The 118,220-nt window shown below is 40.2% G+C and overlaps 6 protein-coding genes and 1 pseudogene across 16 annotated transcripts; 1 reads left to right on the top strand and 6 right to left on the bottom strand.

The window, feature by feature from the left end:
* Positions 1-6,621: 6,621 nt before the first annotated feature.
* Positions 6,622-13,183, bottom strand: RSL24D1 (ribosomal L24 domain containing 1). The gene is made up of 6 exons (XM_071568665.1): positions 13,048-13,183; positions 11,381-11,494; positions 9,639-9,711; positions 8,871-8,934; positions 8,351-8,436; positions 6,622-7,023 (listed from the first exon to the last, which is right to left on the bottom strand). The coding sequence occupies exons 1-6, from the start codon at positions 13,126-13,128 to the stop codon at positions 6,950-6,952; spliced, it is 492 nt and encodes a 163-aa protein (XP_071424766.1). The 5' UTR covers positions 13,129-13,183; the 3' UTR covers positions 6,622-6,949.
* A 4,337-nt stretch (positions 13,184-17,520) lies between these two features.
* RAB27A (RAB27A, member RAS oncogene family) lies at positions 17,521-48,191 on the bottom strand. 7 transcript variants are annotated; one of them, XM_071568430.1, is made up of 8 exons: positions 46,443-46,521; positions 45,779-45,914; positions 44,200-44,284; positions 24,756-24,928; positions 23,497-23,582; positions 22,771-22,874; positions 21,918-22,041; positions 17,521-19,851 (listed from the first exon to the last, which is right to left on the bottom strand). In XM_071568430.1, exons 4-8 carry the CDS (start codon positions 24,906-24,908, stop codon positions 19,653-19,655), a joined length of 666 nt encoding a protein of 221 aa, XP_071424531.1. In that variant the 5' UTR covers positions 24,909-24,928; positions 44,200-44,284; positions 45,779-45,914; positions 46,443-46,521; the 3' UTR covers positions 17,521-19,652. The 7 variants fall into 7 exon arrangements, with proteins under 7 accessions (XP_071424531.1, XP_071424533.1, XP_071424532.1 ...); XM_071568432.1 differs by lacking the exon at positions 44,200-44,284 and having other exon boundaries at positions 46,443-46,522; XM_071568431.1 differs by lacking the exon at positions 45,779-45,914 and having other exon boundaries at positions 46,443-46,511.
* On the bottom strand, positions 29,620-29,735 carry LOC139678272 (5S ribosomal RNA; annotated as a pseudogene).
* Positions 48,192-48,639: 448 nt separating the features above from the next.
* PIGB (phosphatidylinositol glycan anchor biosynthesis class B) lies at positions 48,640-56,956 on the top strand. Of its 4 annotated transcripts, none has more exons than XM_071568427.1 (12): positions 48,640-48,921; positions 49,001-49,133; positions 49,411-49,528; positions 50,156-50,260; positions 50,411-50,541; positions 51,139-51,276; positions 51,676-51,727; positions 52,144-52,355; positions 53,043-53,107; positions 54,882-55,005; positions 55,745-55,925; positions 56,497-56,956. In XM_071568427.1, the coding sequence occupies exons 1-12, from the start codon at positions 48,807-48,809 to the stop codon at positions 56,626-56,628; spliced, it is 1,506 nt and encodes a 501-aa protein (XP_071424528.1). In that variant the 5' UTR covers positions 48,640-48,806; the 3' UTR covers positions 56,629-56,956. The 4 variants fall into 4 exon arrangements, with proteins under 4 accessions (XP_071424528.1, XP_071424527.1, XP_071424529.1 ...); XM_071568426.1 differs by having other exon boundaries at positions 54,870-55,005; XM_071568424.1 differs by having other exon boundaries at positions 48,642-48,921; positions 54,795-55,005.
* On the bottom strand, positions 54,794-78,076 carry CCPG1 (cell cycle progression 1). 2 transcript variants are annotated; one of them, XM_071568422.1, is made up of 9 exons: positions 77,988-78,076; positions 73,672-73,743; positions 70,959-71,073; positions 70,214-70,293; positions 69,843-70,050; positions 65,434-65,676; positions 62,040-62,161; positions 59,581-60,986; positions 54,794-57,686 (listed from the first exon to the last, which is right to left on the bottom strand). In XM_071568422.1, the coding sequence occupies exons 2-9, from the start codon at positions 73,729-73,731 to the stop codon at positions 57,506-57,508; spliced, it is 2,415 nt and encodes an 804-aa protein (XP_071424523.1). In that variant the 5' UTR covers positions 73,732-73,743; positions 77,988-78,076; the 3' UTR covers positions 54,794-57,505. The 2 variants fall into 2 exon arrangements, with proteins under 2 accessions (XP_071424523.1, XP_071424524.1); XM_071568423.1 differs by having other exon boundaries at positions 73,672-73,798; positions 77,988-78,075.
* Positions 78,077-80,566: 2,490 nt separating this feature from the next.
* DNAAF4 (dynein axonemal assembly factor 4) lies at positions 80,567-87,845 on the bottom strand. Its single transcript, XM_071568700.1, has 9 exons — positions 87,708-87,845; positions 87,018-87,165; positions 86,481-86,614; positions 85,519-85,759; positions 84,648-84,793; positions 83,929-84,038; positions 83,074-83,227; positions 82,002-82,107; positions 80,567-81,122 (listed from the first exon to the last, which is right to left on the bottom strand). Exons 1-9 carry the CDS (start codon positions 87,828-87,830, stop codon positions 81,013-81,015), a joined length of 1,272 nt encoding a protein of 423 aa, XP_071424801.1. The 5' UTR covers positions 87,831-87,845; the 3' UTR covers positions 80,567-81,012.
* A 5,761-nt stretch (positions 87,846-93,606) lies between these two features.
* Positions 93,607-104,018, bottom strand: PYGO1 (pygopus family PHD finger 1). Its single transcript, XM_071568348.1, has 3 exons — positions 103,897-104,018; positions 99,475-99,560; positions 93,607-97,705 (listed from the first exon to the last, which is right to left on the bottom strand). The coding sequence occupies exons 1-3, from the start codon at positions 103,943-103,945 to the stop codon at positions 96,584-96,586; spliced, it is 1,257 nt and encodes a 418-aa protein (XP_071424449.1). The 5' UTR covers positions 103,946-104,018; the 3' UTR covers positions 93,607-96,583.
* Positions 104,019-118,220: the final 14,202 nt, after the last annotated feature.

Here is a 118,220-nt window from a genome sequence, read left to right as displayed (position 1 = left end):
CAATAACCAATTAAACAGTATTCATCACCATGTTACATTAGGGAACTGAAAGTATAGAGAGATTCAAAATTAGGTTAGATACAGCCATAGAAGACTGGTCTAACAGCAATTTAAAAAGAAATTCCTCAAATACTGACTCTGAATTTAGGGAGATAAACCATGTAAAAGGGAAATCAGAAACATGTTTTGTTATACTTCTCTGAAAGGATTTGCTATACTGGCCATCATTGGAGTATTAAGTTAGATGGACTTTAGATATGAACCAGCACGAAAGTTTCTCCATTTTCAATCTGGAGGCTTTAAAGGCTTCCAGAATTGGACTCAACATGATTGTTACAAAAAGTGAAAAACTATCAAAAGATTTTGGACAAGCAGATGAAACTCATGCCATGAAAGACATTTAAATGACTGCCAAAAAATCTACACAGTCCAGAAGTTCAACAAAAGTGAAGATATTCTGCAAAAATAGAGTACCATTTAGATGTTTCTAACATGACCAGGTTCATGTAGATCACTACTCATGACACAATAAGAAAAGAAATTGAACTTCATGCAGACCATGATGATCACTAGACAAGCTTGCAATATTGTTACTTGAAGGCACTGTTTTTCTATCACAAGAGGAAGTGGATAAATTTTTTATTGGAGGCCTACAGGCCTTTACCCTGCTAAACCTAAGAATGCCTCCTGTTGTTCAGTGCTGGATGTTTTCAAGCAGAACCTGAATTTTGAATATCTGTTGTGGAAATCCTTCAAGACACAGTAAAAGCAATTTTTAGAGAGCCATTTCCTTCTTTTTCAAAACAAATGAATCTACAGCAGCTGTGAAAAGTGAAGAATGCTTCCTGTCACCTTTGTATCACAGCTTTCTGACAACACCAATGATAAAATCTGGCACACAATCTCCTCCCAGATCAACACCAGCCATGGAAGTAGACACTCATGGAGAAAAAGCACAAGTTCTTTAAAAGCAGCATCACAGTATTCCCCAGATATCCTGGGGATAATCGCTATGAGGCATCCCAAGCAGCAGCAAGGCCATGCCCTAAGGAAATCTGAATTAAAGCATGCTTTGTGCATAGAACATTCTAAATATATTCCTAGCTCAAGGATAAATACAGTTTCTTTCTAAATACCACACATGAATTAGGATCACATTATGATATCTGTATTTTCTATTTCAAAGGCAAGATTTTCCCCAGAGAGCCCCAGAAGCTGGGTACAGCTAATCAAATTAACCTTGAATGACTTTCCATCTGTACCCAGCACAATTAACCAAACAGACGAGGCAGGAGCAGCCCGGGGGACCAGCCTGTCTGGTTTTAATGTCTTCCAAACCCACCAACAGTTTGTTGGGCCTGGGCAGAAAAAGCGGCACAGACGAGTCTGAAGGCTGTTGGGTTCAAGTCTGCCACCTTTATGCACCAACCTAAACCTGCATGGCCTGTACTACTCTGTGCCTGGGGTTTGTGCCCAGGGAGTACAAGAACCCCGAATTCACAGGGATTTGAAATGCAATCCAATCTGAACTTGCCCAGTGCTGGGAATGGCAGGCAATGGTGATAGGAGAGAAACACTTTGGTCATTGCTCCCAGCCTAGGCAGTGCTGCAGACGCTTCTTCTGCAGCGAGGCTGAATGAAAATATTTCCCTTGGCAAGAGCTTGCATAAACAGAGATACTGTAACCAATGCTCACCTCAACACAGGGGAGAACTTCTGGCAGCTTTGTAATTGTAGGGTAGTAAGAATCAAATTCTCCACTCAGGAATCACTTCAAAGTTGATTACCAAAGCAATTCTCTTAATCAGAAGTTTAGTGCCGAGTGGAGTCTTACAGAACACAGCTCAAATACGTGTAAACAAGATTTTTTTTTCTTTCAGGTATGCAGAGACCTCTGCTTTGATTCCAGGAGATAATTTGTGGATGCACAATATTGTTGCCTTATGAGTAACACATATATTTCCATTCAAGAGTCTGTTCCCTGTCCTGAAACAATGTGACTAATAAATCCTGCTGCTTGTACAGCTAGAGCTGATACCCCTCTTTACTCAGTATAACCTTTATTGCCATGTATAGGTGTGTAAGACAAAATGTTCTTCAAGTACTTCTGCAAGGTGAAGCAACAGCTGTTTAAGAAACAAGAATGACTTCACTAATCTAAATATAATATGAAAAAGCTAAGCTGGGGGGGGCAGCCTGAAGAGGGAGGAAACACAAAAACAAACCCCAAACCAGCAAAGAATGTCTTCTAACTCGGCCACCTCACAAATCCTTATTTCTCTCTCTGTTCTTATGCAGTCTCAAGTAATTCTGCTTGTCCAAAACATTATGACTATAATCAAATCAAATCAGTGACAATTAGCAAACACCAGCAAAGACTAATCATCAGTGATACAAAATAAAACAAAATAAATCTCAGGTATTTCTCTGCATATGGTCTTTTTAAATTGAGATCTAAAAACAGACAGACAGACAACAAGCAGGCTGAAACAATTTTATCAGGGGTTGATTTATTTCAGCTCTCTGCTCTCCCTGGTCACAATTCAGTGCAGCCCATAAATAAGTTAGGCTGGTGAAGAAGATTGAATTTTTGAGGCCAGAACAGTAATTGAGGAATTGAACAGCCTGGAGGCTGAAATATCTTCTCCTGGGACAGAAGCCTTTGGACCTATTAGCAGCTGTCTGTTGCTTTTCCAGCCATGGACACCTATGGCCATGTCAAGATTTACAACCCTTTGTGTGGCACACACACAGATCCCACACGTGTGCTGGGCTCCACCAAGCTGTCACCCTGAAGAGAATGAATATTTCAGGAACAACTCTGACTAAAAAGTAGCATCTCTCAAAGCTATGTGAAGGCCCAGGTTCCTGTGAAGGAAATCTGCACCAGCTCAGCATGGTTTAATTATACAGAAAGCTGTTTTTCACTTTTTCCACACTGTATTAGTGCTCAGAAAGAAAAGACTGAGATGGAGAGAAGGGATTTGATTTTTTTTTCTTAAAAACAACACAAGCAAAAGCAAAACCCCACCATCACCCACCTCTTTTCTTTTTTCAGTCGCTCCCTCAGGATCAAACTTTGAAAACAAAACATGAGACTCCACAGACAACTGGAGTAAGAAACAATGGATTGCAAAACCAACTCCTGACCAAAGTCAGAAAGCATTCCCAGGCCTTGCTCTGTATGAAAACATGGAAAAGGACAAGCCTGCAGAGGGGTCCTGAGCTCTCCATAAGGCACAGGGGCTGCTCTGGGGCAGCTTTGAGGGTTTTCCCTCAGGAGCACCCCCTGCCTGCCAGGGCTAGCTGGGAGCTGCCCCGCTGCTGTTCCTCCACCTGGGTGGACAGACTCCTGTCTGAACCACACATGAAAGTGCAGAAATAGGCAGTGCTTTCCCTCCCTCCTCACTAAGCATCCCACAAAACCTACAGCAAATACTACTGCTATGACAGTGTCACTTCCAGTGGCCCACGGGCTTCCCAGGAGAGGCTCCCTGCACACCTCCCCCGAGCACCAGGTTTGGAACAGCTACAATCACACAGCAAAAAGAGACTGAAATTTGGTGGAAGATGTAAGTGACACTCCTGGGGACTTGGGGCAGAACTGGAACCTCCCTGTGGCACAGGAAGTGAGGCTGGAGTAAAGGGAGTAGCCACAACGTGTAACACGAGGTTAACCTCCTCCTCAAAGCAAAGCCTAACTAAGCAATGGATTAAAAAAGGAAAAGGGGAAATATGAGAAAAAGTAACTTCTTAAATCATTATTAAAATCCACATTTCCACTTTCTATGGTCTGTAAAAAAAAACCCTAACAAAAAAAAATACATCTGGTTTTGTTTTGTAAGATGACAGCAACTGAAACTAAAGAGCATTTCTTAAAAATTGGTTTTGAATATCACATTTGTGCTGATTGAGCCCATCATAGTTTGTTTTGAAGAAAGGCTCCTGATGGCATAAAGCACACACACAAAATGGCAAGTTTGTTAGATCAGGTAAATGCCAAGGAAAATGTACTGTATAATGAAATTTAGCACTACCAGTTATTAGTAAATAATTTTTCTGGTCAAACATTCACACATCATCACCATCATCATCATTCTTGTTAAGTCTGCACTCACAGGCACCTTGTGCTCTGCTCCTGCTAGATCTCAGCACAGACAAGATCAGTGATTTGGATGTACGACATGAAACCAGGATCTCTTATGAATAACAATGTGCTGCTCATAAAATACCATCTCTCCAACTTGCTACTGGGGAACAGATGGCAGGTCCTGCCTCCCCAAAGGACTGGCACAGCTCAGCCCCCCACACTGAGGGCTCTCTCACCAAACTCCTCCAGCAAGCTGTTCTAGGGGAAAGAGGAATGCATTCCCTTCCTGGTATTTGGCAGTACTTCTCCATGGCCACCAGAATACTGCCCAGTTGGACATTTTCTCTCGTAGTCTTTTAACTAAAATCCAAAATCTAAAGAAATCTTCTGTCAGCTTTGGCTTAGTTGAAAATTTCACCCTTAAGGGAGCAAAGAAAATAGATCTTAACTAAAATGTCTTTGAATAACAAGTGCAGCCAGTCTCCCAAAAGAAAGGAAAACCAGTCCTCACAGCTCACCCAGCAGCTCCTCATGGGTCTCTGCACACTGTGGGTTATGCAGAGATGTGCAGGATGGAGGATCACCAGCCCCATGTTGTTCCTCAGCTGCAGCTCTTCCACCCTCACTGTGCTGTCTCAGCAGCATCCTGCTCCACTTGGTGCAAACAAGAGAACAGGACACCTACCAATTAAATTTAAAAAATTAAAAAATCTCAAGGGCACCTTCTGAACAGGTGCTGTGTAAGCACGATAATCATGAGAGAATTTTGAACTCAACTACCTTCTACACTCACAGGTACACACAATAGGCTGCAAGTCTCTGCTTCTCAGAAATAGCACATCTGCACAGAGGGAGAACTCAGTACTAACTTCCAAAGCCCTTGCTTGCAGTTGTAGTTACCCCAGTAACGAGGCACATGGGTTAAGCAACTCCTACAACTGGCAGGATGCTTAGGATTTACAGCTGCAGTGTGGTCCCCAAATGGCTCCTCTCAGCAGCTGCACAATGACTGCTTCACTTACAAACCTTCACAGAGACACTTCTATAGACCACAACAAACCAGTTAATTATTGCAGGCCATTTAAGGATAGGTGGCCAGAAGAAACAGATATTATATAACACACATTATTTAAACTCATATGAAGTAAAAGATTGTACACATACTACCTGAGCCAGTGGGGTTCATCCTCTTTCTCTGCTTTGCAGAGATATTCGTTACTTTTCTTGGTGAAAATTAAAACTTGGCACTCACTGAACATCCTATCTTTAAAACTCAGTAAATAAAAACAAATGATATGTAGTAAGATTTTCAGATGAAGTATCTCACTTTAAGGATTAAGGACAGCAAACACTATAGTAAAACAGGCCACACAAAAAAAACTCATTTTCTGAGCTGAAAGGCTGAGTTAACTTGTGTAATCCCACACCAACATTACTAATTAACATTCTCTGAAGATCCCCTTCACTGTGCCCAAGCATCTTGGTGTACATATAGCACATATACACTGTATTTACATCTTGGTGATTTCACCCCACTGACACATGTTTTCTGGGCAACTTACCATGTGCTTCTAGATGTTATTTCTGTTACAGTTTACAGGGGAAGTACTAATATTGTACATCTAAAATACTTACCAGCCATCACCTTAACAGCAAATTTTAAATTATAGAAAAGTTTTAATTTCATGAAAATAAGGAATTACTTTTTTATTACTAGAATTCTCACTAAAATATGTCATTTTCTAAGTATCTAAACATAATTCAGAAATTAAAGAGATAAAAAACTGGGTACAATGCCTGTTTATTTCACCACTCCCCACAGTCCCCTTATGTATGTTCAAATATGACACTCCTCTGAACTACACAACACACATGTGGGTGGTAGATACGAGGAGGTTTTCCAGTGCTTGTTGTAGCACATGTTGTAGCACATACCCAAGTTTGCAGTAGAACTACCAATTACTATTTTTCAGGATAACTAGCACTGACAAGAAAGCAAATACCCTAAATGCCTTTGAAAGTTTTCTTTGATCACACTGTTGCAGATAAACGGTGACAGTTTGAAAAAGCGAGTATTCATCTCAGTGCTGCTGACACACCGAATAAATACCACCACAATATGCAAAATATTTATGATTTAACAGCATTTTTTCCATCAAAATGATCCTGGGTGTCAGGTAAAAACAGCCTTAAGTGTGATTTATTAAGCGTCTCAGTCAGCCTGATGACACATTAGATTTGAATCTTGGTAGGTCAGGATAAATGGCAGGTCCAACTCCAGAGTAGATGATACCACCATTTTCCAAACCTCAGCCTTTCATCAGTGTTTGCCAGGTGTCAACTGCAATGGAATTCTGGGGAGGTTGACTTAAAAAGGAGATAAAACAAACACAATATTCTTAACAAACTGAAAAATTTTCCCAAGGATGAAAGTAAGTCTGGACTGCACTGAACCAATGAAAAATACATCCTGCCCCACCCTGTAACCATTATCTGCTTTTACCACTATGAAAGAACAAAGTAAAAAAAGCCCAGGGCCAGCGTATTTTATTCCTTTATCAGGGAAAAGTTATCCAGAGAAAGTGTAACTTTTGGAGGAGCCCACAGTATCTCAAACAATAACTCCTCATTCTCCATCCTGCTGACAAGGTTTGCTCAAATTGCACAATTTTAAGTACTGCCCAAACCAGTATCCATGTTATTATTTTTTATAAACCAAAAAATAATTCAAATGGTAAATGACCACTATTCATTAAATTGCCTTTTTCTTCAACTGTAAGCATAGTCCTGAATGATGTCAGATGAGGCAGTAAGGAACTGTGAACTGGTGAAGAGTCATAAATAGAAAATGAAAGCACTTTAAGAGTCTTCTTCCATAGGCACCTCCTCTTGTAGCTTCTGCACCATTTTGTCCTCCAGCTGTTTTGGTGTGCCTTCAAAACAAAAAAAAAATTAAATTCAAGATGTTTCTCTAAACCCAAATAACTGTTTTCCTTTCACAATACATGTGTTTATTCTTGGTGAAACAGCCTAAATATATTGTTTAAAGAGTTGTTTGGGAGTAAACCCATCAAGCTTAGGGGTATTTACTGCTAACCTCCATCACCATCTAAAACTGCTCAATTGTTTTAGCAGAAAAACTGATGCTGTTTATACATGAAATCTAAAATGCAGTGTTTTCATCCAGCATGACAAACTGATACAGCTGGCAGTGCTGGCAGAACCTTGCAAAGCACTAAAAATGCATTACTTCTAACAGATCAATGGCCTCCTCACATTAGTTTTTACATAAACATTTAAGTCCTTCTGAATGCTGTGCTGGATGGCAAGTGTTAACTCTCATAGAACAACAAGGAAAAGAAAGAAACAGATAAATTTAAGATTTACATTTGATTCTGCTCCCTGCCCAGTCAGAATTGCAGAACACTGAAAAGGCAGCCAGTGTCTGACCAAGAGATGTATTACATACTATTGTGCATCATTCATTTAACAGAAGCAAAGACAAAGAAATAAACACTTGGTTTTATTCTTTTGAATTCAGATCTTTTTGCTTTCCTCAAAAAAAAAAGCAACAGCTTAAAACAAAGTTTAAATGTATCCTGAGAAGATCTTGTTTCATATATATACAACCTTAGACTACAGATACTGTAAACTGGAAGCAAAAAGTATAGAACAGATTTCTAGTTAATAATGGAGAAATGAAATCATTGGTAATTTTTAGAAAACAAGAACTAATGGAAATATTTTCACTTTTTTATATTACTCCATTAAATGTATTTTTAGAAGTAATTTTTTTTAAATGTTAATTTATGGAAGAAACAGTATTTTCATATAAGTTACAGTGAACTACACAGTGAACTACAAAAAAAACCCCTACTCCCACTATGAACTGATATATTCAAACAACGAGGTTGAACTACTGTATTTTGTATCAATCACTGGCAGAGTCTGTTGAATCCAAATAATCAGTTCAAAGAGAAGACTTAGATAAATGTACAGGTCAGCAAACATGCAGTTTGTGGAGCACCAGGTATTGGGTGCAGATTAAAATACTCAAAGGAAAGGCTGAGTGCAGTACTAGATAAATAAAAAGGTATGTTTGATCCAGAACAAAGGCATTGCTTACATTTGGTGGCAAGAGCAATTCTCCAGATTCAATAGGCAAATTAATTGTAGGGCAAATGCACAGGATTACTCCTCTGTAGAATTAGGCATTTATCCCAAAACTGTGTATGGAAACTGGGGGAAGCAAGTTTTTACCTGCATGGGGAGCACGAAGAAGGTGAATATTCTGTTTGACTTCTTTGATGTCTTCTGCCTTCTGCAACTCTTTGCTCTTCTTTAACCTGAGAAAGGGAAAAATTCAATTTAATTACCTTAAAAGAGATGTACACTTTCATTTTAATCCATAACATCTTTCACTATAGGGATGTATAAGCTGTAAATAACTACCATTATGAGGAAAGAAAGGTAAATAGTTTTTGAAAACCTATTCAAGCAAAGCCCAGGACTGTATCAATTCTGATCAGAAATTCGTTTAAATCTAAGACTGTATAACAAACCAGGAAATCTTAACTATTTTCATTGAGTGTCCAAGAGTTGCACTTGCTTTGACAGCCAATAACACGAAGCAGAGCCCACCCAACCTATTTTACCCCATCACCTGCATGACTGGGTATATAAAAAGCAAATAACCATCTAAAACTTCTGATCATCCTGTTTCTGGAAAGTTTGTCTAATACAGACATGTGACAGCCCCCAGCACACAAACACTTCTCACCTGTTCATAATAAACCTGGCTTGGCGTTTTTGCTTTATTTCCTCCACTCTCTTCATTGCATCAACTGAAATAAAGCAGAAAATGTGCTTACACACCTGCAGCTGAAAATACAGGCTATTTTTACAGAGCAATTCCACCAGCACACCATACACCAGAGGCAACTCTTAAACTATGTAGAGAAAGTTACTCCTTCTTCAAAGAATAGGATAAGGGAACATTCTGTCTACAACTTATTTATGCTTCCACTTTTCTGCTTACACGTAATTTCTACAGTTAACCAACACTACAAAAGACTCAGTTGCAACTGAGTTTTATCACTGCTTGAAATTAGATGCAAGTTACCACTTTCTCTTTTGTGGCATTCATTCATAATATAAGCAGTTCTTCCATTTTAAAGCACTTGATTCTATGAAACAAACTGAAGTGGAATGAAAAAAGAACAAATAAAAAACTGCATCAGTGTGAAAGGCTTACACTGGGAACCTCTTATAAAGGTTTTCAAGATAATAAGAGGTTTTGAAGATAATAATTCAAAATAAAGGAATGCTGATTCTTATTTTCGAACCATTTTCTGGAAAAAACAAACATCAAGGGCAACTCCACACCTGTTCACAACTCAAACCACCCCCACACATAATAATTTGGTCGTGATTCCAGTATTTTCAAACAAACCCACGAAGTGTCAATACTCTAAAAATTAGTCTTTTGAAAACACACTCATGTAGAGTAAAAAAATTAATCTTTAGGGTTTTTTCTAGAATGACTCACCAGTCTTGTTCCACAACTCCCTCTGGTATTTCACTGGTTCATTTCTACGCTTTTCAAACTCAAATGAATTATCCTGTATTCAAAAAAGTAAATATAGATCATATACAGAAGTGTATGTAGAACGATATATTCTTACTATAGAACTCACAAAACTTCATATTTTACATGATTTTTACCACCTTCCAGAACCTCAGTTCCTGGACTTTAACAACCATTAGAAATAACTACACTAGAAGGAAACCAAGTGGAGTGTTTGACCTCAAAGTGTCAGGAGCCACAGTGATTTGTCTGAGGAGAATTATTTACCAAAACATCTCCCTCAGCTATTTTCTATTTAGCAAGACAAGGAGACAGAGCAAACCAGTGTGGAGCAGGAAATACAGAATAGATTAGACAGCTGGAAGGCGAAATGGAAAACGTGTCAAGTTGAAAGCATTTAATGCAGGTCAAATAAGTTCTATTCAACAGCTTGCAATTTAGAAAAGGTTACAAAAAAACCCCAACTACTATTTCATCTTAAGAATATTGAAACAATGTATAAAAATGTGAAATTGTGAAATATTTCACTTGATGACCCTGTGGCATTTGGAGCAGCTGCCATCCCCCAGCACTGGAAAAACAGTTTCCTGACTTTTTTTTAGGCATACTTAGATTTATACCAGTTTTATCTGAGAACTCCTCCCTGCTCAAAGGTTGTTTTTTGTTGAGGTAAAGCTGTCACTTTTGTAGAAACTGTTATTTCCTGTTGTCATAAGCCTATTTGGACACTACCAAAAGCTGGCTTATGAAAGAACTGGTACCCACCAACCTGGAGCACAGCACTAAGTTCACATATTGGTTTTATTCTTAGAATACATCATGTATCTCAAAATTGGAGCATGTTGTCAGTTACTTAGACATTTATAAAGGAATTTTAAATTAAGTTCTTGTAAAAAGGTAATTCAACGTAGCCAGAAACAACCTGAAAACAAGAAACACAGTTACCAAAGGTGCTAATTAAGCTTAGCTTTTCAGAGTCACACTAAAAAAAAAATCACATTCTTCCCCTTGGAAGATCCATAGAAGGCAGTAAATCACTGAGTCAAAATTCTTCCTAAATTGCTAATATTCTGTCAAAAAACAGGTAATTAAATTACAGTCATTCTTAAGTTATTTAGGGACTCTCCCACCAAATGTGAATGTTTAATATTTTTATCACTGAAGAAACTTGGCTTTGAAACTGCTTTTAAGATCTCATGCTGTTTTTGAAACAGTTCTACCCAAGCAAAGACTTTTCCTATACATGGTCTGATTTTAAAGAGTCTTCAAAAGTTAACTATTTTAGGAACCTACACAGAGAAACTTCCTGGGGTACCTGTTAACCCCGACTATCTGACTGTGCAGAAATAAAACCACCAAATGGATACATACAGAGAGTAGAAGATTTATAGATGAAAACAAAGAATGCCTTGGGCTGGGAGTTACTAGGACCATGTGTTCCCAACACAGACATGTCATACTGGCTTCCACTCTGAGGCTGAAATAGGGAGATCAAGTCACAGTCAAGCTGAATGGAGAGCTCACTCTCAAACGTTCTCACATGCTCTTCCACAATTCCTTCTTCCTCCACTTCTTCCATCCCTCAAGGTCATCTAATTAAATGATACTGCATTAAGGCACCTAATCCAGCCTATGTGCAATGGGAAGAGGCCACATTTCTGCCATTTTAGTGTTAATGCAAAGTGTGAACCAATTCTTCTTACCACTGTCAATTCTTTGCCAGCTGCTTTCCGGAATGCTTTGGTCCATCTCATCTTCCTGGGATTTCGCTTCCTTTTAAAGTTTCTGTGGCATTTTGATTTGCAGAATCTAAATATCTTAAAGAAGAAGGGAGGTGAAAAAAAACTTAGCCAAATCATGTTATTTGTGCCCCACTGTAAGTGTGATACCAAACACTTAGGTTGCTCTAACAACACTGCTCATTGGAAATTATAATCCTCTTTCAAATATCAGTATTCTTATATCAAATATTGCTTATTAACAAAAATAATTTGAAGCATTATTATTGTTTCTTCTCATTATAAGGTCAATTTTACAGTTGTCAGGATATGCACAAATACTTACAATTAAACTGATTATAAACAAAATCTGCCTGAGCTGTGACAATTGTCATCTGCAAAAATAACCATAAAATGAAACCTGTAGTATGAATAAACAATTTTCCATAGCTGCCAGCACTTTTTAGATACAGTACCATCCTGGTAACAACAAAATGTCCTCACACCTCATATTGAACACAATACACATACACACAAAAATCTGTTTTCTGGAATGCAGCTTTAAGCCTCAATGATTACTCCACAGGAGTCCCAAGCACATTAGTGAAGTCCTGGAGTGAATCAACTGAAAGCTGTTAAAGAATATGCTAAAATGTTTTAACTGGCCTTTTCCTTTTTTCTCCATTTTTCTACACATTTTACAGAATGCTACTCTTTACTTAAGAATATCCAAAATTACATTTGCTACTCGTGAGTTTTTGAAAACCCTGTTTTTCTACAACCATATTCTCGTTACTGTTGAACAGTCATTTCTAAAGAAAATTAATACAATATATGAAACCTCTAGGTAAAGTAATCCTTTTTCCACACTCTTCTACCAAGTTTTTTCACCTCAACTCAGCAAAACAGAATGGCAGGTCTGTCTGTTTCAGAGACTGTTCACAAGTAACCTGCCCCTGTGCCATCTCTTCTAGAACACACCTTGTGGCCCGTCAGCGCACATGGAGCCCCGAGCTCCGCAGGGCTGTGACTCAGCCGGGCCGCGCAGCCCGCTCGGTGTCAGCTCTGACGTCTGAACAGGGAGAGGAAGCGATTTGCGTCAGCTTCGCTTCACACGGGGGGTTCCGGCGCCCCGCAGAAACCACGGGGAGCACGGAGGAGGCTGGAAAACTACACACAGCAGTTATGTACGGGATTGTCACCGAGGTGCAGAGCCCGGAGCGCTGTGCACGTCCTGCTGTGAGTCACAGCAGTTCGCTGAGTTACAGCTTTCAGCGTTTTTAGCAGAGCCCCACGCGGGAGAGGGACCATCAGCCTCGGTCCGTGTGTCTACGGCCGGGGCTGCTCCGAGCGGCGCCGCCGCCCGCGCCCACCGGAGCCGACACTCCTCAAAACCAGGGAGTTAAAGCACGAGCGTTCTATGCGGCCCTGAGAAGTGTATAAATTCTTACTAAAAACTGCAAACACGTAATTCACCCCCCACTCCTCTGACGGCCGAGGCGCTGCCCCGCCGCCGCCCCGGGCAGTGGGTCGGGCCCGGCAGCGCCTCACGAACGCGGCCCGGCCTGAGGCGCGGCCCGAGCCGGGGGACGGCGAATCCTGCGGGCACCCCGGGAGCGCCGCGGCTGCCGGCGGAGGGGGCCCGGCCGTACCTTGCAGTCGTTGCGCACAAACATGACGCCATGGCCCGGGTAGATGGGGCCCGAGCAGAAGTAGCACTTTTCGATCCGCATGGCCCCAGCTCAGCCCGGCCCGGCCCGCGGAAGGCGCGCTCAGCTGACCGGAGGCGGCGGGGCGGGGCCCGCGCGCCCACAGCGCCCCCTGGCGGCCCCGCCGCACACCGCGCCCGCACAGCCCCGGCCGGGCCCGGCGGCGGCACCGCGGAATGGGACGGGACGGGCTGCGCTGGAAGGGACCACAGGGATCACTCAGTCCGATCCTGGCCCTGTACGGGACAGGCCCAGCAACCACACCATGTGCCTGTGCCCGTCCAAACACTTGTTGGGCTCTGTCAGCCTTGGTGCTGTGCCCACTGCCCTGGGGAGCCTGTCCAATGCCTGACCACCCTCTGGGGGAAGAATCCTTTCCTAATACCCAACCTAAACCTCGCCTGATGCAGCTGTAGCCATTCCTTGGGCCCTGTCCATGGTGACACAGAGCAGAGATCAGTACCTGCGCCTCCTCTGCCCCTCCCAAGGAGGTTGTGACTGCCATGAAGGCTCCCTTAGGTCTCTCCTCCAGCTGAACACACCAAGTGCCCTCAGCTGCTCCTCACACACTTCCCCTCCAGGCCCTTCATCATCTTCATTGCCCTCCTTTGGACGCTCTCTAACAGCTTAATACTCTGGTCCCCAAACTGCCCCAATAGTGCAGATGAGGCCACCCCAGTGCAGAGCAGAGCGGGACAATCCCCTCCCTCGCCTGGCTAGAGATGCTGTGCCTGATGCCCCCCAGGACAGGGATGTCCCTCCTGGCTGCCAGGGCACTGCTGGCTCTGATGCCCCCAGGACAGGGATGTCCCTCCTGGCTGCCAGGGCACTGCTGACTTGTATCTGACCTGCCATTGACCAGGCCCCAAATGCTGTAAGAAAGCTCCATTTATTTACTAGTTGGAGCCACAATTTCTACCTCATTACACCAACAGGTGACTGGGGGGAAAAGGGTGACAAGAATATCTACAAAAGCAGTAATATGCCAAAAACCACACACCCCGTATTCGATCACCACACACAGACATCAGCCACATGGATGCAGAATGCTGTGAGACACTCAGAGATACTTATGCTCATGAAAGTATTAAAAAGAGAGAAAAAAACCCCCACCCATGCACAGAAAGTTGGGATGAAGTATTAGACAATACTGCATCTTCAGATGTAAACTGACTTTTCCCCAAATGACTCTCTGCTTCCCTGAAACACACATTCATATCTTAGCAGAGAAATTGAATACAAAGATTTTATGATCAGCTTGTGTTCAAGCTCATCCAGTTTTTCTTTCTAAATGAAAAATTTTGTTCTAAGTGCGAGAAATTAAGGAAGCTGAAGTGGCTCAGAATTAACAGAAGGATAGACACAGTGACCCAAGGAAATGAAAGCCAGTCAGACATAATTTTTAAATTTCCAGTAGATTTCCTCTAAAATTCAGGCAAAATACCTTTGGATTTGTTTACAGATCTGTAAGATCCAACTCCTCTACAGGGGAATTAATTTTTAAAACAAAATTTGAAGTACTGTCTAAAATCAAAGGCTCTGCACACTATATAGGAACATATTAGTCCTTCTGTTCCCGCTCCTAGAGTTGCCTGTTTATTTTGAGAGGACCTAAATGCTAGGCCCTGTACCTTCCTAAATTGTTTGGAATTGGAGAAGGTCTTCTATTCTTCAATCTGTCCCAGCTCAGAGTCTGAAATCTTCCTCAGCACATAAGCCTTTACCACCACAAATCCTTCTTCTCCATTTAAAAGAAATTAACTACCTGAGTATTTGGTGAAAAAAATCCATGTGCTGAATTGCACGTGCCTTTAGAATAATTTTTGCTTTCTGGTTTCTAGAACAACAACAACAACAAAAAAAAAAAGTCAGCTCAGTGCTGTAATAAGAAAGATGAAAGGAAGAAAGAAAAATTGCTTTAGCACAGTAATCACTTATCAGCACAGAACTTGTCTCCAATCTTTTTGCAAACCAGCCCTCAGCCACATCCTACTGCAGGAGACACTGGCTCAAGCACATGATGGTGGCCAGCACTCCCCACAGCCCTCGGGGACAACAGCTCCAACTGACCCAGAGACAGGGAGGAGATGGGACTGCACAGGGTGTTACTGCCGAGCTGCACAAGGGAGGGAGGGCTCTGGGGTTGGGACAGAGGAGGGCAAACCACACGATAAGAGGAAATACTAAAGACACAAACAATGCAACTTTATGAGGGAAGCTATGAAGACACCGAGTTTACAGCTAGAGGCAAAACCAAATAATAAACAAGTTCTCTAAGGTCCAGGGCTTCTGTGCTTTGACATATGCAATTGAAATCCTCCTTTTTCAGTTTGATTACTTTGAGTTTCCTGCCTCTGACACTTTTTTCCCCATGGGCTCTTTTTATTTCACCAAAGACAGCTTTTTCCTGGCAGGATACCATATTGTGAAGTCTTAGGTGGCTTCTACAATTTAAACAATGTGAATTACATACTGTCACCAACACCTCCAGCAGACAGATAGGATGTGAGAGCACAGTGACATTACAAGCATTTACAATTGGATTTTCCACCCCAGCTCCTTTTTTCACATCAAGACACTAATCTCCTCTTCAAGTACAAGTCATTATGTTGTAAATTTGAAGTGTTTGTGCCTATCTAAAGGGCAATATAGATTGAAAGTTGCTGGAGCCAGAATCCAGATTAATTATGAAAAAAGAATATGTACTTCTACTCCATTTCTAGTTATTCACAGACAGAACTGGGTATCCAGCTGAAAAGCAGCCTGGCTGGAAGAAGAGATTTTGCAGCAAAGCAAGTGGCTCATTTGATTTTTGACACAGCAAGAATTATTTCACCAAACATCTCACCCCAATACCTTAAACTCATAGCAAAGCTCTGACCTGCAAGTATTTACATACTTGTAGAAGTCTCCTAATAGAGCAATAGAACTGTCACATGCAGTTCATGCACTGTCATACAGCCATACAACAGCTGTCACGCACAGGGGCACTTGTAGGGTGGCAGACACTTCTGGAGGTCATTAAGAGCCAAGTCCTGCTCAAAGGAGAACAAATAAATACCAGGTGGCTCAGCACCACATCCAGCTGAGGTTTTAGTGTCTTCAAGGATGAGGATTCCATAACCTTCCTCAGCTTCTGTTCCAATTTCTAACCACTGACATGCTGACAGTTTTTTTCCTAATGTTTAATCTACCCCTTGTGCTCCAGCCCCCTGATGCATCCACTGGACTCGCTTCAGTGTGTCAATGTCTTTCTTCTACTGAGTTGTCCAAAACAGAGCACAGAACTCCAGATGTGGTCTTTTTAATTACTGAAGATAAGAAAAGACTGGGTACCCCAACCTGATGCCTTCATTTTACTAGTGCAGCCCTGGATGCAGTTGGTCCTCTCTGCCACATTTGCACACTTCTGGCTTCTGGTCAGCCTGCTTTGGAACAAGATGCCCACTCCCTTTCCTAAAATGTATTTTTTCAGCTATTGTTACTGCATGGTTATTTCAGACCAGACAAAATACCAAGTCTAACTTGCCCTTTCTAAATTTAAAAAGGTTTAGTTCAGCTCATTCACTTGCCTGACAAGGAACCTCTGAATAGCAGCAGTGTTCTCCAGCACAGCATAACCTACCTGGAAATACACATTGCTCTTGATGGAAGCAGTTATTCTGAAAAATCAGGTTCCTTACCTTTGTAGAAGCAATAGACTTTACAAAATTTATTGCTTGATTCCCCTTGCTTGGAACACACAACATGCTCAGATTAGCAGAATTCTGAATGTCTGATTAATACAGACACCTCTATTGTCTTCTGTGGGTTTGAGCTCCTTCTGGCATCACCCAGAATTCATCAGGCCCCCACCGACTGGGCTGGTCTGTGCAGCCTCAGCCATAGCACAGAGTGGGGATGCATCTGAGTTAAGAAACTCCACAACGCACAGGGGACAGTGCAGAAGGACAGACCGACACTGAACTGAAACAACAGGAAATGTCACAACTCAGTTCAACAATGCTGGCAAACTTCAGATCAGGAATGTTTAACTATTTTATATTAATAAGAAATCCTGGGACAATGCAACATAAGGGAAATTCTTTCCAAAACTTTGTTCTGTTATAGATCAATGTTTTCATTGGAAACTGGATGGAAACAACTTTTCTTGAAAGAACAGTTTCTCATCACTTAAGAATTCTTCCTTGTTTCCTTGGTTTTTAAATCCAGTACTAGACTAGTAAGAATAGTGTAATTTACTGTCAAGAAACATTTACCATGATTTCTCATGGGAGTTTAAAAAGGAACAAAAGTTCTGTCACACAATAATTCAAACAGATAAATCTTATGGCACATTTCAAAGGTTGACATCAAAGCAATTTTATGTAGACTCTCTTTGTAAATAGTTACAAATAATAGGCATGACAGTAATACGACAGTTTCAATATTTAATATCCAATTTAAACATAAGTATTCAAAAGGAAATATTTTTACACCATTTCAGTAGCCACTTAGCTCAGTAGTTGGTTGCGATAATCCTTAAAGTTTTCAGGAACTGGATGGAACTAGAAGCACAAAAACGCCCATTAAAGTTAATGCATGACAAAGTTCCACTGCAACCCTCTGAAAAGCAGAGTTGTATTAGAAGAAATTCAGACACTGAAGTACACTGAAATGTATTGTGTCTTACAGTAGAGTTTGTTACTCTACTGGTTAGAGACATGATGGTAACTACAAAAGGCACTCTGAGTTAACTACAGTAACCCCGGTCGACAAGCATTTTAGAATCTTGGTATTGTGCAGTAGAAAAAACCAAACCCTATATTCATATATAAATTGCTTTTATCTCCGTCCTAGCTCCAGAGCAGTCAAATTATATTGCACTTTTAAAATATTCCGTGCAGGTTGTGATAAAAATCTAATATTTACATATTGTGTTTGTTAAAGAACAATGCATTACTGCATAAAATATTTTCAGAACCAAGTTTTAACACTTATTCTTGTATTAATTAATATAACCAGAGGCTACATCAAATATATATATATTTTTAGCTCCTATTCTAGAAACATTTTTGGTCCTTCCTTCAAAAAATTTGTTATGCTGCAATTCATGTTGATAAGTGGTATCAATACTTGCCTGAAATTGCAGTACTTCAAATACTTAAATAAATAAATACATAATTTCTAAAGAGCAGTAGCTTTGGAGTTTTGTAAACAAACTGCTGTGGAAAGTCTGTAACAAGACTCAATTTGGCAAGTTATGACTTTAATTGGCAACACTTTATAGTTATACAATCTCTGCCAGGGTAGAAAAGAGTTTGGTAGGCACATCTTATAAATCAGTCCAGAAAAAATACCCCAAAAAATACTGATTGTTTCTTAGGTTGTATGAATAAATAAAAATGGTCAGAATAACATGATTCACTGAAAGCAAAACTGACATTTGTGTGACCTGTGGGGGGGGGGGGGGAAAGGAAAAGCAACTCTATTCTTTTTTAAATACAACCTAAAGGAAATTAACAAACCATAAATGAATATATGATAACCAAGATGTACAGGACACAAAGGTTGGCAGATTAAAATGAGCATTACAAATTTGTAGACATACTGAGCTACAGAACTAGTATCTTAGCTGCATCTCACCAGAAGACAATCATCATTAATTTTTCAATCCAAATTTGAAGACATTCTGAACCTGTGTTTGGCAAAAAATTCAGTGCAAAGCACCAGCTCTGATGAAATTTTGCTGACATGTAGGTTGGCCTACAGTCCTGTTAAAACATGAATGGTAATATAAAAGAAACACAACAGCTATATCATTTACACATAAATATATGTATATGCATGTTCTAGAAATTCAAAAGATGTCAGGAGGTCTAACAGGCTTTGTTGGATATGTTTTATATAGTACAGTTGTAGTTTACATGTTCGATTACATGACATACCCCAGGTGCTCTACATGCACACCCCTGTGCTTCTCTGGAGTTTTTTATTCTGCTTTGAATAGCTTTCTTTTGGTTTTCATCCCTAAAAACTGAGAGCAAGGACAAGTGTCTCACAGGCTTTTGTGGAAAACCCGATTTGCTCTGTAAGATTGTTATTGATTGGCGAAATGATTAAATGTTTCTGTTCAAAACCAAGATCCATGTTGGTAACTTGCTGTTAGTAGAGACCAAGAGCTGTCATAGTATATAATTCAAAGGCCTAGTGTGTGTAGTTATTGGAGCCTTCAAAGGGCAAATAAAACCCTTCAGTTCAGAAACCGACCCTTACTTGTTGCCCACAGAATTTGGTAATGAAAATTCCTTTCCTTCCCTTTCCTTCAAATTAGAGAATTAGAGGAAAATCCAGTGCTACACCAAAATAATCCTCTGTCCCATCACTAATAAACTGTATACCTTGCAAGCAAAGGTCAAGGTTGTTTGAGAGACAGAAAACAAAAATTAGTATCAAGAATTGATATAGCCCATTAAATAACTACACAATGTGATTTGTCCATAAGTTAAACAGTTAAGCTGCAACTGTACTATACTTTACCATACATATTAAACTTAATTGTAACTGGGCTAACAGCCACATTTGCTTTTTTCTTGCTCCTCATTCAGTTGTTCTGTAGAGCTGTGCCCATTGGAGCGCACCACCCCCTCAGGGATCCAGGATTTATCCACACACCGTTCCATGCGCTTCATGATGAGGTCAAGCAGCGTTTCAATGGCTTTGCTTACGTTATTCCCATTAGCTGCACTGGTTTCAAAGTATGGTATTCTGCAGAAGACAAAAATACAGACTTACATCACACAGTTTATAGTCACAGAAGAAAAGAAAACAACAACACAGGATTACTGCCACATACTCAGAAATCACAAAAAGGCTGTCGCTGCTGCTCCACAGCAAAAAGACACTGGTCTGAAATGCAAAAGAAATTAATGAAGTGGCTGACACTGTAAGTGGGGCAGAAAGGCAAGTTTTATTGGAGTCCACAGTTTCCAGAGGCACTGGTCAGTATGAGTTCCCAAAGTTATACTCCTGAGGTCTCTGCTTTTTGAAGCTCTGCTCCCTGCAAGAGATGCAACTACTTTGTATGTCCTTGTGTGAAGGTGACTGTTTCTTCTGCTAACACCCTAACTCTAAACTTTCCTATATAAAATCTCAATGCTCAGACCACCTATTCTTTGTCAACAAAAGTTTCTGGCACCTTGGTATTGAAAAGACATTGCTCGTTTTCGTTACTGTGGAGTTGTGGCTCAGGATGTTGCAGTGGCAGTTCTGGAGGCTGTGACCGACTGTAGCCAGTGCTCCCCACAGAGAGGTGCCACAGCAGCCACGTTTGTGTTACCGCCCAAGAAACTGAGATCATTGCTTCAGAATTTTAAGTATTTCTTACTTAACTGGCAAGACTCTATGAGTGGTCAAAAATATAGTACTGCCTCAGTGTGTAGGTCTCCTGCAATCATTATTGAATACATCACTTATCAGTACAAGGCCCTTACACAGAAAGGGGATATTCACTATCTCACACTGTTGTTACCAGAATTCACTGCGGCAAGATTCATCTTGCCTCCCCTGAGGAGAGAATGACTCCTAGCAGATATTCTATCTCATCTCTACAGGGCAGAGAACTTTATGACTGCCTACACATTGGATATGATACATAACCTTGACTTTTAGCTCCCTACTCCTAAACTAAGTTGGCATTTTCAGCCACAAAAATAAATATTTGATAAATTATTTCCTGAAGTCACGTGCAAAGAGATTTAAGAAATGATCACATGCCATCTGCTGCTGCTTAAAACTTTTTGCTCCTTCACAACCAGCTAGTTAAAGTCCTACATGCACTTGCTGTTATCTGTGTAACATGAACTTCAAAACAAGCATTTTCACAGAATTAAAAAGGAAGAAGCTAATATTGCACTAAACCCACTTATCTGTAATACACAGATTGCTTCTGATTTGCCTCCAATGTTCTTCAGGGTGAAGGCAAGCTGATTTGTGTCTATGTGATAGGAACCAGCGTGACACAACAGGAGAGCTGCAGAACAAGGCAGCTCACCCTGAGGAGACAGCATTCACACGCCGTGTGGGCTGGGCTGTGGAGCAGTTCTGATCTATTGCTCCAGATCAAACACAGGTTACTGGTTGGAGCACATCACCCAGTTCAGTTTTCAGACAAGAAGGAATGCAGTTCATGTGCTAGAAAGTCATTCCACTACGTGAACCACAATAAATGCATCAGAAGATTTCCTTCAAAAGTGCACTTCTGATTCCCAGTGAAATGCAAATATAATCCAGAGATAAGTCCCATGAAAGAGTTAAGGGGGTATAAAAGCACTATGGAGTTAATTAATATTTGATAGGAACGAAGATTTCACATACTTCCTTCAGGGACACCTGACCTGTGCCTGAAGGGAAGGGGAAGGGCAAGGCTACCCTGTCTTCCTGCTGGTCTGACTTGGTTTTCAGGCTCCCTGGGAGCCTGTGAGAGCACAGATGCCTCAGCACAGGCAAGAGCTAAGGACTGACCTCATTATTCACCTGCCTCTCTAGCTAAATTCTATCTCTTTCCCAGAATGTCTCTGAAAATTTATTTTGTTTACTTCCAAGGAAAGAAGATTAACCAATTTTCAGTGCAAGATTATTGCAATACAAAGTATTTATTTTTAAGCAATGCAGAAAACATTAATCTCTGACAGAAAAAAAAAGTTATCATAGTGGCCAGTTAAGCATCTTAAAATGCTTATTCTCACAGAAATCTTTCAGTATACAGAAAAAGCATTACAGAAAGCATTTTATTCTGCTTTAAACACAGCAATAATTGGAAGAAAGTTACTTACCCATATTTTTCTGCAAGTTCTTTAGCCTCTTCTTCTTTCACCGTCCTTTGGTCTTCCAGATCACTCTTGTTGCCACACAACACGATGTCAGGGTTTTCACAATACGCATGCATTTGTAGCTGACCTAAGAGCACCAACAGGAACAGGAGTCACAACTTACTGTCACACACACAGCTCACCTAGAACACTACCATAAACCAAGTATTAGCTGATATATAGATATAGATAGATATAGATATCTGTATCTGTTTAGTTCACAGGAATTCTGCTACTGCACTGAGGAGCCAGAGAACAGGTGGGAACTTGCTGTCACGTACCCAGTGAAAAATCTTGGGAAACAGAAGCCTGACAAAGTTAGCACAGAAACTTGTGTATTTGTAGCTTAGGGAGTTATTCTCAATAAGCATCCTCAGTGAGCTGCCAGGAAAGGATATACTTTCTTGTCCTTACAGCTGATGTTGCTTGGGAACTTCTTTGCCTCAATATACCAGCCTAGTAAGTTTTGCTGACAAAGCTTCAGGTGAGTCAAAATAAGAGTTTTGCATAGCGTTTCCACACACTTAAATTACTGAACAGCCCCAGAGCCAGGGGTATGATGTTCTCTCAGACTCCTGCTATGTAGGTGGAAGGCTCAAGTTCAGTAGGCAAAGCTGAATTTCAGGTAAGGCCTAGAAGCCATCACTAGCAGCTATTACAATTAGGAATGCAACATTTACATTCTTTTACTGAGAAAGGTACAAAACCAGTATTTTCAGTTCTATTTCTCAGTGAGACTCCACATTTACAAACACAGCCCCCTCCCCACCCATGCAAGGAATGAAAAAAAAAACCAAACAAAAAAAGAAGGCCATACTTATCCAGTTCCTGACATTCAGAAAGCTTTGCTCATTTGTCAGATCAAAGAGGAGAAGAAACCCCATGGCATCTCTGAAGAAAGCCGTTGTCAAGCTACGAAACCTAAGCCAGCAAAGTGAAATTAGTTGGCTCATCTGACAAGTTAATTTAAAAACATAATTGTATACAGTCATAAAACTGAGGTAACTGAAGACAGAATTAACTGGAATAAAATATTCATAATTGTTTTGCTGATGCAGGGACTGCGTAACAAGAATTATTAACATCACTGAGGCCTAATCAAGGCCTAAGGAGTCAAAGAGACTTGAGTGTGAGAGTTTAAAGTCCTCTACTATAAAGCATGCCTTGATCAAGATTCAGAAATTAAAATAATAATGAAATTCTAACTTTGAACAGAAATTCATTCCCTACACAAATTAGTTCTTCATTTTAAAACAACCACGAGGATTCTGCTTTTTTGATAGGCAAATAGAAAAGAATCCTTTGAGATGATTTTACCTGTCTGCCTTTCCCAAGACCTCAACATATTTACAGAAATTTAAGGAAAACCTTAAAAAGGAAAAGACTTAAAAGCATCTATATCGGCCATGAAAAGAAATAAAGTTTTCAAGAATTACAGTTTTCATATTCTGCAGGTGCAAATTACAGTTATAATTTACGGGGTATTCCTAGGACACTTTCCATCACTGTTACAGCAGGCACATGTTCCCACCCTCGGTCCTACCTCTCCTGCCCTGCAGTGTCCCAGAGCTGCAGGTGGATCCTCTGCCCTCTGCCACCAACGCCATCCGGCCCATTGGGTCTATACACCTGGAAAAGGGAATTTGCAACACTGGTACCAGTCCAGCTGCTACAGAACACCAAATAACTGACACTTAAAGTCATTAAATACAGCAAAAGTAGCACTGTCAATGCAAAGATCCCCACTACAACTCAATCCCTTTGCTTTATAAGAAAAAGGTATTATAGGTTGCATTTTAATTTTTCATCCAATTGAATATTTGAAAATAAGGGTAAAAGTTAATTGGAAAACCAGTATCCAATAGACTATGGACTCCAGACAGACATTGAGAGTGGCCATGAGATAAGATTAATTTTGATTTTCCGTTTTTTTATTATCTTGTATCATGTTCAAATGAAAATATAAGAAAGCAACAATGCAATCTGGCAATGTATTTGTACCACCAGCAGAACCTCATTAGTAAACAGACTCCTAGAGATAATGACATCTCTTCTTAGCTGCCAAAAGATTACTGAAAAATTGCTCAGGTTAGATCTTATATCACAGCTTATAAAGCAGAAATTGCACGATAATAATACAAACTGAAGAGATTACTCAGCATGAAAATATAAATAAGGGCATCTATTAGTCTTGGAAGAATCAGACAAAAATAGATTAATTTCTTGCTTAGGCTACTTCATGTTTGGTAACCTTCTTTATCTTCAACTGTCATTGTACCTAAGATTACAAGAGTTACAAACAAATCTTTAGAGATACACAATCTTGCTGAATTTGTGGATTATAAAATTCAGGCTGTGACACCTCAGTCTTGTCCAGAATTATCAAATATGCTGATCAAGCAAAAGCACCATGTTTGCTATCCCACAAAAGGAACACTGACTTACTGAAGGCACTGGTTTGGCAATTCATTAGGACAGTTACTCATTACACTACTGGGGTGCATGTCATGCATTAAAGGCCAGTCTGCACAATGCCCCATCCAGATTTCTGGACACTTGGGAAACCACCAGGCATTTAAGAGTGAAAAAACAGCTTGTGCCAACTCCACTTCCCAGAGCAGCAAGGACCAGCATCCAAGTGGTTATCACAACACATTGTCCAGCTTTATATCCAAACTACTTTGCCAGAAGATGAAGTGCACAGTAACTATGCATTCCATGCCCACACAGTGGGATGGGGCAGGTCTGATTTTTAACAAATAGACAGACACCATTTTCAAATAAGACACTCTTAAAACTCACCACTCTCTTTTCCCGGAAGTCAATGCCCACCGTTGTGATAAATTTGGAATTAAATTTGCCATCTGTATATTGGTAAAGAAGGCTGGTCTTTCCTACTCCAGAGTCACCGAGGGCTAGAAATTTTATGAGGTAATCGTAGTCCCCATCAGACATAGTGAGAATTCAGGAGGCACCTTAAAAAGCAAAGCAGAAAGGATGAGTTAGTTAACAGCTCTGCCTGGGCTTCTTTTGACAAATGTTTAAAAAATAAATCACTATTTGAACTACAAAGCATGGAGCAGTGGGACCAGTTCTGTACTCCTTTACACCAGCTTCACCTGAAACTCATAATATCAAATTCAGCTGTGACTGGAAAAGTGCATCTTTAATTTAATTACATTCCTTTTACCAGAAAGAGAAGGCAACACAATTTTACCTTATTCAGGAAAGACTGAAAATCAAGGTCAAAGTATTCAAGATATCCGGAACATGAACTGCAGAACTGATTTTAATCTGCATAGAAGCTTGTAAAAGCTACTTAAACATACCAGCAGTGCAATTCTGGCCCCACTCTCACTGTGGCATTATTAATATACAAACCCCCCCCCCCATTTTTGCCAGACTGCCCACTGTATTTAAATAAAAATTACAATAATTTTCTACTAATAGCTATTTTTCAGTCTTGAAAAAGCTTTTTCTTGTTTGTGGGGTTTTTTGTTTTGTTTAGAGGGACAATTTTCAAAGTTTTTATCATGACGCTAGTTAATGATTGAAACTAAATCTTGATCCTGAGTTGCCATTAAACAACACATACATTTTTCCATGCCTCATACACATTTAAGAAATTCTCTCTTTCTTTTTCATGCCTTTGAAAAAATAACCATATTATCTGCAATCTGACCTAAGTCCAGGACCAGCTAGAATGGGTAACAAAAATCACTGGCAAATTCCATGTGTACTCCAAAGGCTGATCTAAGTGCATTGGTACTTTCCTGTTGAGTAGCTACTGAGCCTCTCCTCCCCCAAAACAAACAGTAGAGAGCTGCTTTCTGTCATGTTCAAAGACATGAACATGAAAAGATAAGCCTAAAATAACCATTCTAAAAGCAACATAAAACTGGCATAAAATTGCTTCTTATGAAGGATGAAAATAGACACTAAAATACAAAAAAAATTACATGATAAAATAAAATTTTAAAAGAGTAAAATCTGCTGTTTCAACTGCAAATAAGTATTTTTGGAACTACTTCTAGCTTGAACTAGATTAAGTTATCCATATCAAGTAAAACACTGCAGTAGTTTGCATCAATGGCAAAACACCAATTCGTTTCTTGAATATCAACTCCCAGCTTGAGGTTTGGAACCAGCTCTGTATCTCCACTATGTGGGTGTCAATCACCCCATTCAGCTTAAACCAGAACTATCTCTAAAGCCTCACCTTTAGGTCAGTCCTGCTCATGGTTACAGAACCATGACTGGCTGACTTCGCCATGACCAGCCTTAGCACAGCCAAAGGCAGGCAATGGTCAGACTGACCCCCCTCTCCAACTGCAGAGTCACTGGAAAGCATCACTTTTTTCCTTTTCAGCACTGAAGACTCCCTTTCCCCAGCCCAGGCATATTTTACATTATGCCATCAACACCCATAAAACCTTGCAGGAAAGGGGGTTTAGGTGGCAGTTCACACTCACTACTGCACCCCAGGCAGCTAATTCACTTCCCCCTGATGTGTTTTAACCAAGGTTTTGCAATAGAGCAGAAGACTGAGAGGGCAAACCCTGTAGCAACAGTTATCAGTCAGCTTTCCACATAAATTCACCACAACTGCAGGTCTGAAGGAGCAGACATTCAAGCAAGCACGTTGAACAGGGAGCTGCACACACTGACGTAAGAAACATTTTTAAAAGAAATTAAAAGCCCTGATCCACTGGACACACTCCCATACATCAGCAAAAGCAATTTTGGGGGCTTTGTTTCATTTTTTAAATCCCCTCCCCTGCTAGAGAAGGGAAAAAAAGTAAAACCAGATTGCCTACCTTGTAGGTCTGCAAAGGCTTTTCATTGAAATGCATTAGAAGAAAGGGAAAATATTTAAAAAGCAAACAAGGAGGGTTTTTTCCTCAAGACTGCATTTGATATAGACTTCCATCTCCTACATGGCAAGAAGTTCCTTTGCCCTCAGATGTTCTCCAGGGGCAAAGAGCTGTGCAGGCTCATCCTCTACTCAAGCACAGGTTCCTTCAGCTTTGATCTCCCTACATTCATTGTTGCTTTAAAAGATTTAAATGTAAATCTCAGGGCCAGTATATTACACAGAGACAACCCAGCTCCAAGCCTTTTACTGTGCCATCCCACCTGGACAGAGGTATTTGCCTTGTCTTGTTGGTATTGTGTTAGCTAACTACAGGTATATAAAATATACTTTTAGTAACAACTCCAAATAATTGTGCCACCTAATCACTGCTGATTTATGTTGTAAGAAAGCTAATTTATCATGCACCCTATGCAAGACCTTACAGAGGAAGGAAGGACTCCACAGCTCTTACATGGAGCTGCAGGGAACTGGTCAGGGCTGGGAGAAAGCTCAAGTCAAAACACAGAGCTCAAGGTTAGACCTTTGGGAAGTAAAACCCAAATGTATTCTTAGTGTCATATCTGATTTGTACTGTCTGTTCACCCAAACATGCCAGATCACTGAGCCCACTTAAACCTCAATTCTCCCCATGGCTGGTAACAAATACAATTTCCAGAGGACTGACGGGAGATCAGGAGCCCTTCACAGGAAGGGCATAAAAATGCCTTCTAAAGGATTTGTTTCAGAAGGACATTTTCTCCTCTAGTTTTGAAATGCACACAACGCTCACTGCACCCCATAATGTCAATCTATTATTCAAATATCTCCAGGGAGTGGTTCTTGTGAAACTCTGCACAGTTAACCTATCCTTGGAGACATGCAAAGAGCTATTTTCATAGCAGTTTCAAGCCTTGTCCTCCTCCCTGCACAAATATTTAAAAAGTGATCTCCACCCTCTTCTTCCGAGACCTGCAGTCCTAATGTCCAGACACATCCAGGTCCACATAACAGAAATAAGAACATGTTCACAGTGAAGTACATCCATAGCAAAAACTGCTGTGGAGTTTTAAAAAGCCATGGTCCTGTTACCAAAACCCCATCCCGTCTCTTTCTTTTTAAATTAAGCATTGTAGTTCCCCACATTCCACTCTTTCCTTCCACATTCCTGTACCTTGTATATCAGGAGAGTAGGTAGAAAAGGAAGATTCAGAGAAAACTGATGATACAATCAGAATTCATCCTGTCACCAAAAGAAAATAATTTCCAAATCCTGCTCAAAAGAGTAAGAACTCCTTGGTTTAAAAAAAAAAATCAGTAATGGACACAGTTTTGAGCTCCAGATCAAGCCCTCCACAGTTTTGCCTGCTGTAAATCCCTCCTTAAATCCCATTCGGCTCTGGCTTTGCACTTTGCCTGGTATGCAGATGGACAGGAGTTATGAGCAAGTACTGGAAAACCTCCACTGGCCTTTTCCCTTCCTGACAGGACCACCACTGCCATCACTTGAGCTGTGCCTGTGCAGCTGCTGCTCTGCAGCCTTCACATACACATCCAGACTGGCTTATCAAAAAGGGACACCCTGCAAAGCAACTTCTCCTCTTGTTCACTGGATATCCTAGTCCAAGGTACTCTCACAAAAACAGGCATCAATGTTAACAGGCTCTTATTTCTGCCTCCAGGACACAAATATCACAACTCTATTGTGTGATAAAACATTCCAGACCATGGCAGTATTGCTCCTGTATAAATTAAGGAAATTGGCTAGGCATGCAGGATTTCCCCCATGCAGTATGGGAACAAGGAATATGCCTCCTGAACTGGCCTTAGACAAAACATGCAACTCCTGTGCTGCTACTGATGGAGAGGAGACGGAAACAGGAAGAAGGCAAAAGAGATTAAGCTGTAAATAAAAGTGTGTACACACACATACAGAGTGCAAAATTCAGGAAATCTGAACATGCCCCTAATCAGACAGTCCTCAAGCACATCAATTTAAAGTAAGGTATACCACTTACCCCAAACTCTGCTAAAGGAATAGTTAGAGCACACTGGAAATATTACTTCCAGTAGGAGTAATTTTCTAGCACCACCTCTTGAGCACACAGGCAAGAGGCTTACGTGTCACCTGTTTGCATTCAGCTGATGGGTGCTCAGAGATAAAGAGGTGTGCCTCATGTCTCTGTGTCTAAGCAGGGTGCTGCCTGACAGCAGGGCCGGGAAGCAATTACACAGTTCACATGTCCCATTTATTCCTAGAGGCAAACAGCATTTCAAGAGAGATTTATGCAGGACCTACCTAGAGCACAACTAAAGTTCCTGCAAAACCACTCACACACCTTAATGCAATTACATTGTTCCTAACAAGGGTCTTCATAAAATATGCATTAAAGATTGAGCACATAGATCACAGCTGTTCAGTTCCATTCACAGCTTTACACCCTTTATCTCAGGTGTGAGGAGGATACAGCAGTAAACTCTGTTTTCTCTCTGTTGAGGCCGCATGCTTGTGATTAGAGGGCTGACATGGGACTTGGGGGAAGAGGAGTCCAAACCCTACACAGACAGAAAAGGAAGATACTGCAGATCTCTCAGTGGATAATGTGGAAATACCATCATCATCATCATGGGTGGGCATCGCGAACGAAGATTTAGGAAGGGCTCTCCCCACGTGGGTGTGCCCTTCCAGCCTGCACAGTGGATTTTTTAGGTGAGGCACAGCGTGCACAGAACTGGTCCCACCCTTTAACTCCTCAGGCCCATCTGCCACAGCCTGGTGAGCTTGGACAGTGACAGTGAAGTCCTCAGGACCAGAACCTACAGTCCCCAGTATTCCCAGGAGGTCTCCCATCCAAGCACTGACCGGGGCTGACCCTGCTTGGCTTCTGAGATCTGATGGGATCAGGTGTCAGGGTGACATGGCTGTAGTTGTGAAAATATAAGCACATGGCAATAATGCATTTGGACAGATTTGATCATTCTGCAAGTGCATGTAAATTCATACGAAAAAGAACCTTTCCACCCAGACACTACACAAACTTAGAATAACTTCAACAGCTGTATTATGTGTCACTTCATCTGTTTCAGCAGAACTGAGAAAGTGATCTGGACCTGTAAGTTCACTAATCCTGTCATACCAGCACTCCCATCCACTGCAGCAAAGCAGTAAGCACATTCTTGCCCAGCGTGGGTGAAGTGCAGAGAACAGCCTCACCCTGCTCTAAGGCTCCAGCAGCTCCTTAGTGCCTGAAGAACTGGTCACCATCAGACACCTGCCAGCTCTGTCGAAACAAGGGACAGAGTGAAATCATGTTCCTGCTTAGTCAACACTCCATTAGAAACACCTTCTGTTAAAAGCTGCCAGATAGGTACAAATGTAATATAAGCAAATTATGACAATAATTTTTTATTAACTCAAATATGCTGGAGGAAGAGAGTTAATAAATAAGCACTTCACTGAAATGTGCTGAGCTGCACTGGGGATTTTTCTTAGGAAAATATATGACCTGGCTTGCTTTAGTTTTGGCCAAAATGACACTGTGATTTCTGGGGCTTTTCTGTAACATAAATAACAAGAAGGTACATAGACTTTCCTATCACAAATAAGAGGAAGGGTTTCAGGTTCTCTAAGCATTTATTTTTTGGTTACTCTCAATTGCTTTACCTGACATTTTACTGTTATGATTGTTTCAGTTTCAACTGTAGAGGAATTGCAACATCAATGTTTAAAGACTGCCTGTTTCTTGGAAAGATCTAGGTAATTTTAAGGGTGCTCCAGATACACACAGGAGTCTGAAAAAACAGGTACAAAAAAGAGGCTGTGAGGTTTTAGCCTCTAAATGCTGATGTCACTTCTAACTCAGCTGAAGGTGCTCTGTGACAATTTGTCAGCATCACTGAACTGCAGCATTTTGCAGAGCAAGAGGAACTGACAGGCACACAAAGCGCTGTGAGAATGAGCTATAATGGGAGATGCCAGGCATAAAATCATGATCCTACCCAGAAAGGTGGCAAAAAAGGGAAGCAACAGGTCTGCAGATGTGGTGAGAACCTTGCACAACAGGCCAGGCAAGGAAACAGCAGATCCTGGATTTGGTTTCCAGAAAAGCAGGGGAAACTAAGAATGGAGAAGCAAGGAAATGAAACAACAGTTAACTTTGCAATTGTATTTGCATTTCAGCATCACCAAACCAACAAAAATGAGGCCGGGTTTCAAAGAACAGCTCAGTTACATAAAGGAATAAAAGGCAGCATGGAACTGGAAAAAAATGAAAAATAAACCCAGGAATGTTGCAGATGATAGTCCAAACTCTCCTCATAGAGATCTCTGCAGTTTCAACTCCTCAGCACCATCTCCATTCCCTCATCAGCTTCTAATATTCCATGTTAAGAAAATACTGTAGATAAATAAAGATTTAGTATGGAATGGGAACAGCTGAACTCTCACAGAGGACCTGCTCCTCTCCTGAGAACAGCTTTTGCCTCATGAGTTACCTCTTTGCACTCTTATCTTAAGCTGCTTTCAAGGTAAGAAGCGAAGCAAAGATCTGTATATTGCAAATAAACTCCAGAGTAGAATGAGAAAAATAAAGCAAGAATTTTTGTTTTAAAGAGCTCCACACTACTTGCTCCATCCTCAACCACTCAATTCTTCCTCTAATAAATACATTATGGTACAAATGGGACTATAAAACTGCATCATTCAGCACACAAAGGGGTGCGGCAGGAAGGAATTTCAGTGCGGAATTTAATCCACCTTTTCCTCCCTTGGATTGGGAAACATTGGCTTCTTTTGTTTTTAACAGGAGATGAATTCTCTTCCTTGCTAACTCTGGTTTTTGACTGGAAGATGCAACAAAACTTCCTTCTTTTTTTGGCAGCTGCTACCATTCTTAGCACCACTGCTTTTTTGGAATATTGTGACCTGTCCTACTATAATATAACTAATGGCGGTCACAGTATAGAGGATGTTTTACATTTTATTCTTGTTATTTAATTCTCAGAAAGTTAAATGTTTTCTCATTACTTAGATGACATTGAAATAGCCAAAAATTTTTAAGTCCATCAGAAGTTATTCTGAAAACAGCAAACCACAAGGCCATTTAGAGCAGGACTAATGTGTCAGATCACACTTTCAGCAACTGGTGAAACATCCTGCTCCCCAGAAAACTTTCTAGTTATCAGAGATACTGTCTGAACAACTAACACATATCCATTTCTAATGAGCTGGAAAACTGTGTTACCTATGGATATCAGGCATAACTTTAGGAATAATAAAAAGTTATTTGTGGAAATACTTCATCAAAGGGGTTTCTTAAATGGATCTAGCAAAAAGCACAAAGAAAGTCTGTAGTTACCTCTGGGAAAGCAAGGGACACTGTCAGTTAAGAAAAACCCTGCCCAGCAACTGGAAAAATTATTCCTTCTACTCCCTAATCTCAAATCCAGTGTCACAGGACAGTCAGAGATGTCAAGGAAGGAAGTGGTACACATGGACAGAGAAGGAAGGCTGTATCCAGACTGATAAAACTGAGGTTCACAGCCAGCATTCCCTTCTCCCAACTTTTAAAAACTATAAAATCTTGACAGAAGCATCCTTGCAGGTGCCAAGATCACTGTGCCTACTCCAGATCACGCTGCCATGTGGGGACAGTCAGGGCATTTGAGAGATGGGTGTCAGTTGTGAATATTCTGCCCCTAAGAGGTCTCAAAAACAAACCTACGCTTTGATGTCAATGTCTAGAATGGCCACAGTCTGAGAGAGATTTTCAGCCAGTACTCAGCAGGATTTTTAGCAAACATGTCTGGAAATCATAAGCATATGTGACACTTCCATGTCTCATAAATGCTATGAAAAGGTTAGGAATAACTTACTGAGAATGCTCTGGGCATAACTGAACTTGTCCATTACACAATAAAACACCACTTCAGCCTGAAATAGGCGGTATTTAATAGGCCATAACCTGTTCTCTTCAGGAAGTTACTAACAAGTGACAGCAGAACAGAAATCTCCACAGAAATCTTCATCTGTGGCACAAGACACAGCCTTTTTGAGCTTGCTTGTGGCTCAGAAGTGTCACTCAAACTCTTCCAAGAAAGCAAAGCTGAAACCACAGGTTTGGGATGGGTTCTTTTCAAGAATTGAAAACCAAGCCTCCAGTTTCACCAAATCTCCCCCTTGAACAGCTCCAGGACTGCAGTAGGTACTAACACTGCCCAAGCTTTCCAGTGAGGCTATGCAGTTTGCCAAAATACTCAGACAGGGCTTTGGCAAAATGTTTGCTTCAATTCATTTCCTAGCACAGCTTCTTTTCTAGAGCCTCAGGGAAGGCATAATTCAAAAGAAGCTCCGATTAAGCAGGCTGAGCTGCACAACACAAAGCTTGCATTCAAAAAGCCTGCTGTTTTTCAAACTGAGTTGCCAACACTATTTATCTCACTGCCCTGATCAGAATCCCATATTACAACATGAATTATAGTTAAATCCTGATACACAGCAAAGACTGCTCAGATAAACAGCACAGCAAACTAGAATTTCTTATACTGGTGCTTGTCATGGAGGTGTGGATGAGCTCTGCAAGGAAAGCAAAAAGCAGCACAAGTCTAATGCCACAGTTTACCCATACTATTTCCTTTTAGTTATTTCCAGAGGGAGGGCCCCAAGCAGGCTGTGGAGTAACACCCCTGGCTGTAACCTGGCAGCTGTTGCCATCTTTTCATGCTGTAGATGTCTGCCTGAATTCTTTCATAACGGGTCATGCATACATAGCATAGTTTCACTTTAACTGACCTACAGAAACAGGCAATTTCCCACCTCTCCTCTCAGAAGTCTTCAATTAAAATTCAGAAAGGTTCTGCTACAGCTAATAAATGGCTTGGCAGCAGAACTTACAAAATAATCACCTCTATAACCCAAGTTCCAGAGAAAAATACATAAAGTTATGCTAAGAAAATAAATTGCCAGTCAGACTGCTCTGATCAATCCAAGCACAGCAAGTTCCCTGTAGAAAACTGCATCAAAGAAAGGCACAAGCAGTTACCACACCACAGTGGATACAGACTGTGCTGTCTTGGCTTAACACCACATAAAATCACTGCAAAATCATGAAGAACCCAAAAATCTCACACCAACTGACAAACAAACTTCATATAATAATTTTTTACATTCTACATTATGATTTAGAAAGGCATCAAACCTCTGAAATGAGGAATGGGCTACAAAGAGCAGGCAGATATGAAAGAACTTATTCATCCATGCACTTCTGTGCACAAGTCACAAGAAGCTGGGAGAAGGTAATGAGACTGTCCCACAAGAGTTTCTGTTTGAGGAGACTCATTAAAGTAGGTGCTGCTGCTTCATTCTCTATTAAAAGACTCCCTTTGGCTTGCAGTGTTTGATTTGCAATCAATGCCTCTGATTTTCCATAGAAGGAACTATGTATCTGACATACATCCAGTAATGACATTCCAGTAAAAACAAATGAAATGCGTGAGAAAAGCAAACCTCAGCCAGTGCCCAGAGGAGCTGTGATAACACACCCCAACCCACCTACTCCCAGGGGATTCCCTCCTCACTATGAGCCCACTACTGCTGCTGTTTATACCAACAGTTGCATCATTAAGATTTTTTGAGTTCATTCTGTTAAGTTTTGTACCGTTTCTGAATTTTTGTTGGTCTTCCTTTTTTCTATTTTTTATTAAGGCAAAAAAATTACAATTTCCCTTTAATACCATTGGTTGAAGAATTCCAGCTGAAACAGACTCCCAGTTTGTTTTTACCAGGCTTAATGTCTAAGGATATTTTGTTTAAGATAGTGTTGTAAATAAAAGACATGACAGAAATATGCAAATATACTGAAATCTGATGGGAGTACGGTAAGGGAAAGGGTGGCAGCACCACATGCTAGAATATTGGTTTCCTCTGTACAACAGAACCCCAACATTATCAAAATTTAATCCTCAAGTAACTTAGATCATTAGAAATCAGTACGTAAATGTGCTAGAAATAGTTTCTATAACACCCATTCAAAATGCACAAGTAATGGTAACACTTGATAGTATTATGAACAGTAAATTATGATGAAGCAGCTCCGACAACCAATACAAAAACATTAATCCAAGCATCAATGTTTTAAAAAATCCTTTTTCCCAGTTATTTTATATAATCTTCTCATATAATGGAAATGACTATAAGGGAACAGCATGAAAACATATTTATTTAACTACATTTGTGAACTTCTCACTTTCTCATAAACAAAAGTCAACTGGTGATGATCAGGACTAGAAAAATCATCTTAAGACAATCTATGCTAGACATCAATTAAAACCCTGGGAAAGCCTTGTGACCTTCCCACAGAAGTGGAAGAGAATACTGTTTTCTGTTCTCTGAACAACTCCTCCTTGGTTATTTACAGTCTACAAAAACTGGAGTTTTGGCCCATGGTTAGAAAAATACTGACAAACACATGGGCTAGAAAGGATGCCTTATAACAAATTCATGCTTGGGGTGGCAAGGAATGACTTAGTCTGATGGGTACAAGCATTTTGAGTTTCTTCCAGCAGAGATACAAAACACAGTCATACCATCCCACCCTCATACTGCTTTCACTGTAATTAATTTTAAGATTCAAGTCATTTCTATATGATTGAACACGGAATGTGAACTAGATGAGCTCTCATGGTTCTTGCTGTTCAATTTCTTTTGCTAATTAAAAGTAACAGACTGCAACACAACACTCATTCCTTTTATCCTCCATTTGGTATACAGGAGATCAAGCACAGTGTGCACAACCCAGTCAAAACAAACACCATTCTAAAGGACTGTTTCATTGACTGTTTTTATTATCTTTAAATGCTAATGGGCACACAGGAAGATATAGAAGGGAAAAAAAGTTCAAGCACTGCAACATTTAAAAATACTGTGTTACTTTGTTCAGTATTATCAATGTTATTTGCACAGCACACTTTACTATCAGAGGTCTAATTCCACCTAATGGCAGAACAAGTTTGACTTAAAATAGAAGAAAATGTAGGCTGATGACTTGAGACCAGAACAGGCATCTTATGGCTTCTGAATCCAGATACTGGTCACTGCAGTCATTTCATTTTATTAATACACTTACCCTGGTTTCTCTTTAAATCTGACTGATTTATTTGTGAAAAGCAATGACTACATACCAAAAGAGCTGCAGTATTGTCATTTAAACCCAAAGCCTGTGTGTTACACAAACTAAGGTTCTCCCCAGCTTTAGGTTTACTTTTCCCTCTAGAACATGAGGATGCAGCAATGCTGAACTGTCTCTCAAAAATCAAAGTATTCCAGGCAGGTTGTTAAAGTACAGTGACATTGTTTCAAAGATCTTACCAGAGGAATAGCTGGCACACAACAGCCAGCTCAAGACAATGTAATAAATCTTACAAAAATAAATAAAAAAGAGAAAGTGTTTACATACCTATGCCTAAAAGCTGTGAATGGATGTGTAGTTTTCCAAGGGTGTTTCAGTGAGAAGTTTCCTGACACAGTTCAGACCTCTTGAATACCATAGTCATGCAAAAAGAGCCATTTCTCATGTACAGGTAGGATCGGCAGAGAAGAAAATAAACCCAGAACAGTGCAGTTCAGAGTAGTAGCTCTACCGTTTGCAGGGCTGTAGGAAGCTGCCAGCCCCACACAACCACCCTCACCACCTAATTACATTCAGCTGCTTGTCATGTGGTCTCGCTGACCGATCAAGTGATCTCTTTTCCTCCTTTTAAAACTAAGGGAGCTGACTAGAGCTCCCTAAACCAGGTAACACACTGAACTTTTGCATAAACTGTGGACCCTCCTCCTTCTTGTTGCAGCGAGAGGAAGCTGCAGTGTGTAATTGCAACTTTTTTTAAGTCTACAAAACCAGAAAAGTAAAATACAGCAACCATGGTAGTCTACTGTACTGAAACACTGTGAACAGCAGTTGTTCCCCAAGCTGGTTTTATATCACACCTTCAAATGGTTTTATTTCACACCTTCACAGATAGCAGGAAAGGTTAATGATAAGAAAATCGGCACGGACACCAGAGTGAAACCATGTGAGAGGGAGCTGGAAGGACTGAGGGCAGTGGCAGCAGCACTACAGGGCTTTGTAGGCCCCCATGTCCAGTCCTTTCTGCTGAACCTCTTCAGGTGGCAACAAGCTCCAACAAAAGACCAGAGTGATGACGTTGCCAGAAACTCTCTGGACTATTGCAGCTAAACTTACAAGCTCCCATCCCTGAACAATCCTAAGAGACACAGGCAGCCATTTTAAACAGTTAAATAACTTCAAGGAAATAAATTACTTAATTTAACATGTAAAGTAATTCTTTCTCAACAACAAGACTGTTAACACAGGCACCCAACAGGCAGGACTCACTCATCTGGCCCCACTGGTGTCTGCACCAAGGCACGGGCTGGAAGGGGAGCCCTGTGCTGGGTCCGAGGGATGAGAGAGGACCACACAGCCCCTGCATCACTGTGAGGGCTCTGCCCTCCTCGCAGACACCCTGCACATCACAGGTGCTCCCAGCACAGCACTGAACGGTGTTTCTGCACTCACCATGGCAGATTTAGCAGACAAGCTTTTACAGGTGAGTCACCTTGCACAACCCTTTCTTGCCTCAGTTTCTTTTCTCACAGTGCTTCAAGGGCAGCAAAATAAGGAAATTAGGAAGGTTTCTAAGACTACTTACTCTCCAGCCTTATAATTTAAGAAGTGCTGCAGACAGCCTACTACACCATTTAATATATTCTTAATGCATTCATCTACCAATAACAAAAACAACTCCACAAGCTCCTTGATTGCCTTGTTTCAGTGCTCAACTATCTCTCCTCCTTTCATGTGAATCAAAGCAGTTTTTACTGTTCTTTCCCCAGTGAACATCTCACTTCTTTTACACAGAACTGGAACATTTTTTCATGCCCTGCCTTAGCATTCTTCCAGAATTAAATAAAATCCGTTTCTTTGACATTTACTTACAAGTTGTAATTTTTAAAACTCTAACAACCCTTGGTTCATCAATTCAATCTTCTATAGATTTCACCAGTTTTAGAAGAATACAGAAGTCCCTTTTTTGCTCTCATATGTAATTTAAAAAAAAACTGTGTCAATTTTCAGCAACGTGCACATTTTTCATCTTTAACTGCTTCCCCGATCAATAGCAGCACATTTGCTTAACTGTGAAGAAATATTCAGACCACAAGCACCCTCGAATTTCTGGTAACTGCTCCAGAGCACAGAAGGAGGAACAGGATAAGAAGTGTTGACAGACAAAGCAACAACTCTTCTGGCCTTGTTGCAAACAGCCCTGGGAGGTGACTACACACAGTGTCTGTCTGGAAGTCTCAACTAGCAATGGAAACGGAGTTCAAACTCTTCCACACAGTAAGATTTTTGCCATCTTTAACAGCAAAGTAATTCCTCAGTAATCCCCAGACTTGAGATTTTTATTTCAGGATGAAATGAGGTTGTTCAACTCTCCCCTTGCCCACTTGGTGTGAGGAACACCAACCAATTTTCTTCCCTTCCAGGCAAGAGTTTTTTTCCCTAACAGTAAGACTTTGCTAGAAAGGTAAAACTGAAACAAAGTTTAATTTTTGAGGGTGCAGTTAAGCTGATTTCAAACTGCAGAGTTACTACCAAAACAGAGGGCCTCAGTTCATAACCTGGGAGGACTTCAAAGCTGGGTTACTTACAGCTTCTGTTTGCAAACAAACACTTTTGCAGCCTGTCAACAAAGCCGCACAGGCAGCTGAGCCAGCCCTGGTGTGGTGGCAGGAAGTGCACACAAACCCAGGGCAGCTGGAACAGGAACCCTCCAGCCCAAGGTGAGCCTTCCTCTCACTGCTGCCCAATCTCAGGGGGTTAGAAGTCCTTGGACATTTTCTTAGTTTATGTAGGGTACACCAGTAAAGTTCTGAAACTGTGAAATGTAGTTCTGAAGCTACAGCTCTACAAAAGAATAGCCACCTACTTAGTGGTTAAAGCTTCCCAATGGTTTTACAAACAAGTTTTATGCACAGGTTGTATGAACAAGATGATCTGAATGCACGGAATTTATGGTCTGCTTGTAAAACTTTTCTATGCTATAAAGGCCTTGGAATTTAGGAGGAAATTTGAGGACTTAAACACAGTGAACAGTATGGATCACTCTTCATTGCAAGAGGCGGAATATTTGCCTTCATATATTCCATGCTCTTGAGAAAAGCTGCAGGTGTCCAACCTGTCCTGCAGCAGGTGTTTCCTCTAGAAAAGGCTGGATTGTTACCTGTCTGCAAAAGTTACAAGATCTGCCACTGGAGAAATAGGGGCAGAATTGGCTCTCGTACCAGCCCAGTGCTACAGACACATCCCTGTTGTCAAAGCCAAAAGGTGCCCCCAACATCAGTGCCAACTGCCCCTACTCTACCCACTCCCCAAGTACACAGCTCTGGTGGAGGTCTCCTCTTCAGCACTCTAAGCAGGTAATGGTTTTTTCCAACACACACTAAAACTTCACCATGCTCTTACCAACATCCATAATTTTCACATGTGAATTCTTTAAATGACCTGCAAGTCTACAGAATGAAGACCCATCAGCAGGCAGCAAAGGGTAGTTTTGTTTTCGGGCATCCACAAATCTGATCTGTGCCACAAAACCTCTACTGGCAGTCAAAGAGGAAACTTAAAAAGTGCAAGAGCGGGAAAAGCAGCCACTGGGACACACATCTGGTAGCAAACTTCAATAGCCAGAGCACAGCACAGTACAGTACAAAATACAAAAAGCAAAGAGAAAAAAGTAAATAGGGAAAATGTAAATGTATTAATTGGTATAGGCAGACTCCTACAACTGTAAAACAGAATTACAGTTGTTTCCTTGAAAGAAAGTCAGCTTCTTACAAGAAAAAAATGGAAAAAATTAGAGGGGCTGATTGGATGTGCTGCAAAGGAAAAGTTTGCTACTTCCTGCCACAGCAGTCTGTAAATACAGTAGTGCCAGTACCTCAAGACCTGAAAGACTAAAATGATCTGAAAGGAGGAGACAAAATCCTTTATATGAAATTTTTCTTGTGCTTTTCTCTTCACCAATATCCTCCAAGGGAAACAAATGAAAGAAAAGACAATCCACACTCAGAAGATCAGCTTTCACAGCATAGTTGTAGTAGCTGAACTTTGCCAGCACCAAATCATGAAATACACCTTCAGTGATTAAAATGAAATGTCAGACAGGCCTTTCTGCTACCCAAAAGGCACATCTGAATTACCAGACATGCTACAGCTCCTCTGTGAGACTTATGCTGGTTCACATGTAAGAGTTGTGAAGTGGGTGCCTGACTGCATGAAGAGAGCACCTAGAATGGCACTGCATGAGACACGAGGGGCCCTGCATTTGGGTAAGAAGCTGCGAAAACATGCTAATAATCTCATGTCTCTATCTTCATTCTGAAGAATTACCAATCTCATTTTAGATCAATGATCTTTATCTTCTTAGAAGGGTTGATGACTAAGTGTATTTTTTTAATTAAAAAACATAGTAAATTTACAGGAAGCTGCTGTACCAATTTAAAGGAACGTGCTCTACAGCTTCCTTAGAAAGGATATTCAATGTTTTACAATCCTGTAATATTAATACAGTTTTGAAAGTTTCTTTTATATTTTTATTAATACTTAAGCTTAATAGGTAGCATTTTTTCTTGGCACTACCTGAACCAACAAGTAGTTGGATCACTGCCCAGTAAAAGACAATGCTTTTTAAAACTGATTCAGCAGAGCTGGGGTTTTTTCCAGTAAAAGAAGATCCTGTTCACATCTTTTGTAAGGCTACTTAATTGGGCAAGTGGTCCTTCCTTCTCATAACCTGACAACAGTGTCTTTTACAGTCCAGATTTGGAGGAGGGAAAACGCCCTATGTGGCAGGCAGGGAAGTCTGCATTGCTTTTGCTGTGTATTACTGTGTGATCTTCCATGCAAAGAGGCATATGAAACTTAACTAAACACCTGTGATACCCAGTTTTCTCTACCATTTCTTAAATCATGAACATCATTAACATTAGACCTCCTTCATTTTCCCTTTTATTTAGTGACTCCTGAAGTTAACTGGCCTGACTGGTTGATCTGCCTTCCTTCAGGGTGTGCAGCAGGAATGGGTGGGCTTGAAGAGCTGGTGATTATGGACTGCATTACCAAAGTAGGTCTTTCAGTCCCATTGGCCCTATTCCACTCCCTGTGTGATTCCCAATTACTAAAAATGTTACTGCTCCCATTCTTCTAGATCCCTCAGGATGCCAGGCTGAAGAAAAATTCCCTGAGGCTCAACACACCACACTGGAGATTATGAATGCAATAAGGACTTCTTGGAGCAAAACTCCAAATTTGCAATGCAAAAAACAAAGCTGAAATGAGGACATGCCTCTTAGCCTGGTTTCCTAAGGAAACAAAGCTTATTAGAGGGGGCAGAGACATTGAATTTCTGTTATTTCTGCCTTCTCCCCAACATTTGAATCTGCTGATCAGCTTAACACTCCTTTACAGAGGGGAAGAAGCCACAAAGACACTTGAGTTCCTGCACATGTGAAAAATTGGCAGCTGGATAAAGGAAGGAGTTGGATGCCTGCGAGTTTTCCAGTTCTGGAAGGGGCACCCACCAGCTGGCCAAGCTGTACCTGCTGCAGCACATACTGTGACAGGCATTCCATTTTATATTTACTTTCAAGTTGGGGCCTACTTAAAAGCAAATGAAATTTAAGCACATCTATTATTAAAAGTGAATAGAATAAAAACTAATTGAGTTTCACTGTATTAGCAGTTCAAATCCAGGGGGTTTTCTCTTGTGCTTTAAAACCTACTAAAAAGCATGCTTCTACTTTGGTAGTATGTTCTTTGCACAGGCCTTCCAAAGTCTGTGCTACAGCTCCTGCTGACACACAGCAGGCTCTCAGGTCCTGTCCTGGGTCCTGGGGGCTATATCCAAGCTTACAATTCTAGGAAAATATCAAATAAAGATTTATAGTCACCTCTTCTACTTCATAGATGAAGAACATTAAAAAACTACTACTTTAACAACTCAAATTTAGGGCTACATTTATCCAAACTAAGATTATGTGAATTTTGCTATCAAATTCAGAAGAAATACAATGAAATCAGACAGTACTAAGTCCAAATTTGGTTGACACCATCTCTATACAGAGATGTCTACCCTGACACCACTCCAATGCAAGAAAAAAATATGAAAAAATTAAGGATAGTCAGACAGTTCATGCCCCAACAGAAAAGACCTGTCAAGTTGAATCACTGTTAGAGGAAAAAGTCAGTGGAGCATATGCTGTTGTGTGCACAGGATCTGAAAGGGCTGGATAAGAACCATTCTGTTGGAAACGGATGATACCACCAAGGCTAGAACATAAACTCATAAACTGTGTCTTGGGTCTCATTCAGTCATGCATAAAGTTTGGGTTGGAACAAAACAACCAGGAAGAGAGGAATGACAATTAACATTTGCAATTAAAAAAAAAATAAAAAAAAAAAACCAACAAGGAATGAGAAAAAAAAACGCCACAAAAAGACACCAAATATCCTACTTTTTCCTATAATCCACATTCTGAATGTTAGCTGGGCTTTAAAGCAGACTTGGAAAGCAGCAACCATTGGCAATAACTGTAACAGCAATTCATCTCATTCAGTCTTTGCACAGAACAGTTTCACTGCACAAGAAACTCCCACAACTGAGTGATACCCTGAAATGTTCAAAATGCACTGCACCCTATGACAGTCATGCAATTCCCAGCAGGGATTTCCAGGAGAAATGTCATCTCCCTCATCATACTGGCAAGACTGGGGGAGACACACAAGGAAAACAGAAACTTGCATTTTTTAATCATAAAAAGGAATCAACTTCTCTTTTCCTCCTACCCAACACACATGCTTTATGAGTCCTTAGCACTAATAGCAGCCTTCGGTCTAGTCCAAATATTCTGTTCCCCAAGGATGTTACTGGAAAGAATTCTTTCTTCCTTTCAGTTCACAGAGCAACCACTTTCCTTACTGCTCCTTGAGGGATAAGAGAACCAAATCAAATATCCCAGAGTTATGAAAATAATGAGCCAGTCCTTCAGAGTGAGACGGGGTTGCCTTTGGAGAGCACATGCTGCTCACTTTCATGGCTCTACAGCAGCTTCTATAACAGCACTGCCACTTTGAAGGGTTTAACTAGAAATGGGAGGATGGCTTTAAAGCAGTAATACTTCTCCCAAGAGAACCTTCCTCACTTTCTAATGACACATGTTTAATAAAAGTACTATGAAAATACTGTATCAATGGTTTTCAATTTTGTTTTGCATTCTGCTGTTTCTACTTCGAAGCTGGAAGGGGCTCACCTACCCTCTCCAACAAGATGAGCTGGTCTAATAAAAGGCATTACTTCTACCCATGGAGTTCACTTTACCTGAAAATATTACTCAAGACTTACAGTTTTTATCTGTCTTGCTATTTATTTCTTTATGCTGTTACCACCTTTTGAATTGACAGCTATGCACAGCTGTAAAACTGCAAGGATAAACTCCAAAATTAAACTGGAATCAGCTACTTGATCTGTACAACAGTGTCCTTAAACCCATCCAGTGTTCTATTTGCATATAAATATTTCATCCTTACAGTCTTTTGAGCTACCTATTGCCTTTACACAAAGAACTGCAGAAGTGTAGGGTTGTTTTCAAACTACTATTTTCAAGTGCCCACAAATTTGACTTTTAATTTAAAAACACTGCTCACATAAATACTGACTTCTCTTGTCCACTGCAAGCCACAAATTTCTAGAAGAGTTGTATTCTTCCTGCTAAGTTTGTACCTTCATTGCTTCTTCCTGCTCCTTTGCTACCTTAGTACCAGTCTTTACATGCTTTAATCTCACCCATTTCACATCAGTAAAAGTATCAAAGGGAACAGCTATGGGAAATGGGTCTGCAAACTCAGGAAAATAGTACTGCATTGGTTTACACTTTGACATTATCTTCAGAGCTGTAAAAGCAAGAACATTTGCCTTTTTTCTTCCTGCAGTAGTTCAAAATACTGAAGAACTTGTTAGGTGAGCTCCAAAGTGCTGGCCAGTATGTGAAAAGGATTCCACCACCTGGTATTATGCAAAACTGTCACATATACCAGAGCATTTTCAACCCCTAGAAGCCACATCAACATCACAGGAAAAAATTATGCTGCTTAACATGTCATATTTTAATCTATATTTCATTACTTTATCTTCAAAGCTTATTAGATTGGAAAATAAATCACAGGCGTGGAGACTACTTATTACAACAATCAAAAGTAAATTCTGCTCTTTTATGTATGATAACAAAACAATATAAGGATGTTCCAGGAAAGAAAGTCAGGGCCAGAACTACAGTTTTACCTCCACTGAAGATGAAAGAATATGATCTCAGCTGATTTAATGCAGTTCAGGTTAGTCCTGCCTCCTGACAGACATGCAGTTCCGACTAAGAAGAGGAAAAAAAGAAATGAGGAAGAAAATGTCATAACAAGATGCTATTCCTAGAGGAAGACTGGTTAGGAATATATTTGTATAAATAGAAAAAATGTGTTTCTGCTATAAAAAGCTGCCTTTTAGGTAAGTATTTCTCAAACCATGCTGTACTTTTTAGCCATGTTTGAAGCCACTGCTGTAAACATGATTGTACCTGCAGAAGGTATCTGCAGGACACGAGCAGCAAAAGCAAGTTCCTGAGCACTGCACATGCCCAGCCCAGAAACTGCTTTGCTAAAAATGTCTAAGTAATTCTCTGCAGGAGCAGATCACACGTGCAGAGGAGTACAATAATGCACCTTTCTTTAATACAGAAGGGAATAGTTGATGATTAACCTATTATTTACATCATGAGTTTAATACATTTTAAATGCAACTTAATTATTTGCTGAGACATCAGCAGGGGAAGAAGAGTTGTCATTCTTTATTTTCCATCTCTAGTGCCAATTTTATCTGTCTCTAAACTAAATTCTAACTACCCATCTGTTGAAAAAGATCGACTGCTCTTACTATTGGTGCTGCTCTGCAAGTTCAGGGTTTACTGAAAACTGACAGACCAATCAGTGGTCATGGTCCCAGCACAGCAGATACCTGGAACAATCAGAGCAACCAAGAATTCAAAGGCACACAAGGACTAATGCTCGTAATACTTGTTTCTGTAAAGGCTAAAAGCTACTTGAAAAATCTTTTATCTCACCTTATCTTCTCTTTGAAAGAAAAGGAAATGTGTAGTCAAGTGATAAAATAATGTGTTCTTGTTTTTAATGATAGTGGTAAAACAGACTTACAGTCTGGTTTTAGTTATCTGGGTGCTGATGAGAAATTTTATTAACCGTAAAAATAAAATAGAGTAAATCGTATCACTGCCCCTCCCACAGACTCTTTTGTGCAAGAGATTAAACAGATGTAAAACTAGAACCTGAACAAGAAACACAGGAACATGCTGTTCTTTTCTCCATCTTTCTAACCATGCTTTTGAGACGCCCACTTAGCATCACAAATACTATCCCTACATTTCCATATCAACCAACTTTGAAATGCATTTCCCTGGCTGGAAAATTCTTGGAACAGTCACAAAAGCAGTTTAAGTCTATGAAGAGAAAGAAGAGCTGAGAGGAGATGCCTGTATAAGATTAAGTTTCCAAGAAAAGGCAGCCAGAATAAGATTTTGTAGCATTTCGATAAAAATTCTAAGTATAGAGAAACATGTCCTTGCCAGTATCATGTAGCAGAACTCAAGTCCAAACAGGCATATCTGTTACCCTGATGAAAAACTCCTAAGCACTAATCACTGGAGAGTGTCTGAGGATCAGAAAGCTCAAAATATCCCTAATGCTAAAAAGTGATAAAAATTGAGTGGTTTTGAGGGTTCTAGGTATGTCCTTTATACTCTGCTAGCACCATTATAAAAGTACCATTTATACAGTAATATACTGTAGTTACTTACAGAGCTAGAAAACACCAGTACGATTTTTTTCTGATGGACTTAGCTTTCTTTAGATCCAAGACCATCAAAGCCTTAGTTTAGCCCAAGCATTGCAAATCAGGCTGAGGAGACCTTCTGGACCTTCTCAGCGAGCAGCCTGTCAGACAAACACGCAGTGCTCAGAAAGAAGTAACAGATCTGCTGATACTCATATAAGACTTAAGTTCTAGCTAAGCAAATAAAACACACTTATGCTGCTTCCTCGATAATTTACCATTTTAAAAGCCTTTTTAAAGAACTTTAAATCAGACATGCAACCTAGTTCTCTTTTGTAACAAGAAACACACATCGATAGCAGGGGGAAAGCTGCAGGTCCTGCAGCTGCTCCATGTGAAGGCCTGAGCAGGATTCCTTGCGGAACCGCGTTCCCAGCAGCAGCCGCGAAGCTCAGCAAGCACCTGCAGGGCAGGCGGGGCCGAGGCTTCACACGTTCCCCTTTTATCCCACGAACGGGTCGCCGCTTTGGAGCAGCGGGATGCGGAGCGGGGTTGGGCGGTGAGGCAGCACCTGCAGCTCCTCTGCCCAAACCCCCCGTCCCCAGACCCTCGGTGACCCCTCTCCAGGGAGCTGCCACCGACCCCCGCGCTATTCCCTCCCGGCTCCTGCGCCGCTCCCGCCCGCTCACCTCCCCCGGCCGCCGGGGCTCCCGCCGCACCTGCCCCTTCGGTTGGGCTGCAGCCGTGTCTTTTCCGTCAAGGCAACATCACTTCCCGTACGGCCCAAGGTAGGGGCGGGATCGGGCCAGGCAGCACCGCCCCGGCGTGTCCCGGCCCCGCTCCCCCGCCGCGGGCACCTGGGCGGGCGCGGCCCCGGCGCAGCGCCGAGTGATGCTGCTCTGTCATTAACCGGGCCGGCTCCGCAGCCCTTCTCCTCCTCCTCGCTTTTCTGGAAGATTTCGCTCCCATTTAATAAAAATGCATGAGAGGCAAACCAGGCTTTTAGAGAAAACCCGCGTTGCCTGGTTAATGCGCACCACGGCGGGTTCAGTGAGTTTTTCCTGCCGCCTGCTGGCTGCCTGCCTCGCTAGAGTTGCCTCCCTTCACTCGGCAGCTGCCCAATAAACACTTTAAATCCAGCAGTCTCAAAAATCCAGTAAGCACAGACTTAAGCTCAGTTGCCTCAATAATCCTTTCCACCTGCAGCAGACATCCTCTTTCTTGAGACTTTTTAAAATCAACGGGCATCTTTACAATCCCAGCAATTACATAGAAAGTGCCTATTAGACTTGAGCTACTTCTCTTCAAAATAACCTTTTCAATATACAGTAGTATTGTAAAGGAAGCTGCTGGACTCACTGCAATAGTTCAGTGTTTGCACTTTTGTGAAGATTTGGGGCATTTCCTCATGGAATCCTGGAATGGTTTGGGTTGGAAAGGACCTTAATTTTTTTCAAGCCTGCATGCCATGGGCAGGGACACCTTTTACTAGACCAGGATGCTCCAAGCCCCATCCAGCCTGGCCTGGAACACCTTCAGGGATGAGCATCCACAGCTGCTATGGGCAACCTATGCCACGGCCTCACCACCCTCACTGTAAAAAGTTGCATCCCAATATCTAATCTAAACCTGCCCTCTTTTAGGTTAAAGCCACTACCCACGTAACATCATGTCCACACTCAATTTACTGCACTCAGCTGCACTTCTCAGTCCATCTTCTGCTGGTATTCTCCTATCTCAGCTTCCAAAAAGTCTATGCCTGCAGCTACCTGACTTAAATAAAAAGACATCCAGGGAAAGGATTTCTTCCCTCATGCTGTCCAAACAAGATTCTGTGTTAAAACCAAAACCTGACAGAAGTCTGTCCCAAGAGCTGCTGGGTTTGATTTCTTTTTAGATTTACTGAAGTCTTGACATACCTACTGATCCAGTTTCCCTGAGCCTCAGGTTCTGTTCTCTCAGACTAATCCACACCTATTGCAAAAGTCATGTTGTTCTGAGCTCCACACTGAGGCTCTTCTCCAAGTACAACCTGTTTTTCAGGCAGACTTACGTATTAAACAGCCAACGTAGCCTTGTTCTGTCAGGAATTAAAGATTTCTATCTGTCGTGTGGTACATGTGTGTATGTACATACAGACAGATACAAGAGAAGGATGACAAAGCTGGGTGCAGCTCCCTTCTCAGCCAACTGCATTCCCATCTTAAGTATCAAGAACTGAAACCGTGAGAAGCAGATAAAAACCGTATGTATCACTTGGAAGGGCAGATCAGAGGCAAACCAAGAAAACCCATGCAATGTAACTGTACAACAATGCCTTTCTTTTTCCAGTTCCCTGCAGTTATTGTATTAATTCAGACTTGAAGACATACTTTCAGACATTCGGAACTTTATACACGTCAACATTCACATGTCAACACGTCCTTAAGGCTGGCACCGAACACACAGGGACGCAGGTACAGCTTCAGCAGGCGGATGGCTCCAGGCGGGGCCGGGCTGCAGCGGCGCTGGGAAGGGGCAGTCCCCGCCAGGTGACGGTCGCGGTGACTCCGTCCCCGGCTCCATCCACGTCCATGGGCGCGCGGGCCGGCGCAGCGAGGCAGTACCGGGCACGGCGCCAGGGCGGCTCACACGGCTCCCTCACGGCCTCTTGTCTGCATCGGCGCCCGGCGGCGGCCCCGCGGTGGCCTCGGGAGCGTGCGGGGCCGCGGGCGGCAGGAAGAGCGGGCGGTAGATGTAGACGCCGCTGGCCACGCCGAGCGCCACGGCCACGAACACGTGCGGCAGCGGCAGCCGCCCCCACATGGCCGGCAGGCGGCGCTGCCGCGCTCACGGACACGCGCGTGAGGCCCCGCGGCGGCGCCTCCGCGGGGGCACGGCGGGAGCGCGGGGCGGGGGCGCGCACAGCGGCGCAGGGGCGCACGGGCAGCTCCGCCCCGGCACGGCTACAGAGCGCGGCCCTCACCTGACCCCCGGGAGAGCAGAGTGGCGGCCCCGCTCGTACGGGCACCGGACGGAAGTGCTCGCGCTGTCCCGCCCCCGCGGGGTCGCGCATGCCCCGGCGGAGGGAGGAGGCCGCGGCGCGGATGCCGGAAGCGGTGCGGCTCCGCAAGCGGCGCTCGGTGCTGTACGGCTCGCCCGGCGGGGCCGCCGTGCAGCGAGGCGCCGGTAAGCGGGGCTGGGCCGGTCGGGCCGGGCCGGGGCGCGCCCCTGGAGGGACCCGTGACGGACCGACCTCTCCCCGCAGATGCCGCCGCGCCCGCACCGCTGCTGGTGCTCGCACTGGCGCTGCGGACGCTCAACTGCTTCCTCGTCCAGACCAGCTTCGTCCCGGACGAGCACTGGCAGGCGCTGGAGGTCGCGCATCGCATGGTCTTCAAATATCCTTCGCCCGCCGTGGCCCCCGCGCTCCGGCAGCGCTCCCCGAGGCACCGGGAGCAGGGCCGCGCTCGGGGACAGGTGCCCCCCGCTCGGGGACAGGTGCCCCCCAACTGACACTGGTTTCCGCGTGGGGGGTCAAGTTTCCCCACTCCGGGGACAGGTTTCAGCTGTAGTTAAGTGTTGGCTTGACCAGCAACAAACACCCCACCGCTTCGACCCGGACAGCTCGAGCGAAGCTTTTCGTTTCACTTGTTCGTTGATCCTTAATATTCATAATTATGGATACCTGACTTGGGAATGGGCAAATAGATTAAGGGGCTACTTGTACCCACTTATTTTTGCAAGCATCTACAAAGCGTTACAACTGCTGGGTAAGGACGATGTTCAGCTGCTGGTGAGTATGATCAAAAATGCATCTGCTATTAAAATATAATTTCCAAACACTGTATTTAAATACAGTGTATTTTTTATCCTTGTCCAGGTAGAATGTGAAGCCTTGAATATGGCAATTAGAGATTAATGAGCACAAATACTTCATTGATGTCTCCCCCATGGGGGCAGAACTCATGCATAGATCTCCAGTCACAGTGCTGGTGCCTGTGACTGCAGAGGATAATTCTGGGCTTTCATCAGTATCCTGGAGTTTCATGCTGATAAGGGTTTGCCATTACATCATAATTGCTCTGTGGTTCAGTTTGCCTAAGAGTTTAACCATTTATAGTTATACTAAACTCACAACAGCCCCTTATGATTTCTATTGGAGATGAATGGCAAAGGATTCTGGTTTCCATCTCTGAATGCTTTCAGCTGAACATTAGTCATTCTCTGTTTTGACAGAAATACTAGTCTTACCCAAGGACTTTACTATTTCTTTTTTTAAAATTATAAAAAGCTATAGAAAATATTAACTAATTCACTATTTTCATACCTGAACATTCATTCACTAATTCTGTGATCCTCTGTTAGAACTCGGAATTTAACTTGTTTTGTTGCAAGTACAGTTTTCTCTCTGCTTACACAGATCTGGGTCCCTAGGCTTGCTCAGGCAGTGCTGGCTGCTTTTGCTGATGTGAAGCTCTACTCATTCGTGCAACACCTTGAAAATGGAGAAACAGCAAAGTGGGTGGTGAGTCATAGCCTTTAAAAAAATTATGCATATTATTAAACACTGTTTTTTGCAGTATAAACAGCAGCAAAATGGTAAGTCAAACTTTGAGGAATTACCACCTTCCTTTGGGTGAACTTGTTTTAATGTGTTGTTCATAATTATTTTCAGTTCTTCTGCCAGCTGTGTTCCTGGTTTACATGGTATTCCTGTACCAGAACTCTATCAAACACCATGGAAACTATTCTTACCATTTTTGCTCTTTCATACTATCCGATAAAAGGTTCCAAGATGGGAAACAGGTGAGAAACCTGCTAACATTACTGATCATTTTTGGCTTGGGATTACACCAGTCTACTGCTACTGTTTAAAATGCTAACTTTTATCTTAGAATCTAAGGTAACCAAAGCCACCTCATTCACACAAGAGCTGTAGCTCATGGAAGGAACATTTCGGTATTTCTGTAAATATTTTTTGAGGTGTTGTTATAGCTGGTATGTAAAATTAACTACTCCCCAGTTTCCCTATGCAAAGTATGACTTTATTGGAAACTTTATTTTAATAAACTTTAAAGGACTTGAAATATGTGGTATCTTGGGAGACGATAACAAAAGCTTTGTTGGGGTTCAGATATAGGTGGTCACAACCCTCTTTACCAGCTATTTTAAAACAAGTGTGTGCTTCCAGTTAGCAGCTCCACTGCTAACAAAGCAATTCTGTAGTTGCAGCCTTCCAAGCAAAACTGAGTATCTGCACTGAGAAAATGAAAGTTACATGTAGTATGAAACCCTTTTGGCCAGAGAAATGACAGTATTTCAGTTGTTGAAATGTCACTGTCTGTGAAAGAACTGACCAAACTTTGATAAGCTTCTGGATTTTTTTATGTTCATTCCTTCTAGTTGCAAATATTTAGCTCTGGTAGCACTTGCAATTGTTATTCGTCCCACCGCTGTTATTCCATGGATGCCTTTGGTCTTCAGTCATTTTTTGCAAGAACAGAGGAAAGCAAACCTCCTACAAAACTGCATTCCAGTTGGGTAAGTTCTTTCTGAATTTGAACTGTGTCTATGCACAGTTACATTTTACAATTGGTTTTACCACGGCCAAGGTAGATAACCCAAAAAAGCCGATTCTGTGTAAAAAACCAAGGGAACAAATAGAGTCTTTTGCAAAAGTTTAAAGAAGGGGCATGTTTCCTTTAAAATTATTTATATTCTGCAAAATAGCACTAAGAAAGATTTCTTGAGGGTGAGACAATGAACAGCATTCCACCTTAATCTGGGATTGTGCCAAGGATACTGGATGATAAGTGGCCACTGTAAAATGGTTTTGAATGCAGATAATCTCAAAAATATCAGGAAGTTTTGACAACTATCTACAGAAGATACAAAAGCAATTCACGCAATATCAGTGCAACAAACTTTCCATTTTTGCAGATTGGTCACAGTAGGAACCTCTTTAATAATTGACCGTGTGTTTTTTGGTGAGGTAAGCTGTTTTAAACTTGACTTATAAGAAGAAGGTTGGGGTTCAGTATTTTAACATTGATGGATGTTTCAGACTTCTCTGACTTCTCTTGTTTCTGTGACAGTGTCTGGCCTATGGTCTCTACATCTATCCTAACCCACAAACTCTTAAACACTGACTTCTCAGTAATTTCAAACAATGGACTGTTCCATAAAATCAATGTGCTCATGTCTCAGTAGTTACCAACAAACTACAAACTTACACACTGCTGTGTTTAATTGCTGAACAGAGGAAGTCCACAATGAATCTTAGTAGGAAAAAAACAAAACCCCAAAGTACGAATTAAACATTGTATCATTTAAGGCCAGAGATGACTGTGTAATTCACTGGTTGGGATTGACTTTGGATTTGTATTTAACTCTTCCCCAATCTCCCAGTGGGTACTGGTTCAGCTGAACTTCCTGAAATTCAACGTGCTGCAAAATTTGGGAACATTTTATGGATCTCATCCTTGGCACTGGTACTTCACTCAGGGACTGCCAGTCATCCTGGGTACCCACCTGCCTTTCTTTATTCATGGCTGTGTGCTGGCACCAAAAAGATACCGCATCCTTCTAATGGCAGTGATTTGGACAGTGCTGGTGTACAGGTAATTCCTCCTAAGTGTAGCTGCTACCTCTCACTGTTTTGTTCTTTTCAAAGCTCGAGTTCTCTCTAGAGCAAATGAGCATAGCACTCAGGTTAAGTGATAGAAACTATTCAAAAACTCCAAGAAATCCAGTCAATTATTAAACAGTTTCTAGAATTTCATGTAACACTACTTGTTGTATTGTTACCAAACATGTATTTTTAGAATTGAATAGACCCTTAAAGAATAAAATAATTCAGCATGAACTGCAATTGAAAATGAAAGAAGAAAAAAACAAACCAACACTCACCTAGCAGGTGTTTAAGGAGCAACAGAACTAATTAGAAAACTGTTTACTAGATGCCTGTTAATGGAAACACCATTTCATTTGGTTGTTTAGTACATCCCCAGTAAAGTGAGAGGTTCTAAGGCCTCTAAGACTTACTCCATTCACAAGTGTACACACAGCTCTTAACTGTATTTTTATCAGTGCATGGCTTAAAATGACCAAATAATCTTCACTTGCATGCATTTATTATGTTCTTAAAAAGTGACAATTTGGATTTTTACTCTAAACTGCTTCAATACTGAAAGCTTTTCAGTGTATGCAAGAGCTCTTCTTCCAGTCATCTGTGCTCTGAAACGCATTTTGTCCACAGAACTGATGGATTTAACTTTCTTCCTCTGGTATTTTATGTTTTATTACAGCACACTGAGCCACAAGGAATTCAGGTTCATCTATCCAGTACTGCCATTCTGCATGTTTTTTTGTGGTAAGCATTGGTTTCAAATGTCTTGCAACCTTACATGTATATAATTTTTACCCAAAGAGAGACTGTTAATAGTCAGTGTAGGTATTTGAGAAAGGATTCTTAGAACCAGCCTAACCTTTTCTTACAGCTAGAAAAAAGAGGGGGAAAAAAAAGGATGAGGAACAGCAAGTGACCATAACACAGATGGAGAATGCTTAGAATGGATAAAAGTACTGCCTGCAAAAATACGAGAATTGTGTCAGTGCCTCCTGACTTATCAGAACTGCCACCCCTACAGTGAATCTTGTTCCTTGGCTCCTAGTATTTTTCCACACAGTTCTTCCAAATATGCCTGATAAATGCCTTTTAATTAAGCAACAAAAAAATTAAAATTACCCTTTTCTAGATTCAGATGTTACAAAGGAAAGATTAAAACTTCTGGAACATGAAGCTGTATAGCTCCAGTTCAAAACTGATGAATCACTGAACACTGTAATTTTCCTTAACCTGTTTTGCTAGTCAGAAGTAAATCTTATTTCATAATTTTGCTTTCTGCTGAGATCAACGTGTAATAAGTCTTGGCACAATTTATCAAGAACTCACCATCCATTTGGATACTTTAGTAAAAGAAAAAATACAAAAGTTTCTTCTGATAATTCAGTGGTTACAAAAAGGTCTTAATTGCACCAAACATTATAAGTAAAAGGAGAACAAAACCTCACATGAATTTTAAAGTAGTTTCTAAGCACACAAATATAAGCTCAGAGCATTTCACAAAAGCTATTAAAAATGCCTATAATAGGATGTTTCCACTTGTGTTTAAACCACAAACTTATTTGTGGACTTTGTTTTCAGCCAAGATAAAAACCTGCAATTTGTCAGAACAGACCAACTGAAGACTAATTTCATTTACTTGTTACTGACTTCTGGAACAGGCCTATTGTAGCTTGTTCCTTGTGATTCAGTAGCAGTAGTCACATAGCTATGTAAAATATTTTTATCTCTTGATGCTGACAAGCACATGACTTAATAAGGGGTTCCAGACTGGCTGCAACAGGAAGCTCTTGTCTGTGCCATGTTCATCTCAGCTGTGGTTGTGAGAAACAGGTTTGTGCAACCATTTCCCACCAGGAGAAGCATCTTTTCCCACTAGTAGCTCCTCCAAGAAAAGTGGGGGGAAAGGGGCAATGATGGGAAGATGGGAAAAAAATGGAGGAGTACACTCTTCCAAGGACAGGAGCTCACAGTTTAGTAACAGTAAGGGCAAGCTGTAGCTTTCAGCATTTTGGAGAAAAAGAATACCACAGTCATACACATGTAGGTACCATTTATTCCAGCTCTACCTGGACATGCTTGAGTCAGAACACAGCAGTGAACTGCCACATACCATTCATTCAAACTAATGAATGGACTATTTTTCACTGTCAGAAATTAATGTCTAAAGAGGCAAAGTATTGGTTTTGCAATAGGATTTCTGTACCTCAGAAGACAAGTGTGGGCTTAAGATGTATCCTCTTAAATCCAAGAGTTGAAAAGGGCAAATTTGAATTTCCATTCAAAGACTCAAAGAACACTGTAGTAAAGTATCTCAAAGCAAAGTATTGTCATCAGCTGAGTAGTGGTTTGCCAATGTATCATGGCACTTTCAAAAATGTGTGAAACTGCTACTACTGGCTTATGTCCCAAACTTACACAAAGGTTTCTATAGGTTATTCTTTGAAACACCTGAAAGCATGGAAGAAATCTGCAGTGAGTTTCCTGCTCTTGTCCAATTTAATCCCAGCCCTGTACACAGGCTTGGTTCACCAGCGAGGCACTCTGGATGTTATGAGCCACATACAGCAGCTCTGCAGTAACTCTGCCCAGGCACAAGCCTTTGTCTTCATCCTGATGCCGTGCCACTCTACTCCATTTTACAGGTATGGACAGTTAACAGTGCACTATATTAAAACTCATACACTTAATCAGAAATGAAGATTTCTTTTTCCAAAGCTTAATTGAGAAAGATAAATGTATACAGAAAGAGTTTTGATTTTTTCATACAGTTAATTGAGAAGGAATAGAGGGCACAAGCCAAATGTTTATACCACAGAATAAAATTTAGCATCTAGGCTTTATATGTTTTTGCAAAATAGCTTTGTATGAGGATATGTAGTAAATCTAATGATTTCTCCAAGTATGTCATGGTTTCATTATGGTAACTTTTGTAACAAAACTAAACAGTAATTGTTAAAATCAAACTATATTAATTTACATTTACTTATGCTACTAAGCAGTGAAGAAATATAATTACAATATCCAGTGACTGAGATCACTATTCCAAAAGGTTTCCAATAGATCCTGGCAAGTTAACCAAATGTTAAAAGTGAAGCTGACATGGAGAAGTACCTTTTTGAGAAACTGATATTGTGCAGATGGTTTTTTTATTACAATAAAATTCCTGTGAACTGCAAACAACACAATCACAGCATTTGGAGCTGAATCTGCTTGTTCTACTTTGCTTTTGTATCAAATACTGAAGGGAAGAAAATATGCCTCTGAGGGAAAAAACCTAATCCATTTTGGGTTTGACTGAGGTATCTTTTAAAGTGACAAGTCATTTCACATCTTAGATACTGGTCAGCTTATCATGAAACGTATTTTTGTTTTTCTCCCTAGTCATGTTCACTGTCCTCTAAAAATGAGATTCCTTGAGTGTCCCCCAGACCTAACTGGCAATGAGAGCTACATTGATGAAGCAGACGTGTTTTACTCTAATCCACTTGGCTGGCTCAATAAGGAATTCTACAATGACACATTGTTACCCAGTCACTTGATCCTCTTCAGCGTGCTAGAACAGGTATGGTAACTGCAGGATGAAATAAACTACTTTTGAGGATAAATTACAAAATAAATTAGGGGACAGTTACAGTTAAGATTTTTGAAAATTATCATCCACAACTTCTTAAAAAAGCACAGCTTAAATTAAAAGTTACTCCTCCAGCACGTAATAGAGTATTGATACCCCTCCAGTGACATATACCTAATGTTCATATATGTCCTCTCCTCTCTGCAATTCTGCATGCCAAAGTAATGTTTTATGGAATTCTCCTCAATCCATGTTAAATGTGCCATCTGTTCCCAGAACTTGCACTTTTCCATTAAGCAACAATGAAAAGCCAAAATGCCTCCAGTCAGTACCTTTTACCCCCTCAATTCTTTAATGAAGTCCATGTACTCAAACAGTGGGGTCTGGTGAATATTCACTCCGGACAGGATCAGACAGGATAGGTACTTCTTTTCCTAGCAGGCTTTCCTAAAATAAAGGATAAAGCTTCCCAGGGACAGCTGAATTGATTGCTTTCAGAAGACTTTGGTTCTTATGCTCCCAACTGCACTTTCTGACCGTGTAAACTGATGTATGTTTACAGGAAATATCATCATTCCTAACTTTAAGGGGCTATGAGAAAACAGCCACTGTGTTTCATACTCATATACCTCAAGGACGTGTTGGTAGCCATATCTACATTTACAGGAGAAAAACTGAAACCAATCATACCTGAAGAGCAGTTTCTAGAACTGAGACCTAATGAGATCAGTTTTGCACAGCAGTGACTACACTTAGAAGGTCTCGTACTGCTGAAAGGAGAGAGTAGCGAGTCTGAAACGGGGTAAGTCAAATGGGAGGTCTGGTTAGGCAGCCATTGGCACTTCAGTGGCAGTAGGGCCAGGGTGGGGTTGCTGATTTCCTTACAACACTGGAAAATGCTGGGAAGACCAAAGTTACTATATAAACACTTAAACAATAAAAAATAGAGAAGACTGGACCCTTTTTATAGAACTGTACAGCTATGTTAAGTTTGTTTTATAAATAAAGACTTTTACCCACAATGTCTCTTTATTTTTCTTCTACAATATGCAGATATGCAAGACATTTCAAGTGTTTAAATCAGCAAGCTGATTAAAACAAGCACAGCAAATTCTTCACAATTCAACAGGCTCTGGAACCACCCCCCAAGGACAGGAAGCAAATATAAAGTTACAGACACTAACAAATACATTACCACAATGTAGACCTATTTTTGAAGGATGAGATGAAGTTAGCATATCAGACATTGGATTTAATAGTTGGTACATTATGCATGGCTCAAGCTTCAACTACACTAGTGGAATGCAATTAAGCATATTTTTCAGACACAAGTCATTGCATGCCTAGTTTCTGCAACAATACTGCTGGCACCCAAACAATCATCACCTCCAAAGAACAGTTAAAGCAATGGTACAGAATATGCAAATTAGAAAGCTTGACTTCTGCCTGTTAACAAAAATGTGTAAAAATCAAATTATTCGGAAAAAAAACTTGTATCTTGCTGTTTTGTTGAAAAATGATTCATTTCCAGAGAGGATGTGAATTCTAATCTTATTTTTACAATAAATTACTCAATATTTTGGATCAAAGGGTAACTGCCCCAATTCTATTTCAAGATTTGCCATGTGTCTTCCATTAGTGCGACCATGTTTATGCCATTTACCTTCTCTTTTATTACGGTGATGGTACTTCTGAGCTTGTTTTTCATGTCTGGAATTTTCAGTTTGTGTAAAAGAAGGTCTTTTAGGTCGACTGTAAGAAGTAAACAAAAGCTTATTACTACTCTTATGAAAGCATTTTGAAACCCAATTATATTGTCAAGAACAGCTTTTAACATGCAGAGGTTGAACAAAAACAAAATCAGAATCAAGCAGTCCTTTCTCTTATAAGCAAAATGTGGGAGGCATTTGTTTAAATCATCAACAAGATGGTATAAATAAAATAAATGCTTTCTACAAATAAAAATGCTCTGCAGTTGGTTGCCCAGAGACCTTTTTAGAATAAAGCCAGGTAAACACCTATTTGATTATCCCTGTGATGCTTCAGTGAGGTCTTAATCCACTTTTCAGTTACAATATTATACTTTGTAGAAATGATGAAAACTTTAGAGACCTTTAGGAAAGGATGTTTTGGGTAAAGATATGCACTTCAGAGGTTTGGATGTACAGTAGGTACATTTATACAGAGAGAGGGAGCACTGGCAAGACACTGCTGCTCACCTGTTGCAGTTTTATATGCAAACAGTTCCACTACACTACAGGCTGTTACCATACGACTACTGTCTCTAGCCTTCTGCAAAGTTAAATTGAGAATATTTTCATCCTCAGTATCACACAAGCTTTTGTATACTACTATCTGTAAATGAATTTGCAATTGTTTCTCTGCAAACTGAAATAAATTCTCAAAAACTAAGTATTTAGTTAAAAATTAAAGTTCATTTTAATAATAAATTAGGAAGATATATTTGCACTATAAATAAAAACATAACATTTATGCATTTAACAAAACTACATATTAAAAGGCTACATGGTAGCTGATAAGAGGATTATCATCCTCATGGTTCAACTTTCTGCAGGACAAAATACGACCTCATGTAATACTTAGTAACCCCAAAGTATTTCATAATTCAGACTTCCAGGTGCAATAAAATGCATGAAATAGTAAACAATGCAAGCACATAAGAGAAACCTGACTGAAGAACTGCACCTTGATCTAAACAGTAAATGCACTTTGCATTAGGGATACTCACACAGGAAAGAGTTCCATTACGGCTACAAGGACAACTTCTTGTGTGTTATAAATTAGTTCATATATTGCATTTTTTTCTTACCTGATCAGAATAAACATTAGACAAGGGACTATACAGTCAGTTTTGTAAGAGAAATTATATGGTTTTTGTGGCTTTTAATAAGTGGTCCAGAAAGAGCAAGTTCCACACAGCATATTGAGGCTGCTTGCTAAACTTTCTTTCATCAAGGTCTATGCAGTACTAACAGTCCATCACAAGATCCCCCCTGGCCAGCCAGGCTGCACAGCACAAGTGCCCTGGGAATACCTTCAGATACAGGAAAGTAACACAGGAAACAATTAATGCCAAGGACCTTTGTAAGCAAATCTGAACAAAGTTAGTCAGGGTCAGGACCTGGACTAAATGCGATGAATTCTGCTCTGGGGCCTACAGACTAACTCAGTATTATACTAAACTACAAGACTAGTGAAATTCCTGAAAAGCCAACAGGGAATATACCTGCCAGAACAGGACTCAGAGTGCTCAAATATACTCAAAAACCTCATCCAGGGAAGAACAATGAAGTCCTAGTTAGTGTCTTTCCAAGACTCATTCCATCAGACAGGCAATCAGAGCTGTTCAAAGAAATCCTACTGGCACAGCTTTCTGAAGAACCCAGCAGAAACATCAGATTGTGCTATTCACAGACACAAAATCCTTATGTAAGGTACTACAGATCCACTTTATATAACACAATCAGTACTTCCATTGAGTCCTTCAGGAAGTCTTCCAGCATGTATGTCTATATGTAGACATACACATACCTGCTTGAAAAGCATGTATTAGAACAAGGAGATTAGCTGCCTTTACAAAAACGAATTCACTGTGTTATCAAGTTCAGGAAACATGGAAACAAACCTGGGTCCATACTGGGGTGAATTATCATAATGAAAGTAGTATCTGTAGACGTATTTGTCCAAATCCTCAAAAACCTTTTCATTATTACTTTGGTATTCCTTCATATCTTCCAGGTAATCCTTGACATCATTGACAAAATCAGTGAACAGCATCTGGTCATGTATAAATAACCCATTATGAAAAAACTTATTGATGAAATTTTCTAGTTCTCTCCAGTGATGAAAGTTATGTACAACTTGTTGCAAATACTTTTTCATTAGCCGATTAAATTCATCCACCCTGATGGGATCCGAGACTCTGTTAAAGAGGCCAATGAATTCTTGATGAGCACATTCAAAAATACCAGAGCAGCCCTTTAGGACAAAGTGGTGCTTTCTATTACATAAATCATCATTGAGACATTTCTGAGAATCTGCATCTTTTTCAAATGTGGCATAATGATGTTTTCTTCCACTTCTGAATTCCTTTGGCATGTTGGGTCCCCTGTGATGCCTCTGATGCTCGTAGGAGTTATAGTCTCGGTAAAAAGCTCGAGCTTTCTTGTTTGCCTCGTATCTTTTATCATTTGATGACTTCTCCTTTTCATCAAAGATGTTTTTTGTGCTGTCTTTGAAGTGTCTGAACGTAGACTTTACAGAATCAGAGAATTTTTTCAAGTTTTCTTTCACTGCTTCTTTAGCCTGCTTAATCTTTTCCTTATGGTGTCTTACAAACTCTTTAGTGGAATTTTTCATAGCATCAAAAGTTTCTTTAACTGAACCAAAAAATGACTCCTTTGATTTCTTTCTCAACTTACTTTGCCCTTTAGCAGCTTTCCTTTGTCCATTTTCATTAATTTCTTGTTTTTCAGTTTGGTCTTTTGCTTCAACATAGAGCTTCTCCCATAAGTCAGAGCGTTGTTGCTCAAAGTTTAGCTTTTTCTCTAGTTCTGCTAATCTTCCTCGTAGAGTTTCTATTTCTTGATTTTCTCTTAATGTCTCATCATCCTCATCATCAGCATTGTCAGGTGTTTGACGAGAACTTAACTGTTCCAGTTCTTTTTTCAGAGCTTCTGTAACATGACGTTCTTTATCCAGTTCTCGCCTCAACATCTGTGCCTCAGCAAAGAGTGTTTCCTTCTGCCTGAGAAAATTGCTGTTTCTTTGCTTTTCCTCTTCCAAATGTTCCCTTAGTTTCTGGTTTTCCATTACAATAGACTCAGTGCTAGTACCTTTATCCTCTAAGTTTCTAATTTGTTGTCTTAGCTTCCTTAATTCTTCCTGAAGTGAGGCCAAAGCTTTTTCTTCCCTCTCTAGAGATTCTCTTAAGTGCTGATTTTCTGCAGCAAGACTTTTTTTTTGAGAATCAAAGGATTTCTTCTCCACCTCATTAAAGGACAAACATGTGGCAAGATCACCCTTGAGTGACTAAAAGAAGCAAAAAGAAAACAAGCAAAAATATTACAGTGAGAATTGTTACCATTTTAGCTAGAAAGATGAAAAACCAAGGTAGCCCAAACAGAGTTTAATGGTCATCTTGGAAGCAGTGAAACATATCACAGCAAGATGCAAAAATAGAGGCGGTTTATTTATCTCAGTTGAGTTTGTTTATAACACAAACACTTTCTTGGCAACAAAGACCATGTGAGAGACTCCCTTTTCCAACCAGAGGTCACCATCCCTCACTTGCAGTGGTTTTACTGGCTGAAGGGTAGTCAATTGGGCACTTGAACTGTAACATCTTAAAAGGAAATCAGAATGTGCACATTTGCTGTTGATTTATGTTCAGCAATCTGGATTTATAGATTACAATAATAATTTCACAGAAGTAAGGGCATAACATGAGGGCATTCAACAGGTGGGGTAGAAATTCATGAACTGATCTTGAACAAAATTAGTAGCTGAAAATACGTGTTCATGTGATTGTATTTGAACACAAATGGATCTCCCCAGTCTGTTGGCATCATTGACAGGCTCTAGAACATACTGAATTATACATAAATTCCCCCACATAAAACTTTTTAAAAAAAAGACATATATACACAAAGCACTCCCTAATCTCTCTGACTGATGTAACAGTAAGAAATCAAAGTACAAGTTAAGTATTTAAAAAATTAATAACCATTGGTAAGTTAGAAAGTAAATTCACAAAAGCTGTAGATTCAACCTATAACAGATCTTTAATAGCATGTTCTACTTCTGCTGTCTTCATTAATGACATCTGGCATTTTGTCACAGGGAAAGAGCCAGCCTCTATGTGCATGGAACTCCTAGACTACATAAACCCCAGTATGATTACACAAATTCAATCAGTGTAAATCTCTGTCAAGAATTCAGGGGAAAGAAAAACTACATTGTCAGAAAGAACTTATTAAAGACTTAAAAATTTAATGGATTTGTGTGATAAATTAATTTCCCTTTCTGTAAAATACACACAGAATGACAAAATAATGCAGTGACTCCAGCTAAGCTCACACCTACCCCCACTTTATGGTGCACTTGATCTCCCTGCTCTTGCTGGCACTGGTAAAGGTCATCCTTCATATCTTTGAATTCACGTGTCTTTGTCACCAGCTGCTGCCGTTTCTGGATCTGGACTGTACCTACAAAGATAAAAACCCTCCCGTTGATAGACTGACTTGGGTAAGTAGTTAGAGGAACAGAGGAACCTCAACACCATCTTCATTCTCTCTGCAAATTCACAAGCATTGTTACCTTACCAGTTCTGTCGAGTACTTACTAATAACTGTTCAGCTGTAAAAAAATAAAGATTATAAAACTAGATTGTTAAATACCAGTTCTGTTTCTGCCAATGATAAACAATTTCTCAGACCCAAAAATTTGCTACTACGCTGGTTTTTATTTGATAATAAATAAAGGAATTTTGGAATACTACACAGAAATAAGTTAGATCCAAAACAAAAAAAGCTATGCAGGAAAGAATATGTGTGACGTCTTCATAATTTTTTTAGTAACATGTAAGCCAACCAGGATAAAAGGGAGGCCAGTGGTCCATGCATTATCCACTGCAGAACTACTAATTTGACTGCAAAGTTACATCAGTAAGAGGGTATTAGCACAGGATTTAAACTTTCATGCAGAAACACAATTATTACACACTGCTCACAAAGCCACCAAGTACTGCAGGCCCTGTCTTGTCATTTTATCCATGAGCAAAGGCTCAAGAGTAAGCAAATATCCAGTTTTTCAATTGTCAGACAAAGGCTGACACACACTGGTTTGCAGAAAAAATACCTTCGCTGTACAAGACTCCAATTTCTTTTCTCAAGGACAACTTCTTGACTGGTACTTCCTTACCTATACATGTGCTCTCTAAATCCCAACAGTGATAGGGTTTTGATTTATTTGCTTTAAAAATTCTCTTGAATTGAGTCTAGAGCAGAAGGCAACAGCAATTTTTAGGTATTTCATTCAAAACCAATGCAGCATATGCAGAGTTCTATTTCTGTATTTAAAGGCAGGGGGAGATGTACTGTTAAACAGAAGCAGCACTAAAAATACTATTACAATGAGCCATGTTTTGGGCTCTATTTTTATTTATTGTCAAGTGTGACCTAAAACAGATAGTCATCTATTAAACCAAGCTGAACTTCAATAGTTCAGTTTAGCTAAGGGAAAGCAACGTTTTTGCAGAGTCCCAGTAAACACTTATTGGAAGAATATATCCTTGCAGGTGAATTTAAGTATAGTGACAGTAGATTTGTTTCTTATATTCATGTTCTATAGGTACTTTTGAAGAATTCCACTGATCCTAACAATCTGCAGACTGCACCTGAAAAATCAGCATTTAGTTTAAAAGGTTCATGTTAAGAGTAACCAGAATTACAGAACAACATTCTGTAATCATAATTCATAATTCAGATACAGCAAGCAAAAATTACATTTAGCAACACTGAAAATGAACATAATGAGGTGCCATTCCTCAGTAATTGGTTTGTGTTTCCAGCTGGTACTCTGAGGCACAGTATCCTTCAGATTCTTTAAGTAATCTATTCAAATCCCTTGCACTGGAGCCATGGTCCCTATTGCGGATTCTGGTGAAAGAAAACAATTTAATATCTGAATGTCCACAACAAGACATTTTTCTAGCAAGGACTTCTTGCCCAACTTTAGCTTTACCTGAAAAGCTTGCCCTCTTTCAGATTTCCTTCCTAGAGCATCATAAAGCCATTGATTAAAATCTAATCCTAGGGTTCCTTCTACATCTCTTAAAGTCTTAAAAGGGCCCTGGAGCTCCAGCTAAAGGGAAAATATCAACCTGAAAACAGAGCAGGAATTTTATAAAAAGTAACCCTTTTCACTGATCTTACATGAGGAAAGCACTCATTCCAAGCTAGATCAGGAAAATGCAAGTAGGGAGATGGACCCATCTCTAGGGAGATGGGTTTCTATTGCAGGTTTACATTTAGAAAAAAACTAAAGCAAAGGAAGACGAAAGCAGGATTTGATTTCTTTTCTAGTGGTAGAAAGATCAGTTATCATATGATCATGAAGAACTTTAACTTGAAGCAAAACCCAAAACCACACAGAGTTACCTTCCTTCTGCTGAAAATGCTGAAAAAGTACAGATTCAATGAATGAACAAGCAAATTCCTTAATAAAGGTATGACCCTGAGCTCATGTTTAAAATGTACATCTCACCCATAGACCTCAAAGCTCTTTAATAGGACAGTATATAACACCAATTTAAATGCAGTGAAATGAGTAACAGAACTGAAACCTCAAGTTGCCACCACAGACTGGTCTAGTCTCTGCTTCCAACATGCATCAATCAGTTTTTACACCAATTACTACTGCCTGGTGCAGCTGCTACACAAAAAGTGTTCCACATGACTGGATTAGCCGATTATATAATCCCTCATACACCAGCAATTCTTGAGATTCATCAGTTTAGGTTTTTAGTGTAAGTATGCATACATGTATGGATGTGTGTGTACACACAATTTAAAAATTCAGTCTGAATGCAAGCACAGCATCCACAATAATCACTCACGGCTCTTACCTGCAGGTTTACCTAAGAATAAAATAAAATTGGTCAAGTTAGCATAAATCTCAAAATAAGTGTAAAAATTGAGATCCCAAACAATCAGTCTAAACCAAATCCAATGAGAATCATATTCTCAGTCTCCAACTGAATCATGTCTTCTGATGAAGGCGTATTTTCATATAAAACTAAAACTACTCAGGAAAAATTGCTATTAAATGTCCTCTATCACTTTGATAGTAACATATGTATCTTAGAAAATCAGGAACAAACTAAGTAGATTCAGATCTGCTGCTCTGCTAAATGTAGTACCAATTTATGTAATGCTTAAGTTTAGGCAAACCACTGAACACAGACATATTGCTGCTGTCCCAGATTCCCTAAATGACTCTGGAATTGCAAGGACAAACACAGCACATTTTTCTCTGTGAAAAATATTGATACTATGAACTCTGTAAAAATTACGGCTCGCTCTTACATTTACCAGATGAGTTCATATGGGACAAAAGCCCCAAATGACTCTCTGAATGCTCTTAGGAATGGTAAGCACTACCACAAATATATTTCACAAGAAACTATGTGAAAAATGAAGGGTACACACTGCATTATGAGAGCAAGAAGAAATTTCTATCTGGAAGGGCAACCAAAATGTAATTTCTATTTATTTACTTCAATTTTGAAGTAGTATATATTAAACATATTTGCACCACTGAAGGACCCGCCTGTATTACCAATATATTAGCAGTTGCTTTCTCTCATTTTTAGGTTTAGATTGTTAACAGGAAACAAGAAAAAATATCTGAGTCACAATAAAAAGGCCTTTGTTATGCAAGATGTCGCTTCTCTGTGTTCTGTTTGCTGTGAACTCACCATAGAAGTGTCCAAAGCCCATGCTGATGGCAATCACCAAGGCCAGGATGATGCACCTGTTCAGGCCACTGCTGAGCTGCCGTTTGTGCTGCTCCTCCGCGGGCGGCTCCGGCCCCGGCTCCGCTTCGGCCTCGCCGCCCGACACCAGCCTCTTCCTGGGGCGCCGTTTGCGCACGGTGGGACTGGACTGATCGCTGGTCTCATCACTGCTCGACTCATCACTGCCGGCCTGAGAGGGAAACACTGACAACCAACAGAGAACTGTATTGAAAATGCACTAATTGTTGCTTTGAAAACCAATTTGACTATCAAAATCCATCATATTTATGCAAATATATTTGGCATTTATCTTAGAGGGCATAAACAAAATTAGAATTCTCAATGTTACAGTTTATGCTGGATATTATGAACAGAATGCATGATCTCTGAAGCTAAAAATTTATTTTTTTAAGAAATGATAGAGAATCAAGAAAACATCAGCAAAAACCTGTATGGCACTTCCCCACACCTTATCACTCACTCACTAGAAAGTGTTTCTTTCAGACAATCCTGCCTCTTAAAGCCTCTGCATGTTCTGCCTCTGCAAATTCTTGTGAAGCAGAAGGGTTGAGAATTCAGTTTTCTTCTCCTGCAGCTATTAAGACTGAACTATTTAATAATAAAAGAGCAACATAAAGGCTTGCTAAAAGAAAGCCTCCTATAAGACGGACATGGTTTTGTTATATTCTCTCGGAAAACTTCATTCTGTGACCTACATGCAGCTGCAGACAAAATTCTATTAAAATTCTATTCATGTAGCTATTAGAAATATTCAAAGTCAACATACAAATATATTTAAATATGAAATTTTGTTTATTTTTAATATCTACCATGTATTACCTATTAAGATCTTTACCCACCTTTCAAAAAAGCCATTTTCAACCACTATTGCACAGGAAAAGAACCACTCAGGTGCTTTTCTGTTTGTCCTTCCCTAACACTCTCAATCCAAAACATTTGTATTACCTTTCTTATGTTTTGATAAATTGAATCAGCCAAAATTTGAGTTAAGAACAAATTCTAACCCTAAAAAAATATCTTCTATAGCTTTTTTGTAAAATGGTATTTATGATACCATTTGTACATTCCGCGTTCCTATGGCCCAAAAGCCATATATTCTAACCAGGAGCTGTAATTGCTTGTTCCCATTAGTGGTATAAGTGTTTTTTGCATATACTGTAAATAAATTTATATTATATTATTATTTTATAATATTTATAAATTAAATTTATAAAATAAGTAATTACTATTTAACCTCCTTCCTTTAACAGCATAACTTTAAAGTGTAAGGTAAATACCAAGGGGAAGCAGCAGTAGGGTGAAAAAATAGCTTTCAAGTATTTACATTCCTGTACCTCAATCCCATGCCTGAAAGAGATCCATGGGATTGATCAGTGAGATCTCCAGCACATGACAAAGTGCTCCTGCTCGGACACTGAGTTTGCTGCTCACAATCACACAACACTAATCTAGAAATATGGTTGTTCATTCTTCTATCAGAGATCATCACTCAAAATGCAAAAGTGTAACTACAAAGTTACTGTCCTTGAACAGTTCACAACTGAAAAATCATTTGTTTGAGCCCAGCCATGCACACATCACTGAGCAGACAAGAATGCCAAGCAGTGCTGGCTATTACCTATAAAAAGCATTACCACTTAAGATTCTTCACTTAAAATAAATTACAACTTCATAGAAGCGATTGCATCAAGCCCAGAAAAGATTACCAGTCAGTATATGGAATACATGTCTAATCTCTGCCTCCATGAACAAGCAACATGTCAGATAACAGAAGACAACTTCCCCTCTTATTAAAAAACTCCATTTTAGTCAATTAGTCAAACCAGACCAACCAGGCAGACTTTGCAATAACAACAAATTACTTAAACAGCCAATTAGACATGCAGACTCTTAAATGAATTAATACAGCTTGGTACAGAAGGAGACTGTTTTAAAATCAGTCATTGAAGCAGATGCACACTTCCCCAGTCCTGGAGAATGAAGACAAGCATTCAGAATGCATTACTAGAATGCAAAGTTCAGACATTACAGAGGAATATACAGGACAGACTTGGTAAGACAGGTGTATTACTGCCTGTCTGTGGGGTTTCTTAGGGTTTTTCAACAACCAAAGAAACCCGCACATGTGAAATACAAAAGTGGTTAAGGAACAAGATGTTTCTAGCCAAATGAGAAAATTCTTTGCAATACACTGGACAGCAAAGAATAGGAAAGGACAAAAAAACCAAGAATAAAAGACAATCAGAAATAAAAATGCTGTAAGACCCTTAGAGCCATTCACAAGCACTTACTGGCAAGTTGTCAACAGCAATTACACTGCCTTAGAGCTGCTGTAAGAACTCAGTACAAAGCTGTACTCCAACAACCACAAAATGGAAAGGACTACAAATGAAACAGTAACCACAATAGCAGTCCAAAATTCTAGGTTGTACTGTGATTTTCAAGTGTCAGATCTACACAAGAAACCAGATGAAGTCATGTCAGTTAAGAACGTGATTTTCCTTGACATTTCTGCAAGACACAACTCAAGCCCAGATACAGATCACTGCAGCATGAGCCCTTCTGCTGGTTGAATTAACATCATCCATGAAGCAGTAAAACAGCGTTTCTGTTTGCATGGTGAAGACAACCTTAACAGGAACTGGTTTGCAAATAAAGGTGGCAAAAAATCCTTGTAGAACATTTTAGTATCTCTATTAGGGAAAATCTAAAGCTTTTCCAACACAACAGAAAACTCCACAGGGAGTGGATAGCAAAGATTTCTATTGTCAAAAAGTGGCATGAAAATGTCTGCTGCTAAAACTCTGGCATTTAAAATAATTGCAAAAGCACTCCAGACATTTTCTGCAACACTTGATCAACTGAATGAACAGCACGAAAGACAAAGACCATGCTGAAATCAGCTGAAGTTAGAAGGAAGAAATTGCTTTTGCCAGTGACACAGATTTGGAATCCAGCAAGAACCATTCATTGAAATGGTCAAGTGCACACATCAAATATTAAAAACCTTACTGATGTCTGTTCCAAATCTACATGCAAGATTAAGATTTTTTTAAAGCACCAATAAAACATGGAGACAGCTTAGCCAAATTCTCCAGTGAGGACTGGCTTCAGCATCCCTCTGGAACACCACTGCTACAAGACCAAGTCAGATTGTCATTAAAAACTGTAAGAACACTCCATGCAAGCCATAAGCAATCAGCTTTACAGAAGCTGATCAAATTTAATCACACCACCTTGGAAAGGAAGACTGCGAGACACATGCTCTTTCACCTCATTTCCCCATCCCCTTACACAATCAGGAATCTTCCTCATCTTCTCCAGCCAACTGACTTTTGTGTACAAAAACATGGGGGGGAAAAAAAGGCATTTTTAGAACTCATCCTAAAAGAAAAAAAGGAAGTCAACTAAAATTTAAATTAAAAATTAAGTCAGGTCATCCAGAAGACTTAAAGAGGGTGACTGCTTTGTTACAAATCATCACTGGTTATAATTAGATGCTGTCATTTTCTGTTTCCCGTGGATACTAAACAGACACACAAACATTTAATGATGCTGTATCCTACTCTTAAGATAAAACAGTATTTTAAGTAAAACCCAGCTCTTGTAATAAACTTAATTTGAAAAGTAAAAATCAGCAATACAAAGGTGTTACAGAGAACAAAGAGAAGAGAAAAGATCCCAAACAAGCAGCCAAAAAGAATTATAGAGGAAGACTGGAGAACTAGAGAACAGCAACAAAAGTTGTTTTGTTTGGGTTTGTTGGGGGTTTGTTTTTAATTGGACAAATATTTGTATCACTCCTCCTGAATATGATTATTATTTCAGCCAAGTACTGGGAGTATCCTATATACAGATATATATATATACATATATATACTACATAGCTATGAAGGTAAGGTTTTGTAGTCATGCTGCTATTAGTGCTCATGGCACCAAAAATCAATTCTCTCCCAGTTGCTCATCACTTATGCCAGCTCTATAAAAGCTTAAAAAATTGCCAGGAGAAAACATGTAATTATTCTATGAACTAAAAGCTAATTTTTAGAACTAATTTTACTTCTCCAAGACATGCTACAAATTTACTTTCTATTTAAAACGGTGAAAACTTAATGGGACAGATGATTTTCATTTAAAAAGGTTGCAGACATACATTTGGACAAAATTTTAGGCTCAGGGCACCTGGAGTTTTTCCAGAGACTACAAATACTCGGACAGGTACTCAACAAGCCCACTGCTTTTTCCCCCTCTCCCCACAAAGAAGGTTCCCTAAGAAGGTTCCTTTGGTGTGACGATTCTTTTCTGATGATATTTTTGCCCATAGTTGCTGAGTAATTTATTGCTCTTACCGGTTTCTACATGTGAAAATGCATATTGACTGCTAGAGGAGGAACCCATGTTAAAATCCTCTGAACTTTGAGCTTCTTCAGCATCAGCTGGAGCTTCCTCCTGACTTTGAGTTTCTTCTGGTTTTGGAGCCTCAAGTGTAACAATGTCTGAATCATCGCTAATAGTTCCAATGCAGGACCTGTCATCAGGAATTTTTTCTTTCTGTCCCTAAGAAAAGGGACAATGTGAAAATTACTCAGCTATAAAGTAATTTAAAAAATTGTTAAAACTTTAAGAAAAGGAGAAATCTTTATTTTAATGCTTTCAAAACATTTCTTCCCATTGCCAGATAAGGCTTAGACAAGCCTCTGAATAACATAATGTACTTTACCTCTGGAACTGCCTGATTTTCCTCAAACCCAGAGAGAGGATTATCTACCACTGGTATCTCTTCATCAGTGCTGCAATGAGCTACATAAAGAGGAAAAAACCACAAGCAAATAAACATGGGATTAAAACTAGCAACAACAAATTATGTCCACGCCTCTGTAATATTAAAATACATGTAATTGTGATAGATTTCTACTATATGCTTGTGTCAGGGAGGGTTTTCTAAAAATACAGTAAATCTTGTTTTTAACATACATCCATAAATACCAGAATCCAGGACACTTAAATCCAAATGTTCATACTGACCATAATGCAAATAACCTATAAATGAAAAGCACAGGCAGATAACAGCCAACACTGTACTGTAAGCTGATACCACAATACATTTCTATGCTGGGGTAATTAAAATATTTTCCGGATACTCCTTGGAGATTTTGTGTCTAGTCCTGTTTCTACATGGAGAGGTCATGAATTTGGAAATATGGCCAAGCTCAAATTTAATCAACTGCAAACTGAACCTGTCATATCTGTGTTCTCATAGCAATATTGTTACCTGCAATAGCACAGCAATAGTATTAAAATTAGTAATTAAAACAAGTGGAAGGATTTTCCCTACAGTTATATGTACCAGACACACACTTCCAACTCCAGAAACACTAACACAGTGTTACAATGTTATTTTTTGGAAGTACAAGCATTGATTTAGTACTTATCTATTTCCTGAATGCTCCTTTTTAACATCTTACCTTGTAAATCAATTGTTTGCTCCTCCTCTTGCAAAGAAACATATTCTTCTGAAACAAACTCCTGATTATCATTTGTGCTTCCATTTTCTGAAGTCACTGTCTCTATGTCAGAACCCTGAAGGTGAAGAGTTTAAATAGACATTACAGTTACTGGGGTTGCCAACAGTAAAGCAAGAAGAAGATTTTACAAAGAAAACACAACATTAATAATAAAAACAGAAGAATAATAACCTTAAGAATGGAAGAAGACTTTGAGCAAAGTAAAGCAAGTGAAATACCAAGTAATTAACTAGAGGGAAACAACTGTTAGTGTGCAATTCTAATGACCAAGGGTTGAAAAAGTCAGAGGAAAACAATTCTAGGAGAAAAAAAGACAGCCATTTAGGAACCAATTAACAACTACACTGAGAATTTTAAATAACTATTTGTTAATATCTTTATTAGACCTGTTTATTAAGTGGAATTGAAACAGAGGAGGTTTTGAATACGGGATCTAACTGTTGCACACGAGTCCATATGTTGTACATAAGCACACACAACCTCCCCAAAATGGAACTTTCAAGAGTAACACCATGAACTCTAAAAAATACTACTACCAGACTAAACTATGTGTAACTTGACTCCAGCTCAATTCCTGCCAGTAAATTTGAATAGCTGTTTTAATAGTACATCTCTGACACCAGGAAAACAAATATTTATACTAACTCTAAATTGGATTTCTGTCTTTAATCCAGAAAGGAGCCTTAGTTATTAGTCAGCTGCCCGTCAGCAATACTCTCAGAGCAAAACAGGAACTGAGCATAAATTCTAGAAGAGGGCACTAAAGCAAGAAACATGCTTGACATCTCTAAATATTTAATCTTTACATTGTAATTTTTCTTTGAAAGAACTGATTGAACACAAGTAAGGTTTTAAAAAACTACAAACATGCAAAACATAACTGAAAAATCCTAAGCCACTGTGATCCATAAATAACTTGAGCTGTTTTTGTAAACAGAGATAGCTATTTTTGCAACAGGAGGTGTGAAATTACAGTAGTAGTAATACTTCCAGATCAGTTTCCCAAGATGTCTCACTTCAGACCTCAGGCAAACACCTATGCTTTTATTTTTAAGAGAAGACTGTACTTCAGGAAGATTAAATACTTCAAAAAGAATTGCATAGGATACATTCTACAATCACATTACAAAGTTATGGTTCTTCTTGAAAGTCTTTGAAAATTCCCTGTTTTAGTAAATTGTCAAATACTTTGCATCCTTTTTTTCTACTGCATAAGTATCTCAGTTTTAATCTCAAACGTTGTGCCAAAATTCACCACTCATTAAGTAACTCACTAAAGTCTGAGACAAATCTCAGGAAAGAAAATACAAAATTATTTGGAGGGTTTTGTCTTGGCTGGGATTTATTGCCAGGTATACAAATTCACTATGTGACAGTTGTTCTGTGGTGTGAAAGACGCATTACTTTCAATTCTTAAATTGTGAATAAGAAAAAGAATCACAAAAATTAAGTTTGCCCATGCTCTACAACAAGGTAAACACCAGGAGTAGTGCTTAAAAAAGATTACAATTTTAGCTAAAATACCAAGAAACTGGGCTACCTGAGTACGGGGTAAGTCATCCTTTCCTTAAAAACATGCAGACGTGTGGATGTACGAACTCCCTGATTCACTTCATCTGTTGCCAGACCTCCAACCTTCCTTCCACTTCACCAGCCTTCCACTTCAGCAACAGCAAAGAGGTGGAGAAAGGATCTTATCACCTCACCACCCTCCTACACAAAATTAGCAGGTCCTTTCTGAGGAGCAGCCCAACAACACACAGCACTGTGTCTGTCCAGAGCAGACACTCGGCTCAGCACACGCAGCTGCCAGAGCTCTGCACGCACTATCTGGACAATGGCAATTCCTTGCCCTTCTAAACTCAATGCAAAACAAACCCAGAAACAGATTCCACCAGGTCACCATCAACACAGGTTGCAATAAAACAAAGAAAGTAACACTACAGAACTCCAAATTTGTCTAACCCAAAGCTCTCTTTCCTAAATCCCCAAACCAATTCACTGAAGTACACAGAGTACCAGGTCACCCCTCCCTGGGTACCACCTGTGGGAAGGGCACCTGCCCATGCCATCCGTTCTGCTCCCTTCCTGTCAGATTCCAAGGGTCTGGTGAGGAGAATGCAGACAATGGCAGCTCCTGAACACCAGTGCTCTCCCCATTTTTATTTCCTCGAACCAGGAAAGAATAACCAGGAACAGAAAATCTCCATGCCACAGAAATCTGTTCTCCTTTGGCTACACAAGTCCCTGCCATCCCATAATCTTGTGTTATGTTAACTTATTTAGACTGCATAATTCCTTTGCAGTTACAGTGTAAAATAACCATCCCAAGAATGAAAATAAAGTCTGTCATTCACAGCTGAGTAACCCAACTGTTGCAGACAACCTCTAAATCCACTTTCCCTCTGAAGAGAGTCCAGCAGCCTGGACTCTCCTGTAACCCTCCTGCTGTGCACGAGTTTTCTGTTTCTTTTGGTGACAGGATTCCAAATTCTCCATCAAGCCCCAAACAAGGAAAGCAAGTTTAAACCTTCTCTTACAATACCACCTTGCTACCAACAGAAACAGAACCAAGGCCCAGCATTTCTAAGCCTCAAACCACATCTCCTGTGCTTTTGAAACCAAGAGAATTTTACTAATTTGAAACTGGTACCTCATGATTGATGACAGTCCAGCCGCAGGAGGAATCACTGTCACTGGAATTTTCAGACATTTTCAAAACACACTGCAAGGAAAAGCAGATTCTTTTAACATACAAGATCCACAATTTCACTGTTCTCCTGGAAAAAAAAACAAAAACAAACCAAATCAAACAAACAAACAAAAAAAAAACAAAACACAAAAAAACCCCCACAGAAGAATCCGAATCATGACATTAGGAACAGGATACTAATTCACAAATTGTTATTAAGGAATTTAGAAAAAAAATAGAATAAAAGTTCAGAAAGAAACTACCACCTTTTGTACTTATTTCCTATTATCTCTTTCATAGTTGAAACAAATTCAGCTTTGCTAAGTACACACCTACTTCAGTGAGCCAAAAAAACACAGACACACACACAAAGCTAGTCAATAAATCAATAACCAAAGTTAAAATTTGTCTGTGGCATCACTGGTTTAGACATGGTTTGGTACGTGAAGCAACTTCTGGTTTGCTACATGCACAGGAACTAAAGTTTGCTCAAGAAAAGCACCACTGGTTTTTGAAAACACACAAATGAGGATCTTCTGCAACTAATTATCTTTAGCTACTGGACAAAAACAAAGTTTCATGTTTTTTTCACTCTTTTCAAGTACTCTCAAGTGCACTGATTCCAAGGAAAACCGAAAGAATACCTGGCAAGTACAAAACCAGAATGAAAATAACCTGAAGTACAAATGTCACCTGTTCCCACACTACTGGCTATTTTCATAAGAGAACTGTCCAGCTGCAGCTGCCTGCTTAATTTTTCTCCTTACCAGAAATTCACCAGGAATACAAAGTATTCCTTATTGTTGCATATTCAGATCCATTTTTGAGGTCCTAACTAGCAAAAAGACTTTTAAAAGAAGTTTAATGAATTCTTGTTCCTTGAAACAAAAATATATCAAGTTGTTAAATAAAATGTATTATAGATTCATCTTGGTGAAAAAAATCTTCCCCAAATTGAACAATTTTCCATCATTTGACTGTTACATAATGCATCAATGTAACAAAAAAGCAAAAGAAATCATGGTTCAATAAAGCTTCTATCTGAGAATTTCAGGCACCTGCTTTACTTCCCACACCTTTTTACTTCCAGTAAGAACACAGACAAAAGCACCTATGTGCTTAAATTTATTTACTGTTTTATTGCCCTGCTTTTACTCCCAGTTTATTAACATGGAAAATAGACAAAAATCTTGAATCTAAATATGCCAGTGTGGCTAGAAACTGCCAAAACAAAACACAGAACTTCCAATTCCATTTGGCTTTCTTTAAAAACACAGTAAATATTTGTCTCCTATCTCTGCATTATGGTAGTTATTGTAGGTTTTTCTAACATAACACTTTTTTCTCATTAACTTCAACTAACATATTTACAGTTTCTCTGTAAAAAAGCCAATGATGACCATAAAAACTATACTTTATAAAGCAAAAATATTCACTAACAATCAACTCAAAAAGCAACTGAAATTCTATTTTTTTTAAGTCCTACTTTGAATATGACTGTCATTTTCCTGTAGATCTTTTTCTTCCTTCATTAGTGCTTTCCCTGAAATCTCAACTAGGTAAGGTCAGGCTTGGGAGCAGGAGGTGGGTGGGAATGTTTTTTGGTTTGGGTTTTTTTCAGTCATACTGCACACAGTGATGAAATTATTGTTTTTACATCATGATTTATTTAAAAATCATACTTCTTCCATCATCAAAACAACAAATGCCCAAATGGCAAACACTGTGTTCCAGAGCTCACATGTGGCAATGACATCTGCTTAGTGTCCTTAAGTACTGTGAATGTGACCAGGCAGTTGGCAGCAGCAGCATTCCTTCCAGAGGAAGGGAACTCCCTGCCCCAGCATTCACCCCATCAGGGACATCACTGGCTGCACTGCAAAAAGCAAAGACAATTCTTAAAAGAAAACTTCAGGTCACCAGTGCAGTTTTTCATACAAGTGCATCTACAGATGTTGAAAGGGCAGATTTTAACAGCAGCTTCTGTGCTGGAGCCTGTAATATCTGCCTTCCTGCAGCTAACTCAGCATTCCATCCTGGCTCTGGGTAAGTTCACATAAATGCCATCCTGCCCTCCCTCTCCATCCACAGCACAGCCTGGTAATCGAGCACTGCACAAACCCAGTCCTACTGACCACACAGCCACGGCCTCAGCCTGCACGGAAACATCCACCTTCCCTGCCCAAACACAAGGTTCAGGATCTAACTATGTCAATACTGACATCATCAAAAATTCTTTAAAAAAACAAACAAAGTAGACAAACAATCATCACCCTCTATTACTTGCTCACCTTAATAAATGGATTTGAGGTAAAAGTTACTTATCTTGTATTCAACCCAAATATTACACTAATAGTGTGTAAGTGCATACAGGTAATCAGTCTCCAAAACACAAAAGCTGTTAATATAAAGAAAAATAGTGGAATTATAAAAAGAATAATTACAAAAACACTGAGGTTTGTGGGTAGAACTGCTAAATTTAGCTAAAGGATGATACACAGATATCTTGGCATCAGACTGAAGGGCATCTCTAGGGTCAATGCATTCCTACAAGTACATTTAGTAAACATACATGTGTAGAAGTTATCAAAAGTTAAGCATTTTAATAATTAGTTAGCTCTAAAAGATCAAAACAGCCTAAAAAGCTTTAATAAAAAATTACCTAGGTACAGTGTTCCTAAACTTCAATCATCAGCTAAACAGCTTATTTCTGTAAAAGATTAGTAACACACACAGTCATGACTAAATCTGAGGCCAAAGCTAGTCCCTTAAATAAACTGAAATGCAGAAGACTAATCTGAACCCAGTGGCTAAACTGATCCACTCACAAAATCTTCACCAGCTCGATTCCCCACTAAATGACAAAGACCTACTAGACACAGTACACTTTTCCTACCAGCCTAAGGGTGCTGGGCATGGTTGGCACTTCCTGAATACAAGTTATTTTGTAAAGGTAGCTTTGAGTAAGAATTAAACAGACATGAAGCCTGCAAACTTCAAGATGACATTAAAAGGTTCCAGTCCATTAACAGCAGAGATAATTGGAGGATATACAGTAGTGTGTTACACATCTCCTGTATGGCAGGCCATGACAGAAGGAAAGACTGAGGGGAAAACAAAAAAAAAAAAAAAAAAAAAAAACCAAAACAAAAAGAAACCACCACCAAAAACCACACCCCCAACACAGTTTCACCATTCTTGCATTCTCACCTCATTATCTTCAGTGCCATTACTGACACCACCTGTTTAATTTCTATCTAGCCAAAATAAATACCCATGATATTCAGCTTTTATGTACTGGGGGAAGGGCAGGGACTGAGAAGTGTGAATTATTTTCCTAACCTTAGTGAAATGCAAACCAGAAGCATAAGGTGTGAAACTTACAGCCATATGTATTGTTGCTAATATAATACCAAGTTATCTCACTTATCTATATAAAAATAAACATGAGATACCACATCCTATTTATCCACTGTGAAGCAGAAGAAATAGCAGTGTCAGAAAGAATAACCACTCCAATCTAAACAAACCCTTAAGTTCTACCATCTAAAAAAGACATTCCTACACTAAAAAAACCCCGACCTTCATCAAGCATTGACAAAGATGAGTAACAGGCACCAACAGGAATGCGAATGTTCTACGGAGTTTGCTAGGCTGTCATTCCAAGTAAAAGTCACAGTTCTCTTTTACAATAGCTTCTTTGTTGCACAATAGAAATAGAACCGGGTTTAGTAGCATTATTCTTCAGAGTTCTCATAAAAGTTTATTATTACTACTAAGCGGTAATTTTTTTCCCAAAGTAACATTCTTCTCTGTGAATATATTTAGCAAGCCATATAAAGCATTTCCTTGCTATGATTTCCAGCAAGATAAAAGTAGCTTCCAAGAGTCAGGCCATCCCAGCGCTGGGCATTCCCTGCTCAGCACCCAGCGCTGCTCCCGCAGAGCGCAGGTGCTGCTGCAGCGCACCTGACCCGGAGCGCGGCGCCAGCGCGGCCGAAGCGACAGAGCAGCGTTTATGAAACAGCGCCTTGCATCAGCCGGAACGGCAGCGGCAATGATGGAAGAGAAGAAGTTGGCAAACGCCAGCGCCCAGGGCCGGGGCCGGCACGGCGCTGACCCCCGCCCGGCCCCGCAGCGAGGCGCGGCTGCCCCGCACGGCCCCGCTCCCGCACCAGCCGCGGCCGCCCCGGCCCCTGCGCCCCAGGCAGCCCCTGCGCCCTCCGGAGCCCCCCGCGGCCGGGCGGCCGCCCCCCCGGTCCTGTCCCACCGCCTACCTGAGCGCGGCCCCCGCGGGGCCCGGCACGGACGAGGGGCCGCGGCCGCCGCCGCTGACGCCGTCACACAAACAACCCGGCCCGCCCGGGCCGGCGCCTGCGCGCGGGGCGGCGCCCGCGGCACCCGGGAGAGCGCGGCCCGCGCCCCCCGCGGCCCGGCGGCCACAGCGCCGGGAACCGCCGCGAGCAGAGCGGCCCGGGAACCGCAGCGCCCAGAGCGCCTTGGGAACTGCGGGGACCTGCGGACCACAGCGCCCGGGAACCGCGGCGAGCAGAGCGCCCGGGAACGGCCGTGCCCGGAGCGCCCCGGGAACCGCAGCGAGCAGAGCGCCTGGAGACCCGCACAGCGTCCAGAGGGCCCAGGGAACCGCGGGGACCTACAGACCACAGAGCGCCCCGGGAACCGCAGCGCCCAGATCGTCTCGGGATCTGCGGGGAGCCACGGCCCACAAAGCCCAGAGCGCCCAGGGAACCGCAACGCGCCACGGCCCACGGCGCCCGGTCCGCCCCGCCCCGGGAAGCACCGCCATGGCAACGCGGCCCAGCCGTGCCTGTGCCGGGGGGAGGCCGCTCCGAGGCACCTTCGCGGCAGGGAGTGTGGTGCTGGTGTAACCACGGGAAAACCGGGACACCCCAGCGCGGAGGGGACATGCCAGTGGGCTCGTACCGAGGGGAAGGAAAAACAAGCAAACAAGCCACACACCTCCCTCCCCAAAAATAAAAAACAACCTCACACAAACCAAACAAAACCAAAACAAACAAACAAACCCCAACCAACGAACAAAAAGCCTCACCAAAGAACACCCCGCAATATGCTCCCCACCCCCAAAAAGGTGCCATATATATTTGATTCTTCAGGTGGAAAAACTGATGACTGGGAAATAACTAATTTGGAAAGTCCCAGAAGTGCAGGCCATGCTGCTCAAAGAGAAGCTGTCCCATCCTGAGAGCCACTCGGACTGGGGCAAGGCAGCTCCTACACATAAGACCAACATCTCATCAACAGGCACAGCAGAGCGGATCCAAAATCCCAGAGATTCAGGTCCCAACACTGCTCTACTACTGGAACAAAACATAAATGTGAGACAATAGCCCTCAATAATAAAGTCAGAATTTCTTACTCGAGGTTTATCTAAGCTAGTAACTTACACCTTATCTTACATGACTGAGAAACAAAAGATTTCACTGCATCTCTGAAGAACAGCAAGTTGTAAATGGCTTGCTTAGCAACACTGAGGGAGGTACTTTACTCAGCGCAGTTTTATACCACATGCTCATCAATACCACACTAGAGCACTTTCCATAAAAAGACTAAGAAGTATCTGTCATATGTTACCTTGCTCTCCACCAAGGAAAAGAATAAAAATAAAAATTCATGCATGTGAACATGTACAGTCAGTTGGATGTTTCTTTAGGCCTCTATTTTTCACATTTCTGTATATTAGAAAAAAGAAGTCAAAGGTAAAACACATCAGCCACAAAGCCTCACTATATTCTTAATCTCATTCCCATCTTCTTTATCCATACTAATTATTTCTGCTACCCATTATTTTCTATGCTCAAGATTAGCACTAATGCACAGTCATCGTAAGTCAAACTATCACTGTCCAGTTTACTAAATAAGGTCAAAGTGTTAAGTTCCTCACTCTCCCCCATGCATGATTTCAATACATATCTTGAGCAATATTTGCTGACCACAAATACTTAAGAAATTTGAAATGCTTTACCCTGTTAGTTGAAAGGCTGGACAAGATGGGTTGAATAAGATGTCTCAAAAAGGATGTAGCCCATTTGATGATACACTCCTCTCAATCAGACCTAAACCACTAAAAATAAAACTTTTGCAACTGGTGCCATAAATGTGGAACCCTAACGTTTAGAAAGAGTTAAGTGCAAGAGAAATTGACCTGAAGGTTTACTCGTTTTAACTAATCTTTTCTGGTTTCAAAAGTCAGTCTCAGCTCAGGTATTGAAGTCACAGGTTTAACATCCATTTGTTCCCAACATGACAAGATGAAACAGGCAGTTACTGTTCATGCCACCAAGCACACTTGCTTCTCTATTAAGAGGGCACTGCTTCTATTTTATAGCAGTAAAAAAAAGTGTCTGTCTACATCGAAAGTTGCCTTGAGTAACTGTAAGAGATCACTATAACACAAATAGCCTGTGCAGATCTGTTCTAATAGGCTCTCAAATCAAAATAAAAAATGGTGAAATTACAGCCAGCATCTGCTTCTTTGCATTTTCTTTCTCCCACTGCCAGTGTCTCTCCTCCTTAGCCCTCACTTCCCCTCAGTAATTACATGAAATGGCCATATTTTGGCAAGTATGGCATTACACCCAACTGAAGCACTAAAGCTCCTGCACTTCACATGCTTCCAACTGCTAAAAAAAATATTTTCAGCCCCCTTCAGCAATGCAGTAGGTTATCTGTAGGAAAGCAGAGACAGCAGCCACCCCAGACATTTCTGACTCACCTCAGCACTCCTCTCCAGGCTCTAAGAAAAGCAACTGGAGGCAACCTTCTCCCTGTTCCAAGAGTATAAAATTCACACAGAATAATACATATATATCTGCATAATAAATATTTTATTATAAAGAGAGAAATCAGTCACAAATGGTATTCAGGAAAGAGACTGATGTGGAAAATTCAGAAATCTGCTAAAACTGCTGTTGAAAGAAGTGTAGTTGAAATGGTCCCAACTTGGAAAGAACACTGAACAAAACAGAACTGCTTCAAATCCAGAGTTTCAGATTGTCAGCTAATACAAATGCTAACAAAAAGCAAAAACATTACAATCTTGTATCAAAATTAAATAAAATGTATCTAATCATGTTTGTTACAATACTGTAGTTTCCAAAAAATAGTACTTCATATATCCAATCTATTGCCAATTCTGGAGGTGTTCTGAGTGAAGCATAAAAAATGTCTAGTTAACACACACTGAAAAGAAATAAGATTCCTTCTGATGCCCTCAAAAGGCCTCCCTGTCAAAGAGTTTCTATTTTTTTAGGGTTTTTTAAATTAAGAACCTCCCATCGTTCCTTGAATTAGGTGTCGAATCTTCTCAGCATCTTTTTCTATATTTTTATTTTTAGGATCAATCTTGAGAGCTGCTTCATAATCCTGGAGACCTAATACAGATACATTAATAAGAATGTCAATCAATAAATCAAGAGCATACTCTTTAGCTACCACCTGGAAGGAACTGCTCCCTAGTCATGAGCATGAAGTATTGATTTAGAGTTTTACTCTTGAGAAGATGGAATGAGAATGACATTCAGTTTACCTTTTGACAGTAAATAAACTTATATTTTGTTTATATAATTTTACAAAACATTTCAGTGGACAAACTCTACTACCTGAACTTTATGGATTTTAAAACATGAAAGCAGAAACTCTTCAATCACATATATATACACACGTGCATGTGTATGTGTGCATGAGGGGAGTGTTCTAAAGTGTTTTGCAGAAGAGAAAAAAGTGACAGAGTGAAACTGTAAAAATAAGAAAAAAAAAGACACAAACTGAATACAAGAGCTTGAGGGTGAAAAACACATAAATCATGAGTACAGGAAGTAAATTCTTATTTAACTCTCTTTTTCACAAGGTTTCCACATGCAAATGAAGCTGTAAGGGAATGACAAAGTTACTCATAGGCAGAAAAGTTAAAGAATGGCCAAAACTTCAGCACTGACATTCTGAATATTCTTCAGTTTCTGTTATCAGCTTTCACTTGTAAATTTGCTTTACAAAACTAACCTGATACTGTTGAAGAACTCAGGAGAGCCACTGTTAACTCAGGTATTTTTTCAAAAGGAATTACAATTTTTAAAAAATAATTAAGGAATGTGGTATAAAGGTTCACAACAAATAGAGACATAGATTATATAGGGCTCCTTTGAAGTCCTTCCTGAAAATATAAAGGTGTGAGCAGTCTCGCTGAGCTAAACAGAATTATTTGCTTGTCACTATAAATTCATGTGCATGTTTTCATAAAATTAAGGCCTCACCTTCAGTATATAATTCCAGCTGACAAAATGCTGTTCCACGTCTCACATGTGCCTTCACTCGAGCACTCTCATTATCAGGAACAGGTGGTGTCAACAGTTCCAGTGCCTTAAAAATGAGAACACCCAAAGTATTTATAAGTAGATTTTCCATAATTAGGTTTTTTTCTAGTTTACACACACTTCTCTCACCTAATTACTATTATTATACAGTAACATGATAACTATTCAAATAGAAATAGCAAATAACTATTCAAATTTAACTGTATGCTTTGTCAATCTAGTCATTAAGACTTGTATCCATCACCCCAGTTTGCAAACTACAGTTACGCTGCCAGGGCCAAAACCTGACAAATACTGTGTTAAATGTCTGTTACAGTCAAATAATGTTCTATTTTCATACATGATATTTACATACCATGCTATCAAAGAAAAAAAATGGAGCCCTAAAAAGAACATGTGTTTTAGTAGTAGTTACTAGAGAAAAAAAGAAGTCAAGGTTCAAGTACTTATACCTAAAAAAATTATAATTATGGCAAAACTTTCTCATGTTGTTCAGGTGCCATTTGAGATCACTCCTCTCACTGCACAAATAACAGCTGCTAAAACATCTGGATGATACAGCCCTTCCTTAAAAATGTCAGGTTTGTTGGCATTTTTAAGGTATCCTGCTCATCACTATCCGCTTTATTTTCCTTCCAACCAAATGAAACACACCACAATGTAATAGAAAATGTATCTGCTTATATTTTGGGTTGGTTTTTTTTTTCTGCTCCAAGTTGTGTGTCTTTTCAAGTGTATACACTACTACAATATTTTTATCTGTAAAGAAACATGTGCTAGTCAACATATAGCCATTTGTGTCAAATGTGTGGAAGCATGGTTGAGGTTTTTTTTCCATTTTTTAAATTTCTGAAAGTTCATTAATCACTAATACCTCAGCATGGTTTCATTATATCACTGTTGAATTTTAAACCTTTGAATTGCACTGATGTGTATTTACTGATCCGCTTAAAACAGAAGCATCACAGCAATAAATCACAACCACATATAAGATGACAGTATTGTTTTATACCTTAGAGGAATCTTCAATAGCTTTATGCAAGTTTCTCAGTTTCAGGTGGCAAGCAGCACGGTTCAGGTACAGCAGGGGAAGGTTCTTGTTCAGCCTCAGCGCGAGGTTAAACGCGTTCACAGCCGCCAGATAGTTTCCCATTGCAAACATTTTGCTAAGTGTGAAACAGAATGTGTGCTTTAAAGAAAGGGATAAATACAAAATAAACATCTACTTAGTATTGATAATTTATTTTCAAAAATTTCAAGTTTTAGCATCTTTTCCTTGGAAGTGTCGATTTACAGCCTTTTGTGAGAATAACACAGCTGAAGTTCAGCCCAGCTGGATGCTGAGAGTGCAGCTGACAGACACACAAAAACAGTCACTGCTTCCAACCAATCAAGAACTGTAAGAGGTGGACACACTTATGCAGACACAGGACTAATTTTGAAACCTTTGTATATCTGACTGCCTAATCAAACCTTTCTGTATAACTCAGCTATATAAATAAACCAGTATTTTTATCAAATTCCTAAAGTTTATTTTAGACAAATGTTTCACTTCTCCCTTAAAGTACAAATGAAGGGAAATCCACATAAGTATAATAGTGTGCTGCCTCAACTGTCCTCAGAGAAGAAAATGCCTGATGTGTTTACAAGGATTTTGTTCATCAAGGATTCAACAACTGCATCTCACAACTTTATCAGATTCAAACTCCATTAGCTGTGAATAAAATCTCTATTACGACTTCTATGACTACTCCAGACATTCACTATCTGTGTTTAGGAGAAACAGAAAGTATCAAAACTAAACAGTAGACATACACCATTATAACTAGTTAATTTTTAATATAACTTCAAGTGGAATCTAACTTACTTTCCTTTGTCCTTTAACCAGTCTGGATTCTTCTCCTCTTCTTTTAAATCTTCCAGCTCAGACAAATCAGCACTTATTGTTCTTCGAGCTTCTGCTTGTTTATGTAGCCACTGTAAGTACAAAATGTGCAAGCACTATTTCTGAGGGAAAAAAATTCAAATCCAAAAAAGTATTTTATTTTCATCTCTTCACTCACTCCTAGCAAAAAAATTCTATTTGCCACACATTTTGGACTGAGAAAAATATTTAATAATGTCAGATATAAAAAACTTCAAAGTTTCCCAAGTATTTTATTACCACAAAAAGTCAGGTTGCTGCATCATGAATATGTTTTGGTTTATTTGTTTGTTTTTAATCATCAAAAATTACTTTTTATTCGTTCAGTTGAGGTCAAAAGAGCTAATTGGGAGCTTCTTTTAAAGACAGAACTTAAAGAATCTGAAACACAAGAGTAAAGACATTTCAAATTTTGTACTTCAAAGGATTAAATTAATATTGCTGCCCTGTTTTCCCCCTCCACAGAAAAAGGAACATGCTATTTATTAATCTGCACTATCACATGGTAAAAATAATTTTTACATAAAATTGTTTATTTATATCTTAATTTAAATAAGACTGCCTTCCTTGGAAGATAAGGATATTGCACAGGTAACATTCCTTGGCACAGGTACCATTTTTGTCAACTTTCTGAGTACAGAATAAATAATTCACTACTTTACCTCCTCCTCTTCTGCAACACGGGATTCTCGCAGAGCTGTAGGAAAAACTCGGGGTGTAAAGTTGACTTTAATTGTAGCAGCAGATCGAGGAGCTGGTAACTGTTCTTCCTTTAAATTTTGTGAAAACATACTACAGGAGCCACGACCTATGAAGAGAATTGAAGTACGGGAAATGGAAAATTAAGCAAAAGAGAATTTTCTGTTTTTTTACCAAAGTCCAAAGTACACCTAATTTAGAAATGAGGCACATTAGGATTAAACCTCTAATAGCTTGAGAAATGTTTAGACTTTGTTCTTTTGAAGGGAAGGTTCAAACAATGTTTCTTCTTAATGTAATCAGGAAATAAATGGAACATCCATCATAAATGAAACTCCTCTTACACCTTCATCTCTGTCACTTAGATGATGCTCTGACAGGGGAACCACAAGAGCTAAAACTAACCTATCAAAGCAAACAAACAAGAAATGAAATATCCTGTGCTGGTTTAGTTCCCCAAACTGGCTCTCCATGGGGCCAAGAGATAGAGAGAGTGAAACAAGACTGTGTAATTTCTATGAGATGCAGCAGTGAGGTAACTTTGGGTAACAGGAGCTCCACTTCCAGAAAGTTTACATGACACCCCCAGAAAAGCTTTCTGGTTTACTTTTCTTAGAACAAAACCTGCTCTTGTATTCCCATGGATTTAAACAAGAGCTAAGAACTCACATGCTTTACCTTACTACATTGTCTGAAAATACTTTAAAATAAGTGCAAACTAAAAGAACTGGTTCAGTATTGGTAGAAATAAAGGTAAATGATGAATTAGAACATCCAGGAATAAAGTTATACCAACAGTTTAAAGGATTACAAAGTACAGTTCAATAATACAACCTTTTGTGGGTTTGAGTCTGGTCTGAGAAGTTCCTTCATTAGGAATCCTAGTTTTGTTCATTTTCTCATTTTTCCTCTCTTTTGATTTTCCTATTTCTTGATGTAATTCCTGTTCTTTTTGTATGTTTTTGTATTTTTCAGCATCCTTTTGCTGCTTTTTCCATAACTCCAGTTCTTCAGTGACCTTCTGCCTCTCCTTTTCTTTCAGATCTTCAATTCTTTTTCTTTCTGCTTCTTCTAGCTGTTTGAATGACAAATCTATGATATATGTGACATCTGATAATACTAACATGACTAATTAAAAGTTACCATTATTTTCTCAGCTTCATATCCCAAGCATAGTGTAACCAACAATGTGACCATATAAGCAGAATTAACTAAGATGCTAAAAAATGACTGGGAGAGTAAAGATTTCAGATTACCCTTTACAAGCCTCATCTTTTAACTATTTTACTAAACACTCCTAAAATATAATCCAGAAATAAGCTTTACATGCAAACCATAAAAATCCCAGCCATGTTCCAATGCAGTTCTCTGGAGTATACAGAAATGTAAAATACATGTCATCATTTTAAAACACTGTTTCTTATTACTTTTCTTCTCTCTGAGATTATTACATAGGCAGAATAGATGCAACATTGCTACTAAGACAGCCACTTAACTGCAGTTCATTTTGGTCCAAATTTCAGTCTTAAAATTTCATTGCATACTCAAGTTCCTCACTAAAACTTTTCACTACTATTACTAATGGAAAATTGTAATTTATATGTAATTTTCCTGTATATGAATTTCATATTTGGTAATAAATATGTTTTAAGCATAAATAAATAACAAGATTTACCACCACTATAATAAAAATTAGTACTTCTCACGTATTTTAAAGTACAATTAATCAAGCAGCTGCCAGATTAGTTGGCAGTTGTTTATAAGTGTGTGTCTTGTAGAGATCCTCCTAAACTTACCTTCATTGTGGCCTCCAAAGCATACTTTTTGTGTTCCTCTTTTGTAACTTGTTTTGCCTCTCTCTCCTCTTTTGCCTTTTCATGAGCTTTTAGAACCGCATTCTCTCTTAGATTTTGCAGTTTCTCCTTGTCGGCTTAAAAAAAATAAATAGAAACAATTTTAGTGAGTTAGGCCTGGAGTTCTACTGGTATGTATCCTATTCATAAACACAGGATTCCTTCTGCTACTTTGTCAGGGAAACACAACATGGTTCCAATTCCACAAAGCAGCGTCTATCAAGGCCATCTCCAAAACAGAAAAATTAAGATTTGCTTACACACAAAATGTAAGTTTTACAAGAAACACTGTTTTGTTTCATAAGTGCTAGAACCAGTAGATGCTCTTAGTTCTCACAGACTTTTTATTTTTAATAATAAACAAGGTTTAACTGAGCAGATCTACCAGCAGGAGTTTCACATTACTCATTGTGGTTTCTAAAGTGTTGGCACAGTATGGGTTTCTTAAAGGCAGTGTAATTTTCAGAGTAGAGAACTTACCATTTTCCAGGGTTAGAGAATCCCACATGGCCGGTTCTTTTTTATACAAAGTGAAGAAAATGTTTCCATTTTCGATCCTTGCTGTGCTATTTGTGTCATCAATAGGAGCATATAAAATGGCTTCAAATAAAAAGGGAGGGATGCTTACCTACAAAAATACAATTTGTACTAAAATATTTACTATTTTTAATAGTCTCACATATTCAAAACACTCAGAACAAGCACACAGTAAACCTCAAGAAACACATACTATTGACAGAATTATTGTGCTTTGTGCCCAGTATGGAGGTTTGTAGAGGCCCAGAGGTGCTTCCTTCCCCTCAGGGGTGGAACATCACAAGGTTATGTTACTATTTCAATATATTTCAATCTCTTATTAAAGACATTGAAAAACCTGGTTCTTCAGCACTCCAAGAGAAACAGTGGACCTCAAATTTAGAATTCTTAGCAATGTGTATAATTTAGCCCATTCACGAGAGCAGTGGCAGGTGGCACCTGTTGAGTGCCAAGGGCATTAGCAGAGAGAAGGAACAGCGCTGAAGCCGCTGTCAGTGCCGGGACGGGCAGCCAGGCCCGCAGGGCGGAGAGGGAGACTGTAAAAGGCAGGCTGTAAACCCCAGAGCGTTGCCATGGCGTGTGGCTCTCAGAGCTCTGCAGTAACGCCGGGACACCGGGCCGGGAGGAGCCCACCTTCAGGTACCGCTCGCTGCAGAAGATGCTGCCGGGGGTGGCCCGGGCGCCGCGCAGGGGTAGCGACAGGTACACGTGGGTGAGGGTCTGGCGCCAGCGCTGCTCCCGCAGCCACAGCGGCATCGCCGCCGTCTCCCCTGCCGCGGCCCCGGCAGCGCTGCCCTCCCTTCCCCTCCCCGGCCGGGCCCGGCCCGCCCCGCGGCGCACGCCGGGACGTGTAGTCCGCCCCGTGGCCGCGCAGTCCGCCCCGTGCCAGGCACCGCTCGCGCTCCCACCACTCGCAGCCCAGCGGAGCAGGGAGGAACGCGGGTCTGATTAGCCGTTACTATCCAAATACATTTCCAGAAAGACACAAACTGCTGTTAAAAAAAAACTGTCAAAAGTTGAGGATTGATTTAGCAATACACAGTGTCACAGGATGGTTCAGGATGGAAGGGACCACAGTGGGTCATGTGATTCAACCTCTCTGCTCAAGCACATGGCATGGGACTGTGCCCAGATAGTTCCTGACTATCTGCACCAGAGGGAGACTTCACAGCCTCCCTGAGCAACCTCTCCAGTGCTCGGTCATTGCACAGGAAAGAACTTCTTCCTCATGTTCAGGTGGAGCTTCCTGGGCATCAGTTTCTGCCCGTTGCCTCTGGTTCTCCAGGTTGGCATCACTAAGCAGAACCTGGTCCATTCTCTTATAACTACACACATTGATGAGGTCCCCCTCAGTCACTTCTCGAGGCTGAACAGCCCCAGCTCCCTCAGCCTTCCTGGTAAGAGAGATCCTCCAGACCCTTGACCAACTTCGTTGCCCTCCACTGGACCGGCTCGAGGAGCTCCATGTCATTCGTGTACTGAGGAGCCCACAAGTGCACACAGTACTCCATATGTGGCCTCATCAGGGCTCAGCAGAGAGGCAGGATCACCTTCCTCGACCTCCTGACAATGCTGACACTGAAACTTCCAGATGTCCCCTAGAAATAACTGGATCATACTGACAGCTCCGTGCTATTGCCTCACAGTATTTTCGGTTGCACTCCCTGCCTAAAACGCAGAGACAATTTGCACATTGTTGCTCCACTTCGGTCAAACAAACAGTAGTACTGCCTGCCAAAATAAAGTTTAGTATATAGACAATAACTGCTTCTGGGGAATATGGCTTTAAAGACAAGCCAAACACAACTGGATAGAAACTCAGGTATGCTGAAGTTCCTCAAAAGTATACAATTACCTAGAACAGTCTGAAAAAACACAGAACCAAAAAATCTAGTTTCCTCCCTTTCCTATCTTTTAAAATACGACCAAGAAAAACTACTTTTACATGGCACACATTAGCCAGGATTTCTGATGTGTATCACTGAAGATGGATTTTTTAGGCTCTACTACCTACATTCCAAAGCAATGAAATGGTAGTGGTTACTTTTAAGTACTGTGTGTGTATATTTATTTATATTTTTATTTATATATAAAAGTAGGTATCACAAAGATTTAAAACTTCCAGAGCAAGAAATCCATCATTAAGTGATATGACTTCTGGGTTATTCTCCACCCTCACTCACCCACATCAATATAATCTGGATGAATGCTTGCAGGAACTGGAATCTGAGAATTAATTCCTATCCCAAGAGCATTCAAAATACATAGCAGCATTGGCTAGAATGATTCTAATGCAATAGTAACTCAAAATCTCCTAACACTCCAGAATGCAGCTGTAGTCATCCAGAATGCATCCTTCAGTTATGAAGAGTTCACTCACGAACAGCAAGTCTTAGATTTTTATGCTGGTCTTCTGCCTTGGTCATCTTGGTATCATTTTCAGTTTAATCACAGAGAATGTACTGAAACGAAGCAGTTTATTATTTATTCCTGCTAGAAGGAACTATACTATTCATACACACTTTAGAAGACAGGACACAGTTATGGTTACCAATATTTGGTCTTTTCAAGTTACACAAAAGAGCTCCAACACATCAACAAAAAGTCTGCTTATTTAAAAGCTAGATCTCCATTGCAAAGTTTGTAGGAGACACAGTAAATATCACTAACACATTTTTATGTCAAAGTAGCAGATTTAGCTGCTAAAAGACACAAAAGGGACTCACCAAGGTCTTGGATCAACCTTAAAACTCTCGTAATTGCTGTGTATCTGCAGAAACCCCACCTGTGCCCAGGCACTCCACATCGCAGGCTTACCTGGACAGATGGCTGCGCTCTCACCATGGCACACGTGCAAAATGAACGAGAAGGGAGGCCCATTCAGGATCGGTTTTCTGCTGGCATTAAACTTCAGGAATCAAAAGTTTGTAGTGAAAAGATTCTAGAGCAAGAAACTTTGTAGTGAAAAGAAAATTTTTCCATTAAAAACCTGATTCTGAAATTTCCACTGCCTGTGCTATGAAGGATGGAGATTCATATTCCAGACAAACCTTATAATATTACTAATATTCTGGATCTTTCAGTTGCTAATACACACATACATCATTTCTGAGGTTATTTCACTTCTAATGGCTTCAGAGGCTTTAACATATGGGGAAAGAAAATCCTTTAAATAGCTTACATATTCTTACCTTTAATTATTAACCATTTTTTCTCCAATCCTTTCCACATTCTCTCTCATTTCTCTTATCCCTCCATATCTTTTACAAAGAGAAGGAACATTCTATGAGACTGTTATTTTTCACATATGGGTTGGGACCACCTATACCAGTTGCCTTTAAAATTATTGGTAAGGCATTCATTAGGTATGTGTTAGTTCTGGCATTTTAACCAACAGAAGGACTTTAGTAATAATTTTATAAATTAGAATAAATAATTCTCTGATTAATCTCTTCCCAAGTGCAGGAAGTTTTATAAAAAAAAATCTATTCAGACCAACGGTGCTCAGGCCTTCCCTCCCATCCTGTAAAGAAAGAAATTGGGCTGAAGGTGCAAGACCTCTTCTAATCTGCTTTGAAGTTACTTCAGAGTAACAACTCCACAGAACAGCAGAGCTCTCCAGGAGAGGCACGAAGTGTCTTTTCTGATCAGTATGACCTAATATTGCAGGATTATACCTAATCCAAAAGCATTCTCACAGGAAAAGAAGAGTCAATCCAGGCATCACATCACCTTCATAAAATCAACAGGTAACTTCCCCGCAAAAATTATCTTTATTTTAAAAGGAACTGAAACCAGACAACAGAAAGCAACAAAGTTACATACAGTGCTGGACAAAATCTACCATAGACATTTTTCAAGAACACTTGAATCAGATTCTGATACATGTTCTTCTGAAAGGTAAAAATGTCACATCATTATTAATGAAAAAAGTCAACAATCTTAATCAGCTTATCTTTTGCATTGTTTGGATGGCAGTAGATTGGTAACTTGCCTTTTTCAACTCACCTTAACTCTGAAAGGAGAATGTGGACAAAAAAATACCAAGTCAGAAGGCCCTAAAGAAGAGTATCTCCTTTAAAGGCCACTTTAAAAAGCTTGGAGGAAAGGCCATATTTTAAATAAAAATCCCTAACAACTGTACTATTTCATGCTCCAGAAAAAACACCATCAAGAAAAGAAAAAAAAAAAAGAGGAATATATTAAAAGCTGGCCCTCCTTAAGTTATATGGAAGTTCAGATACAGAGCATTCTGTAGAGGAGAAGCTGAGTGTCAGGATAGACACAGCTTGACTCAGGACTCCAAACTGTCTCCAGTACAATTCCTGAAATACAGTGCACAAATCTCCAAGTAACAAGGTGGGGTAGGATCAAAAATGCTTTTGAGACAGACTGTTTGAAGCTGAAATGGAAAATTAACCATGTATGTAAAACAATACAGAAATAGGTATTCCCTATGGCAGGGGGATAAGCCATTTCTGAACCAGGAGACCAAGGGCAACACTGAGTACTTTAAGTTCTAGGCAGCACCTCTAAGGGGCTGAACACCATTCAGAATTAATAACCTCAGAACTGATGACACATAACACTAGGCCACTAAAGGGATCCTTTTTTTTATAAATATATATAAAGCAAGAAATTCAGGAGTTCCATATAAAGGAGTGCATGTGTGTAACTCAAGATGTAGTGCAGGACAGTTATATTGCCTTAAAGAGTTCTGCTAAGTACGCTTAGTTTTCAATTTTAAGGAAGAGTCTATTCTAATATAGAAAGCTTCAGACAAAACTTAGCAATTGCAGAATAACTTGAAAATACAGCCAGTTCTACATCCTCCTGCATGTACCTAATCCCATTGAATATATTAAAAAATTGTACATTTTGTAAACCAAGCAGAGTGTTAGAACAGAATTTTCACACCCAGAAGCTGATTACCAAATGTTCATCCATTTGTCACTGGATAATATTAAAAAAAATCATACTAATGGTTATGGCAACAGGATGACAATGCACACCAGTGCTGCGTGTTCTGAAAGGTACTCAGTTTTAATTATCATGAATTGCTACCACCTGTCATACCTCACCTATGCAAGATACCACACCAGCTACCAATCCATAAACAATAATGTTTCACATACTTCATAGAGTAGCTTAAAACACATCATGGTATGAAATAACTTGTATTACATAGTAATTTAATCCCTGGCCACAGGGTTAATGTTGGACAAAGTCTGGAAACTTTTCCAATTTGAATTACATACATTAACTTTGCCACACACCACAGCACTAATGCATGTATTACATCAGACATGCTCTAATTTAAAATCAAAACAAAAAAGTTGTTGCAAAAATACATGTCACCAATGTGGAACACATTCAAGATTGTATAAAAAGTACTGAACTGATATCCCAAAACAGGTATATTTAAGCAGTACATAAGGAAAGATTAGTTTTAATATGAAACAGTCATTTAAGTCACATACAACATGATAGGAAGCATGACTTCTTTTTTAGAAATGTTACACCAATACTGCCAGGCAATGTTTATTTATAAAATGAAAGGGATATACTCAATGTAGGTAATGTGTTATTGTATTAAGCTGAAATAAAGACAAATGTTAAAAAGGTGCTACATTTGAACACCACTGATTTTGTAAAAATCTCAAACCATAAAAGCATTTCCCTTGCAAATATCATAGGCCCCAAACTGCAAACACTTTGAAACATTATTGACTGTGTTCATGCAGTTCCCCTGACTTCAGTAATTCTCACATGCTTGAAATTAAGCCTGAAAAATGTGATTACAAAACTGGTTCTTAGATTAAAAACTTCAGAGGTCACAAAGTATAATCTTCTTTGAGCAGCCCCCAAAATTATAACTTTTGTTTTAAGCAGAGCAAACTTCATTATTTTTCTCTAGTTTCTTGCATCTGAAGATCTCAGATATTAACTAGGCCTCTAAACAACTTTGGGAAGTCAGCATTAGTCCAAGCTCCTGAAAGAGGAGACTGAGGCAGACATAAACAGTCAACCTGTTTGCCTCAAGTTGGAGAAGGGATCAATAAAACAGCAAGAAACAGGATTTTTGGTTTCTGCCCTCTAGCCTATATACAGCACTGTCACTTACCCTGACACCAACAGAATAAATGTTTTAATGACAAAATTACTTTTAAAAGTCATCACTGGCAAAAACCCCCTAAGCATTAAGGACAGTGCAATCCAGTTTATACCTATTTATTTCAGTCTAGAGAGGGGAAAAAAAAAGCCCAAAAACTTTTTGGGCAACATAGGCTGCATTTCTGACCATGACAAGGAGCTATTTAAAAGGGACATGGGCATTTCCCATAAAAATGTTAAGGTTTGCAAGACTTACAAAATCTTTGCAATATTTTTGGTGTGCAGCACCAGCACAGTCTAAATCACGAGAAATGAAAGAAGCACTTGATAGTTCAATACAAATTGTTTCATGTAGAGTATTACAAAAACCCTCACCTATTCTAGTCAAGCCTCCCTCCCTCCCTCCCACCCACCCTTCTATAACTAACTGCTAATTCTAATCAGCTGACATTTTCCTAGGACCTTACTAATTAAACAGGATTGCTGTTCTTCCTGTGCATACTTGAACTACTACTAGTCAACACATGCAGAGAAAAACAAAATATAACCCACTGTCTAGATAAAGAGTTCAAGTATGCCAAGAGTGTATCAGTAGGGCAAGCGTATTGGCTGGGTGACTTCTGGGCATCACTCACATCTCTATGACCAGTGTGCTGATAAGTTTGGGGTTTGTTGTTCAGTCATTTTTATTTGATATAATTGACATTTGCTAATGCCTTGAACTTGCAGGTTAATAAATGCAGAAAATTTGCTGGGTTACAAACCCAACATAGTACCAGTTTAGAAAAACTGAAATAAATCGTTAGAATAAGTTTCCCAAATACACAATTTAAGGCCTTATAAAATGATATTCCAGTTGATTTTAAGTTTCTAAGAACACTATATTTAAATACTAATGTCTTGACAGCTAATCTAGAAAATACTTGCCTAACTTCATGTAGGGTCAAGGAAGAGATTAAGAAATACATGGCTATTTTAAATAAAATGTCTGCTCCAAAATGTTAAACTATTAATTGGACTTCTGAGAACAAATGCCCCAAAAATCTTCTCACAACAGGCATGGGATGTGGGAAAGGTAATAGTATCATCATTGGCGGTTTTGTTGAATTTTCACTGAGCAAATTATTTTATTTCATTTATGCTGCTGTAGATGTGAACCAACTCCACTACCATCCAAGTGCAAATTGTTGCAGAGATTAAACTGATTCCCAGAGGAACAAATCTTTCTAAACAAGATTTGGTTTAATTGCTACTTTAGGTATCAAAAGCAAATTCTAACAGTCTGTCAGTCATTAGGAAAACTACTGAAGAATAAATCTCTTTAACAGAGGTTGTTGTCTGGTTGGTTTTTTTGTTGTTTTTACATACCATACCTCTAACAAAACAAGATTGAGTCTAGTTTCTGCACAAAATTAAAGCAACTAGTGATGAAAACAGAAGCCCTTGATCTGTTTTACACTTTTTTGCATCTCAAAACATGAAATCCTTAAGATATCAAATACATTATTTATACTTTAGACAATTTCTTTTTCCTGATGAGAGGCAAGGCAAAAAAGGGGGCAATACAGCACTTATCCAGCAAAATTTCTCACTTTTAAAATAAAACAAGAAAAGTTATGCTGATCTGCACAGTATCTTCCAAGAATGTACCACAGTAGAGCCCACTGAAATGAAACATGATGGTGAATTAGCAAACAGGCCTTACTTCTCACTCATTAGCACAGCTCATCATAAAAACTACCTCTTTACTTAGATAACTGTATTCTCTGCAAGCTCCTACATCGCTCATCCTCACAGACCTGAAAAATTTATCACACTGAGGAACATGCTGAGCACTTGTAAGCTTGACATATGATTTAACTGCTGTTCAAAGACAAAGTTTCCAGCACAGTGGTGCATCTGTTATTACAATGCCTCCTTTTATTAAGTCAAAATAACACTTCTCTCTAACAAAACTCTTTTTCAGTTGCATATGCAACTTCTGTCACGCTAAGGCTGAACTGTGCAAGGCTAGATGTCTCCTCACATTAAAAAAACAAGGGGAGTTATTATTGAAATCAAGAATAAGATCAAATTACCCATATTAAAATAGAATTCTTAGCATCACACATGAAGCTCTAGTGCCACTCATACTTGTCAGTAGGATATCAGGTTTAGCAAAGAAGCTAAACTTCTGATCACTTACTCCTGAAGTGAGCTAAACTCATCTCATATAAAAGCTGTATTTTTTCCTTCACTCCAGATTTCCCACCCCCCAGATGCAAGCCTGGCTACAGAAGTGGTGAGAATTTAGTTTTAAGACTTTGCTGGCCAAATTACCATGCATTTCAGAGCCTGTGCAGAGCACACTCCATTGCCTTGCACCCTCCTCCATGTGAAGTGAACTGTGTAAGCTCAGGGTGACTGAGCAGGTTTGAGCTGAAAGCCCTGGAAGACAGGCAGGATTTTCCATACACTAGTTCATTCACAATTCTTAGGCAGCACTGAGGCTGGAGATTGGAACCATCAGTGAGAAAGGATGAGAGGGAGGTGCATGACTGCACAACCGTGGCACATGCAGACACTGTATCTTAATGGATGTGCTCAAGATAAATGAATTAAGGTTACATATGCAACCCTACTTTTGGCATTCTCTAGATTTAAAGCACTGGACTTCATACACTTGATTTGTTCTTTTTCCATTTGAATCATATTTCATAACTACTTCCAAATACTGCAAGACCCAGCAAGAGCCTTCAGCAAGTATTTGCTGAGAAGTCAAAAGAGATTATTGCCTTTTCAAGGAAATAGAAATGTGTGAGAGTTAGCGGGTTTCATTGTGTTGCTAAGTATGAATTCATCAATTTTTGAATAGCATGTTAATGCTTTACTTCAAAAAGTAAGAAAAAGCACATACAAAATTCTCTGTATTTACCCTAAAATAACAACTATTAGTACTGCACATTCCTCTGTGTCATCTCCACTATACTCAAAGAAAGGCTAGCAAGAACATCAACAGACATTCATGCCAAAAAAAAAATGTAATGAGTACTTGCAAATATAGTACCATTAAAACTGAGCACTAAATGCTAGTGTTAGTTAACACATTAATACTAGCAAATTAGGGCTATTCATACAGGCACATTTTTTCCTTCAATAAAATTGTCAATGCACATCCTACTCCTGATCAATTGTCAGTTACAGTTTAATCAGAAACAAAAAGTATTCCATCCAATAAAACATTTGCACACATAAGAGTACCAAAGCTGAGATGGAAGTTTATGAATGAAAACGGATTAGGGAAAAAAAAGATGACAGCAATCAAACACAACCGATTGTCTGCAGAAAGTGAAGTACCCAATTTGTAGCCAAAACTTCACAGAAAGTATTTCATCCACTACCACCATCCCAGGCTGTCAGCCCTCTGTGTTCAAGGCAGGGGGTCCTGCAGTGTCTCTCGTGCGCATTAACTGGACGTCTTTGTCAGCCATGCAGGTGTCACACCCCCAGACCGCCGACGCCTCTGCCGTGAGCAGCCCATACGCTGACTCCGTCATGCCTGTACAGATTCGATGAAACCACTTCTGGCAAGAGGCTTCACACAGGATGGCATCCTGGTCATCATTAACCTCATGTGTACAAATTCCACATGGATAGACAGGTTCAGAGGACGAGTGGCCATGTCGACTGGGATGGAGGGGTGTTTTGCTGCTCTTCTCAGAGTTGCATCCCTCAGCAGCACCTCGAGGCTGGCGGGACTTACTCTGAGTCCCATTTGAATGACCAGCATTGCTGTTATCAGCACTGTTGGAATGGCTGTTATCCTGATTTACCACATTGTTTCGAGGAACACTTTTTAGGTCACTGTTACCTTGACTCACAATGTCCTCTGTCCTGTGATGATGCTGATGAGCAGCAGTGTTCTGGCTGGATGCTTTGCTTGCACCTTGATTAAAGTCTTGCTTTTGTGCTGATGATTTTGTCTGGTTATATGTGTTTGGTGGAGGAACAAAAGAATGGTTTGACTCTAGCTGAGAATTTTGAAAATTTGGATTGTTTCCAGGACCAAAATTAGATGGCACATCAGGGTGAGGTATCTGCCCAGAATGGCCAAAGTTCTCCCCAGGATTCGGCCTGAAATGCTGAGCAGGCATACTGACATTTTGATTTATCTGACCCCCACTGTAAGGGGGTTGATTCCCAAAACCTGGGTTATCATGTGGACCAAAGCTGAAAGAGTGGGGTCGACTAAAACCCACACCCACAGGGTTTTGAGGAAGAGGATGTGGTTGGTTTCTGAGAGAGTAAGAACCACCATATGGTGAGGACACTCTGGGTAGCATGTGAGGTGGCATTCTGAAAGTGTTATAGCCTCCAAACCCAGGATAACCAGGGCTACTAAAATATGGATTTCCTGAAGGAAGTGGTTTATAAGACACAGTATTATAGTTGTCATCAAATGGATTTGCAGCTACAAGGTGGTCAGAGCTTGGATTCGGCGGTGGAGCATATTCAGATGGAGGAGGAAATGATGATGCCTACAAATATTTTAAATACATCTCAATTAGTTTTAGTATTTCCCTGCAAGACAGATCAACCACAAAGGTCCTGGATTAGCAATACTACTGCTGAAAGAACTGCTCAGCTGTTGTGTAAAACTCACCCACTGTACCCTGCCAGGCTGTCTGAAATTTCAGTACAGAGGCGAGAGAGGAGTTTGGGCTCCAGATAACATGGTGATTTATAGCAGTCTCAGTGTTTAAAAAAAACGTTGCAGTTGCACGACTGTGCTTCGGAATACACCCCTTCTATTTCTTAATCTTTTCCAAAAAACAAGCAATACAGAAAGCCAACTGTCACAAACACATGCACAAAGTATTTCCAAATGTTGAGCAGCAGATATAGGCATTTCCTCAGTTTCATTTTGGGTTCACTTCACTGAATACACATCTCTTAAGACACCCTACTTCTATGAGAATATAAACCTAATGTAACTGTAATCCTAAAAACAGCATGTAGGAGTCAGCAGATTGGAATTTTCTATATTGTGCAGAATATTCTACATTCTGTATGTTTCTATACCAAATAGAGGCATCCCTTATGAGCATTCAGTGATTGTGGACAGGCTGAAAAGCATAGTTAATAGGTACAAACTACAAGGATTATGCCCTTGTTACAGAGCATAATCAAGTGTGTAACTGTTTAACAGAGCCCAGAAGCTGTTTAGATGTCTCCAGAGTGGCTGTACAATTGAAATTCATTCTAGACTAGCCTCTAGGGAACTTCTGCTGGGTTGACTCTCACACTAACTGTGCTCCCAGAAAGCATTTTCTCCTAAGTACTAATAAACTAAGACTGAACATTTATTTTAAAAAGAAATAAATTTGCTGCACTGCAAATTTTGAACCTGGTAAGAAAAGAACAGTAGCTAGTCTACATGCCCTGTGCAGTTATTACCATTCCAGAACACAAGGAAAACTCCACAAAGAAAAATGCCTGAAACCTTTTAAAGTAACTGAATATTTCTAAGAGCAAGTTTCACCATGGCTACTTTAAAACAAAACAAAATGAAGAAAACAGATCCACATCTTGATGGACTCTGGATAGGCCCAACAGAAAGTGATTGTTTGCCCTATGTAAATAAGGTTATTCTCACTGGGCAGTACCAAATTAACAGATACTCTCACTCAAAGCTGAACGAACACACAACAGAAAATTCTGCACTACAGATGTCCAGTTGCTGAAGATGTTTTGTATTCAGGTCTTCTTTTCTGGAAAGAAAAACTGCATAGAAATGTCAAATTGCAGGAATACACTGGAAAGCAGCTGTACCTGCCTCACAGCTTTTGCTTGAAAATCACTTGGGGAATACACCAAGAATTTGATCAAAGCATTAAGAAACTGTTCTGATTCATTAGCCCACAAACCCACACTTAGAGAAATGAAAATAAGGAGAGAAGCAGTCTCATGGTAACTCCTCATGCTGTACAGATTTCTACCAATGGCTACAAAGTCATTAAAAAAAGTCTGTCTTAGAATCGAATCCATATGGTAAAAATACAAGTCACTGCAGTCTCACTGTGCTCCACTCTTTATAGGTCTTTGGCAACCAACAGAGATTAAAATAACTTCAGTGCAAATAACTAGTATTAGGAAGATTTCAACTTCATGATAAAACTGCAATATTTTGTACATAGCTGCTATTTGTGACAACAGACTGATATTGTTAACAGTGCCAGACAGTCATGCCAGCAAACATTTGAGTGCACTATTTATTAAGAAATCAAAAGAAGCAAAGGGAATTTACCTGTGTATTTGCTTTGCGCTTTTTCTTATCAGGGCTTCCAAGTTGAACTCCTGGTCCTCCTAACCCATCCAATCCACTGTCACCACCTACAAAATTTCAATCAGTGCAACAGTAAGTTAGTTTTCCTACAGACCATATTGCAAGTTTGCCTCTGACTGCCACAGCAACAGACGTGTTACAAATACTCAATTTGAATAAACTCGTGTGCCTTGCATTGCAAGTCCTTAAGGAGCAAACATCTGGAGGTAAGTTATACCTCTTCTAGAGCTGTCTTACTCTGCTACCACTTTAATGTCCAATTCCTGTTCACTACCATTGGAAAAAACATTTCCATTTATTTTAGGTTTATCTGTCCCTTGGTTCTTAACAACTCCAATAGTTAGAAGTATTTCTTGTTTGCATAACTCATAAAACTTTCAAAGCAACTGTGTAAAGCCAGGGCCAAGATTCACCTCTTATTTAACTTACACAGACACGGCATTTATCAAACTCACTGTAGCAACAGACAACAGTGTGTTCCAATCCACCGTGAAGGAAAAGCAAAGTCGTAGATCCATGAACGAAATCCACTGAAATTCTGCTGTGTTGACAGTTTATCAGATCTAAATTTCACTAAATGCAAGACTGGATCAAACAAAAAGACACCTGCCAAAAATGAGAGGGGCTTTAAGTGAACTTGCCATACTCTGCAGAAACCTCATAGAATAACTGAGCAAGGCTTGGCCCAGAACGAAGTAAAGGATGTTCATTTCATTGGGCATTCAATCAGACTTTACCCTGAGCAATACAATGAGGTATCTGTACTTCATCTGGGATTCTTCTTCACCTTCCACAACAGCGGAACAAGCTCTCAAAGTTGTATAAATTGTGGATTTCATTTTTAAAAGCACTAGTTAGACCACAGATTAAAAAAAAATAAAATCTAGCACGTTCATTATCCCAGTCAGTCTGTCCTCATGGGGCTCAAGTGGAATTGCCATCATACGGGAATGCAAAGAAACCCCTGAGCTGCAGTACAAAAGGCATTAGCAGGTGATGAGAGCAACACATGTTAACATAATAACATCATTACATTAATACACTATCTACAATTCTATCTACATTAAGATAATAGATTATTTGCTCTCATATAAATATATAGCAACATATAGAACAATAAGCAGGCAATCTAACTTAAAAATTTTACTATTTTTTGTTTAAAACTCATATTCAGAATACAAATCAGACTTGATCAAGATGCAGACACACAGCTGAACACACGGGTTTTTATTACCAAAAGCAACCTGAAGATAACTGTGAGTTATCAACAGTCTTATACAAAGCAGCATATGACAGTACCCTGCTCTGTGTCAGACAAGTGTTCCCAGCAGAGAGGTAAACCAGGTTTAGGACTATTCAGTAACACAAAATCTCTTCTCACTGAGAAGAAGCAGACCTACTGTACACAGAATGAAATGTCCAACTGTTATTTCAACAGATCAAAGGAGGGCTGGCAAATTTTCATTCCTAGCACTTCCTTCCTCCTTGTCTCCTTTTTTTTTTTGAAGTTTCAGGGAATTTACCAGTCTGACCTCAAGTCACAATCCAGTTCTGCCTCTGCTTTAGTAAGTTCCTTTTGGCCTTACTGTCACTGTTGAAATTTAATTTCATTTTTCATTATACATAAGGAAGACACATGGGCATCCCAGATCAACACCTATCAAATTTTAAGTCTGAACTTCAAAGACAAGGGCACGAAAGTCACAATCAGATTCTCAAACTCACATTTGCACCACAGCAGGTTGTGGTCTAACCTATCAATAGAGAAACTAGGGATTACTCTTTATAAGAGTCTTTTGTGCCCTGTTTTAGAAAATAAAATCCTGCACATACTTAGTATGCTATGAAAGATTGCCACTGCATCACCTGTAGATATTAAATAATCACAGCAGAAAGGTCTGCATAAAGAATGATGGCAAATTTCCCTTTAATTTCAACTCTATAAATCATCTTCTTGACAATCTACTTTCTCAAAACTGTCCCCACACTTTCCTAAATTCTTCTCCAGCGTTCATATAAGTTTATACAAAATTCAGTGCAAGATTCTACTGTGAACACCAATCCTCACAACTGCATAAAACACACTCCTGTTCATGGCCCTGTAGTCTTAATACACAAATGATGTGAACCACTGATAGCAAAATACTACAAATATCCAGATTTCTTTTAATAAATTCAACAACTAGCAGCACAGACATTAGTAAATCTGTAATCAAAGTAGAATACTGAAGATCATAGACAAGAGCTAGTTTACAGTACCATAAGTTAAAACTTGATAAAATTACATATAAATTCCCTATCAGGAACATCATTCTTCAAAAACATAAGCAGATGAATATTAGAATTCCAGAGACAAGTTCCATCAATTTCTATCTGAATTACTTAAATAGGTGAAGCCAGTCACGTGCCCAGGTTTACAGAAGTGAGTCCTGTGTCTGGAAAGGCACAAAGCTTTTGTATTTTCAGTTCTAACTGTGTGAGGCCAATGACTTGATTTAACCCTAAGAATTTATATTTTCACTGTGGATTCTATAATGATTTAATTTATACATGAAAGGAAACAGAATGTTAGTCCTAGCATACCTCCAAAAAAGAGTGAATAAGGCTCATTTTCATGTAGCCAAAATAAACTTTCCACAAAGTCCCTTTTGGTACCTACCACACAGACTTTCATTAAAGGTGTACTGAACATTTTGGAATGCTGCACAAATGAAGAATTATTTCATTGTTCAAGATTAGTTTTTCAAGCAAAAGTACAATCCTTTTGACCAGGACATCATTTATCTAATAGATCTAGAGATATAAATACATATCTGATAACTATTCCCTTATTAAGCTACAGATAAAATTTATTTCAGCCATTCACATTTGGGCAAAGAAGAGATAAGCCCCGTATTCTTTTCTGTCATGCATACAGAAGATGGACATTTTGCATGTTAGTCAGGAGAACTGCAATTTCTAGTTTTGTTTACATATTAAGAGATTATGACTTTGTATGTAATTTATGCCATACACAACCTACTGCACTATGGAGTATTTTCATACTCACTGACAAATCTCTGTCTAGGTTTCCACAGGATGGATACCATAGTCTTTTTAAACAGTGCTTTATCTCAGTAACAACATTTTCCCAAGAAACACAAATGGCTGAATAAACTTTTCATTATGGACAGAAAACTAAAAATAATCTAGTTACAACCAGATTTGGGGAGCCTATTCTGTGGCCCTGATATTGTAAACAAGTTTTGATATTAAGTGGCAATCGTGTGCAACTCGGTGGGGAACTCAAGCATGTGAAACCATATATGCTTAAATATTTGCAGAATCAAGGTTTGAGAGTGGAGGAGTCTAATGAATCCCAGTCTCCTTTGTAAAGCTGCCGTGTGTTTTCTTTCTCACAAGGATGCAATCCAGCTGTTACTAGAACAATTTTAGAAGTGTAAACTGTCTATCAATGACAATACGCATATAGGAACCTGCACCTTTCCCCACGTATCCAACCAGGAAAAAAAGCTCGAAACATCAAGAACAATAGAATTTCGGTGGCAAAACAGGAGGCAAGGAGAAGAGAAGCATTAAATGGCAGATTTTAGAATTTTGCGTTGATTTTCAGACAACTCAGGCACCCAGCCCACTGTCTTTCATTATTCCATTCAGAAAGGCATTTCTGTTTCTAAGGGCTCTAAGGACACAACTAAAGCCACGCAGGCTGATGTGCCACTGCCATTGAACTCAGCTGCACTGCCCAACTCAGAGCACACACCGCATTTCTCCCCTTCTCCCTACACCTTTCAAAGAAACGCACACTTCAAACCACGCCAGAGCCGCACACCAGTGCTATCCATAAAAAATAATATTTCGCTATTTTTTCCATTTCCCTAAAAGGGAAAGACAGAACCCCAGCTAGACTCAAGCACAAGAGCCAAGACCGGGGGTAGAAGAGCGGACACTCAAGTGTAATTTATGGGCTCTGCATCAGCACGAACTCGGACATGTGGCACTGCCGCCGTATTCCCTTGCACCAGCACTATGCTCGCTGCATACTAATGCGCCGCACATCCCCAGACACACAAGAGCCGGGACCGCCCGCCCGCCCCGCGGGGCACACCTGCGCGCACCGCCAGCCCCGCCGCCGCTTTGCCAGGCCCGGAGGCTGCGGGAGCCCGCGGGGCGGGCCGGGCCCCGCCGAGCAAACTTCGCGCGGCCCCCGCGCCGCGGCCCCGCCGCCCGCGCCGGGAGGGAGCGCGGCGGGGGCGGCGGGACCTCCGCGGGCAGCGGCGGCGGCGCGGGCGGGGAGCGCATCCCGCGGCTCAGCCGGCGCTCCGCACGGGAGCCAGGCCCCAGCAGCGTCCGCCCCCGGGCCCGGCCCGGCCCTCCGCGTACCTCGGGATCTCTTCAGCGCGATGGGGTCCTTCTCCTGTTCCGCTGACATTACAGACAGCAGCGCATGGCTCCCAGAGCGGCAGAAATCTGGGCTCTTTGATGCTGCTGCTGCCGCCGCCGCCGCCGCCGGTCCGCACCCCGCCCCCTCCGCCCCCGCCTCCTCCTCCGCCGCCGCCTCCCCCGCCCGCCGCTGCCGTAGCCGCCGCCGCCCCAGCAGCGGAGCTGCGAGACTTTGCAAAGTTTGGGCGCGGGAGGGCTCCGCGGGCGCCCACGGCGGGGGCCGGGCTTCGCGGGAGCCGGCGAGTGGAACTCCGCTGCCCGGGGCCCGCGCGGGGGTCCGCGGAGCGCCGATACGCGCCGGGTAGGGCCCCCACGGGCTGCGGGCGCCCGGCCCCCTCCCGCGGCCCCGCGCAGCGCCCCCGCCGGCCACCGGCGCCGCTCAGCGCGCCGAGCCCCGGCCGCCGCCGCCTGCCCGCTCCCGGGCGCGCAGGGGCGGCAGCTCCCGCGGGGCTCCCCGAGACCCCGCCTTGAGCACCGCGGGACCGGCCGCGCCGCCGCCCCGAACAAAGGCGCCGCACCGGGGCGGCTCCGCCCGCGCCACCACCCTCCGCTCGGCCAACCCCGGGGCTTGGGCCGGCCGCGGGGCAGCCCCGGGCGGGCTGGGGCCGACGGTGTTCGTGGGGCAGGGGCCGCCGTGAGGGGAGTTGGTGCCGGGCTCGGCACGTGCTGCTTCCCGCCTGCGGCTGCGGCTCCGCGGCCTCCCAGCCCAAGGGGCTGTTCCCTGGAGGGCTGGGGCACCGCGCTCAGCGGCTGCCGGGCGGCCCGGAGGGCCCTCACGGTTGTCACCCGCCAGTCGAGGCTCTGGACTCTGGCCTGAGGGTACGACACGACCCGCTGGGCCCGGCTGGTGCCCTCGCGGTGTTTGTTGGTGAAGCCTTGAAAAGCACAGTGACAGGTGATGCGCTGCCGCTGTCACTGTGATTCTGAGGAAGCGCGTTCTGCCACAGCTTTCCCGTCTTCTGAAGTGGCTGTGTTTCAGAGGTGTTGTGTATGGAGCCCTTGATCTAGATCAAAACTGTTAATCAACTGTATTAAAAATGCCTTTTGAATAACGATTTATCCTCCCTGGGATAAAAATGCCCAGCTGTAGAGGATGAGGTTTGCTAACATGCCTGATATCACAATAAGCAGCAGTGCTATTTTTTACATACCTTCTCGTTAGATGGATAGTTGGTACTTTTCCAGTACTTGGAACACTTTTGCTGAAGGGAAAAAGTGATGTTTGTATAAAGGTTAAGGTATTGGTATGACTATGTTTTTACTTTTACACCTCTAACTGGAGAAAGTAATTCACTTTATGTCGATTTCTGTCCTTCCCAAGACACCGTTTTTATTTGTCCACAGCCTCTTACTTTGCAGCGATCCCCGAATGCGCGTACCTCGAAGAACAGTGTGCTGCCTGTACTCTCCTGGGATCTGCTGCTTCATTTTGTGTGATCTTTCTGAAGAGAAGTGTAGCCTGTTATTAGCACGGTGGGTGGCAGCTCGTCTATATTTGGAGGAAGATGTGCCTTATCTGCGAAGAGATTTGCATTTTCAGTGCCGGCACTTGCTGCAGGCCCGGCTGATTCTCCCAGGGCTGCACGAGCTCTGCGCGCGCCTGCCGTGTAATGGCATGTAGACTGTAATTATGGATGCGCAGATTGATGTCACTGAGTCTATAAAGGTTCCTGGGGGGAGACTGTCTGCATCAGAAATGGGAGCTGGGAATTCAGATTTAACCCAGTACTCTAGTTGCAAAAAATTGTGTCTGTTTTGCTGTTCAGACAATTTCGGCTTTAACTTGGTACTCAGGTCTTCTGTTATTGGTCTGAGAATCCTGTTGAATCAACGTTACACTTCTAAATCCTCACTGGAAATAGTTGATGTAGTGTCTGAAAGAAACTATTTCACTGGCTCAGGTGCCTACACCAGCATCTCAAGTATTCCCAAAAAATTTGTGGAAATTCTCATTATGACACCACTATTCACCACCTAAAAAGCCTCACTCCTCATTGGTTGTTCTTAAAATTATTCTTCCTCTCAAAAGCTGGCATTAATTAAGAACGCTTAGGGGTAACTGGTAGCAACCTTCCAACAACTAAGTGGAAGTTACCAATAAAAGAGAGACAAAGCTCTTTACAGAAGAATGTGAGAGACAAATGAGACTCAATTTCAAGTGACCCTCCAACTGCCTGGGAAGGGGTTATTTTTCTGAGGCTAAGCAAGCTTTGAGACAAGAAACTAAAGATTTTATAGACTTTCCATTCTGGGAGGTTTTCAACATCACACTGGACACAGCCTGGATGAGCCTGGCCCAAGTTCAGTGTTAACTTTGCTTTGTGCAGGAGGCTGGACTCAAAGTCAATACTTCCAAGGTCTTCTGATTTGTAATAATTCTGTCATTCTGAAATAATTTCCCTCTTTCCAACAATAACCAACCAGACAGAAAGCAATTCCTTCCTGCCAGAGTACTCAGTTGTGAACAAATACTGCTGTTCAGTATTTCAGAACGCACCCTGACTGTGAAAAGGGTGGCTTTGGTCAGATAACAGTAACTTCACTCAAGTGACCCAGACCAAAAACTGTTATTAAGTATAGAGGAGCTGTTTCTATAACTTATAGGCTATTTTTCTTCTGGATTCTTGTTAAAAAGAAGACTATTAAAAGGGTCTTTCTATACAAACTACCAGAAGGCAAAGGAAGTTTTTTAACCAATCGTTGTCATAGTGTCTGAACACTCAACACTACATTACAGTTTAAGGAGAGAAATATCAATGAGACATGGACCCACAATAGACATTAACACTTAAAGAGGCTTTATTGCATCTTTTCACGTGTAACTACTGCATTCTCAGGAGCAGAGAGTAGCAGGGCATAGAAGCCCATTTTGACAACCTATGATTGTATCCAAATGTGCTAATGAAAAAATTATAAACACTTCAGATAAATTTACTGATGTTTATGGAATGTAGAAAAGGAAAAACTTTTTCTATTTGAGACGATATCTTGGTCCCCATAAATACAGAGGACTAAAATTGGGAAAGAAAAAAGTTAGAAGCTGGGTGAACTTGTAACTCTGCCACTTTTAGTACCAGGGGAAAATATAGAAGTTTTTCTCTCATGTAAGCCATATATGTTCTAAAATAAAGCACACAAAGCTTTGCTGTGATTTATCAACTCGTTGCAGAAGCTTCCCTACACAGCAAGACAGAAATGGACCCCTGTGCAGTGAAAGTGGATCTGGGAGTCCAGCAGGATCCTGCAGAAGGGCAGTGCCAAGGTATGGCATCCAGCAGCACCTGTGCAGCTTTTCTGGCATATAGACACAAACATTGAGCAGTCAGTAGTCTCTCACATCTGGACAGAAAGTGATGAGCTGGAAAAAAGGGACCTATTTAAGGAAATCTGGATTGCTATAGTGTTAGCTCATAACAGTATTCCAGCATCAGTAGATTTGATTCCTCCACCTGCTATGAGAGCAAAAACTACAGTCATTCATTTTCCTAAAAGGCCTTTTTTTCCATGTTACACAGATTTAAGTGCTAATTCTACATTCCTGTGCATGTTTCACAGTACTACTGTGATAAATAAGACTGTTTATCAAGGCTGGAGGGAGATTCTGTCAGGCCTGAGACAACAGTAAAAATCTGGTTTTGTTGTTCTGATGGAGTTGCCCCTCTTCATGCAGACTCATTTGTTCTCCTCCTCCACACCTCCCTTTGTTGGTAGTAAAACTAAACATGTGCACGTTTGTAAGTTCCACTGAGATGTGCTTTTCATGCCTTTTTAGTCTGGCTGGTTATGCAGCTGATGCTGCTCTGGGAAAATGTGTTCCCCAGGTCCCCTCTGGGTCTGTCAGATGCGGCACATCCCTGCCCATCTGAGGGGCTGTGAGTGAAACTGTCTGAGCCCAAGTCACTGGAGCTATTTCAGTGCAGGCTGCTCGCCTGCTGGGGAGCACTACATCTGGTGTGGTGATGGAAACCAGGTCTCACCAGCCCACGTCTGTTTTGGTTCTGCTTTTAATCAACAAAATTAAAACTGGCTAAACCTCTACATTAGCCATTCAGCCACATAATACAAAGTAAAAAACAAAATCTAATTAATTGTTTATTCATATTTCAACTTTAATCTGAATGAATACAAAACTGTTAGCAGGGGAAAAGTGATTAGATAGATTGGTTTATGAATTAGCTCATGAAAGAATGTAAGATTTTTTTCTGTAGGCCACTGCACTAATTTTCTTCCATGTGATGCAAGTCTGAGAACGATCATGCCTTTGTCTACTCACAGTGCAAATCAGTGGCTGATGAAACACATTTTTCAAAACTTTGCGAGACAAGTTATTAGTGGACTGATGAAAAAATGCCTCAGAAATTTGTACAAAGGGCACTCTAGTGCTGTATCTGTACTGGAACAACATTTCAAAGTTCAAAGCAAGCTCGTAGTTCTGAAACTTAGCGAGACTCATTGATTTCTTTTTTTGAGTGCAGTTTTTCAGCTTACAGTTAAAATATGTATATGCTCAAGTATTTCAGAAAAAAAGCAACTTTCATGCACTCAGATACTCTTGCCAACAACATGACTAATAAAGTTAAAGCCTACAATTTTCCAAAAGTTTTAAGCTATGTTATATCCAATATATAAAAATTAATTAATATCTAAATAATTAAAATGTGATGATGATATTGACTATCTAGGAACTTAAAGTTTCATTATTGTATTTATATATACCAAAGCACAAAAATTTTGACTTTTGAAAGAAGAAACCCAGTGTGTGTGTCTATATATATGCATTAAAAAACATCATTTGATCTTCAAGTCACCAAGGAACATAAGACCTCTATAATAGCCATGTTAACACCGATATAATAAATTTTAGAAAATGACAAATGAATGTTTAACAAACCTTTGTTGGCTCTGCAAATGGACTACTACCTGCTCAGAGGTGGTTGCCTGTTGATCAATGAATAGTGAAATGGGGACACTCTGTGGGGAAAGGAAAGAAATGCAATTTCTTGCACTTTCTGGACCACCGTCTTGAATCCTTTGTATTTTCTTGTTTATCGTAGTCTAATGAAAAGAGAGGCAAGCATTTAATTCCTGCACTTTGTCACTTACAAAACACAAAATGAAAGAAAATATATCACAAACATTGTTTAAAAATCCTGTAAAAAAAAGTCCACTATGAAATCTCAGCATTCTGACATCCTTTAAGAGGACATAAATCCAACTGAGTTAACCTCTTTTGTTTATTGTGCAGCCAAAGTAGGGAAGAACACAAGAATAGATAACTAAATATGCCTAAGTACACCATGACCTAGTTACATAGATGCTGCATTCACCCATTACAATTGAGAGCAGCTTCCTCAATCCCCAGGCTAAAATTCACATGGAATCCAGGATTTCAAGAAAAGAATGTGGAACTAATTATTTAAAATATATGCACTCTCTGTCCACAAACACCAAACTGGGTTAAATTGCTTGACACATATTATGTCTAGTGGGTGTGGTTCCAAATATGAAATTTAGAGGCAGAGGTTTTAAGATACGTGTTTCCTACAGAGATCCTATAATTTAGTTATCTGCAACTGCAGGGCTGGGCTCCTAAGTTTTGGCCCAGCTGAGCTACAGAAAAGAAATACCATCACAAACTCTTTAAACCCTGTTGAAGGCTAAACCAGGTTGCAGAGTGCTCCTACTAAAAGGGTGTTTCCAGTCAACCCAACTATAAATGGCAACCTCATAACTTGTTTTGAGAATTCTAAACCATGGGATATGGCACTGCTCGATGCTGGTCACATCTCTGGCCAGTGCTCAAAAGCCTCACTGTGGAGGTGATCTCTGAGCTTTTACAACTCACAGGTGAACTCCTGGGTACTGACAGTGATTACAGGCTGTGCTACAATGCCTTCTAACATGCTGACCTTCTTCACTGATTTTATCCTACGCTGTGTAGATCACAAAGCTTGAGATGCAATATATTAAAACTGAGAGTGCTTTCCTCTTTAATACTGCTATTTTTCTGTGAAAGCCAGTATCTGAATTCTTCCTATTATGAACTAGAGGTTGTCTTGCTTTTGATTTGGCAGAAGAATTTTAATTGAAATACTTAGAATGGAAGCCTGGAGTTAACTTAGCCTTTGAAGCTGGAAATCTCGATCTCAGGGGATTCATTCTGCCTTGACTGTGGGTTTTGTGTAAAGCAAAGACAGATTGTTTTATTTGGTAGAGACTTACCAAGCTGTTACTGACTTTTAAATATTCAGGATCTATTCCAAAGCATGATGGTTGCTAAGATGAACAATTTTTATGGATTTTTTTCATTATTTTACAGTCTGTGCTGTAAATTATCTTACTTCCAACTTCAATTGCATAACCTAATACAGGGAAGGCTACAAGCAAGTAGTTCTGTGAGATTGTTTTAGGCTAATATGTCTGTAAAGTGCAAAAACTGAGGAGGCAGCATATCCCCTGGTGATAGCTTTCAGCAAACCAGAGGGGTTAATCTCCTAGACCAGCACACCAAAATGCAAATTGTTAAAAGGCTGTAGTGAGCTCAAGTGTATGCAACACTTCTCCTGCTTTCATGTGCAATCGCTTGGCAGCCTAGTCGGAAATCTGCTGCTTTACTCATGAAAATCATTTTTTCCTGTGTATTGCCATGCAGATAAAAGGAAGTTCAAAAACATTCTATTAACATGAACTCTGGGGAGTCCCCAGTCTATATCCAGCTAAAGTAGAATCCATTGTATTGGGCACTGATTTAAAACATCCCATGAAGGAGTGTAATAGGAAACATGGTCTTCTGTCACCTATAGAAACTCACTTCACCCTTCAAAACTGGGGGTGATTACAGTATCCAGCAACCTCTGGACCCACCTGGAATTTGGTCCACTTCCAGTGACACTTGAGCCATCTCTTCACTGACACCCTGAGGAACTTGGACCTCTTGGCAGTACTGCCAGAAAACCATCTCAGCTGGTTCTTGCAGACCAAATGGGGATTCACCAGGATGGGCAGGAGCCTTGCAGAGAGCAGCTGGCAGCCAAGTGTGTCCACCCCCCAGGCCTTCACTGCCAGCCAAGGGAGAGCCTGCGGACTAGAGGTATCCATGCACAGTATCTCTTTCACTGAGGCACAGCTAGATTCTGAATTATTTGTATTTTCTCTGTGTCTTAATGGTGCACTCCTGTGTAAATAACATTTGAATTATGGGATTTAAATAAAGCTTACACTCCACTTTCAGGTAGAAACAATATAGTATCTCTGTCAAACCTGAAGATATTTACCTGGGGCTCTGGCATGCAGGTGTGTGGAGAGAGAGGGGTTCAAATAGCATCATCACTGTGTGGGGAGAGAAAGGTGAAGCCAAGTTTTAATACAATAGTTACAGAAAAAGTAGGACCCTGGAACATGGACAGCAGCAGCATTAGCACCTACAGCTTCTCTCTTACTGACAGAGGAGATGCTCTACTGTCCCTCAACCCACACCTGCAAATGAAGGAAGAAGGGGAGACAGACTGAGCTGCACTGTGCCAACATGTATTAGAAATAAGAGATGGCATCGTTTAATCCTACTGAAAACAACACTTATGCATCCCCAAACATAAAATTTGAAATTATTTGTTATCTTTTAAAAATACAATTTATTTACTCTATTTAGGATTTATTAATTTTTTACAAATACTCTCTTAAAATACCTGATCATATTTTCAGCACTGGTCTAATTTTCTCAATTACCTCTCAATAACTGTATTTCAGTGTTCCTATATTTGAACACAAGGAATAAAGAATTTTGGATTCGAGTTTGTTTTATAAATAATCACCACAGCTGGTGCTCTAAAACTCCCAGGGATAAATGTCATATTAAGCTGGGCAGAACTGGTCTATAGGCAGACTTTGCAGGTAAGAACAGCTGTGATTCATAAAGAAGCATGATGAGGCTTTTTGGCTTTCCTTTGCCTTCTGAGAATTCACAAGGGAAAACAGACATCATAGTTCTACTGTGGAGTTCAGACATCCCAGCTGATCAGCACAAGATGCTGCCAAAGCAGAAAGGCTCTGACTCGTGAGGGTGCACACAGTGAGCCCTCTCAGGGGCACCTGTAAGTGACAGGGCATGTGCCTGCCTCTTACGGAGGGTCAAAATAAGAAGTAGATTTTTAAAATATTTAATTCAGAAACAGTAATTTTGTGGATATGGAAGAAAGTTAGTGAACATTTATTTCAAATCTTCAGTTCCCAATACTGTGATTTCAAAGCTTTGAAATATCTCTGAGATATCTTCCCTTGTCCTTTAAGTATATTCAGTGCCAGTGAAGAAGAGTTCAAATCTTTTAGGGAACAATATAGATGAAAAACCAAAGTCAAACCTACCTAAGTATTGCAAGACTTCAGATTCCCTTGGTGTTTTGGTTTTAGTCTCCCTAGAGACCCTGTAAGTAACAGCAGTAATTTCTGTGGTTTCATTTCCAGCAGTGCAATGTTTGCATGGGCACCACTACCCTAAATCCAGCTCCGTACCCAACTCTCTAAACTGACTGGCCAAGTTTTCAGTTGCTTTCATGTTGCAGTCAGTGATCAACCTGCTACCAAGAGAAACCATTTAATCCCTACAGAATGTAATTTCCTCACTAACTTAACTTGACTTTCATCTAGAATGCAGTCCCATCTCCCCATGTGTTCAGCCTGAAATGAGGCATTGTAGTTACAACTTCATTGCTTTCAGCCACTCCTCAGAGACACTGAGAAGAAAGTATTTATCAAGTAGCACTTTTACTAAGGAAAACTTTTATTTCAACTGTGCAATCAATCAGTATTTAGACAGCAGTTTCATAAACATTTGGCATTTAAACTTCTATTACTTTTTGGCATGACCTTGGGGTAGTATATAAACAACCCTGGAGGGGAAAAATGAACCAACACACTAGGTAACATTTACTAGAATGCTAGAAAAAGAAAAACAAATCCACATTATTAAACAAAATAGTTTTTAAAAGACAAAAAAGTTACATTCAAATCAGAGCAAACATTAGCTTCCCTCATGCAATGGAATTCACAGAGCTGATCCCCTGAGACAAATATAAAATTAATACAATTCAGCTCCATCCTCCATTAGCCAGTCAGCCATTGCTGCCCTTAGAAGAAAATGGCACACGGAGTGAAAGGATCCAGAACACCACAATATGAGATACATACCTGGCTCCTACACTGGCAATTCATTCACAATTAAAAAAAAAAACACCAAAAAAACAAAAACAACCAACCAAAAGCCAAACAATCAAAAAGCAACATTTGTATAAGTCAGTTTTTCTAATACAGTCAGTCTTCACTGAAAACACACCAGGCAGATGCAATGTGGGTATATGCAACCATGAAAAGCTGAAAACTTGTTTTTGAAAGAGCCCAACTTGCAATGGAACCAGAGGGCCCAACACAGCAAAGCCTTAAGAATGTGTTTACATCCCTTTTGGGTCAGCTGGGACCAATCTCAGCCTAAATACAGAGGAATTCCAAAGAATTAAACTTACTTGCATTTGAGCCAAATTGAATTTGTGTTCTTTTCACATGGGCCCCTGTTAACAGAAAGTGATTTCAGTTTGGACTTGTGTTGAAGAACAGTATTTTTTGAAACACATGTTCTAAAACAGTTACATAATGTTATTATAGAAAGGTGCTCAGTATTTCCTGCAGTCAAATCCCTCTGCTTTAGAAATTGCCTGCTCTTAGCAGGGCTACAGTTGCAGCAATGAGTAGGTGTGTAATAACTGTTCAAACTAAGAACAACTTCAGCAATTACTAAGTGTAATTCTGCTGTCAATTTTATGAAAATACTGTCAGTAAAATTATTTCTGAGAAACACCACCAGCATTACACCTGTGCAACTCTCTTTGGTTGGTGTAAATGGGATGTTTGGCTGAACATGGAGTGGACTACAAAACATACCAATGTGCCCCAGGTTAGGAGATGGACTTTGCCTGCATGAACCTCATTCTGTAAAGAATAAAATCAGCAAGAGCTCCTGGTCTTAGGCCTTACAAGTTTGCTCAGAGTAACGTTTTACTGAGACCCAGCAGTCCATGGTAACTTTATTTGTGTACACTCAGGATGCAGCAAATGATAAGTCAGTCAAGTTGACTTAATTAGCAAGGAAAAAGAGGTAAACTGACTTGAAATACGCAGTGTTTACTACAGGCAAAGACTGGAACCACCAGAGTTACAGGGCCTCTTACACAGGTGACTTGTTATCCTCCAAAAACCAATTTGCCAGTGGGAGTTTTAAGCATTTAAGAATTCTATCCTTCTAAAATACTCATACTGTTAAGATTTAAAAAACTACCAAACAAAAAAGCTTATTTTGTCTGTCCAGACTATGTAAACTGACATACAAATTACTTGTCCCACTGGCTTAAAAAGAAACAGGATGAGGACCCTGATTTGAATAAGGCAAACAAAATGAAGCTCATAGTCTAAAGCATGGGATTAAACCCAGAGAGAGAATGAACTATAAGAATAATTAAAACCAGGCAAAGCAATCTCTTGATACTCTTTTCTGTTAAAAATCTCATCGGTTGCACAGCAGTGCAGAGCCAATATAGGAAATTACTGAAAGTGATATGTAGATTTTTTAAGTTTCTCTTACAAAAGCAGGCTTATAAAAAATGAATCAACTGATATGCCCTGTTGTACACAGCATACACATTCCCAATTCTCCAAGGTAATTCCTGAAACATGAGAATACTTTTAACTTGTTAAATATGAGGCAAGTACACAAGTGTAACTGTGGGCAGATTGAGCATTTAGGTTTGGATGCAGATCCTGCAGAACAGGCACTGCCGTTGCAGCTGAGGGCAGAGTTCTCACTCAGAAACACAATTAGCACAGTAAGGCAGTTTCAAGGTTTCCTCTCTAAGTTTAGATGCTCTGCAAGTCACATCAACCATAACATTTTTGGGGATTTTTTAAACAAAAAGGTTGCATATACACTCATTACACCAGCCATGGCTCCTTAGTTCTTAGTACTCTTAAACAAAATCAATTCACATAGTGTAACACTAAATTCCATGTTTATGTTCATCTTCCAGAACATATTTAGTAAAATTCATAATTAAGAAATTATATTATTTCTCCAGGACCCAGTTTCTACAGACATAACCAAGAAAAAAAAACCTGGAAAACCTGAAACCAGTCTGCCTGCTGTGTTCTGCCAGCTCTTTCTAGGCAAATTGGATGAACAAAGTTTACATATAAAAACTCATTTCCTTAGACAACCATAGGTATACAATTTTAAGAAAATTATTATCTGTAACATCATTCATAATTACATGCATTAGCTTCAAGGATATGAAGCATTTAAACTCTGAGCCCATTTTGCACTGTTCCAATCACGAAGAACTGATTCTGCTGTTGAGATCGATAGAAAAGGTCTCAAATTCTGCACAATTTTTCTGGCATTTCCTTTGCCTGCCTTGTTGGAGTTTTCAATTAAAAGACAAATTTTCTCTCAAAAAATTTTGTGATATATTAGTGCTAGGCCATGAATTTTGAGGAGAGGATATTTTCTATTCTGTGGTAATCATGATTATGCCAAAGTCTACATGAATGTAGACTGGGTTCTGGAGAAGTGTATTATATTTGGTTAACATAAAGAAAAAGACAGAATAATTAATGTCTAACTAAGCTTGCCTATATGCTGAGGTAACCTTAAATATCTTTGGTTTTCTTTATTTGCTGATAAGAAGTACCTTGATAAAACATTGTGAGGAATAGAGTTCTGCTCTCTAATGCATTGAGTATTTTCAGCTCTTTGGCTATTTCACTTAGAGCATCTACAGATGATTGACAGATTTTATATGAAGTCTTTTTCGCTCCAATTACCCACAGGTTAAAGTACAGAGTGGATTTATAGTAATCACCTGTAATGAAGGTCATAAAATTACATCTGATTACCAGTACTTACAGCAAACAAGTCTTTGGAGAAGCAGTTACCATCTGCATATCAACGCTTTCTGAATGAGACTAACGAAAGAGGCTACTCTGAAAGATGAAGTGTGAAACTTCATGCTACAGTTACACATTCTTACTCTAGTTTTGATTAATTCACACTTTACCTAACTAGAAACAGTACTCTGCTGTATACTAAACATTCTGCCTGACAAGACCAAAAATAAATCTTTGGTGAAAAGGTTTTCTTTTTCTTCAGCAAGTAGATAAAAAACTGTTCAAAAATAGTTTTCTTAATACTGTATTGTTGATCAACTACGTGCTGGAGAAAAAAATTACACTTGGAATTCTTTGGAGATATCTGCTGGTATTATAACTTTCTTTAAAGGCTCTTGTAACAACAAGGTAGTTAAAATTGTAGAAGCATACAACTCACCTATGCAATTGCCTACTACAATCAAGAAGCCCTACTGGGTTTTGTTAGTAACTACTTATACAATAAAATGTGTTCATCTCTTCAAACCTATAGCTTTTTAACTAGTTCAATAATTTTTGGACAATATGTGGCTTCCTTCTCTTCTACAGAAAAGTCTTTGGTACAAGATTATTTTAAAGCATTTGAATCAACGCTGTTATGGAGAGGTGAATGTGTCCTGTGTGGCTCAGAACTGGTGATCAGCTCTGAGGTAAAGAGCTCCAGTAACCAGAGCCCAACTCCTCAGCACAAACCAGCCAGAAGGGTAGGGCTTCCCAACAACCTCTGGCCACCTGCTGATACATGAGGAACAATACAAGTCAGCCTGGCCTACCTGGAGGGTGACATCTCAGCCCCAGTAAAGTCAGTGGGAGTTCTGACAGACTTAAATCGAGCCAGGAATTCCTACGGTTGATTTCTCAGCACGTGACATTTGAAACATTTTCTTTAAGTAAAAACATATGCCTAGTTTTTTTCCTTTCCTTTCTTTCTTTTTTTTTCTTTTTTTTTAAAGTAAAACAGGGAAAGAGGAGGAGAAGACGACTGGATATAGATACAGGCAAGTCTCTAACATTGGATGATTCCAGCCTCCTCCCTGTCTCTCGCTCTCTCCTATTTAAAAACAAAACAATACCCTGTCAGTTTGCTCCACATTTCTGTGAGGCAGCTTAAAAGTAATAAACTGTTCCCTGAGTACAGGAAAAAACAACAACAACAAAAGTCAAAAAACACTAGAATATTTTTAAAGGAGGTAGTATAAAACAGGAATTGCATGGGTTCGAGGCAGTAGCAGTACTCACCCCTTTCAACAGACTCTTCAACTAAAGCTCTGGCTTTTTTATTTCTCATGGCAACCTAATCAGAGTTTTAGATTGGCATACGGGTAGAGTCACTCCCTGAGCTAAAATTCCTGGCTAATAGCACACTAGGTGAAGGCAAGGAGCAGCAACAGCTCTGAGACATACTACAATGCTAGCAGTGCTTATCAGCATTCAAAGCTGGATAAAAAATGAAGTAAAAAATCAGATACAGTTTACTTAAAACATCTAAGAAGGATTTAAGGCATCTTTCTGTACTCCAAAGCAACTTCATGAATACTAAAAAGGCATAAGGCAAATCAGTAATTTCATAATATAGAATGCAAGGCACCATTGCTAAGAAGTACTGAGATACTGGAATACTCAGCATTATTATCTATTCCATGATTCTCAGAGCCACACTGTTTGAAAACACTGAGTACTTCTTTATTTTGCCATGCTTTTTAGCCTTAACTGTGAATGAAGGGGCAACATTTGTCACACTATGGGGAATCCACCATGTCCCAGCGCCCTAAAGATATGGCACACATCCTGTCAGCAGCTGCTGGCACAGGTTTCTGGGGGAAAGGCACTGTCCCAGGCTTACTGGCGTTATGAGAAAACAAGAGGTACAAAAGATTTCATGTGGCTCTATATATGGAAGCTCCAGTTTTCCCAGTTTTTAACATGCTCTGTGTTAACCACATTAAATCATAGCTTTTTATACTCTGAGGTTTCCTTCTTTCCAAAGACAGAGCTTCAGCTAAACAATCTTGTTCACCAACCTATACAACTCCCTGATCACGTACATACACACACACACATTCTGCACAACACTGGAGGGGGGAAAAACAACAAACCAAACCCAAAAAACTCAAAATAAAACCACACTACTAGGAAGTATCAGTTCCATAGCTGAGACCAATTAGAACACAAATGAGGTAAAGCAGTCGTCATTCAGAGTTCACCTCTCGGCAAACTGAGGTAGATAGTCAGCAAAAGGGCCAACAGCCTTCCCTTTGCTCCAGTGACATATTTTAAACTTTAGTCAGAAATCTTCACTC

Source organism: Pithys albifrons, chromosome 13 (genome assembly GCF_047495875.1).
Source record: "Pithys albifrons albifrons isolate INPA30051 chromosome 13, PitAlb_v1, whole genome shotgun sequence".
Taxonomy (NCBI): Eukaryota; Metazoa; Chordata; class Aves; order Passeriformes; family Thamnophilidae; genus Pithys; species Pithys albifrons.
Note: the sequence above shows the minus strand (reverse complement) of the source record. Positions and strands in the feature narration are given on the sequence as shown.

What these genes read in the sequence shown, in the direction of transcription:
- RSL24D1 (XM_071568665.1), bottom strand. Translation starts at nt 13,128, where the DNA reads ATGCGGATCGAAAAGTGCTACTTCTGCTCGGGCCCCATCTACCCGGGC. An exon ending in GCCAGGTTTATTATGAACAG is followed by an intron (nt 8,437 to 8,870) that starts GTGAGAAGTGTT and finishes TCCCTTTCTCAG; the next exon opens with GTTAAAGAAGAGCAAAGAGT. An exon ending in TCTTCGTGCTCCCCATGCAG is followed by an intron (nt 7,024 to 8,350) that starts GTAAAAACTTGC and finishes TTTGTTTTGAAG; the next exon opens with GCACACCAAAACAGCTGGAG.
- RAB27A (XM_071568435.1), bottom strand. Translation starts at nt 24,908, where the DNA reads ATGTCTGATGGGGACTACGATTACCTCATAAAATTTCTAGCCCTCGGT. An exon ending in GAATGTCAGGAACTGGATAA is followed by an intron (nt 22,042 to 22,770) that starts GTATGGCCTTCT and finishes TGGTGCTCTTAG; the next exon opens with GTCAGCTACAAATGCATGCG. An exon ending in GAACTTGCAGAAAAATATGG is followed by an intron (nt 19,852 to 21,917) that starts GTAAGTAACTTT and finishes TGTCTTCTGCAG; the next exon opens with AATACCATACTTTGAAACCA.
- PIGB (XM_071568424.1), top strand. Translation starts at nt 48,807, where the DNA reads ATGCCCCGGCGGAGGGAGGAGGCCGCGGCGCGGATGCCGGAAGCGGTG. An exon ending in GCGCATCGCATGGTCTTCAA is followed by an intron (nt 49,134 to 49,410) that starts ATATCCTTCGCC and finishes TAATATTCATAA; the next exon opens with TTATGGATACCTGACTTGGG. An exon ending in ACCGTGTGTTTTTTGGTGAG is followed by an intron (nt 51,728 to 52,143) that starts GTAAGCTGTTTT and finishes CCAATCTCCCAG; the next exon opens with TGGGTACTGGTTCAGCTGAA.
- CCPG1 (XM_071568422.1), bottom strand. Translation starts at nt 73,731, where the DNA reads ATGTCTGAAAATTCCAGTGACAGTGATTCCTCCTGCGGCTGGACTGTC. An exon ending in AAAATCAGGCAGTTCCAGAG is followed by an intron (nt 70,051 to 70,213) that starts GTAAAGTACATT and finishes CCCTTTTCTTAG; the next exon opens with GGACAGAAAGAAAAAATTCC. An exon ending in GGGCTTTGGACACTTCTATG is followed by an intron (nt 62,162 to 65,433) that starts GTGAGTTCACAG and finishes TTATCTTTGTAG; the next exon opens with GTACAGTCCAGATCCAGAAA.
- DNAAF4 (XM_071568700.1), bottom strand. Translation starts at nt 87,830, where the DNA reads ATGCCGCTGTGGCTGCGGGAGCAGCGCTGGCGCCAGACCCTCACCCAC. An exon ending in CTTTGGAGGCCACAATGAAG is followed by an intron (nt 85,760 to 86,480) that starts GTAAGTTTAGGA and finishes TCATTCAAACAG; the next exon opens with CTAGAAGAAGCAGAAAGAAA. An exon ending in GCTGGAATTATATACTGAAG is followed by an intron (nt 81,123 to 82,001) that starts GTGAGGCCTTAA and finishes TATCTGTATTAG; the next exon opens with GTCTCCAGGATTATGAAGCA.
- PYGO1 (XM_071568348.1), bottom strand. Translation starts at nt 103,945, where the DNA reads ATGTCAGCGGAACAGGAGAAGGACCCCATCGCGCTGAAGAGATCCCGA. An exon ending in CGCGCTGAAGAGATCCCGAG is followed by an intron (nt 99,561 to 103,896) that starts GTACGCGGAGGG and finishes GAAATTTTGTAG; the next exon opens with GTGGTGACAGTGGATTGGAT. An exon ending in AGCGCAAAGCAAATACACAG is followed by an intron (nt 97,706 to 99,474) that starts GTAAATTCCCTT and finishes AAATATTTGTAG; the next exon opens with GCATCATCATTTCCTCCTCC.